Source organism: Artemia franciscana, chromosome 4, assembly GCF_032884065.1.
Source record: "Artemia franciscana chromosome 4, ASM3288406v1, whole genome shotgun sequence".
NCBI lineage: Eukaryota > Metazoa > Arthropoda > Branchiopoda > Anostraca > Artemiidae > Artemia > Artemia franciscana.
The window spans coordinates 40,954,887-41,099,065 of record NC_088866.1 but is presented as its reverse complement, the minus strand read 5'-3'; the positions used below and the strand labels follow the sequence as shown (position 1 = coordinate 41,099,065).

Genomic DNA, 144,179 nt, shown 5'->3' with positions numbered 1-144,179 from the left:
ACAATATTGAATGGGAGCCTGGCAGTTGGGAGGACAATATTAAATGGTAGACTCTGCTTTAACTGTATGTGCACCTTGACAGCTATCAGCTCTTTAAAAATTCTTTCAAAAGAGAAATTAACTGTTTAGAGAGAACTCGGCTATTTGTGCAAAAATTGGACAAATATTTAGTTCCAGTTGAAAAGAAGTGGAATAGCTAAGAACTTCTTCAAAAGAAAGAAGGATAACAATGGCTGAAAAGTTATCTTTCAAATAGTAACATTGAAACTCAATGAGCTTTTAGTTTGAACAAGTTTTAAAAAGTAGTAGCGTGAGAAGAGATACATCTCTTCTTGCAGAGGAGAAGAAATGTATACATCTTGTGAGAAGAGATATTTCAGAACAGATACATCACTAGTAAAGAAAAAAACATGAAAAACAAAAACAGCTCTTTCTTGTTTTGTAGTTCCTCTTGTCTAGGGTTTTGATTCCCTCTAGTTCGAGTCACTTACAGTTCATTACCACAAACTGTTTGATCGATCGTTAAACACATATATCAGTTAATAGAGCAAGAAATAAAGACCAACCGCTTATAGAAAAATAAGTCTTGACAATGATATGGAACTTTCCAAGAAAATAATCGGAAAATAATAACAAAATTTTATATTCGCATACAATAAACAACTTCTTATTAATCATGTTTTGAGGTCAAATCTATTTTAATCAACTCTTTCCCGAATTTGAGTATAATCTATAGCTTAATATTATCTTGCTAAAGGGGTAGAGGAGAGGGGCTGTAATTTCTACGGTAAAAAGATTATATTTAAATTTAAATTCAGTTAATAGAGCAGGAAATAAAGACCTTCCGTTTATAGAAAAATAAGTCTGAAAATGATATAAAACTTTACAAGAAAAGAATCACCATAATATGGAAAATGTAACACTATTGTGCATTGTCTTGTCTTATTTGTCTCCCTGTTCAACAATATGTCCATATATAATGGTAGCTACTATGACAATTTCATTCCAGCCTCTCTTAATCTGTTCAGATTTAACCAGGTTTAACCAGACTAACCGAACTGATTATGTTGGTTTAAGGTTTTCTTTTGGTATTTAATTCTCGTCAACAGATGGTTCTTTATGCAAAACAAAACCAATTTGAAAAAACAGCAAAATTCTGTATATTATCAAGGGCTATGTTTAGGCCCATTAAGAGAGGGAGGGCTAGACACAGCTTCCAGGGTAGTGACCTTCATATTAAACATAAACCTTTTTCTCTAATATTTATGGCTGCAGTCTTAACATTTTTCCTAATACACCATCAGTAACTTCAAAAAAGTCTTATAAAATTATTCCAATCATCTTCCACACTGTAAATTTTAAACTCTAAAGTTGAGTATTCAACTGTTCCTGGAAAGTTTCTCTCAAATTCTCATCCTGAAGTCTACTAACATCAAAATTTCACCAAACATAACTTTCTTTCTGAAATTTCAGCTTTAAATTAACCCTAGACATTACTAAATAGTAAGTTTTAATTTTAGCATCAATAACAAAACGCCTCAATACCCTAGTATCTTGTATTGATCCTACTAGTCCTTAGTTTATTATAAGATAATCGATAAAGATGGCCCTCACCATCACATGAATATCATGTCAACTCATGGGCCATTTTATGGCCGGACACCTAATTGGTTATAACTTGATTGTTATACCTACAAAACTGCAAAAGTCTGTAGACCAGGACACCATCTGTTTCGGTTCGCCTGGGTGTTAAAACTTCCTAGTATAAACACAATATTTGTACCTGGGACCCTATCTATTGGCTTCCGTACCTGTGATGAATATTTAACTTAGTCGCTTGTATCTCTGTCAATCGGTTAAACAGGGGCATATCTTACTATATTTGATACCCTGAACATTTTAGTCATAAAATGAGCAAATGATAAAATGATTAGTATTCTATTTATAATGCCTTCCCATCCTATACTAGACTTATTGATTTTTTTATTCATCAGGAATCGTACTCGTTGTCTATGTTCTTCATCCTTCTTACATGAGTATGAAAATTCTCTATTGCATAATTTCCTGCTTCATAAACCTAGGATATTAGTATTTGAATCTCCAAATAAGTCTATTTTGACTCGTCTGAATTCGGAAGTAAAAATATTAATACGATATTAACTTTTTAACGTCGTATACTTTCAAGTTCTAAATTTCATGTTTTTTAAATCATTGAACTTATTTCGGCTTCAAGAAAAGCAATGGTCCTTGATACCAGTGTAGGACGGGGATCAACATATCTTCTCAAGTTTATACCAAGGTACTTAAGCCAGTTTAGAACCGGGTAGCAAGAAGTCTGTGGGACCTCGAAGATGAATGGAGCCTTTGTGCAATCCTGCTCATGCTGGCAAATATGATGTTACTAATGGGAGGCAACCTATAGTAGATAAATTAGTTGAAAAGGGTTATTTCAGCCCGAAAACGCCAGTTAAAACAAACCAAGCCCAGAAGAATTATCCATTAATCTGAACCCCGTGCAAATGCTGTTTCATTTACTAGACTATAATTTCCTCGCTATGCACCACTTCTCAATTGGGCTGGTGGGGGGGCTGATGTCCTCAGAAACCTAATTAATGAACCTTAAAACTATGTTAACAAAATAGCTGTTTCAAAAATTTTACTGAATATGTGGCACTGGGTAGATTGCCCTCTTATTACTTTTGACGCTGAAAAGTAAAAAAAAAACAAGTTCATTTTCTAATTTGGAAGCTCTCGTCTACATTATTCTATTAAGACGGATGTAAATTTTTCTTTTTTCAGTTTTCAATTTAACTTCCTTTTCCCAATTCGGTTTTATGTCACTATCTTTAGACTATCTGGCTTTATTAGAGTGTTTCTTGGATTAAATTACAACTCAGCCATTGAACCTAAGTTGTTTCTTTGCTTTTTCCAAAGACAAAACCATAAAAAGTGCCTGTTTTATACAATATAACGTGCTTATGGTTAGGAACAGAGTTCTCAAAATTAAGAATAAGAACAAACACAGAGTTTAAAATGGAAAAAAACAAACAGCCTGTATTTTTACTCATAGATTAATCATGAAGATGTTTAATTAAGTTAATGATGTTTCATAAAAGGGTACAAAAATATTTTGAAGAAATATTAAAAATGTAAATCATCTCAATAGTTAAGATAAGTTGAGCTATACGCGGTTGAGTCCAATGGTTAATAAGTAAATCTTACCGATATTAAAAAATCTAAGAACTATATCTCCTTTTAATATAGCTAAACAATGTTTCAGTCAAAATCAAGTGTATATTTCTTATGATATTTTGTTACAGGCATTTTTATCCGTGTTGCTGAACCTATTCCACTTTCCGAAGATGAATGTTACGTAGATGGATTAAAGGACGATCAAAAAGTCCATCTATCCAATATTTTATCGATCAAATTCGACAAAAATCTTACAAACCCCGTTAGTCAAGTAAATCCACCAATAAAGTTTTCGCGAGAGCACGTGTTGCAAAGTATGTGTTGGAAGGTTAATGGTATCAGGGCGTTAGATTTTATGTCGTTTTTAAAGAAAAAGTATAAAGCCAAAATCATCAGCTTTGACAATTTTAATTGTCATGCGTATGTCCCCATCAACTTTCGTCACCCAAGGCCTTATCCTCCACCAACAGGAGTAGCATTTTGGATATTAGAGGTTGACGAAATATAAACAGGTGTTTATATAAAGAGGTGTAAATATAAACAGGTATTACAGGTGTTGGAAGGTTAATGGTATCAGGGCGTTAGATTTTATGTCGTTTTTAAAGGAAGAGTAGAGCCAAAATCAGCTTTGACAATTTCAATTGTCACGAGTATGTCCTAAACAACCCTCTTCGCCCAAGGCCTTATCTTCCACCAAGAGGAGTAATATTTTGGATATTGGAGGTTGACGAAATATAAAAGAATTTGATGCTTTAACCATAATTAGGTTTTTATAAACGTGTTTTTTTTCGGACTATTTCATACAAATAAATCTATTATTTGAAGCTACTAATTTACAACTAATTATGTCCAATTAAGACAGTTAAGACATCCTTGAAATTCTTCTTGGTAATGATTAGCATACTGAATTCAAAATCAGAATTGAATCGCTCCTGATATTTTTTTTACTCTTCCTTTGGGAGGTTTTGCTGAGCCTTTTCCCGATTTGTCCATAAATGTTGCATGACTGAGTCATTGAAAATTATAGATTTGATTACCTTTATATGCCCAGGGCCTTATCCTCCACCAAAAAAGTAGAATTTTGGATCTTGGAGGTTGACGAAATATACAAGTATTTGGTGCTTTAGCCATAATTAGGTTTTTATAAACGTGTTTTTTTGGATTACTTGATACAAATAAATCTATTATTTGAAGCCACTAATTTTGTCAAATTCAGACAGGCTAGAAATCCTTAACACTCATCTTGGTAATGATTAGCACACTGATTTCAAAATAAGAATTGAACCTCTCCTGATATTTTTTTTACTCTTCCTTTGGGAGCTTTTGCTGAGCATTTTCCGAACTGTTCATATATGTTGCATGACTGAGTCATTGAAAATTATAGATTTTGACAACTATACCCTGATAGCCGAATTAAAAAAAAGCTAAAAAAAGCATTCTTTTTACTAATACATGGAACATACTTATTGGTTGTTGATAGCATATTCATTTGTGAGTTCGTATTTCAAAGCCATTCCCTTAAGATGATATTCATTAATCCAACCAAAAGAAGTATACTGCAAGTATTATTGTAATGCTGATAGTCATAAAAACAAAATATTTTAGCATCAAATACCCTCCCCTGCTAAAAGAGACGAAGAGAAAAATACAAAAAAAACACATTCACGTTAAAAAGAGAACCATGAACCACCTATAGAGATTTCGTCAAAAGGAGAGCAATGTTGTCATTCATAAAATGGGGCAATAAGTGACGTAAGACTGAAATATACTATGGAAATAATTTTGTTGAATCTCTTCAGGGAAAAGAAGTTCAAGCTTTTAAAGAATTCAAAGATAATTATCATTATAGTTTGGTTAATTTGAAGCCTGAAGGAGAGATTCTCATCAAACAAACTACCCAGGAACTGAAAAATAATGGTCACTAGTTTCTAATGCTAGTTAAAACTACTTATACAATAAAAGAAGACAAAATGAAAGAAAGGTGTTATCCCCTGCCTTGCAAATATTCTAGAATAAAATTGACTGTAGCTATTAAATAACATTTTCGATTAGCTATAAAACATGTAGACCAATGTCCTCCCATAAACTTGAACCACAGCCATCTAAGAGATAAATCTTTCCCGTACTAATTTGTGAATTGGAATTCTGAGCGCTGTCTGAGCTTCTTCAACATTGATACTAGATAATTAGCAATAAGTGTTGCATACACATGATAAGTTTTTGGATATTCACGTGAAACATTATATTGCCAACACGTTTATCCGTGGAAGTGACAGGTAAAATGGTAGTTCTGACAGCATAATTCTGGGTTGGGATTTCAATTGTTATCCTAAGAATGAATCTAGCCGTCGAACTCTTCGGGTCCAAAAGGATTTAAAATATGTGATAAATGTTACTGAAACGCATTCACTCCATGAATTCAACCTCTTCCTGGAATTGAAGGCCAATCTCTTGTCTGAACTTTTCTCCTAATTTTTATACGAACCACCGCTAAAGCAATCAATAAAGTGGTGAATGATAGCAACAAATCTGAATATTTTCCAATTATTAATAAGTCTGAGTGTGATAAAAAAAATTGACTTGTTTCAGTCAGGCTGTAATTTTACACTTGACAAGATTAAGGTGAAAGTTTAGCTACTAGAAATAGCCCCATCATTAAATATGTCACAGAAGCAGGTTCTCCCAAATACCTATACAAGTGATAGCATTTTCACTTTACCTTTTGCAAAAAAAGGGTTTCCCGATAAAATTGTTTTGCGTAGGATATGAAGTCCATGTTATGTCCGAAAACACTGAGCTTGTAGCTTATCAGCGTGCCTTTGAGTTCCGGTTTTCTTTATGGAAGGCGTAAGAAGTCTTTTATGGGTCTTACCAATAAATTTAGGTCGTATGCAAAATGTCACTTTCCCAAGTCTCTGTTTAAACATTGCGCTAACATTGTTAATCAAAATAATGAAATTCAATTGGCTTGAAAACAAGAGGAATCGCCTAAACAACAAAAATCTACATGGAATGTATCCTTTTTTCATTTTTTTATCTTTTTAAGAGCCACTGGGAAACAGGAATATCAAAAAATCACATTTAAGGTCTCAATTTAAAGGAATTTTTTAAAAATAGTCATTTTTGTAATTTACAAAAATAATATTTAAAATACATTTTTTTACTTAATTTAAAGAAACTTAATTTTCATATTTAAAATGGTGGTATACCTAAAAGAGTGTTTTGGGGTGCAGTTTTATAACAAAGAATACATTCTAGCCAAAAGTAACTGAAATTAATTTTCCTCCTTTTGAAATAAATGAAAAAATGAAATTAATAGTCCGGTTTTGAAGAAAAAACCGGTTTTGAAGAAAAAATATATACATAGATATACATTTGCTCGTTTGAGATAAATTCTTAATTTTCTAAAAGAAATTAATGATTTTTTGTTTCTTATATGAATGGGATTTATTTATATATATATATATATATATATATATATATATATATATATATGTATATATATATATATATATATATATATATATATATATATATATATATATATATATATATATATATATTTTGGTAATTTTGGTGTAGGAAAAGAAAACAGCAATGGCTATAGGCTTTTGCAATTTTGTAGGTATAACAACCTAGTTATAACCAATACGGTGTTTGGTCACAAAATGGCCCATAAGTTGACATGGTATTCACGTGATGGTAAGACAGCAAACCTTATTGATTATGTTATTGTAAACAGAAGACTAGCAGGATCAATACAAGATACTAGGGTGTACAGGAGTGCCGTTATTGATGTTAAAAGTAAAGATCACCATCTAGTAGTGTCTAAGGTTAATTTAAAGCTGAAATTTCGGAAGTGTAACTCCCTCCCGGAAAGTTATGATGTTGGTAGACTTCAGGATGAAAATTTGAGAAAAAAATTCCAGGAACAGTTGAGTACTAAACTTGAGGGTTTAAAATTTGACAATGTGGAAGATGGATGGAAAAATTTCAGAAAAACAATTTGTGAAGTTGCTGATGGTGTCCTAGGGAAGAGTGCTAAGACAGCAACTAGGAATATTAGTGAAAAAGCTTTAGGTTTAATAGAGAGTAGAAGGGGTTTGTATAAGAATTATCTGAGCGATAGGTCGTATGAAAACAAAAGGAATGTAAAGAAAGTGGAGAAAGCATTAAAATATGAACTAAGGAGATGTGAAATGGAGGCGATGGATAAAATTGCTGAGGATCTGGAAGATGCGGCTAGACGGCATAATAGTAAAATATTATACTGGCATGTTAATAAATTGAAAGGAAGTAGCCGATCCGGACTAGTCCCAGTTAAAGATAGAAATTGGGCCACAATTAGTGATAAGGAAAAAGTTAAAGAAAGATGGGTGGAACATTTTGAGAATGTGCTAAACCGAGATACAGTTGCAGGAAAAGATATAGATGAAAAAAGTTTGTGATACCTTGGATGTGAAGGAAGATTTGTTTAGTGAGGAAGAATTAGCGACAGTACTAGAAGGATTAAAAAATAATAAGGCCCCAGGTGCTGATAGTATGATTAATGAGTTCCTTAAATATGGTGGCTCTGAGGTTAGGAATTAGCTACTGAAGATTATGAACATGATTTTTGAAAAAGGGGAAGTACCCAATGATTTTAGGAAAACCTTAATTAAACCACTGTATAAGAAAGGTGACAAGAGTGAATGTCGGAATTATCGAGGCATTAGTCTGGTCTCTGTAGGTAGCAAATTACTGAGTAATATGATACTTTTTAGACTGAGACATGCTGTAGACAAAGTTTTAAGGGAAGAAAAATGCGGTTTTAGAAAAGGTAGAGGATGTGTCGACCATGTTTTCGCTCTTAGGTTAATAATTGGGAAGTCCCTTCGTTGTCAAACACCTTTGGTCAGTGAGTTATTAGTAGTAGTAGTAGTATATATATACATAAATATATATATATATATATATATATATATATATATATATATATATATATATAAACATATATATATATATATATATATACATATATATATATATATATATTTATATATATATATATTTATATATATATATAAACATATATATATATATATATATATATATATATATATATATATATATATATATATATATATACATATATATATACATATATATATATATATATATATATATATATATATATATATATATATGTATTTATATATATATATATATATATATATATACATACTAGCTGTTGGGGTGGCGCCATATTAGTTACGTGCCATTGTAGTTGTGTCCCTATGTCCCACCTGTGAATATATATATATATATATATATATATATATATATATATATATATATATATATATATATATATATATATATATATATATATATATATATATATATATATATCTCAGAGTGGTCGTTTTATATTGCATTAGATTAACGGCCTGTCTTGACTACTATTGATCTTGTTTTGCCTTCCAATATGCTACTACACCCAGGTTTGATATCTGGGTCAATTATTAGCAAGCTTAGATAGAACCCACTGCATCACGATAGGGCCTAGTTTTGCACCACACTGGTGGGGCGAAGCAGGGACCTTAGTAGTCAAGAAGCGTCGTTAATCCGACTACTTACTTACTAAGAATATTTAACGCTGTTATAATTCCTAACATAATCTACAACTTTCGTTAAATCTTCTGACATCTCCCCCTATTTGATAAGATTTTTGTCAATATGACGTAAAATATAATTTCCGTTTTTAACTCAACATTTTGTTATAGTTGTTAAGTGGTTACTACCATAACTCTTCGCAAAACAGCCTCAAAGGAAAAGAAAAAACTATCAATTTCGTTTGCCCTTTATCTTCTTCAGTTGCTTTCTCTACTAAGCACCAATTTTTATATGGCTGCTTACTGTAGATACGTTCAGTGGTTACTTGATATTCAATAGGAATCATTTCTTTCTATCTATAAAGTTATAAATATTAATTTTTTTGAAAGCAAACGAAATTTTCTTGGCTCGGAGTTATATGTTTTATCATTTACACTCAAGTTTTCTACTTATATAAATTTTTTTCAGATATTTTTGCATCTAATAGTCTAATAGTCATTTTTCAACTGGAGTTTCCATTACTAATAGCAAATTTTTACAAATTGTACACACATTTTAATCGTCTCCTTTTACCTGCATTTCAAGCTCTTGCTTCATGGATTTAAGTATGTTTTTCTTCTCCTTCTAAAAACCGACATTCTTCATAGTTGTATTGGTTGCTAATTCCATGTTAAAATTAGAAGTAATGTAGCTTCTATAATGAAGCAAGGTCTTGGAAGGCTTTTTTCAAGTTTTGAATCTTTTAGAAAAATACTGGTACAATTGTTGTAGGAGAAATTTAATTTTTGTAGGAGAAACACTAAATAATGATCAGAAGGAAATCAGGTAGCAGAGTCATTAAAATATGACGTCATATCCCAGAGAAGTTAATTTTGAAAAGATCCTTGGTTTATATTCTTGTCAAAAGGTACGCGTTTAGCATCAACATGTAAATGATGATTCAGTTTAGTCGAGGATTCTCTCTTAGGATCTTTTACTGATTGTAGTTTTCATTTTTGGCTGCTTTCTCCTCTAACTCATCATCCGAGCTTGACCAAAAGGCAGTTTTGTCGCTCCTAGCCAGTATAGGGGGTGTCTTGCGCAGTTATCTGAATGCTGCCCTGTTGGTGGTTTTTCTCTTGTCCTCCAGAGCAGTGAATGTTTCCAATTTGCACCATTTTTTGTGCCTTTGGTTCTCTTTCCTAGAACTTGACCAGGAACTCCATGTATGATTCCTGCCAAAACTTCTCTATGACTCCTTTGCTTATGTATCATAACCATGTTCAAGTTGTTCTTGGACCTGAAGATGGTTTCAGGCCAAACTCAGCTCCTTTTTCTTTTGTAATGTTTTTGTGTAAAATCCAGGATGCGGTCTGTGTTTCTTCTGCTTGGAAGGTTTTAGTCTTACTCTTTTTACTTGAAAGAAATGATCCAAGGCATTCTTTGATGCAGTGTCTGCACATCTTAGCATTCTATAGTTGTCTTTGAATGACAAACATCACTGTCGGGTCTGTAAATGGTCAAGTTTAGCAATGACACAAGTATCTCTCGATTTTCACGTGAACGTTTTTGAGCTGAATAAGGGTATTTAAAACTGACATATGGTTTTGCATAGCCAGAAGCAGTAGCTGCGCTCCGTTGAGAACTGCTCCGGGCATTAAGGCCCCAGCAATGAACAATTTGTCTACTTTCTATCATGTGCTGGAGCATATGATACAATTCGATTTTTCAGGGGGCCAGATGAGTTGCGGGTCGGTGTGTATGCGGTGTTGACTGTATCATTGAATTGGTGACTTAACATCCTGATCTGGGGTAGGCGACTATATATCGGTTCTCATTCCAAGACTGCTGCATTTGTACTCTCTTTTGGGATGAATCTGACATCGTGTTAACCAGATCTATCACTGGATCTACTGCTCTAGAGATAAAATTTCTTGCCACTGACTAATTCCTTGGCTTTATTTTGGTCCGATCGTTCATTGTGGTCTCTATTGGGCATAGAGCACCTAACCTCTAACAATAAGCTTCTGCGGTCAAAAAAAGCCTGAGTCACATCACATTTTACAGAACAAACGTTCTAGGTCACTAATCTAAGGCTTCACCTTAACATCCTCATTACGCAACCGGCTTCAAGATTTTTCTCCAAGGATGTCAGTTTCCTTGGTGCGTCTCATTTGAGGAATATATGATCTGATGTCTTATTTTGGTCCAACATTTCATGATATTTTGTGGAGATTTGATTTTCCGATGGTTCCACACACCTTTATTTACCCCAGTGCACTACTACCCCTTTCAACTGGGAGTAGGCAGTTCGCAGGGGAGTTATACCCTTCCACTGCTTTGAGGTGTACTTTAGGGACATTGCCTTCAGAGCATATAGACCGGAGTCAAGATACTCCAGCCCGAACTTCCTTTGGTGTGTGCCTACAGTTGCCTTATGCAGTAAGTAGCATCCACATTGAAGCAAAAGTCTATATGCGGGATTAAAAAGGTATAGTAATGGTATAGTAAAATTTATACTATAGAAAAAGATGTAGTAAATGTTCAAACAAACAGTTAAACCCATTAAACCGGAAATTTATCGAAAATTGAATTCTTATTAAAAATTCAGAACAGCAAACTAGGTATATGAATGACTGTATTTAAAGCCATTTTTCAGGCCGTATACATACATATATAACAACTAACAAACAAAATTATGTAACAATCGACTTTCGAATAACAAGACCCTTCCGGACAAAATTCGCCAGTGCTACTATGTTTATTTTCGACGTCGACTTCAAAGTTCCAAGAAGGGGCTCACGCCCCCCCACCCCAAGAAAGCTCCCTCTTAGCTCATTTAGCCCCTGACACCTGAAAAGAAAATGGTCTAGCTCATCAAGATCACCGCAAATTGGGCAACTATACCGCATTTCCGGGTGGCACCTATTTTTCCAAATACGGTGAAGAGGGAGACAGTTTGCTCGCACCTGCATCCAAGACCTCAAAGATTCTTTTAGAATCCCAAATTTAAAATATAGCTCTTCACCAAAATTATCTTTCACCTTATAGTAAGAACTTAAGCTTTCCGACTGGCTAAGGTCATTCCACCATTTCTGAATTTCTTGGTCTTCCAGCCTTGTTTGGATCTCTGACAGAAGGGCTTTTTGATCTGAGATTGGACCATCTCCTTCATTCCATGGACACGATAGACCTGTGCTGTTCAGTAGTTTTTTGACATGGAAGGGCCATGACGATTTTTGTCCCGGGGTAAGAAATGCATCATACGCTGCTCTGATGAGTCTTGAGGAGGGACGTGGCAGTATTCTCAGCCAAAACTTAATTAATTGGATTATTCTATGTTTTCTCATGGAGAAAAGTCCCAAATCTCCCTTGATGAAAAGTGTGTGAGTTGTGGCATGCATACCTAGCATTCGTTTATAATATTGTAGCTGTAGGGTTTCTAATGAATTTGCCCCTTCTAGGCCCCTTACTTCCCCTCGATAATGGAAGATTGGCCTTATTTTTGAGTTGAACACGTTTTTGTGCATCTTTAAGTCACCTATTCTCGTCAAATTACTGTTCCTGAACAGCGTTGCCATTGCTGCTTTTCCTCGATTTGCCATCTTCGAAATATGATTGCTCCATCTTCCGCTCAATGTTAGATGGAATCCTAAATATATTGCCTGAGACACAACCTTCACAGCTCCACCATTCCAATTAAAACTTTCTTCATCTTTATTTCCTGTTGATTGTCTACGGCAAAAAATCATCACCTTTGTCTTTTTTGTGTTAATTTCCAGTTTCTTTTCCTTTAAATATTCAGCTGTTAAATCTAACAGAGTTTGCAGTTCTGAATTGGATCTGGCGAACAAGGCAATATCATCAGCAAATAATAGTAATGATAATACTTTATTTCCAAGGTGTACAACTGGCGCCCACCTTTTTTCAAGGTATTTGGCAAGATCATTTATAAAAATAGCTTAAAGTTTCGTTGATAGGGTACTACCCTGTTTTACACCTTTTACATAAAAAAAAACTCTAGATATACCAGCCTTTTGTTTAAGATTTTGTCCAAAATTTTTCCAAGACAGTTTCCTAGGCTGATTGGTCGGTAATTCTCGCACAAACTTGCATCACCTTTCTTAAATTGGGGGATAACTACAGATATCTTCCAAGAATCAGGCCACTTTTTTTTCTTTCATAACCAAGTTATACAACCCCACAAGCAGAGGTAATAAAACTGCTTGTAGTACATTCAAAGCCTTTGCTGGAATTCCATCTGGTCCTGGCGCAGACCCACCTCTAGTTTATGACATCTTCTACTTCTTCCCGCTGGATTTGGCGGCAAAGGTGATAATCTTCTTCCAGTAGGGGGTATTCAGTGTGGTCACAAGAGGGGGTTCCGACTTCTTCTGCCAGTTTTTCGATATTGGGTGGGGGCTGTTGTGTGCCAGATGCTGTACCTGCTTCTAGTTTCTCAAAGAAGGGGGGCCACTCGCCTTCCTGTGGAATACATTTGGGAACAGTCTTTTTTTTTTATGAAACTCTTTTCCAGAATTCCCGGAAATCATTTGTGTTATAAAAATGCGCAAGTTCATTTTGTTCCCGCCATCGAAACTCTAGTTTCTTCATTTTTATCCTTAGTTTATATTCTTTTATTTTACTTCTGTACTGTTGGAGCAATTCCAGTTTCTCAGTTTCCTTTTTGGATTTTTTAACATATTATAGCATGTGATTTAATTCTATTTTTTTCTGTTCACATTCATTGTCGAAGAACGTGCTTTTTTGTTTCCCATTTTTTCCATTTTTTCAAGTAAAGGACTCTGTATCAGCTCGGCGAATTTTGAAGAGACTTCATTTACATTTCCCGTATGTTCCTCAATCTCACATGCTAGGGCATTCAACTGTTGAACCATCGGCTCCGAGCAAAAATAATCTTTTATTCGGGTTACATTTTTCTCCACCCACTCACATTGTATTCTTGATTTTACCAAGCCAGTGCTACTCGTTCCTGTCCCAAATGTCTGATACTTTAGTTTTTCTCTTTTCCGCTGGTTTTTACTAATATTTGTCGACTGAAAATAAAAATTAATGGAAAATGGTCAGAACCAGCAAAATGCACTACCTTAAGGTTTAGGGAAATATGTGCGAGCCTACTGTCCACCAAAACATAATCAATGACACTAAAATTCGGAAATGCAAGTAAACTCACCGCGTCCCGCATCATTTCCAAACCTTCCATTTCCAATGACTAGACCAAATTCTCGGCAAATGCCCAACAACCTCCTTCCTCATTGGTTAACTTTTCTTTTCACATCTTGGCTCCTCCTTGGAATTTTGTAGCTCTCTAGAATCCTTAGTTCCGTCAAATCATTTCCTGAAAGAGAATCAAGGGGAATTTCTGGTTCTTCTGACGTATAAGCATTAAAATCACCCATCAAAACAAAAAACTCTTCACTATATTTTCTCTGTAAATATTCCAACTCATTTTCAATCAGAGTTCTCGCATCTTCTTTCATATAACTACTATTCTGTGGAGCAACATATATGCAACCCAGGACAATCTTTGATCCATCATGACACTTAAGGTTTAACCAAACAATGTTCTCAGATTTACTTTTTATTCTATGACAAACTTCAAAACTCTGCTTTTTCACAAAAATCGCAACTCCGCCGTAAAAACGTGCATTACGGGAAATCTGCCGGTCAGCGCGGAAAACTGTGTAATCTTTAACCGACAGATCCTCCGAAGGCGGGGTCCATGTCTCATCTTAACATGTTACATCACACTTTAGAAAAGACTCATCTAGACACTGTTGTTTTTTACTCATTAGGCCTTGGACGTTTCATGTCATGAACTGAATTTGTTGTACACGGCCTACTTCCTATTCCTCGAAATTGAAAGGGCTTCTTCGTCTATTTCTGAGTGAGCGGCGTGGGGGTTCTCGACCAAGGCCTTTATTTGGTGGGTCACGAGTTACGTTCCGACGATCCTGCCTGTGACGATCTTTGGGGCTGATTATCTCTTCTAAACCTCGTTTACTCGTTGCTCCGCTCATTCCGGGTTTTTTACCGTCTGCCTGGCTAATAGCCTGGTCGTGTGTGAGACAACCGCTACGAATATCCGAGTTTACCTCTGACATTTGATCCCCATCTTCGCTTTCCATTTCCGCGTTTGATCCAGTGTACTCTTGCACTTGAGATCGAGCTAGTTCTTTTGCTTTATTTCTTCCATTATTTCTAATATTTCATGATTCAAGTTCATAAATGAACAATTCACCGTCTACAAATAAACGAGGGCACCTGAATTTCACCTCACGGTCCTCTTTGATTGCTTTCTGCAAAAGTGGTTTCAGAGCGTTGCGAGCAATTCTCTCGGCCAATGAATAATCTGGAGCTAGGGAGATACCGCAACTCTGGAAGTGAACTGAGTTTCGCAAAATCAAATCTCGCAAATATTTGGTTGTGAACTTCACTAAAACTGGACGGATTTCTACTTGTTTTTTAGTGTTCATGCGGAATGCGTCATTTATGTCCCATCTCCTGATCTCAATCTGTGGCAAACAGCCGGAAATGACCTCACTGATTTCCTCCGCAAGTGATCCCCTAGGTGGGTTTAGGGGTTTAAAATTATAAAAAATCAGGATTGACTGTTTTGCTTCTTGTTCTAACCACCTCTCCGCGCCTCTAGGATTCGTCTAACTTTTCTTTAGTTTTCTGGATGTCCTCCGTGGTTTTCGATTGCGACGCCTCAATTTTCTTTATTTGGGAAGATATGGTTTGCAGTTCTTCCGCTATCGACGCGAGCTTAGAAAGGCCCCCAACCTGGTTTTCTATATTTTTCAGACGCTCTAAAATATCCAGATTTGTTTCCTGTTGAACAGACATTTTCCTTATTTAAAATTAAGTAAAATTTACTTATCTCAAATAGGGACAGGCCTACGCAAGCAGTGGCAATCACTTTGTGGTCAGTGGCCCGATGGGACTTGGGACCTGCCTGGCTTATTTTCCACCGTACTCCAACATCCAACAACCCAAGCCTTCCTTATTGCGTATATATTTCACTTATTGCGAAACTTCAATAATCACTGACAGTCACTGCATTTCAAATTTAATTTATTCCAAACTTTAATCCTGCTTCAAAATTTTATCGATGCTCACAGGTCAAATGCCAAACGATAACATATCATAAGGCAAAATTTTAGAATGAATTTTTCTAGTGGTATGGGTGAAGGATTGCTAGGGAGAGGCTTTACCTTTGAGAGGCCAAACCCTTGGAAGAAAATGTACCGCAGAACGCTCTAAAATTGTACCACTTATCAAAAATTGTACTATGTCTATTTTTTGCGTGTTGCACTACGCACAAGACGGAACTTTTTTGGCACTACGCGCAACACAGACGATCGGAAAGGTATATTACATTAAAGAGAACAAAGTATCAGATATCTTGTTTCAAAGATATATGGGAGATCTCTTTTCCCCCGTGGAGACCATTTTGGTGTTACTCTTGCAAATAGCTGAATCTCTGATCAATATCGAACAATCAATAACCTTAATTTTTATCTTCAAAACTAAACTGATAATCCCAAATATAGGCTCAAATTTACTTATAATTTACGAAACATAACCAATTAAGTACATTTAAGGAAATTTGACTTATTTCAGAAAAAAAAGAAAAAAAAAGGAGAAACAAGAACTGCAAGTAAAACGTGGAGAGACCGACGGGCGGACATAAAATGCAATCTAAAGCCTATATGGCACTAGAGGTCATCATCCGAGTCAGATAGCATAACGTCACTTGCAGCTGCAGATTTTTTATGTCCTCATTCAGTACTTCTCCACTCAAGGTGTGTCACCATGCTCATTAGGGGCTTCTAATCCTTGATAACAACTCTCTTAGCACCCAGAAGAGCATTCGTGGTAGTAAAACCGAATTTGTTTCTCAACTTGGTCTTGTTGGCAAGGTCCTGATTGCCAGATGTAACAGTCCTCTCAGCACAAACAGAAGAATGAGGCAGGATCAGCATTTTCATCATGAATTCATCCAAGAACGGAATACTTTTTATTTAAGAACTACCATACCTTTCTACTATCCTACACCAGAAATGAACTGGATCAGAGTCTACATATTTCTTGAGATCAGAGCAAAATGGCAAACATATTAATTCCTTGGAAATATTTTCTACATCACTTTCATTTGCCAAATTTGGAAACTGGGTGATTAGTGAGACAATGCTCAAGTTACCATAGTTGGGAGACATTACTATATTCTGGTCTATTTTGTCTAGTTTTTTTTTTGACAAGTACTTTGAACTGAAAAACCTTTTCCTTATTTTGTCACTCAGCTATATCAAGTGTTTTGTGCATGTTGTCTTGAAAGCAGTTCCAGCTGATATCGAAATCTTATCGTTGATAAATAGGACCTCTACACGACTGCTACAAACTACTTCATTTATGTCTTGGAAAATCTGTGGGTCTCTCAGTTGTATCAGAGATGCTTTTGTTTTCTCCATGTGCGGTGGCTTCAAAAAATGACTTACAATTGCTTTGTGCAGTTCACTAGCCTGATTGTGAAGAATGTGAATTTGTGTCCTCAGACTGAAATTGTCTATACAGGTCTGTAACAAACGGTAGTACGTATGCTAGGAAATCAATAAAGACTTTGAAGATTGGTGACAGTATTTTCTCCAGAAGAGCTATGGCTTTGGCTGGCTTGTTTCCTTGTTTAAAGCCTTCACTCCAAAAGAAAAGTATCAATCATTCCCATAGCTTGATATAATTTAGAACTATTAGGAATCGGGAAAGCCACCTAGTTGTGACATGGCACAGAATCCTATACTTGTCAAGCTTCATGAATTTCTGCATTTCGATGAACTCTCTAGCTCTTTTGGGGCTTCTCTTTGTAATTGTAGAAGTCCAGACGGAATACATCAATGTCTTTAGGTAGCCTCTGACTTGTTGTGCTGTACTAGCATACAAATGGATGGAATAGCATGTGCACCCGAGGACAAATAGGTATGGTAAATTAAGTAAAGCCTTGCTTGCACATCAACTTGTCCTCCCACCATGACCGATGATTTTTTTATCCAAAACCGATTAGATTCTGCTATGGCACTGCAATTTCTTTAAACAGAAGGTTTGTTAACACGGTGTGTAGATCTCCAACTGTGCACAGCTGTACTTCAATCAGCTTCAGAAATGGGTCTTTCACAACTTTTTTCCATCAACCACTCTGATCTTCCTTCCCTTCATCGACATGACAAACTACAACCACTAGGCTTTTGGAATTACTCATATTAGTACTCTCGTCGATTATTATAGAAAAACAGTTTTTTCTCATGTGGCCGTACAAGGCATCAATTGTTACTTCTTCAATTATCAAATTGATCACGTGTAAGGTTTTTGTGTGACCCCACTGAGCTCCCTTTGTAATTTCAGAGTAAGGAAAAGCCCTCGACAAGGTTTTAGTTAGCTCCTTCATGATCTTGATTGGCAAGTTTTTGTGTGCCACAAATCCACTTAAAATTCATTCTGCCTATCTGATTTTCTGGCTACTCAAAAGTCTGTCCTCATTTGCTTCCAGAATATCCATATTAAACTGGTCTATGGAAATTACAAATAGAGTCGAAGACCCTTTTTCAAATTGCCTTAGTCAAGTCAAGCTGTATTCAAGATTTAACTTGACTAAGTCAGCTATGTAAGGCTGACTTAGTCAAGTTTTTCAAATTGCTGTGTGGTCAAGTCAGGTACCATACCCTAGCAGCGAAAAAAAAGGTGAAAACATTCTTCATCACACAAAATAATTCTTCTTGTCTTCCTACTGGATTTTTTCCTTATTTTCTCTTCTTGTAAATTAATGTCCTACTTTTATATGAAACGAATAGTATTCTGGGACATCCCCAGAAAGTGGATAGCTGCTTGTTTTGTGAATGTTCTGGTTTGCTTTGAGTACATTAAGTTTGTGTACATTAATGAATATGAATAAATGTGAATGAGACAGGAGTTCTGTGAAAGGAGTATTTTAGATGTGAATTAGAGAAAAGGGTCCTTCTGGGTTGTTATACCAATAACACAGAAGAAAAAATTTAAATTTTCCTTTTTAGAATCAATAGCTTGAAGAAATGTTCAATAATAAATGTGACATAAAATTTTATTTCGATATATTTGCAACGTCGATTGAGGAGAAGTCGAAGCCAATTACTAACTAGAACTTTATAAAGAAAATGATGTTAATAAGCCTAATTTTTTGTAATATCTTCCATGAACAGATCACTATGTGATCACTATGTGATCTATACTGTGACAACAATAAGTCACAATTTACCCCCAGCTCTTTTATCAGCTACAAGGATTGTAATTGTAGACAACTATATTTTTTACAACTACAAGCATATAAAGGTAAGGTAAAGTATACAGTATTAGACTTTACAGTCCCTACAGGCAGTGCTGATCTCCGTTTTAGGCCTGTCAGCCTGGAATTGCAATGGGGGACTGGGGACCAACCATCCTGTGCTTTCACCCACCTCTTCTGTTTACCATCCCCAGATTTCTCCAGGGACCCATCTAGACTTGGTTCGACTCTAGCTGAGCTTACAAAATCACACCACTGACCCCCGTCCCAAACTGAATAATTGGGTAAACTAGAATTCGAACTCTCGCCCTTTCGGGACAAGGATTCTAAATCCACCACGCCAATCCACCTTGCCAGGACGACTACCTTGTTGGATTAAAAAAAAAACTAGGAGGATATACTGGCAAACATTCAAACTTTTAATAAGAAATATATCCAGAAATTTACTTTGGAGCAGTCCAGAATTTCAAATGGAGCACAAATTAGAAAAAAAACTAGAAACAACGAATAACCATGGGAATAATCACAAAAACCTTACGATTTTAAAAGAAGGACGGCCATTAAAATCCCGTGCAGCCTCACTATAAAGGTGAGTTTGGACCTTACTCTCTCCCCCCATATGCAAATATATAGACTGAATTGGTACATAGGGATGGGTGCAGTGAATTTGCTCAAAAGTGATTATTATATTCGGAAACAGTATAAGAAAAGGCATCGAGAGGTATGTTCACTTTATTAATAGGTGAAGAATATGAACTGCTCATTATGTACCCATTTTTCATTGTCATTTTCAATTGGCACCACTATATTTGGCCCAGGATCAATTCCTGAAAATTTCATTCACCTAGATTGACTGCTGTCCAAAATAGCAAGAAGTGTCTAAACTAAAACTTAAGGGTATCCAATATACTCTTAATGTACCCTTTTACGTCATTTTGATAGTTCGGGTCCCATCTAAAGCAAATTCTTGGACCCATGACCGGTAAGGTCAGATTTTTATATTAGAAAAATCGGCTATCACAAGCAGGGATGGATCATTCGCACTTTAAGAAATGGTGTATAAGCCTAAAATCTTCAGAGAATTTTATCAGTTTGAGAGTAGACTTAAAAAGTTTGTTTTGTTTGTTTCTTTTCCGTCCCCTTACTGCATGATGCATACTCATTTTTCCATATCCAAGAAGAATGGTTACGCCCAACAGCTTTTAAGTTTCTTCTATAAAATTTGATATTAAATCTACCGAATTTTAACTTTGATCTACTTCTTTGTAAGTGGTTGAAAGTATCAGAAAACGCCATAGGAACGACAAAGGCAAACATAACAGAGATCATACTGGCTAGTTTTTTCTATCTTTTGCACTCAAATAAAGTTGAATTTGAATTTTTATTTCGCTTGACACATTTTCTATCATTATTTCATAAATGAGTATAAAGAGCAAATAATGGACAGAAAGACTACGAAACTGGTCCTTGGGGTGAAAGAGTGAAATCTAAAAAAGCCATTAAAAAAAGAGTACTTTTCACATAAAATGTGCGAGTTGGCAACCCTGCCCCAAGACTTATTATCTTGAGAGTCAGCAGGTATTTCTTCTTTGCATGTTGCATAACTTTCTTTGAAACTCAGCAAAAAGCGTAATCATTTTGTTCCAAAGTTGTCCCAATGGTAATAAAATTGGATATATTTTAAGCGAACGTACCCGAAATATTCATATTTGACAAGTTACTTGAGATATACTTTTTAAGTATTGGATGCTGTTTGACGCATGAAAGAAAATTTTTACAGAAAAAGTCTAATAATAGTAGCGGTATTGGACAGATTTTAAGCAAAAGCGTCTAAAATACTTATTTTCCACAGGTTACAGGAAAAATACTTTTAAGTGTGGATCAGTGTTTGGAGGCATGATGGTAGTATTATGTATTGAGCTCTAATAATAGTGTAAAGTCGGATATATTTTAAGCGAATGTGTCTGAAGTTTTTATGTTACATAAGGTATATTTGATATGCCTTTTAAGTATAGGATACTATTCTAAGCACGAAGGCACACTTCTTTCTCAAGAAATTCTAACAGTAGTCATGAAATTGGTTATATTTAGAAAATAATCATTTCAAAATACTACATCTTTTAGAAAAATTCAATATAGTCCTTATAAATTATAGATAGATCTTAAAACCGAGTATTTCCGATGAAATACAAAATATTCTTACAAAATACAAAAGTAGTTCTTACGAAACAAAATAATAATTCTAAAATATAAAATAGTTGCTACATTACACATAACAGCTCTTTCAAAAAGCAAAACTATTTTTTTAAACACAATAGAAGTTTTTACAAACTTAATATTTTCTTAGATAATTCAAAATATTTCCAATAAAATACAAAATTCTATTACAAAACAGAAAATAGTTCTTAGTAAATACAAAATACTTCTTACAAAATACGAAGCAGCTCTTATAAAAAAGAAACAGTTCTTATGAAACAAAAATAATTCGTGCTAAATACTCTATACTTGTTACAAAATCCCATTTGCTATTACACAACATAAATGATTCTTAGAAAATACAGAATAGTTTCAATAAAATACAGATGACTTTTAAAAAAAGAAGAACCAATTCTTGCAAATCTTAAAATTTTCTTGACATACTGATATATTTCTTACAAAATTCAAAAAGCTCTCATGAGAATTAAATATAGTTCTAAAAGTACGTACAGAAAAGTTTTAAGAGCACCCAAAATTGTTCTTACATAAATAAATAATATATTACACAACAACAAAACCGTTCTTACAAAACAAAATGCTCATTGCGAAAAATGCAATATAGTTCTCATAAATAAAAATATCTTGTATCCCATTTGGCTGGGATGGCCGATTTAGGATTTCTCTTCTAAAGGTATCATAACAATTTTTTTATTATGTCCCTCTCATTGTTGCTCTCCTAAGTAGCACTTGAGCTGGGTGGCCAGAAAGGTTGCCCACTAGCACTTAGGAGGTCACCCCCCTGGATGAAAGGTATTTATTCTTCCCTCAAAGGCTATTTTAGTGATTTAGGCTGGGGACATACGCTAAACTTGTACTAAGACCGGTTACAGAATAGTATATAGAATATAGAAATACTATATGGAAATAGTATGCACAATATAGTTGTAATAAATTACAAATAGTTCTTAAGAAATACAAATAAGCCTCTTACAGAACACAAAATAGTTTTACCAGCCAAGAATATTTCTTATTAAACACAAGTAGCTCCAAAAAAATTGAGTATTGTCTTTACAATATGCGCGAGATTTTGAACAACATTCGAAATAATTCTTACCGAATAAATATAGAATTCAAACAACATCTAAAATAGTTCTAAAACAGAATCCAAAACATAAATACAAAATACATCACACAAATACAGCACAGTTCTTACAAAACAAGATAGTATTCAAAAAAATAAAGAACAGTTCTCTCAAAAACAAATATTTCCAAAAAAGTCAAACAAAGTTCTTAAAAAATACACAATAGTTGCAACAAAATTAAAATTATTTCAGACAAACAAAACAATTCTGATAAAATTAAATTATTATTCATAGTATTTAAAATAGTTCATAGAACATAGATTTCACAAAACAAAAATACTTCGCAAAACATCCAAAACGGTTTAAACAGATTACATAATGCATTACAAATATAAATAGTTTTTACAAAACAAAACTAATCCTTACAAGGATTAATATGTTCTCATAAATACAAAATAGTTCCTACAAAATCTAATATACTTCTGAAACAGAAAATAATTCTTACAATATGCAAAATAGCTTACATAAAACAAAAAATTATTCCAAAAAAAATTCAAATAGTATTTGCTACCTCAATTTAGTTTTTCCAAAATACGAAAATAGTTCTTTGAAAACTATGAAATAGTTCTAAGAAAAATACAGAATAGTGGTTAGAGCAGCCAAAATAGCTCCTACAAAATAAAAAAAAATGTTTCCATAAAAAAAGTTGATACAAAATGTAAGTGGTTCTCATAAATTTAATACAGTTATAAAAAAATGAAAAATAATTCTCAGGAAGTAAAATAGTTTTTTCTACAAAACAATAATAATTGTTACAAAATAAAATAATACCTCAGGAAAGACACAACCTGTTTCACAAAAAATCCAATTTCTTTTACAAAATTCATTATATTGCTTACTTTTACTTACTTACTTAACGATTCTGCTCAACAGGGTCACCAGCGTAGAGGGAACTAGTTAACAGCGTCGTCAGTCTTCTCTAAGTAGCCCTGTCCAGGGCTAAGGATGGGGCATCATTTGAGTTGATATTGCGGATGAGCAAACGTTAGTTTATTGCATCAGGCCATCTTGTTCGTGGCTTTTCTCGAGGATGTTTCCTGCCATTTGCCAAGGGATTGAAGAAACACCTTAGAGAGCGGGCTTTTACTTGGGTAGAGAGGTTCACCAGCTTGAAAGTCTTCAGGATCTCAGTATTGCAGATCTTGTTATACCATTTGAATCCTTCGACTTGATGAAGGTGTCTAGCCTGAACGGCATCAATCCTTCTTAGTTGTTTTTGGGTTACCGGCAATGTCTTAGATAAAGACAGTATGATGCTTGAGACTGTGGTGTTGTAAATCCGGGCTTTGGTTTGGCGGCTAGTTTCCGATTGTGGCAAATCAGAACGTAACAAATTCCATGAACAAATTCAGTTTAACGAGGAAAAAAACTAATGTAAAAGTTTCTCAAATTGAAAAATCAACATGCAACCAGTGTCACGAACAAAAAAAAATTAGAACGCAAGAAGTTCAAAGAGCAGAACTACGCACGGAACAAAATCGATTTCTTGAGGAGAAAAATCGACTTAATAGTTTAACGAAGAGAAAAATCAACGCGCAACCTTTTTCGTAAACAAAAATCAGCAAACAACTAGTTCCACGGGAAAATTCAGCACGCAACAAGCTCCATGAGCAAAATCAGTTTCACAAGAAGTAAAATCAATATAAAAACATCATGGGGAGAAAAATCAACATGAAACAAGTTCCAAAAACAAAATCAGCGCGCAACAAGTTCAATGAACAAAATCAGTTTGAAGAGGAGAAAGGTTTCATGAAAGAAAAATCAACATCCAAAATTAGAAAATAAATTAATGTTGATACCAAACGATACATCAAAAGAGTTGAATTTTTGTGCTGTTTTCAAATATATAGGTTAATCAAATAGTCCTACCCTTCAAAAGATACGAGCCCTAAAAAATTTGACTTATTTTAAAAAAAGGAGGGAAGCACCCAGTAAAAATGACAGAATCCAAATGAAAATCAAACACTTCATATTCAGTGAATCAGTAATCCATAATTTAGAGGTTTCAAGTCCCTATCAGCATAAATGTGGAAATCTATATTTTTTGACAGAGGAAAAATCATGGATACTTGTTTACTTTTTTGTTTTGTTTGTTTTTCTCAAGGATGATTATATCAATGTACTTGTCCTAGAGTATTGCAAGAGGTGTCTTTTGAACGGAAATTAAAAGCTCTAGATCCCTTTTTAAGTGACCAAAAACGGGAAAGAAAGGAGGCCCCTTCTCACGCTAATTTTTCCCAAAGTCGGTCAATCCAAAATTTTTAGATAGATATTTTCTTCAGCACAGTCAAAAATTTAATAGATATTTTTTAAAGATGACTAAATCCCCCTGAGTTCCCTGGGGAAGGGCTGCAAGTTACGAACTTTCCCATTGCTTGAATATAGTATTGGTTAATGGAAAGTATTCGAATCTTTTCAGAAGGGCATTTTTTGGTTGGGTGTTTGGGGTTAAAATTGAGAGGATCTTTCCATGGAGGAAGTTTTCGAGGAGAAAGGCATATTTCAATGAAGGGGGTACCGGATTTCCCAAGATTATTTAACATTACGATCAGAAATAGAAAAGCTTTTTAACTGAAAGTAAGATAGATAGATACTTTATTTCGTGATTAAACCAGAAACAGGCATTTCACAGAAACCAAAACAGAAAAAAACTACAAAAAGAAAAAAGGAGAAAAAGAATACACACTATCTAAAGCAAAACATAAACACTAACTAAAAGTCAAGCCTCTTTGTGCGGGATAAAAATCTGTTTACACTAGTCTGAACTCTATTATTTCTAATTATCAGCGATAAAGGAAACGGCACACTTATTTCATGTTCACTTAACTCAAACTCCATTGCTAAACGTGCTCTACAATAAACAGGGCAATCAAATAGAAGATGACTACATGTTTCCATTAGACCGCACAAGCACAATGGAGAGTCACCTTTCCCGATCCTATTTAAAAAGTGAAGTAATCTACTCTGACCTGTAATAAGCTGTGTTAATCTACTATTTGGGGGAATTTTTGATGCAAGGATAAGGTCATCCTTATTTTCAAAAAAGTTAGCCGGCCATGTGCTAACAGAATTTTTAAACTCGTCAAACCATTTTGCATACAAAAACTCATTTAAAGATTTACGGTTAATATGAAAGGGCTAATATACACCAAGGTCATTAAAGGAAAGACCCAAAAAATTTGCAATAATTTGGTCAGTATAATGGCTATGATGTGCCGAATAACTAATTCCATTCAAGGTAGGACTCAAAACCCTCGGCCAATTTTTAGGTCGACCATTTTTTCAATATCTTAATATACTTAATTGCAATGCTCTTAAATCCATTGGGAGCACTCCTGCGAGAGCGGTTACTACATGCGTTTGAGCTGTATTGAAAGATTTAGAGATTATGATCATAGAAGATCTTTGCGCTGACCGTAGCATTCTCTGAATATTCTTTTTTCTCAGTGCAGAGATCCAAATAGGACACGCGTATAAAATATGGCTTTCGATTACTGATTTATATAGCATCCTCAATGCATGTGGATTCAGGTTCCAAGTACTCTTGGCAACCGTTAAAAGACGAGCAGAATATTGTTTTGCAGAGTTAATTTTATGTTTAACATGGTCAGTCCATAATAACTTTCTATCAAGAATAACACCCAAATATTTAACCTTATTTTTAACAGGTATCTCAATTCCATCATACATTAGCTTTACAGTCGGAAGCTGATGCTTCCTTGAAAATAAAATTGCTTCTGTCTTGGATTTATCAAACACGAACTTGTTATCTACTGACCAAATTTGGAAGTACGAAAATACCCTTGATGCCAAGGATTCTAAATTTGATATTTTGCTTGATGTGATAATTGCACAAACATCAACAGCATATGCCTGAATTTTTACATTAGGAATATTTATTTCTAGAAGATCATTTATGTTAACCGACCATAACAAGGGGGATAATATTCCACCTTGAGGACATGATCGCTCCAAAATGCACGAATATTCACCCTTATACGTAACAACTCTATCAGAAAAGTAACTAGAATTAAATTTAAAAGCCCATCCGGGCACGATTTAGCCTTTAACTTTTTCAGTATTCCAGGGTGCCACGCGGAGCCAAATGCGCCTTTTATATCAAAAAATATGCATAAAGTTTAAAAAATTTTCTGCATATTCTCCTCCGCCGTGGTAACAATACCATCAATTGTATCAATAGTACTTTTCCCACTACGGAAGCCAAACTACAGGGGCGAAAGCCAACTATATTCATTGCTAAGCGCAATCATTCTATTCGCAATGGCACGCTCATATATTTTGCCAAGATTTAAGAGTAGGCTCATAGGACGATACGAAGCTGGATTGCCATCATTCTTTTTGCCATTTTTTTTAAACCATTATATTTGCATTTTTCCAACTTTTCGGGAAATATGAAATTTTTAAGCAACTATTCACTAACTTTACCAAACTAGGAGCAAGAACATTGATGTTTTTAATTAGGGTTAAATTTAGAATTCCATCTGGGCCTGGGGCCTTTGAACCTTTAATTATTTCTTTTAATTCATTCAAGGAGACTTCGGTAACACCTGATGTGCTATTAATCAAAAAATCTGTAAGTTCTGCTCTGACTTCACCATGGTTATTACTATCAGTTGAATGATCATCCTTTAAAAACCACTTATTTAGCAATACCTCCCCGGCTTCCGTTACAGAGTTAGTCTTACTGCCGTCATCTTTTGTTACATGTAGTGGCTGAACAATGGCATTACTATTTTTACAAATTTTGTGGATTGTATTCCATGGATCCAAATTCGGTTTATTTGCACAGAATTTATTCCAGTCACTCTTTTTAGCATTTAAAATACCCAGTTTATAATTCTTTTTTGCATTCCTTAAATTAGCCTCATTTTCGAGAGAATTATATTATTTAAATATCCGTAGCAATCGCCTATACCCTTTTCTAAGTTCCGATAATTCTGAAGTCCACCAACGTGAATACTTTTTGGGTGAGCCACGACTCACTGGAGTTGATTCATTGGTAGCTTTTTGTATTAAAGCTATTAAAGCATCTACAGCTTTATCTATTTCTTCAGCATCCGTAGTAGGGAGGGAATATAAACTATCTATTTCATTTAAAATAATGTTGCTAAAAACATTCCAGTTAGTTTTTCTATAGTCATACTTGATGTTATTACAAATTTCCACGATATCTGCCTCAAAAACTAGGTTAAACTTGATATACACGTGCTCAGATAAGGATGGGGGGTCATTTATCACTTCCCAGCTGTCAACAAATTTTAGTAAATTTAGACCAACTGCTGTGACGTCGGGGCTCGAATATGAAAATTCATACGTTGGCATATCTGGGTCATTCAGTACTACTAATGATTTCCTGGCAACAAAATCCTCAATGGATTTACCTTTTAAATTGGAATAAATATTATTAAGCCACAGTGAACTTTTGGCATTAAAATCTGCCCCCAAAACATAATTTGAATAATTTCTAAGACTATCTATACTTGCTAAATAACTATCTACTGAGCACAGGGATGAAGGGCAATACATGGATGAAACTAGAATAGTTCAACTTTTAAGATAAACAGACACTGTAACACATTCATTGGTCGAGATTTCGTAGTGTATATCACATTTTAGGGATTTATGGACAAGTATAGCAGCACTATAGAATCTTTTCTCAAATGTTGTCTTTGAGAAGGTATTGTACATATTCGGCACACACGAAAGTTTACCAGATTTATTAATGTAAGGCTCTTGAATAAGTACGACATCAGGGCATAAGTCAACCAGTGTTTTTTCTAATTGTGCCGATGCAGCATAACAATGTTGTAGGTTAATTTGTAGAAACTGTAAGTTATTCTTATACGTATTTACATGAGACGTGTTCTGCATTTATGCTACATAATCAATATTCTTTTTTAATTGTTGGGTTATTTCGATAGCTGTTGGGCAATTTTTGTAGTCGTACGATGGATGTGGCTCAGAATTGAGCTTTCGCTTATTGGAAGAATGGCAACTAGGGCGACTACTGAAGGATTTGGTACATTCATTATAGTCATGATTACCCATACACCAAGAGCAGGTTAAATCGTCCTTACACTCAGACTTCTTGTGGCCGAAAAGACAACAATTGGTGCATCGTATAAGGTTAATGTAATCTTCGCATTGTAGGCGAAGAAATCCTAAATTGAGGCCTCCTCTTTTTAAAATTTCTGCTCTGATTTTTGGACTCATTTCTAATACGACGCTGCAACTTTTTCCTTTTTCAATAATAGTCACCACTTCCAAGGTTTCTCCAGCAATAACAAGTTTTTCCATATCTGGATTACTATTTTCTATTAATTCTTTGCACTCTAATTTATTTTTGATTATAGGAGCACCGTTCAAAAGCATTCTTGGCATGCGTTTTTTTAATTCCCTCGAAGTATATTTTAGTGCTACTGAATTTTTGTTGAAAGCACAAAGAGCATTGTTTAAATCTTGTTTAGAGTTAAATTCAACAATGATTTTGTCTTCTCGCCCATGTTTGATATTTTTAGCAGAAAATTTGGTGGAATCTTCTCTGATTATTTTACTAATGTCTTGCACTATTTTTGCCGGTGGTTCTCTCTTTTTCTTATGATCTTTTGCTTCATTACTGCTTGGCTCAAGAATAATACTAAAGGTTTCAGGACCTTTAACAACACTAGAGTAAGATCTACAATTTTTAAGAGAGGATGGGGCCATTGTATCTTTATTTTCCAATTTTCCGTGTAATTTGATTATATTTTAAAGGTTATCGTTCTCGTTGCACAAAAGTTTTGCATTTTCTTCTAAAAGCTGATGATATAAAATTTGAATTCGCTCACAAATATCGAATGCGTAATCCCTTCCTCCTGGGATTTTCTTTACCTTGGCAAGAATTCCTTTTAAGGTTCCGATTAGAGTACTAAAACTCGTTGCGTCTTCTGTGCTTAACTGCAAAAGAGTCTCTTCAGCAGCTTGATTATCGGAAAATTCTTCCATTGTTAGAATCAGAATAAAACACTAGCAAAATCCTTTCATGGCAAGGGATATATTTCTACACTCGAGACTCTTAACACGATTTTCACCAATCTGTATAAATCATGTACACTATTATCCTAACCGGGTAGTTGTTCACAGTTCAAAGGCTAGAACCAAAACTCAACTGAAAATAAGGACCAAGATTAAAATTCAAAACTAGCAGAAATTATTATGTATATGAAGGGGTTCATCCCCTAGTCAGCACCTAGTTATTTGCACAATTTCTTTTTTAGTACTTTTAAAAGAGCTATCTATTCTAATTAAACGACCATTTTGGCTCAGAGATCATTCTTAAAGAATTGGTATTGACTTAAAGAGCGAGGTATTGAATAGTGGGCGAACCCCCTCATATACGTAATATTTTCTGTTTTTTTTTAGTTGCTCCTGACTTTCAGTTGAAAAAACTTTTTTTTAATTAATAATTAAAAGGTGCAGGTAATTGCACAAAACCAATAGCTAGCATAGATATTTAATCCTGCCAAAATACTGTCCCATAACAAAGCAGTGTTTTGAAGCTTTTTATGATGTAAAACATCAATTCTATTAAAAAGACGCTCAAAATTCTATTGGAAGAACATTCCAAGATAGTCGATTGATTCGATAAACTATGGCATGAAAAATCTGAGATTGTCAATTGATTTGATAAACTATACGCACATTCAACCTCGAATTTTAGTGGCATTAAGGCAATACGCTAGTGCATACGTTTTTATAGGTGCAGGTAGTCCTTCCAAATAAATGGCTAACATGGATATTTATTTTATTTAGACAAGGCTGTACCAAAGCAAACTGTGTTTTAAGATACTTTATGAAGTGAAACAACAATTTTAGTCAAAAAGAGTTCAAAATGTTACTGATTGAAATCCTGAGATGTTCAATGGATTTGCAATTATTAAGAAAATATCCGCACTTTGAGCCTCAAGTTTCAGAGGCAGTATCACCCAACGAGGGTGCATTTGCTTTTAAAAGGTGCAAATAGTCCTACAAAATAATTGGCTAACATAGAAATTTATTTTAACTCTTAATATAACTACACCTAACTATGATTCAGTTGCAGATTAAAAAAACTGTGTACACGCCTTTGAAAAAATAAATGCATAGCGTGGTGCTTCAAAACCTCTAAAACATCATGCTCATAAATCGTTCAACCTTTTTTCACGCAACGGCATGATTAATTTTAAATAAATAAGGCTCCATTTCTATCACCCTTAGAAGTCACTCCATTTGCTTCCAAAGAAACTCGAATCTTTCTAGATGTGAGCGGGCACTGAAATTTGCCATCCCCTGGCTGAAACGGTTGGTAGCCAATTAGTTAATAGAGGGTCCCAAAGGAATTTGATACTCTGGGAACCGGTTGTATTGAATGTTAGGGACTCAGTGGGATTGAGAGCGAGGGCCCCTGCTTTAATTGCTTTCTAGGGATACCACTTCCCTTTAATTCATTGTTCTTTTTGCTTATATTTCATCCACTATAAGTTTTTCACTTTTTGTTCATTCGTTTATTATGTTTTGATTGCTTTTCTTTGTGTTTTAATGATGTGTGTAAGTATATTGTTATGTATAAAATTTTTATGTACAACAGTCATCATTCTTTAGATTTTTTGTTCCTTAAGAAATATTCAATATATTTCACTAATGCAATTTAATCATCCTGTAGCCTTTGTACTGTAAATCTTTTATTTTATATTACGTTTATCTTGTTTCGTGAAGCCTATATACTATATACTATGTATGCTCGTTCAATATTATCTCTAATCTAAGTTCTAAATTCCTTTTAGTGAAAAGGGAAAGAAAGTCTTTTGATCATATTTGAAGTTCTACCATATTCTAATCATTATGATACTCTTGCTTTTATTTTAACTCTGATAACAAAAATCAACTTGCAACAGGTTTTATGAACAAAATCAATACACAATAAGTTCCAAGAATAAAGATCAGCACACAATAAGTTCCCTGAACAAAATCAGTTACTTGAGGAGAAAATTTGATGCAAAAATTTCTCAAAGGGAAAATTCAACTTGCAACAAGTTTCGTGAGCAAAAATCAGCACGCAACAATTTCGATGAATAAAATCAACTTGTAACACGTTTAAAGAAAGAAAAAAGTTTCACAAGGAGGAAAATCAATTCAAAGCTGACGAAGTGCGAAATCAACAAGCAACAAGTCTGAATAAAAAATAAAATTACCATGCAGGCAGTTCTAAGAACAAAATCAGCAACTGACAAGCTCTTTGTAGAGAATTTCACGAGAGAAAATTTCACAAGGAGAAAAAAATTCAGAATAGAAAAACATGCAACAGGTTTCACGAAAAAAAAATCAGCATGCAACAGGTTCCACGAGCAAAAATCAGCAAAAATCAAATTTCATGAGCAAAATTGGTTTTACGAGGAGAAACATCAATGTACAAATTTCACGAGCTGAAAAACCATCATACATTAAGTTTTACAAACAAAAGTGAGCACGCAGCATGTTCTACTAAAAAAACTGAGTGCGCAACAAGTTCCACGAACAAAATCAAAATCTTGAGACGAAAGAAAATTTCATGATCAAAATCAGTGAACAAAAAACTCCACGAAGAAAAATCACCGAGCAAAAAGTTCCATGAACAAAATCAGTTTCACGAGGAGAAAAATTAATATGCAACTTTCAGGAAGAGAAAAATTAAATGCCACAAGTTTCACAAACAAAAATACCCACGCAATAAGTTCCATGAATAAAAATCAGCATGCAAGGAGTACCATGAACAAAATTAGTTTAAAGAGGAGAAAGAGTAATATACAAGTTTCACGAACAGAAATATCAACAAGCAACAAGTCTTAAAAGCAAAAATCTGAACTTGAGATTTTCCACGACCAAAAGTCAACATGCAAAAGGTTCCAAGAACAAAATCAGTTTCACAAGGAGAAAAATCAATGTCCAAGTTGCAAGAAGAATATAATCAACATGCAACAGGTTTCACGAACATGAATCAGCAGGCAACAAGTTCCAAAAACAAAAAGCAGCATGCAACAAGCTCCTTCAACAAAATCAGTTATAGGAGGAAAACATATCAATGTGTAAGTTTAATGAGGCGAAAAATCAACATACAAAAAGTCTCAAAAACAAAACAAATTAGCACAATTAGTAGCAAGTTACATGGAAAAAAATCGACACACAATAAGTTTCGTAAAAAAATCAATTTCACGCAGATAAAATCAATGTACATATTTAACAAAGAGAAAAATCAACATGTAACAGGTTTCATGAATAAAAATCAGCTTGTATTCCATGAGCAAAAATCAGCACGTAGCAAATTCCATGAACAAAATTAGTTTCACAGGGGGGGCATACTAATGTAATGGTTTTTCAAAATGAAAAATCAAAATACAGAAAGTGTCACGAAAAAAAGATTAAAACGCAAGAGGTTCCACTAGCAAAACTAAGCACGGAATAAGTTTCATGAACAAAATCAGTTTTTTGAGGGGAAAATTGATGTAAAGGTTTCACAAAGAGAAAAATCAACGCGCAACATGTTTTGCAAAAACAAAAATCAGCACTAAACAAGTTCAACAGACAAAAATCAGCACGCAAAAAGCTCCATATGCAACATATGTTTCATAAAATCAATTTGTTCTTTTAATTTTGTTCGTTTTTTGTTCGTTCGTTTTTTAATATTGCGTGTAAGTATATTCTTAGAAATAAAATCTGTATGTACAACAGTCATTATTCTTTAGATTTCTTGTTCCTGAACGAACAATATATAATAACGTAATTAAAGCATCTTGCAGCCTTTGTATGGTATATCTTGTATCTCTGTACATCTTTTATCTTGTAGCCTATAAACTATTTACTATGGACTATGTGCACTCGTTCAGTATTTTCTCTAATTTAAGTGCTTTATTTTTTTAGTGACGAGAAAAAAAAGACTTTTGATCATATATAAAGGTGTACCATGTTCTAACCATTAGTATAAGCTTGCTTTTATTTCAACTCTAATAAGCTATTCAAGTTACAATAGAGTAAAACACTATATTAATAAGAAAATACGTCATGAACAAGTCTCAACATTATCTGATGGCACTCTCTAAACCATTGGGTTACTTAAGAGGCAGGTGCATTCAAATGTAAATAGTTTTTTGTAGTCGATTTTTCCCTCTGCAAGTCAATAATTGCGGCCATATTTGAATATTGAATTATTTAATTATTCTCCGGGCTTACAATATGTTATTGTGCAGAAATTATCCCCCAAGTCATAATTTTGGACAAGCATTCATAGTCCTCCACCTTTTTACCACTCCATTCTATGGCAGCCCTATCTCTTTTGAATGCTAATCTAGACAAAAAGTCCTTGGACTATAAAGTTTTCCTGACAAAATGCCCTGAAGGAAAAAAAAAACATCTTCAAAGAAAATGAAATCCCGAAGAAAAACAAAAACCTGAAGAAATAATCTCTTAAAATATTTTTAAACGACCTAGGTTGTGCCTCCGTCAGTTACGACGGGATTTTCCACTTGACTAGTGGACTCCAAAAAGTCCTATTACGTAACACCTAAAAGTAAACGAAACCCTTTATGTATTAAGCAACTGCTGTTTGGAATGCTTGCTAGCCCCCCCCCCCCCCGTGGAATTGGATGCTAGAGGGTTTCAATGGGACTGGTTGCTAGAGCCCCAGTGCAATTGCTCGCCAGGGCTCCCCCGTCAGAATTAGATACTAGGGCTTCCCTGTAGAAAAATATTGCAAGAAACCCCGGTAAAAATTAGATACCATGGCCCCCTTTGGAAATGAATTCTAGAGTTTATAGTGAAAATGATGGCTAGACAGCCCCCCCTCCAGAGATTAAGCCATATAGCCTGTTAAAGTGGGTTGCTAGGGACGCTGTTGTAACTGCTCGCTGGGTTCTCGGTTGAATTGGTTGCTAGGGGGCCCTTCGTTGGAGTTGCTAACAATTTCCTAAATGGAACTAATTACTAGGGACACCCCCTTCACAATTGAATGCTCAATTTGAATGCTTGAATTCCCCTTTGGAAAAGGTCAATAGGAGCCCCGGTGAAAATTTTATTTTATGGGCCCCTTGGAAATGGATATTATGGCACCCATAGTAAATGGAGGCTGGGGCTCCCGATGGTTAGGTTAGGTGGCTCGATGAAATTAGTTGCTAGGGACCCTGTTGGAATTGCTTGCTGGGACCCAAATTAAATATGTTGCTACGGGACTTCTCGTTGGAATCGCTCTTTATGGCCCCAATGGAACTTACTGATAGGGTCCCCTAAGAAAGAGACTGGTAAGGCCTTGTTTAAATTGTTCACCAGGGTCCTCGGTTGAGTTTGTTGCTAGGAGCCGAGTGGAATTGCTCTCTAGGGTCTAGGGTGTTGAAAATTTCCTACTAGCTGGCCCTGAAGGTTTTTTCCTGGCTCTCATAGGTAAATTTTTATTACAAAAACTTTCTTTTATATAACACACAAAGTCTATGGCATAACAATCATAAAAATCCTAATTTAGCGGGCCCTGAATATTTTTTCTTTGACCTTAGAGGTTTTGATGAAAAAACACTTTCTATTGCGTAAAAATCTAACCCTATAATGTACATCCAAAGAAATACTTATTTGGTGAATCCTGGAGGTTTTTCCCCGTACCATTAGGTTTTTTAAACACTCAAAGTGATTATGACGTAACAATCAAGGAAACAGGATTTGGTGGGGTCTTGAAGGTATTTTTAAAGAATCGAACAAAAATTGTTAGGAAATTAAGACATGCGTTGCTTAGAAAGCCCTCTCATTTACGTAATAAACACTTGCGTCATTTAGAAACTTAATAATATCTGCGTCTCGAAAAAGTTTCTGCAAAAGTTTCGAGACTGGGATTGGAAGAGGGTATTGTGTAATTGGACCTTAAAAGAATATATTACTTACAGATAAAGAATTTTTTTCAGTAAGTACATGTAGCACGCTCACCATATTTTTATATTAAACAAAAATTAACAAGTCCTACAATTGAATAGACCGAAAATCTAAGCCTTCTGAAAAATATATGAAGGTCAGATTTGTGCTTGTTTATATCTTCTATTTTTATGGTCTTATCGCTTTTTTTTTATTATCTATATTGGGTTCCAGATTGCTCAAATAATTTGATAGATAACACAGCATGCAAAGCTCATTTGATATTTATTTTACACTGTAAGATAGGTTCGTTGTTGTTTAGTTAATAACATTTAGTCTTCTTTTGTCAGGTAAGTTTTATAGTATTATCCATCTAATTCACTTATCCCCTATATATACCATGAAAGTTTAAGTTTAGTAGGTCAAGTCAAATTTTGAGTGTCAAATGAGCGCGCCAGCAAAATTTTAGGAGCGTCTGAGGGCATTAAGTTGAAACTTTCAGGCTATGTACAAAAAGGCCTGAAAGTTATATAACAGCAATATGTTACATAAATATATATATATATATATATATATATATATATATATATATATATATGTATATATATATATATATATATATATATATATATATATATATATATATATCCATCTTTGGAAATTAGTATGTTTATTATCTCAGCAGCAGTTAAGGGTTTAAAATTTCAGAAATGGATGTTACGCTCAATTAATAGAGAATGTGTGCATTCCGGTCAGCTAAAGGGCGAAACTGCAGTGTCTCAAGAACAACGAATGACATTTTGTAAAAAGGATCGTTGAAGGGAAGTTTCGGTGAATCAAAACACTGTAATTAGAATTAATAAACTAGAACCATATATTTTATTTCCCGATATAAATACGTGAAAACAGGAAAATATATACTATAAAAATAGAACAATCTTTTCCAGTAAAACACAAACAAAATCTAATTTAAAAAACTTTCTTGGAAATATGTTTTTCAAAGAAAAGCAAAAAGCCAAATTTAAACTCTGAATCAAAAGAACTAGTAACATATTATGATTCAAATTCAAAATGACCACAAATTACAATTCGAGAATATATGATACCCCAAACGAGTATTCATCATAGGCAGCGCAATAGTGCAGCCTAAGTAAAGAGGGATTTTGGTGCCACTTAATATCAGGAACAAGGCACATTGTAAGAAAGGAATTCTCATGAAAATCTTTAAAGGAATCATTCCATTGGAAATTGATAGTTCTATTGTTCTTTCTAAGAATAACAAGCTATTGAACGGCAATCAGCCCTTTTCAACCCTCAACAAACTTTTTTTTTTAAGAATCCCTCATTTGGAAATTGAGAGTTCTAGCGTTCTTTTTAAGAATAAAAAGTGACTGGAGGGTGAAAACCCCCTTTTCACCACCAATAGTTTCCCAAACAAATAAAATCAAAACTTTGAAATTACCATTTTATTCAAAATTGTTGAAAGGTACATTAATTATGTATTTGGGGATGACAACCCCCAAGAGGTCCCATGGTAACCGCTTTCAGTTATACTATTTACCTATTTTTGATATACATATTGTTTTTATGCAAATGATGGTATTATATAGCTTGAAGGAGTTCTACTAGATCAAAAGTCAGAAGTATTAGTTTCCTTTTTAAGAGTAAAATGTGATTGGCAGGCAACTAGCTGCTCTCCCCCTAGCTCTTCCCTAAAATTTATGGAATAAAAATTTTGAGATTGCTATTTCGTTAAAAAAAAGGTACTAAGATTACATAACAAAGCTTTCAGAGTTGACAAAACCACCAGAGCTTAGGGGTATTGGTCTTAGGTTATTCCCTTGGGTGATATAAGCCTCTTATTGAACGAGTGGGCCAATAAAATTGAGTGGAGGGCTCATTTCATTGTAAATTTAAAGCTTTATCCGTTTTATGAGTCAAAAGTAATAGGTGGGCCACCCGCCCCTGCACCCCCACGGGGTCTGAATTTTACATTACAGTTATGTAAAAGTAAAATTACATAACAATAGTAACACAGTCACTATAAATTTTCCAGTAGCCTTTTTTACTAATAGAAAGTAATTGTTATACTTTCTTCCTATTGGAGCACATACTCAAACAAACAAAAATCCTCCATTCTTTTAAAATTTTGATTGGATGTAAATCTTATTAAAATTTTAAGAGATCTATTTCGTTCAGCGTTGTTCAAAGGTCCAGTAATTATATCTTTGGGGATGCCTATCCCTCTCTCCTACAACCCGCTGGAGAAGGGCTATAAGTTAGATAGTTTGTCCTTTTTCTTAATAGGGTATATTCAAATGTTGTACAATAGAGGTGCTGAAGTAAAGATTGAAGTGGGCACAATTTATAATTTACTTACTAATATATTTTGTTTACCAACGCATTTTGTAAAGACAGAGCTTTCGCAAAAGATTCAAAAGGATCATATTCGATTGAAAATGTGAAGTTCTACTGCTGTTCTTGAGAGTTAAAAGTCATTGGAGGGCAGCCAGTCTCCTCCCTACACCCGTTATTTCCCTAGACATATCCAGTCAAAATTATGAGTTAACTATTTTTTCAACGTAATAAAAGTTCTAATTATCACGTCTTCTGGGATGGCAAGTCCCCTACTGCCCTCAGGGAAAGTGTTGTGGATTATTCTAGTTGCCCATAATTATCAAATAAGGCTTTAGAAGGCATGGTCGTATAAACTTCAAAGAAGGATCGTTTGACTGTTAATCACAATTCCCAGTGCCCTTTTTTAAGAGAAATAATGATTGGAGGCAACTAGGTCCCCCATTTCCTCTTTTTTCTATATGCATCTGAAAAATAAATTGAGACAGCCATTTTTTACAATCGGTTCAAAAATCAAACAACAATGCTTTGGCATTGAAACAACTATCTAGAACCTCGGAGGGTTGTGACAAAGGGTCATATACGGTTTTAATGGAATGGATAAATTTTAGAGAAGGCTCTTTTTACTGAAGATTGAAATATCCAGTTTGTTTTTAAGAGTAGGGCCGAAACAAATGACCTTTTAAATGCCATATTTTCCCCAATCAAACCCCATGATCTGAGGACAAGTGTTGTAATTTATACCCAGGGAGGATATGAGATTCTTGTGGATGATATAGCTTCATTTTTAGAGTCAGTTGTGATGGAAGGGTAGTTCACCCCCAACCCTGTGCTTTCTTTTCTATGTTGTTCAAAATAGACTCAAGATCATATAAAAATTGTAAGGTTAAAACACCCCCACCCAAACAAAAAACAACTTATTAATAATATTTTATTACAACTATCCTAGGAGTCAACCTTTGGCTCTCCCTTCATGACCCCGAAAAAACTCACTAAAGACATTTTATTCCCAAAATCATGGGAGCTGACTACTAGGCCACCCTCCACGGCCTGAAGCCGTGTTATTTCTTCATAAATAAACAACAACTCATTAGTGATTTAAATTATACGAGCAGACCCCTAGCCCTCCCTAAATAAGCAGACCTCCCTCCCCTCAAAACACTGAATAACGATATTTTATTCCAAAAAACCTAGGAGCTTACCCATGGTCCTTCCTCCATACTCCAATCCCTCCCCCTCCGAAATTAAAATCGTGAGCAAAGTTTTTTTGAACTGTATAACTATTAAATTTCAATTTGGTTTTGATACAAAATATTTTCGCATTAAAATCAAATTTGTGGACTGTGATGAAAAATTTCACAGCAATGGCTGATTGCAGAAAAAGCCAAGACATATTTATTGCTGATATTTTTTCAAAACAATCCAGGGAGGTCCCCCCTTGCCCCTCCTCCACGGCTCGACCTCCTTTTCCCAAAAATTTGTAAATATATTTTAATGATAAAGGAATTTAAATCAAATAGAATTAAAATTAAAATACTATTCAAGTTAAAATCTAATTGGTGGACTAAAAAGAAAAATAAGAACCACGACTAGTAGAAGAAAATGTTATTACAGATTTATTAAGAATATTTTATTCCAAAAACCGAGGGAGCTAACCCCTGACTTTCCCCTAATGGTCTTTCCTCGAAAAACAAAAACAAACAAACAAGTGATTAATAGCGATAACTTATTCATAGACCATGGGAGTTAACCCCAGGCCCTCCTTTTATGACTCAATCCCCGAACCTCCCCCATAAAATGTTAACGTTATTTTACTCCAAAATAACGAGTACCAGCCCTTTGTCCGCTCTGTATGGCTAGATTTCCCCCCAAAATATGTTATTAGTCATATCTTGTTCCAAATCAAAAAAATCCTTAGAGGTACATCATTTGAAGGGGTCGTTGCATAAACTTCGAAGGGGAATTATTTATTTAGAAAATGGAAGTTCTATTCCCATTTTTAAGTGTCAAAAATGATCAGAAGATAAAAAGTACCCATCAGCAGTAACCGCCCTTCAGGCTTAAAGGGAACGCTATTCCTGGATTTCACAGGGGTCCTATCCTGTCACTCCGACTACAGCCAGCTGGTAAATGTTACGTCATGGGGAGATGTTTTCTATGAGATCCAGGTGTCTGTTACGTTTTAGGGAATTTTTTTCTATGATTTTTATGCTTGAAAAACCTAAGGATGTAGGGAAAACCTTCAAGGACTTCAGCTCATGAGACTCCGCCAAATGAAGATTTCCTTCAAAAAATCTTCAGAGGCTCCCATAAAACCCTGTGTTCTTTGATGATTATGATTAAAAACCTAACGGTGCGGAGGAAAAACCTCCAGGGGCCACAAAAATAAGGATTGCTTTGGTTGATAAATACTATTTTATTTAATTCCCTTAGAAAAAACTCAGGGGCTTCTTTACCCCGGCAACATAGCGATTGTTACCTAATTGAGTTAATATGTTACATAACACGGGTTGTATGTTACGTAATAGTACCTTTCAGAAGGCCAGGGAAAGAGGAAAGGACAGGGGGTATAAAAAAATTGTTCTTCAAGATGCTTCTCAGGATATTTCAAAATATTTTTAAGACATTTTTCTTCGAGACGTTTTCAGGAAGTTTCAAGATATTCAAGACAATTGTAAGACATTTTCTTCAAGACTTTTTTCTTCATGATTTCTTTAGTTCTTACCTAATAGTTTCTCTGATTGTAAAAATATACCAAGGCAAGGTGAAAAAAGCCTTCAGAACCCACAGGTGGGGGACCATCAAGACACCAGACCCTAGTGAGCAATTCCAACGGGACCTCTAGTATCTAATTTCTCCGGGGACCAACTTACCTAATCACAAGGGGAGGCATAGTATCCAATTTCACTTTCGGAGACAGGCGCGGGGTTAGAATTCAATTTTATTGGGGCCCTAGCATCCAATTTTCATCGTAGGCCCCTAACCTACGGGGTCCTCGTAACCATTCCAATTGGGGAAGCCAAGGGATCTTAGCAGTCAATTTCATCGAAGGCCTCCTAGAAAGCAGTTTCGACGGGACCCATAGCAACCAAATCCCACAGGTTCCTAGCATCCCATTTCACTGGTAGTTTCCCAGCTTAACCTGACAAACGTAACCTCAGTAATCATTTCAACCTGTGCTTTAGCACTCAATTCCATCGGAAGCCCCTCTAGCAACCAATTCCACCGAAGGCTCATATAGAGCATTTCCAGTGGAGGCCCTAGAATTCATCAGTGGTCCTTAACTAACGAATGGGAACCCTAGAAACCATTTAAACAGGGTCTATACGGGCCTTAGAGGTCAATTCCATTGAAAAGCCCCAGGCAACCAATTCCACTGGAGCCCCTTAGCAACTAATTCCATGGAGGGTCCTAGCAGTTATTTCCGACCGGGTCCTAACATCCAATTTCTTCGAAAGCCCTTAGCCCACTAGCGCTCTAGCACTCAATTCAACCTGACCCCTAGTTAAAAATTCCGACCCAGAGCTCTAGCAACTATTTTCACCGACAAAACGTTTTTGAATATGCTTCAAGATTTCTTTGGATATAACATAATGGGTGAATATTTACTTATGTTAAGAATGACACTATGTCGCGTGGCAAGCTAGATTTCAGGGCCCTTGATGAGTCACTGCTAGTAGCGGTGGAGGGTACAAACATCAAATATTACGTAATGACAATGTACTTAAGGGGTGTTACATAAAACCTTAAAAGATTTAATTTTTAATCAAGACAATATTTCTCAGAAAGCCTTTATATTCTAATAATTTTTGTTTCCAATTGGATTTGAAACGGTATCTCCATCCAAGAGAATGAAGCGTTAACCAGGTAGACTATGAAACCCTTTCTAATTTTTTGATTTTGGATATCGATTCTACGAAATAACCAATTCCACACAAGGAGAATTCCCATGTCCCACATAATAGAATGATTAAACTGATCGCATGTTTCCAACTCTTTCCACAAAAGAGCGCAAAATCATTCCAATACTATTTTCTTTTGCTTCAATAGATACACCTGCCTATTAAAGTGTTATTAATTGTATAACGGGACCTAGACAGGTTGAGTTACAAAGCAGATGTTATATACCATTGGTTCTAGACAATTTATTACGTAAATGATTACGTATTGAAGTTTTACACTGGAACAAGTAATTTAAAGAATGAAGGCTTTTTAACGCAAATCATTAGTTTTATTTATAGAAAAATATTATAAAATCAGGAAATCATAGAAAAGCAGTTAAAATTCAACATACGAAAAAAACATGAAAAACTTGATAAAAGATAAAATATAAGCAAAAAGAACCATGAAACGACGTCCAAAAGAACCATTGAAAAAAGCAGTTAAAACTCGGCAAATGGAAGAATTAAACGTGAAAGTACATGATAATAGATAAAATACATGCAAAACCAAACGTAAATTAAAGTAATTTGGGGGTCGTAGATACCAATCCAAGAGGAGGGGGGCTTGTTATTAGAGGTGATTTTAAGCAATATTAAGAATTAGATTTGAAAGGTCTGAATGAAAATTCCGCATATCGTTGAGCCAAGACTATGCATATTTCATGCCACCATGACAATATGGGGCTGACTCACCCCTTAGTATGCAATTCCAGCAGGGCCTCCAAAAATCTAATTCCAGCAGGGCCCCCTAGATATTGATTTCAGAGGTGGGAGTTGGTTATTAGAGATATATTTAAACTAAATTAGGAATTTTTTCTGAGCTGTTTTAATGGAAATACTACTTTTCTTTCAGCAATAGCTATGCAAATTTACGCCACCTTGGTAATATCTGGCTGACCCATCCCCTGGTGAGCAATTCCAGCGCGACCTAATAAAATCGATTTCCACTGCTGCCTACAATTGAACCTCAGTGAGCAATTACTTAGGGGCCTCTAACATCCAATTCTAACAGGGAACCCCCTAGCAACTGATTCAACAGGGGATGTTTGTTACTGGAGATAAATTAAAACTAAATTGATAGTTATTTCTGAGAGATCTGGATGGAAATGCTACTTCCAGTGAGCCTTTACTATGTGTATTAATGCCACTCTGACAATAAGTGGTTAAATCACCGTAGCATGCAACTCCAAAAGGGGAGGTTTGCTATAAGAGATAAACTTAAACCAAATTAAGAATTATTTCTGAGAGGTGTTAGGGAAAATGCCTCATTTTTTGACTGTATCCTAGATTTCAATCACCTCATCAAAAAACAATTCTTTTAAGACCTCCCACCTTCACTTTAAGCTCTAGAGCATGATAGTCCAAGCATCTCACGTCACCGTGCCACACTATGGATGGCTCATAGCACCCTCCACCACTCTGCAGCATGATGGCTTCCACACCAATTCACGCCACCGTGACAATATGTGACTGTCCTCCGTGACAATCCTATGATACACATTATCAGTCCTAACACATTTTGAAGGTATTTTCTTAATAAAATTTTGCCTAAAATTCAACGATCTATATTTTTGAAAGCCACCCCTCAGTATGATAACCTCCGTGGCAATTCACGCAACCATGTGGACACGTGGCCTGCTGGTTGCATCCTTGGGAAATCATTCCCAAGACATTTTTCAAATACTTTTGTGTTCAAAATCATGCATTAAATCCTTGGGCTAGAGTTTTACATGCCAAACCTCCATGATACACACTTGTATGCCACGCTATGACTCACCCTCTGGCACCCTTTCGTCGTTCCTACGACATTTTTCATATATTTGTGTTTTTAATTAAGTAATATCTAATGGCGGTTTCCTCACTTCTGACCCTTGGTTACCACGGTTTCACTTTTAATTCTGCTAGTTTCCACTCTGGTTCAATTTATTTCAAATCTTACTCCATGTGTGGTAAGTTCTATTTCCTCTGCTTCCATCCAGGATTCCCAAATCTCGATTCCCCTAAATCCACTTTAAGTTGCCTTAGTCCCAAAATTTTTATATGTAGTTTAATCCCTGGTAATCTATGGCTGGTCATTGACTGTGATTATGATTTTTGATTGTGGAACTTGTTACACGCTGATTTTTTTGTTCGTGGAACTTGTTACGTGCTGATTTTGTTCGTGAAACTTTTTGCACTTTGATTTTTCTCTCCGTGAAGCTTGTACCTTGATTTTTCTGCTCATATAACTGATTTTGTTCATGATTTTGTTGCACGCTTATTTTTGTTCATGGAGTTTGTTGTACAGTGATTTCTATTTTTGAGACTGTTCATTGTTGATTTTTCTTTTGGTTGATTTTTCTCTTCGTGAAACTTACACAATGATGTTTCTCATTGACAAACCGGTTTTGAAACTTGATACTTGCTTGTTTTTGTTCGTAAAACCTGTTGCATCTTAGTTTTTTCTTCGCGAAACTTATAAATTGATTTCATTCCCGGTAGAACTGATTTTCTCCGTGGAACTTGTTGCGTGCTGATTTTTTTATGAAGCTTGTTCAATGTGGATTTTTCTAAATTGTGAAACTTTTATATTGATTTTGTCTTCGTGAAACTTATTTTGTTCATGGAACTTGTTGTGTGCTAATTTTTGCTCGTGAAATTTGTTGCACGTTGATTTTTCTCTTCGTGAAACTTTAGTATTGATCTTTTTTTCCAATTAAACCGATTTTGTTCAAGAAACTTTTTGTGTGTTGATATTTGTTTGTAGAACTTGTTGCCCGCTAATTTTTGTTCATAAAACTTGTTGCCAGTGAGTGTTTTATTACAAGTTTTCGATCACTATTATTTTTACATGGGATAGATAAACACTCACTTGAGAATTGTTGCATGCTGAGTTTTCTTCGTGAAAATTTTGTACTGATCTTTTTTCCTCTTGAAACCGATTTTGTTCATGGAACTTTTGTATGGGGATTTTTGTTCGTAGAACTTGTTACGTGTTCATTTTTGTTCGTGAAACTTGTTACCAATAGATATTTTATTATTTGCTTTCGATCAGTATTATTTTTACATAGGAAGGATAAACACTCACAGGAAACTTGTTGCATGTTGATTTTTCTCTTCATGAAACTTACACAATGATATTTTTCATCAACAAACTGGTTTTGAAACTTGATGCTAGCTGATTTCTGTTCGTGAAACTTATTGCATCTTAATTTTTTTTTTCGTGAAACTTAAAAATTGATTCCATTCCTCATAAAACTGATTTTCTCCGCGGCACTTGTTGTGTGCTGATTTGTTTGCAAAGCTTGTTCAGTGCTGATTTTTCTAATCGTGGAACTTGTACATTGATTTCCTCCTCGTGAAGCTTATTTTGGTCATGGAATTTATTGCGTGCTGATTTTTGCTCGTGGAACATGTTCCACGTCAATTTTTCTCTCCGTGAAACTTGTGTATTGTTTTTCTTCCTCTTGAAACCGATTTTGCTCGTGAAACTTTTTGTGTGTGGATTTTTATTCGTTGAACTTGTTGCGTGCTAATTTTTGTTTGTGAAACTTTTGAAAGTCTATATTTTATTTTAGGTTTTTGATCAGTATTATCTTTACATGGGAACGTTTTGTTCGTGGAATCTGCTGCTTGCTGATTTTTTGTTCATGAAACTTGTTGCATGTGTATTTTTCTCTTCGTAAAACTTGTAAATTGATTTGTATTTTTGCGAAACTGAGTTTATTTATGGAGATTCTTGCATACTAATTTTTGTTCCTGGAAATTGCTGAGTGTAGATTTTTTTTGTCCGTGACACTTTTTTCATGTAGATTTATCTCTTTGTGAAACTTGTACATTGATATTTCTTCCCGTGAAACTGATTTTGTTAATAGAGCTTGTTGCGTGTTGATTTTTTTTCGTGGAACTTGTTGTACGGCTTTTTTAGTTCTTGAAACGTTTTACATGTTTATTCTTGTTTAAGTAAAATTTTTACATTGATTTTTCACGTGTTGAACTGATTTTGTTTGTGGATCTTGTTGCGTGCTAATTTTTGCTCGTGAAACTTGTTGCTCATTGATTTTTATCCTTATTAAACTGATTTTGTTCATTCAACTTGTTATTTACGGTTTTTCCGCTATTGGAGCTTGTAGCGAGCTGATTTTTGTGCGTGGAAGATGTTGCCCACTAAATTTCTGTTCGTTAAACTTGATTTTTGTTTTAATTCTTCGTTAAACCTGTTGAATCTTGATTTTTATAGCATTCCTTTACATAGTACTTGCATATTATTATCAATTATAACTTTTTATATCTATTTTGTGAATTTATGTTAGGTCTAGTACCGCTACTAAAAATTAATTTGAAACCTTATTAATTTCCCAAAATAGTCAGATACTTCATTTAATATTACACTTGCATTATGGTACCTGACATTAGCAAAAATAATAACAATCAATAAGGTGAATTGATAGTGACCCTTCTTGTGGACTGTAATCGTAGGCTTTAACCCTTAGCTCAACATAATATTTAAAGACTGGCTAACATCTGGGCTAACAAAAAAGTTCACTACATCAAGATTGAAGTCACCGCACACAAATATGGGTAAGTCTCTATTCCTAATCATATCCCACAGCTAATCTAGAAACATAAAGAATGCATTAATATTACTCGATTGAGGTCTATAAACAACAACCAAATAAAACACCTTATTATCTATGCTAACCTCTATTACCAAACTCTCAAATACCATTTCTCTACTGACTCTTACATCCCTTCTTTCTGTAACAAGTAAGTCCTTTCCAATGTAAGCACACAGTCCACCTTACTGATGAGTTTCCCTATACCTGAGACAGAATCGATAGTTACCTAATTCTAATAAACTATAACCGTGATTCTGTAACCTTGCTTCAGTTAGAGCTAATATTTGAATTCCAGAAAACATACATAGTTCATTTAAATATGTCATACTGCTTCTCAGTCCCTGACAATTCAAATAGAAAATTGTAAGAAAATTACTAGTTGTGAATTCGCAAATTTCAAATGAGCAAATATAACATAATCTTTTTATACTTTCCTGTATAATAAAGTAATCAATCCCTCTTCTTTCATTTACTAACTCCATATGAGCTAAATTAAGCAAACTTGATCTATCAAAATCTACAACCATATTCAAAATCACTTAAAATGGCACTGTTTAAGCGAAAAAATATCATTGTAACTAGACAATATTATTCTACTCAATGAATCTAGGTACGAATGCAAGTTAAAAAAGCCTTTGGTAACTTTCTTGTTTAACCAAAACAATAAGCGAATTAAAAGAAAACAGAGCAAGAAAATAGACATAGACAAAGGAAAATAAGCTAAACTTTTTCCTCAGCAATATCGGACAAGGAAGTAACTAAGTGCGAACTAACATAATTCTCAGTATTTATTTACCGGATACATACACAATCCAAATACAAACACGCGACTCATTCACACTAAAAGGGAAAAATGTGTAATTTTTTTAATATAAATTAATCTTGATAACGAAAAAAACATGTACAAACATACACTCAAAATAAGAAATATAAGCAAAGGGAAAAAACACTTGCATGGACACACTACATAATTGTAATTTTATTTTAGAACACCGTCTAAACACATTGGGTGGCTTAATTCTGGAATTAATTGGTGAAATTGATACATAGCTTTCACGCCATTTGATGTTTAGATGCGCTGATCAGGCGAAAGGGAATCAAAACCCAAGTCGATATACCTAGTGCAGTCAATTTATCTTTCGTTGCAAATAAATTTTTTCGAGCAACAGGAATAGAATTAGGTTTGTCATCACTTAAATGAATGTTCATGTTATTAGCTACTGAATTGACTTTCAGCCTTATACCTCTTTTTAATATTACCACTTTAGCATCAGATGACCAAAAGTTAACCTTAAAGATTTGTTTCTCCTTCTTTACCATCACAATACAGAACTCCAATATTTCAGACATCTGCAGACGGTCCTAACATTTTTTTTTCAAAATTTTTATCTTAATAACTATCTTCATTTGGTTTTCATACGGAATATTCAACACAATAAGGTTACTGTCATTAGCTCAATATTCAAAGGATATTAAGCGGTTTTATAAATTAGAGCTAGAATCTGTCAAGAAACAAACCTCTTCCGGGACAACTCAGAGATATTTCTTGAGCTCATCAACTTCGTTTTTCACGCTAGTAAATTCAACATCAACACGATTAACTTTTGGGTTTAAATTTGTATGTCCGAATCAATTGACTTATCAATTGAGTTTACTACTATCAATTGACTCCAAAACCTTCTTATTATCTTTTATAATTTCTAACATATGAGTTAAATTTTTCAGCCATAGATTTTAAAGATAACTTATCATTAGCTTTTGAAAGCACTGACTTTAACCCACTTGATACATCTGAAATATCAAACATGGAGCAGCTTGATTAGCCATCACCGCTTGTTGTATTTTCGTTTCTTTTCTGCTTCTTTCTTTTCCTCGTTTTTATGTAAAAATATACTAAACAATCTTACTGAAAAAGAGTATCAGCTTATTATCCAGGCAATTGCCTAAGTTCAATGCATTAGTCCCAAACCATGGGCAAAGATAACATAGGTGTTTAGCAGCCAAGATAAATCCAGGGACTCAGAAACTATAGGCAAAGAAAGCCAAGTGCATCAGAAATTATTGGCCAAGAAAGCCAAGTTTGATCACATCGAAAATTTATCCAAAATCATAACTCTTAGTTCAGGGACATAAATATACTGCTGATCCTTTTCTACCTTCCCTTCTTCATTCAGTTCTTTTTCCATACTTCATCTTTCCTTGCAAATCGTGAAAGACAGGGAAGTTACTAATGTTGAACACCATAATTAATTTCATCACACTTTTTACGTAGGTACCCGGATTAAGCTCTTACTCGTTGAAAGTACAATTCATGGAGTGTTACCAGAAAAATTAATTCAATTCAAAGCAAAATACGGAAGAAGTTGTTATCCTCTGACACTAAATAATGCTTATGAGGGGACGATTTAAACCCGTTCTTACTGAAAATGCCTTATAAATACTCCGAATTGATGACCAAATTTATTATGAACTATTTCCAATTCAGATATACTAATCTGAATATACTAGATTAATGCTAGAAGAAGAAACCGGTATTCCTCACTATTAACTTTCAGTACGCAGATAGGTGTTCATGGAATGAATTATATTTCACATTAATTTCTGAGCAGAGCATGGGAGCTGCTGCTTTAAGTAAAATAAATAAGTAATCCTTTGCGGTATCCTTTGTTGCCTTGACTGTTCCATTTTTTCCTCTATTGAATAGGTCTAGCTCTTTGAAGATGTTAATATAGAGCTGGCTGTATTAATGAACAGTAGTATTACTTACAACACCTTTCAGCACAAAACTTATTACAAAACTTACTTATCGGAAACTTTCTTTGGTAATTGTCGGATAGATTGGGATTAAACCACATTTTTTTAAAGCTGTTTGTTCATATAGTTTTTTTGTGTCCACCAGACTGAATGTATTTCAAACAATAAGCTGAAAAAAAGTCACTTTATTCAGTTTTTTTAGGACTATAATGAGAGAAAGGTTGAGAAGGCAAGGACACATTCTCCAGATGAGGACTGGATAAAAATAATCATTCCCAAATGCGGTTGGTAGGGGCAGAGCCGTTCAAGGGGGGACTGAGTCACATGCTCTAGGTGCCACATCTGGGAGGGGGGCTTGACTGGGAATTTGCCCACTGTAGAGGCTTGCTTAGCTCTATTAGGCTCAGGTGGCGTGGGGCTGCAGTGAGTTTTCAGTATTAGTAGCATTAATAGTAGTAGTTTGCTTTTGTAACATAGAAAATAAAATTGGTACCTAAACCTATTCTTAAACAATGTTTTACAGTTTTTTTATTTACTTTACTAAGTGGAAAATGACCACACTACTCACTGTCTCTTTTAACTCAGATTCTTCATCTCCCCTGCCCTAAATGGATCTAGATATAGGTAATGACAATGTACAAAAGTGTAGTGATTTAGTTGGTTTGCAGTATTTCTTCAACTTATATCTAATCGACGGATAGATAATTGAGCTAATCTAAAAAAAAGCAAAGTTTTGTAGATATCTTAGCATTATTTACCCAGGGTGCTTTTTGGTAAAGGTAGGCACTACTACTGTTTCTCAATTTACAGCTGCTACCTCTGCTACCAATGCTGCGCCAACTACTTTTGCTGCTGCCACTGAAGCTTAAGACAATAAGTTGGACAATTCAGTGAATGTTAAAGTAAATCAAAATATGCCGTGTCTGAATGTATATAGGATATCAAAGGATCCATCAGCTATAGCTCAGAAATGGCTTAGGTGAAATATTTAAAGCATACTAGGGGCTATTGAAGTAAGTAACATGAGCCAAGAGCTCATAAGGCACTTGTGACGAGGTCAAAAGAGCCAAGAGCTCATATGGTATGAGCTCTAGCACATTTCTAAGAGTCAATAGATTGCTTTGAAAGGAAAATCAGAGGCTTAATGTTGGTCAGAATTTAAAATAAGAGCCCTGAGTCACGAGGTCCCTCTAAGTATCAACATTAATTAAGATCCGATCACCCACTAGTAACTTAAAAATTTCTCAATTTTTTTAATTATTCCTCTTCCTTCAGTCCCTCACATGGTGGAATCGGGGAAAACGAATTCATCAGGTCAAGTTGTGCAGCTTCCTGATACGCCTACTAATTTTCATCGTCCTGGCACGTCCAGAAGCACTAAACTCACCAAAGCACTGAACCCACCCCCCAACTCCTCCAAAGAGATTGGATCCAGTCCAGTTATATCAATCACGTCTCTACGACAATTATGAGCGTTTCCCAAGATTTCCGGTTTTGCCCTACAACTCTCCACAATTTGAACAGATCTGGACGGGATTTGACATAAGAGCTTGTGCTCTTATGTCAGGATTTGTGCTTGTTTTTTCTACCAAGTCTCATCCCGATCTTTCCACTCTAAGTTTTTTCCAAGATTTTAGGTCCCCTCCCCCAACACCCCCAAAGTTATCAGGTTTGGTCGCGATTTAAAATAAAAGCTCTGAGACAAAATATCCTTCCAAACATCACATTTCATTAAGATCGGATTAGTCCTTCGTAAGTTAAAAATAACCTATTTTTTCAAATTTTTCAGAATTAACCACCCTCCTAGTTCCCTCAAAGAAAGCGGATCCATCTCGGTTATATGAATCACATATATAGGAATTGTTCTTATTTTTCCCACAAAGTTACATCCCAATCCCTCCACTTTAAGCGTTTTCCAAGATTTTTGGTTCTTCCCAACCCAACTCCCCCCAATGTCACTGGATCCGGTCGGTATTCAAAAGAAGAGCTCTGAGACACAATATCCTTCCAAATATCAAATTTCATTAAGATCCGATAACCTGTTCGTAAGTTAAAAATACCTCATTTTTTTAAATTTTTCCGATTTAACCGTCCCCCCACTCCCATCCGAAGATAGTCGAACCGGGGAAAAGACAGTTTTAAATTTGAATCTGGTCTGGTTCTTGATACGCCGTCCAAATTTCACCGTCCTAGGTTACCTAGAAGTGCCTATAGTAGCAAAACCGGGACAGACAGACAGACCGACAGAATTGGCAATTGCTATATGTCACTTGGTAGAAACCAAGTGCCATAAAAATACATTGTGTTCTTATTCCTGCTTTTACCTTTGTGACTGCAATCGTGACTACTTGCGATTGTGGAAATTTGCAACTGTGGCTTTTTGCGACTGGTTGTATCTTTTTCACTACTTGTGACCATGATTAATTGGGACTGTGGCTGCTCCTACTTGTAGATGGTAATGCAATTACTTGCAACTTCAACTGCTAATGACTGTAACTTTTCAAAAGTGTAGCTGTAGCAATTTGTGATCACAATTGTGACCGCAACTATTTGTAACTGTTACTGCAGATGCTTACGACTGTGACTGTTTGCGATTGTCATTACCTATAACTGCAACTATTTTTGACTGAGACTGCTTGTGACAAAGACTAATTTTTAATGTTACTGCAGGTATTTGCGACTTTGGCTTTCACCAAAAGCAATTTCGACAACTCATGACTGTAGCTAGAAACAACTGCACCTACTTGCGACTCTTACTAACCGTGGCTCTGACTACAACTACTTTTGACTATGAATACTTATGACTGCAACAAATCAGAGCTTTGTGCAACAAATCAGAGCTTTGGCTTTGACTTCTTGCAACTGAAACTAATTGCGACTATGCCTGTGACCATTGACGACTGTGACTTCTTACGACTGCAAGTAGCCTACTTACGATTTTGGGAACTACTACTGCTTTGAATGTTATTGTGACTGCTACTTCTACCCCTACAACAACTGTTACTGCTACTACTAAAACTAAGGAACTAAATCAAAAGTGTTTAGCTGCTCACAGGTTGTAAAAATGGTACAGGTGCAATATTTCAGGAACAGCTTAGAGGTATTACGTTGGAAGTTTAAGGTGAGTTTTTGTTGGCGGTGAATTAAATCAACAGATACAAGGTTGTCAAAAGTTAGTAAATGTGTTATCCAAGGTGGGGCTAGAAGTTAAAATTTACAAGACATGATGAGGGGGATGTGGAACAGAATCAAATAACACAAACGTGGATCCAGGTGGTCAATATGACGTATCTGCAGTATCTTAAGAACAACTAAGAATAGTAAGTTAAAACTTTTATGCAACATTGTACTAATGATATTGTAACATGTTTGTACTCAGGCTGTAGCATGATGATGGTAAGAAGTCACTCGGCCTAATAGAAGACAAAAGAATATTTTGAAGTTCAGTGTCTTCATTTGACAAATATTCCGCATATTCATCATTCCAAAAATCTAAAGTACAACTATTGCTAAAATTTGTTGCAAAATTTTGACAAAAACATAAATAGTAGGCGAAATCTTGATTGGTTTAAGGAGAAAATCAGTTTCTTTCACAAATATTTCTTTAACTAAGCAATAATAAAAAGTATGTTAGCAGAAGACAAAAATTTGTAAGAAAAATATTTTCAACAAAACAAGTTTATCATAGAAAAAGCAATGAGATAAATTAATCTTAATATGAGCAGAAATGAAGTCAAATTGAAATTCAAGTTTAAAATGAACATAAATCGCTATTACTTATTATTTTTAAGCCAAAACAAACAGATATTTGCAAATTTCAAACAGAAAAGAAACAGAGACTACCACAAATAGGAGTAGGGCTACGCCCTCTATCCCTTCTAAAGACAAAAATGTTGTTTTTCCTTCAATAAAACAATATGTATTTTAAATGTTATCTCTGTTATGGCCTTAAATAAAGTCAAATTGTCAAAACTTTCAGGAATGAACATCAATGTATTGCTAGTCGGGTATCAAAAAAACGTTTATCCATAATTGTAAATTTTGAGGAGAGCAGAAAAAACCTCGTAGCATTTTTATTTCTTCTCTGATAACCGTAAAACAACAATGGATTAAAAAGCATTGATTTTAATATTGATCTGCTTTTGCTTTACGGTTATCGGAGGGGAAATAAAAAAAATTGTGAGATTTTTCCTCTTATCTTCTAAAAATTTACAGTTATGAAGAAATGTCCTTTTGAGACCAGACTGACTGTATGTTGAATTATTGATCTATACTTCATTAGTTATTTTAAGTGGTCTTTTTGCGTATGGTGATTCTCTGTCTTTTACTTCTGCTGCTGTCATGGCAAATAAAAACACACTACTAGAAATAAAAACTGTTTATAAATTAAGTGAAATTTTATGGGAAAATTTTTGGCAAAAGGTAAATTTTGTATATTTTATCTATATATTTAATTGGTATTTGGAAAAAGCCAGTTGCCCATGGGAAAGTTTGCAATTCATAGCTTCAAGCTAAATTTAAAAATGCGACTTAAGAAAAGTTCTAAGAGTAAGCACTGTAGAGAATCGTATGTTGTGTACTACATTTTGCCTTTATAAATACGTAATAATAATAAATAAAATCTTAGTGATACCAGTAATAAGATTAAAAAAAATACTACTTTTGTCTTTATTTTAGAAATTTCAAGTTTGAAAGATCTTTTGCCAGGTGAACAAAACTACAAGGACAAAGTTTAAAGTAGACTATTAATTCTGATGCTGGAATATTTTCTCGTGAACTACTCTTCAATGAATTTTGACGACTTTCTTGGAATGAAACCTTAAGAACTTAATATAGCAAATTAAGATGACTGAGATGTGTTTCAATTTTCAGGCTCATTATGGTACTGCTTGTAAGACTTGAAAAGATTTTTTGGTCATTGATTTTAGCTTTAAAAAGAAATCCAAAATATTCTTCACTGCTTATCTGCCAAATTCTATCGATTTTTATTTTGCCATTGTTTTTCTCTCCTAGATCAAATATTTTCGAATTTAACATTATAAGAATTATCTGAAAGAATTTTTTGAAATTGGGATAACATTACTGTGCAAATAGAAGCCATGTTCAAACCTAGCTGATCTTATATTTGTTCCCTGTTGCATCATTAAGACTTTTTTTTAGAATAGGAGAGAATTGAGGATAGAATGTAGAATATATAATAGAATAGGATAGAATAGGATATATGTAAAAGTATGGGTTTTCACTGTAATTTGAAACTACTGTAGAAAACTGTAGTCGATTTTTCACCTTAAGTGTAAAAAAAAAATGACGTGTTGGGTTTTGAATAAAAGAATAAATGAATAAAATAAAGGCGATAAAATGGAGAAAAAAACTTGTCTTCGGTGGCTCAATCTATCCTCTTTTGCTCGTTTTTTTTGGCAGGTTTCTTTTTGTTTCTTTGAAGGAAAATTAGTTTGTTTTTCACTCGAAATTTGTTGGACCTTTATTTATTTTATTTTTATTTTTGCAGTCAGCCATGGGAGATAACAATAGGAAACAATTCACTGTTGATGACGCCCCAACTGTTTTTGAAACCCTTAGAAGAGAAAAAGATTCAAAGGTACAATTTTGTTCATTATTCAAAGTTCAAAATTTCATTTTTTTAATTAATTTTGTTATTATGTCATTTGAGTTTTCATGTTGTCAAACATCCGTGTTGTCATATCATGCTTTCAAACACTATTTTCAGCAAGAGAACATTTGAAGCCCAAAATTCGTTTTCGGATATTTATCATTTACATATCATACATCCATCCAAATTTCATATTACCATAGGCCAAAATATTATTTTGCTGGGGCAATATCTTCTGATAATGTTGGACATGGTTTCCAAAATTTCCATTTATATTTGTCTTGTTGCCTTTTTAGTGATCCTTGACAATTATGCTTCGAAAAAGCATGAAGAAGCAATTAGTTTGAAGAACAATTAGCATGAAGAAGTTTACATGATCAAATTTTGAAGTTTAAATTAAATCGCCTATGATATAATCAAGTCTTTTCTTTATTCATTCATTTTAATAATTGTAAATATTACGTCTATAGTTTTTATTTTAATCTGACAAGGGAATATAATAGATAGTTTTTCCTTAAGTTTAAAAGTCGTGTCATAATAACAAACCTTAAAACAACTACTGTAATAAAAGACGGTGAGAAGGAAACTACGAAATACTCTTAGTAACAGTGAGAAGGCAACAAAATAAAACGAAAGATTGGATTTATTAATTCATTACTAATAGTACTATTTTTGTTTGAGTGCAAAGTAATTGTCATTATTTTACAGATTTTGTTTTGCACAGAATACAATTGACAGATAAAGATAAAATACTATCTACGTTGTATAATTAGTGAGCATCTGTAAAGCTGATCCCATCGACATTTTCCAACTACGAAAACATATACAACGAGTATCAGAAGCCTTGCGAGTATTTCTTAATTATGCATAAAGTCAGTAAGTTTATTTGCCGAATGGACAGATATGTAAACTCCTTGAAATCACATTTTGAGAGTGTATTTAAAAAGTGACTTTTTTTTCTTTTTTCTCTTTAGATCATAAAAGTAACCTAACTTAGCGTTCATATTTGAGTGCTAATATCACAACTTAATAAAACAATTACGAAATACAGTTATCTTAATTGAAGCGATGACAAACTTCATGTCAAATTTTGGCTAGACTATCTTGTTTTCGCGCACAGCTGGGGATTTTTCTGCTCCCCAGAAAAAGTATCCTTCCATTTTTTGACGTAACCAGCACACTTGAATGAAGTTGCGCTCGGATAAGATTGTCCTGTTTTGGGGTAGTCAGAAAAAAACTATTTAAACTGATGGCAGGTTATAATAAGAGAAATGCAAAAGAAATGGAGAAAGAATTAAAATCTGATTTCAAGAGTTGATATGTGGAGAACATGGATAAAATTGTGGAAGATCTGAACAATGCAGCTAGACAGAATACTAGCACCATAGTGTGTAACCCATAGCCTATATAAACACCAGTTGCACGGAGTCGTATTTTACCCATAGAAGGATTACAACACACATCTTTAAACTAAGTGTTAACCTTCGGTGCTCTCACAGCCAATCAGCAGAGAAAGATCTTGGCTCTATTCCGGGAATGAAAACAGAAATTTCTGTTGTGACCACCATGGGAGCGTAATGTTATCAGAAGAAAGCAGTGGAAGTCTCACATTTATTGCGAAGGATGCAAAAGGAATAAATGTGAAAAATGTATTATAAAGCATGGTTTGGTTGTATTTTAGGCAACCTTCATACGAACTGTCAAGCCATTTTATGGTGATCGACTCAAATACCCGTCACAATACATACCTATAATAAATGTGTAGCGGTACTATTATTTAATTTGCTAATATTCCTATATATAATAATTTTCTAGGAATAAATTCTGGAACTTTAATATTCAGAACCCTTTCTGATAACTTTTAGATTAATTTGGGATCAGCCAGGAGTCGCTAGATAGTTTACAAGTCGAGACGTTGCTTTTTCCATAAAGTCTGTGATAATATTATTGGTCTTCAAGAAACGTCATATATTTCATTCCTTAAATTTAATTTGTTAAATTTACTTAATTCCTTGTACACACATACTGGACATTTTTTAGCCTAGGCTATTACTCACAACGACAGTGGACTCCGAATGAAATTATCCAATAGACATATCTTAAAATAATAAAACTAATCTTAAACTACCCGAGTTAGAGGAATTTTCCAAGTTTTATCATGATTTTGATTTTACAACTTAATCTCCTTTCGCTTATTCAGCATTATCAGAATACTATTTTCAAATCCCACGTAATTTTTTTGTTACAAACGGAATCAAATAGGTTACGATAATCTGCCAAAAATTGATAATTACTGAACTTACTTCTTGGCTGGAAATTTCGGCATACGTAGCCCCTAAGTCCCAGAAAAGTACGATTCTTTTCATTACTGTCGCACCCGAAAACTACAAATTTTGCACAAGGCATTTTATTTGTTGTTTTGCACATTTTAAAACAATATTGTGATTTTTAAAGTAATAGAAAACAGCTATTGCAGTAATATTAGATGGACGAGAGAGTACCTTCGTTTTAGTACATAGCCAGAGGATTTCATCATGCTCGGATAAACATGGGACTCAAATAACATTTGGGTAAAGGTGATGTATTACCCATAACCTAAAAAACGAAATTAAGCTAGTCCAAGAGTTTCGTCTCGTTTTTCATATAGCATCTGCGACCAAAAGAAGCACTCGTTAGTGGGCTTATTTCGTTTTTACATCACTGGCAAGTGTACTGAAACAAAGTGTAATTTTGACAATGTTCCTTTATATAAGTTAGTATCAACTGGGCATTGTTTCGGATGTGATAACCTCCATATTTATGTCCCCTCTTCTATTATGCAAAAACAATTAAATAAATCAAGCTGCAAACAAACGCCGAGTACACAAACTTGGGTAGGCCCAGCTGTTACCAGTCAAAGATTCCATACTGGAAAGCCTCTTGTTTTAGGTAGCACTACGGATCCCATTCCTCCCTTATTAAATATACCCATAAAATATATCCTAATTGTTCTCACATCCTGTCAACTAGAAACAATTTGTATCTTCCATATAAATCTTCGTCAATTTCCGTGCCCGTCTCACCAACTCCAAATTCCCAAGGTAAATTCTTTTTTTACCCTTCTCCTCCAAAGCATTATAAAATCAAATTCAAATAAAATCAAAGACCCTACCAAAGAAATTCTCAAACTAATCAAGTTTTCCAGCCACGATTCCACAATTGGTTTGTTATGGCACTTTGTATTAACCAAGTGATATATAGCGATTGCAAATTCTGTCGGTCTGTCTGTCTGTGGATCTGTCTGTCTGTCTGTCCCAGGTTTGCTACTTCAGGCCCTTTCAGGCAAGCTAGGACGAAGAAACTTGGCAGGCGTATCAGGAACTGCACCAGATTAAAATAAAAATAGTCGTTCACCCGATTTTACCATCTGGGGGGGAGGGGGGAACAGCTGGCCAGTTAATTAGAAAAAAATACAAAACATTAAGTATTTTTAACTTATGAACAAGTAATGGGATCTTAATGAAATTTAATATATGGAAGGATATCGTGTCTCAGAGCTCTTATTTAAAATCCCGACCAGATCAGGTGACATTGGGGGAGCTGAAGGAGGGGAACCTAAAATCTTGGAAAACGCTTAGAGTAGAGGGATTGGGACGAAACTTCATGAGAAAATAAGCAGAATTCTTAGATACGTTATTGACATAACCGGAACAGATCTGTTCTGTCTGGGGGAGTTGGGAGGGGGGGGGGGGGTAATTCTGAAAAATTTGATAAAATGAGGTATTTTTAACGTAGAAGGAGAGATCGCATCTTAGTGAAATTTCAAGATTGGAAGGATATGGTGTCTCAGAGATCTCATTTTAAATCCCGACTAGATCCGGTAACCTTGAGGGAATTTAGGAGGGGATCAAAATCTTGGAAAATGCTTAGAGCGGAGAGATCTGGATAAAACTTATTGGAAAAATAAGCAATAGTTCTAGATACTTTATTGACATAAACAGAATGGATTCATTTTCCTTGGGGGGAGCTGGGAGAGGGGGGAGGGTGATTCTTAACAAATTAGAAAAATAAGGTATTTTTAACTTACGAAGGAGTGATCGGATCTTAATGAGATTTGAAGTTTGGAAGGATTTCATGTCTCAGAGCTCATATTTTGAACATCGACTGGATCTGTTGACCTTGTGGGGAATTGAGGGGGGAACCTAAAATCTTAGAAAACCCTTAGAGTGGAGGGATTGGGATGAAACTTGGTAGAAAAATAAGCACAATTCTTAGATACATGATTGACATAACAGGGACGGATCCGATCCCTTTGGGGGAGTGCTGGGGGGAGGGTTAATTCTGAAAAATTAGAAAAATGAGGCATTCTTTTCTTACGAAGGAGTGATTGGATCTTAATGAAATTTGATATTTGGAAGGATATTATATCTCAGAGCTCTTATATCAAATCTCGACCTTATCCGGTGAATCTTGGAAAATATTTAGAGTGGAGGGATCGGGATGAAACTTTCTCGGGAAAATAATCACAAGTCCTAGATACGGAATTGAAATAACCGGAACGGATTTGCTCTCTTTGGAAAGTTGGAAGGGGGAGGGTTAATTCTGAAAAATTAGAAACAATGAGGTATTTTAACTTGCGAAAGAGTGACCGTATCTTAATGAAATTTCATATTTAGAAGGAGCTCAAAACTCAGATGTCATATTTTTATTTCGACCGGATCAAGTGTCAGTAGGGGGGGGGGGACCGGAAATCTTGGAAAACGCTTAAAGTGGAGAGATCAGGGTGAAACTTGGTGGAAAGAATAACCAGAAGTCTAGGATAGGTGACTAACATAACCGGAGTGGATCCACTCTCTTTGGTAGAGTGGGGGGGGGAAGTAATTTAGAAAAAGTGAGGTATTTGAAACTTACGAGCGGGTGATCAGATCTTAATGAAATTTGATATCTAAAAGGGACCTTTGCTTAAAAAATCTAACTTTAAATCTCGACCAGATCCAGTGACATTGAAGGGATTTGGAGGGGGAAACTGGAATTCTTGGAAAACGTAAAAATCAAGGTATCTTATGAATGGGTTATCAGATCTCAATGAAACTTGATATATAGAAGAATCTCATGTCTCAGATGCTCCATTTTCAATTCGAATTGGATCTGAGGATATAGAGAGTTGGAGGGGGAAACAGAAATCTTGGAAAATGGAAATATGGGAAAACACTTAGAGCGGAGATATCAGGATGAAACTTGACGAGAAGAATAAGCACAAGTTATATATACGAGATTGACATAATTGGTACGGATCTGTTCTCTTTGAGGGAGCTGGGGACTGTTAATTTGGAAAAATTAGAAAAAGTGAGGTATAAATAACTTAATAATTGGTGACCAGATCATAATGAAATTTGATATTAGAAGGAACTCATGTTTCAGAGCTCATATTTCAAACCCGACCAGATCTGCTGACATTGAGGGGAGTTGGAGGGGGGAAATCTGAAATCTTGAAAAAGGCGTTTAAATGTCGTAGATGTGTGATCGACGTAACCGGACTGGATCTGCTTTCTTTGGGGGAGTTAGGTTGTGGGGTTCAGTGCTTTGGCGAGTTTGGTGCTTCTGGACGTGCTAGGAAGATGAGAATCGGTAGACGTGTCAGGGAGCTGTACAAATTGACTTGATAATGTCGTTTTCCTCGATTCAAACATCTGAGGGGCTAGAGGTAGAGAAAAAATAAAAAATTTTAGTTATTCTTAACTTTCGAACGGGTGATCGGATTTTAATCAATTTTGATATTTTGAAGGATCTGGTGACTCATAGCCCTTATTTTCAACCCAACCGGAATCAAGCCTCTGATTTTCCTTTTCAGGCAATCCATTGATTCTTAGAATTTTGCTAGAGCTCATTCCATATGAGCTCTTGGCTCTTGGCTTTTCCGATCTCGTCACAAGTGCCATATGTGCTCTTAGCTCTTGTTTTTCTTAAATTTTTAGTTGCTATTGCTGAAATTCTTAATTTTGAAAAGCTGACGGAACTAGAGTTGTTTTGAGAATCAAATCTTATAGATATTATACGGAATGGGCATGAAAATGGACGAAGATTGATGAGGAAGGTGCAACTTGTTTCTAGTTGACGGGAAGTGAGAACAATTAAGATTTATTACAAGACAATTATTAAATACAAAAAGTCTCAGACCTGAGTCACATTGACAGGGTGGGTACGAGGGGTAAAAACAATGGGCTGGAGGTGGGGTTTCGTGGAGATAGGGTAAGAAGGAGTCAAATTGAGAGGATTTTGACGGAGAGGTAGGGGGGAGATGGGAAGAAAAAATGGTTCCGGGAAAGGAAATTGGACTGGGAACTTCCTTGGAGGAGGTAGGCTCGATTTACTTTGGCAAATGACAAGAGGGGGTCGGAACCAGAAAACAACATCTTGGGTACATGGGGCAGATAGAGTATATAAGGGGGTTTGTAACTGGAATTTATATGAATAAGAGGGGATCATGGGGGGTTTGGATACGATGGAGATTTCTGGACTGGATGGGTGTTTTGGGGATAGGATACCTGGGGCATCTGGGGCATGTTTTTTTGTATCGGATAGGGAGGAGATTGTGAGGTGTATTTAATAAGGGAGGAAAGGAATCCGTAGTGCTGCCTTAAAAAAAGGATTTCCAGTGTGGAATCTTTTACTGGTAACAGCTGGGCCTGCCGAAGTTTGTGCACTTGGCTTTTGTTTGCAGCTTTTTTTTGCAAAATTGAAGAGAGGGACATAAATATGCAGGTTATCACATCCAAAACAACGCCCGCTGGATGCTAACTAACATAAATGAACATTGTCAAAATTACACTTTGTTTCAGAACACTTGCCAGTGAGGTAAAAACGAAATAAGCGCAATAACAAGTGCTTCTTTTGGTCGCAGATGCTATATGAAGAACGAGACGAAACTTTTGGACTAGCATCATTTCTTTTTTTCAGATTATGGGTAATAGATCACCTTTACCCAAATGTTATTTGAGTCCCTAGTTTACAACAGTATGATGAAATCCTCTGGCTAGGTACTATACCAAAAGTGCTTCCACGTCCATTTAATATTATTGCAATAGCTGTTTCTTATTACTCATCATATCAAAATATTGATTTAAAATGTAAATTCATCCAGTAATTACAGACAAGTGCTGATTTTTTTTAAGTACCCCAATGATTTTTTAGTTGGCAATGCCAACGACCTTCAAATGGATTATTTTTGCTCCTCACTTAAAGTAAAAAAAAATGTTAAAATACCAACGTGTGGGGGAAATACCTCTCTCAATGTTATTTTAACTAATATATATAATTTTTACAACCCTCCCCTAGCTCTGCCTTAGTAGGTGGGAGCTAAAATCTTTCGACTGTTTTATCCCCCTTCTAAGATTTTTACCATTGTTTCTCAATTACTTATGGCGCTTATCGCCCCCTTCAAAATTCTAGTCGTCTTTCTTTTGGTACGTGGCTGAATACTGAAGATTGTTAGGTTATTTATAGTTTAATAAAATATTGATCAGAAAATGGCTATGTTCCAAAAAAAGCTAATTAATTAAGATCCAATTTGTTTCCGAGTAAACAGATTTAACGGGTGCTTCAGTGATAAACCCTTTAATAATCAAACCATAAAAGCATTAATTAGAACCCAAATGAAGCTTTTCAAGAATGGAAAAGTGGATGAAACCAATAAACTAGGGAAGTCAATTAAAAGGAAAATTCGTGAATTGGCGTGATCGTACTACAAAGACAAGGTCGGAGAATTCTTCATTAATAAACCAAAAAATTAGTATTCCAAGGTTAAAATGCTGTATGGAAGAAGTTTTGAGCAGCTTAACTTCAACCTACCCGAGTCCCCTATTGTCATTGCCAATAATCTCAATAAATTCCTCGCTTCCATTGTCTAGAGCCTTCCAGCATTGCCCAACCAATTGCCAACAGGATCCCTATCTCCTTTTTTTTCACTGTTTCCTCGTCTGCGATAGAAAGAAGAACTGAAAAAAAGCTAAGTAAAACAAGTTTTTTTCATTTGGATATCCTGTTTTCTACTATTAGTGCCTTTGGTCCCTTCCCATTTAAGCCCCTGTCTGTCCTATTTTACTTGATTACCGAGTTTAAGTGAATTCCAGTAATTTGGAAACAGGGTTACAAAACCCCTTTGAAAAAGAAAGCGTTCGTCCTATTACTGTAACTCATATTTTCTCAAAACTTTATAAAGGATTCCTTGCAGATTGGTTAAAGGAAAAAATCTTACCTCTTACTGAACCGAGATGATTCGGGAGCCTAAAATCCAGTTGTAGTTCTCACTACCTCGTTTCTATTATTGACCATATTAGAAAAAATCGTCGATAAGCCTAGTCCCTTGCTAAATTTATTTTGGACTGACCTTTAGAAAGAATTTGACCTTGTTAACCAAAATAATTTAATTCAGATACTTGTAAGCGAGTTCAATATTGATCCGTTATCGATCAAATTGGTTGCCTCCTTCTTAAGAAATAGATCGCAGAGTGTCAAATACCAGAATCATTATTCAAATCCTCTCACTGCCCGCAATGGCATACCCCAAGATATTCTCCTATGACCATTGCTTTTTTCAGTCATGATTAACAGCCTCGTGGTGGAATTTCCTGATCGATAGAAATTTTTTGATGACCTTACGATTGTTCAAACTTGTTTCAGAAATTTAATACGTGACCCTATGAGTATCCTCAATAAAACCGAAGAGGCCTTGGACTTAGACATGACAGTAAACCTTTTACTAACACTACTACTACTAATAACTCATTGCAGCCCTAAGCCACCTGAGGCCAATACAGTTACACAAACTTCTCCTCCAATCTAATCTATTAAAAGCTCCCCTATTTACACCCTCCCAGGAAGTTCCCATTTCCTTTAAATCTTTATTTATGACATCCCCCACCCCAGACGAGGACGAACTGTTTTCAATGCAGCCCTAGCCAGTTGGCCAAAAAGGATAATCTTTAGCAATCTGCCATCCTTCATCCGCAGAACGTGGCCTAGCCGTCTCAACCTTTCTTTCATTATAGCCCTATAAAGCAAGATTGAACCATATATTTCATACAACCTGCTTTTTGAAATACGGTTAGCCAGCCAGGAACCCAAAACAATCCGTAGGCAATTTCTCTGGAAAATATCTAGCAAATTTTCGTCCACTTTTTGAAGTGCCCTTGCTTCAGAGCAATATTTGACAACTGTCGTCACTGCAGCTTCCAATATTCTAACCTGGGTTTGCAGACTTATCTTTCTATTTTTCCAAAAAAATTTCAACTGTGGAAAAAACACCCTGGAACTATTCCTATTAAACGCCTTAGCTATTCTAATTTTAATATTTTCACTGCTCCCACCGTCTTTACAAATAATACTACAAAGGCAAGTGAAGTTACCCACCTGATCAATCTTTTCGTCACACAACATCATTTTTTAATCTTCACTTATTCCTAGCCTTAGTGACTTAATCTTCTTAGCATTAATTTTAAAACCTATTCTAGCACTCTTACCTCGTAAAATCTTTGAAGTTCATTCATTTTGTTCAAACTTTCATCTAATATGCTTAAATCATCAGCACAATCTAAGTCCGGGAGAGTTTTTCCTCTCCATTTGCTTCGGTAGTCTCCAATCGCCTTTCCTGTGCTCCCTAAGACGAAGCCCATCAAAATGATCAACGTAAAGGGGGATAGAACACAATCCTGCTTAAATCGTGATTTAATACAAAACCAGTTGCTAACCCCATTTCCTACCTTAACCGCAGCGGTATTACTCTCATACATAGCACAAATCACTTTAATGTATTTGTCTGGTATACCATATAAGGACAAGACCTTTGCTACAGCTCTTTTATCAACAGAATTGAACCCTTGCTCATAATCGATAAAACTGAGGACCAAACGTGTTGGAAAACGAAAGGACTTCTCAATTATTGTCCCAAGAGTGCAAACGTGGTCGACACATCCTCTACCTTTTCTGTAACTGCACTGTTCATTTCTTAAAACTTTGTCTTCAGCGTCTCTCAGTCTACAAAGTATTATATTACTAAGTAATTTGCTACTTACAGAGACCATACTAATACCTTGATAATTACAACACTCACTCTTGTCCCCTTTCTTATACAGTGGTTCAATTAAGGTTTTCCTAAAATCATAAAGTGCTTCCCTTTTTTCAAAAATCATATTCATAACTTTCAGTAGCTTATCTCTAACCTCAGAGCCACTATAGTTAAGAAACTCATTTATCACACTATCAGCACCTGGAGCCTTATTATTTTTTAATTTTTTTAGTACTGTCATAAACTCTTCCTCACAAAACAATCATCCTTCACATCCAAGGTATCACAAACTTTCCCATTTTTATCTATAACTTTTCCTGCAACTGTATCTCGGTTTATCACATTTGAAAAATGTTACACCCATCTCTCTGTAACTCTTTCCTTATCACTAATTGCGGCCCCATTCCTCTCTTTAACTGGGTCTAGTCCGAATTTACTACTCCCTCTCTTCTTATTAACATGCCAGTACAAAATTTTATTATTAAACCGTCTAGCTACATCTTCCACATCATCAGCAATTTTATCCATGGCCTTCACTTCACATCTCCTTAGTTCATATTTTAATGCTTTCTCTAATTTCTTGACATTCCATTTGTTTCTATACGATCTATCACTCAGATAATTCCTGTACAAACCACTTCTACTCTCTATTAAGCATAAATCTTTTCCACTATTATTCCTAGTTGTAGTTTTAACAGTTTTCCCTAAGACATCATTAGTAACTTCACAAATTATTTTTCTAAAATTTTTCCATCCATATTCCAGATTGTCAAATTTAAGACTCTCAAGTTTAGTATTCAACTGTTCCCGGAAGATTTCTCTCAAATTTTCATCTTGGAGTCTACCAATATCATAAATTTCTGGGAAGTAGCTACCCTTCCTAAATTTCAGCTTTAAATTAACCTTAGATACTACTAGATGGTGATCTTTACTTTTTACTTCAATAACAGCACTCCTATATACTCTAGTATCTTGCATTGATCCTGCTAGTCTTCAGTTTACAATAAAATAATAAATAAGGCTTGCTTTCTTACCATCAAGTGAATACCATGTAAACTTATGGGCCACTTTATGACCAAACACCGTATTAGTTATAACTAGATTTTTATACCTACGAAATTACAAAAGTCTGTAGCCTAGATAATCTGTCTGTAAAATTCTGTAGGTAAAAAAAAATCTATAGGTAAAAGACTGTATCCTGTTTTCTTTTCCTACATCAAATTTACCTAGGCTTGGATAACATCTATCCTTATTTCTAACAACCTGGGCGTTAAAATTTCCTAGTTTTAACCCCACATTTCTACCTGGTACCCTGTCTATTTGCTCCTGTAACTGTAAGTAAAATTCATCTGAGTCACTAATGATTCTGTCAGAGGGTTCTACAGGAGCTTATACAATTATAACTGATACCCTGAACTTTTTAGTAATTAATACCTTCCAAGCCTAAACAAGACTTAGTAACTTCCTTATTCATCATTTGCCCTACTCGCTGCCTATATACCCCATTTTTCCTGCCTGAGTAAGCAGATTCTATGTCATCTAATTTCATGCTTTCTGCCCCTGGGATATGAGTTTCTGAAGCTTCTAATAAATCCAGTTCAACCCATCTGAATTCGTCAGTCGAAATGTCGATACGATAGTCATATTTTAGCGTGTCCACATTCCAGATTCCAGATTTCTTGTTCTTTAAATCATTGAAATTATTTTGGTGTCAAAAAAAGTAATGATCCCAGATACCAGTGCAGGATGGGGACCAACATATCTTCACAGGTCTACACTGAAGCACCTAAGCCGGCTTTGAACGAGATATCAAGATGACCCCTCTAAGCACATGACAATGCCGATTTGTTTCCTCAAATCCTCACCCTGTAAAGAGTGATTAATTCTAATTAAACGGATTTTGTGGCTCAGGGCTCATTCTTATAGAACTGGAACAAAATTTGAACTTTAGTATAAAGAGCGAGATCTTAACAAGGGAGCGAATTACGTATAAATACGTAATAAAAATATACGAATAATAAAGTTCGTTACGTAAGTTAAACTGTAAGTTATGTATATTTACTACTAATAAAAAGGTTCGTAATTAGAATTAAAAGTTTTAGTGACCTTTTTGAGTAATCAAGAAAATGGAGGGCAACTAGGCCCCATCCCCTGCGCCTTTTTTCTCATAATCATCCAATCAAAACTTTGAGAAAGCGATTTAGCCAAAAAAAAGTAAAATTAATATGCCGATTTCGTTTGAATTATTCATGTACGGTGAGATAAAATCCAAACATGAATGAATTCAAAAAACGTTCAGAAATTAAATATAAAAAAAGAAGTCTGTTTTACAGAAAGTACGGAGTGACATAGAAACTTAAAACAAACAGGAATTATTTTGTAAATGAAAGGGTCTGTCCCCTCCCCAACGCCCCACTCTTTACGCTAAAGTTTGATTTAAATTCAAAATAATACTTTTTAAAACAATAATAATCTTTAGCGTAAAGACCGGGGCGTTGAGGAGGAGACAGCTCCTTGAATATAATGAATATTTTTTGTTCGTTTTAAGTTTTACTGTCGCTCCTTATTTTCAGTTAGAAAAACTTTTTTTGTTGTTTCATATCTTGCAGACTCGAAAAAAATTAATAAATCTAAAAATAGCCTTTCAAATTTTTTCGCTGCTCCAGTGAGGGAAGGAGAGTGTCTTTGTGCCTCAGTTTAACCATAACAAACTCTCAGATGACAAGTATTTTCCTAAAACGTCATTCCTCATCAGATTACGGCCCCATCGAAATGTTTCTGAGCCCTTTCTAATTTTTCCACATTCGCTGCTCATATCTGTTAGTTCCAGATATGAAAAAACTTTAGACCCCCTTCATCACAGAGAAAATGAATAAAAAATCCTACTGGTTTCTTCCTTTGGGTTCTCTCTTTTATTTACTGGCAAATGGTGCTGCCCAAGTTGTTATATCTTATCATGTTCTTATGTATATATAATAAATATCTTATCATATCTATCAGGTATGCAATGAATTATCTAATCATTTGAATTATCTAAAAGGGGTAGTCTTGACAATTTGTTTCTGAACGATAATTCCCTGGTAATTAATAGTCAATAAAAAGTGGAACTGGCTTGCAAGATCATTTTGTGAAAATTATACTATATAGCGACTGAAAAAGTGAGCTTTTTGAGAATAAATGTTTTTTGTCAAAATCACAATTTTATCTGTAAACTAGCATCAATAATTGGGGCTCAGTTATGATTGAACAATCAGTTGTCTTTTAGCTTCAGCTATGTTATTAAATAATTAGTAATCAGCTCAGTTATTATTCTTGAATTTCTTCTCACCAAAAGAAAAGTTCTCGAGTACAAAGACAAAAGTAAAATTTGGAGTTCAGTTGAACTTTTTAATGTAATAATTAAGAATTAATACTAGAAAACTCTACACTAGTGGCTCAAACTCACTCTCCAGCTCTGGTCGATTCTTATCGTCACGTGAATCTTTGAAGTCATACAGTTTCCTTTCCTGCAAATATATTTAAATAAGCTTAAATTTTTAAACTAATTTTATACAATAAAATATAAATAATAAAATTACTGTTAATTCCTGTAAAAATTTGGGAAACATGCTTTATACTGAGCGTTTACCTCTTTGTAATTCCGACTGTTCTAATCTATATTAATTATAATTAGTGGAGAATTTTAAGATAAGAATAAAAAAAATCTACAGATCATCATTTATTAAAATATTTTTCTGCTGTTATCTGTGATTTCGAAAGCATGAGAACTAAAGTATAATTAAATGCAAATACGTATATAAATAAAGTATAAGACTAAAAGAAATTCCTTCACTGATACCAGCTCTGACAGTGCTGAACAACATTGATCAAGTAAAACGATTGTCATCATTTATTTTTAGATTACCCAGAAAATACCTTCACCAACAGCTAAGGCATTCTCTAAAAGCATTCTTCCACATCGGCTTCGGGATAAGTCACATGATCTATGGCTGCACCCATCAGTAAAATTTTTATCAGACTCAGTTGGTGATGACGTTGTCTTACCGACGACCCAGAACAGTGGTTCAAATGAAGGTCACGTGGAGGTTCATTCAATTAATACTACCGAGTCTTCAGATGTCATCCAAGAGGTAGATGTCTATATATTTTCCTGTGCTTTATCAATATATCGACCATTATTCAGCAAACTAGGTTGAATTATATTGTGTTGCGAGAGTGAAACTTTGGTTTTGTCCCTTTTTTTTCCTATGCCACCGATCTTGGCTTATTCTTGGATACTGGTAAGAGTCTAACCTGTGCGGTTTTTACGGAAAGTGTGGACGTCAGGCTGGATTGATGACTATAGCATTACATTTTGGAAAGCTCCGCAGAACTCTTGCCTGGGGCCAAAAACAATGGTTTTCACTTGTCCACGAGCCAGAGACTAAGGTGTGCGAAGTGAAGTGGAGTTATATAGCCTATGTCAGAGAGGAGTATCTGAAGTTGTGCAGCAAAGCTTTCGTTTTATCAAACCTTGTTTCTGCTTTCGAGTGGAAAGTTTCTTTCTAGCAGGCAAGCAGGCAGGCACCACTTTCAACTTGAAGGTGGACTAAAATCTATAAGTGTTAAAAATATGCAGCAGTTACCCGGCCCCACAGCCAATATATCTTCCTTGAGTGATAAATAGAAAAATTGACAGAAGAAAAAAAGCGGCATTTTCCCACGGGTTCGAAAGTGTTACCGTGATTTTGGCTGGGTTAGCATTTGTTTTTTCGGACTTGGGATTGAGGTGGAGAAATGGTATCAGATATACCTCTTAAACTTTAAAAGTTATGTCATTGCTAAAGAAATTGGAGCATATCCTTTGCTCCTTTCTAAGTGGTGACGTTAAAAAGTTGGCCTACGGCAAAAAAAATCAACTTTTGAACTAGGACAGATAGAATATTTTTCGACGGTAATCGAGAGCTCTTGATGAGCTGATCAAAGTATATGCCATCCATTTTTTGGTACAAAAATTCCTTCATGAGATATACTAGTTCGAAAGATTCAAGGGCTTGACAACTTCAGCAGTACGGTAGACACTGAAACCAAAAATAGGCTAATACCAATTGTGAGACAAGTAGAGGACTTGTATGAATCAGTCGGCTGTTATTCCATAATTATCTTCGGCAATAAGGGGTTTGCAACTTTGGCTAGTTTGTTTACCTATGATTTGTTTTCGGTGTATTTGATGGTAAGGCCAATTTGGTTCCAGTGGTAAGACATGCAGGGGACTTGTAAGTAATAATCGTCTGTTAGGCTACAATCATCTTCATTGAAGAAGGGTTTGTAACTTTTGCTAGTTGGTGTAGCCTACCCATACTCACTGTAACCTGGAATTAAGTGTTTACGCAACGGGTACAAACGATAACGTTAAACAATGAAAGCTCTGAGGGGTTTATAACTTTTCCAAATTGGTGTACCCATACTCACTGTAACATAGAACTAAGTGTTTCCGCAACGGGTACGAACGATAACGTTAAACAATGAAAGCTCTGTGGGGTTTATAGCTTTTCCAGGTTGGAGTACCCATACTCACTCTAACATAGAACTAAGTGTTTACGCAACGGGTACAAACGATAATGTGATACAATGAAGCAGTTTCGTAATAATTATTAAAGTTTCATCTATGGTGTTTTTATCCTGAAAAGTTACGGATAGCTATATAATACCAACTAGATTATATAAGATATTGTTTCAAGTCTTGATCCGTGACGATCTCTACGATTGAAAAGGATAAAGCTCAACTGGTTGCAAAATCAATTTAGTTCCTTCTTTTGGTATTATAGCTCGTGATGAGCTGACCAAAGTATATGACATCCATTTCAGCCGTTTTTGAGAAAAAGACGTACATCCAAAAACACAGTTTCGAGAAAACTGCGTTCAAAAATTCCAGAAACTTTACTTCACTGGAGAGCAAATAAGCCTGTAGTAAACGCTTTTAAACTTAATTTTGGGTTTTCAATACTGCAGAAGTCGATAGGCGGCTTTTCAAGCATATCTGAACTTAGGAAGTTGTCCATTTGGTCTTTAAGTCTCTTTCACTAGAAACTTGAAAAGCATACGCCCTTCTGAACAAACGAAAATTGGATATACATCTCTTCAGTTTTCTGGTCAGTTGGAAATAAGCCTTTCACTTATATGGTCAGTTGGATATACGTCTGTTCACTGAGTAATGACAAGGCTGGATATACACACTAAGTTGTTGAAGAGCTAAGGACAATGTATATATTGCAGGTAAAAAAACTAAAAAAAAAACTAAAAAAGTACACACTTCTATTTGACTGAGCCCAACAAGTCTTCATTCCCTGTTGACGTTGGTATATTTTGCCAAAACTCGTGGTTGACTCGATTTTTCATCAAGGGAACTAGCTTTGCAAGTATGACGGCAAGTTTCTCATTCTGTACACCTCTTGGCCTTGACATCATCGAGGGAAAAAGTTGACAATTAAACCTTGGATGTAGGAAATACTATTCTTAAAGAGGTTCGTCCAAGTCAGTTTTCACGGACATGGTTTGTTTGCCTCTGACAAAAGAGACCTGCACAATATCAGCCAAGTAACAATGCATTTTTTCTCTTGTTTCTTTCTGACTTCCACAATCTGAAATCTCCAAAACACATTTTCAGGATTTCATTTTTTCCCCGGGCTTGGAAAATCAGCTTGTTTAGGCTCTGGAAAGAGCATACGGCTTTGGTGCGACGCAAGTTTTACTCGATGCTGGCATGGACTGTATCAGCACTCATATGACTATATCCTTTTGTCAAGTAACAAAGATCAATTTGGTTGATTGCGCTTTTTGAGGCGTTGACAATCTGAAACAAAGCAGTATGGAGTGTTCCATTCTTGTCGTAGGCAGTACAGTTGTCACAGTACAGTTGTCACAGCACAGTAGAGTGATGTCTTTCACTCCAAGAACAGCCTGAATTCAATGAATTTGTGAAGAGCACGTGCAATTTTCTCCGCATTTTTAACAGAAATTGCCTCGTGCCAAGTGAAACAATAAGAGGGACAAGTCGGGTTCCTTGTCTTAACTCTTGCAAAGGTATCGTTGAAAGTAATGAGATGACTGGTGAAAAAAGCGTCTTTTGAAGACGGCATCATGGCCAGAAGAAGGATCTTCTGCAAGTCGAAGCTTTAAGCCCCTTGCGGTGTTTTTCCATACACGATCGGCGTCAGTAGCGTAAAGGTTCCTCACTTTTTTATACTTCTTTTGATACTTTTTCACCTTTGTTTCCTCAATTTCAGAGGCTGATCTGGCACTCATTCTGGCTGATAGGTATGAGCAGGTATCACATTCATCAATAGAAGGTATTTTCAAGGAGACATTTTGTTTCTTCAGTTCTTCCTGATACATATTCAGACCAATCTCCACTTCGAGATTTTTTTTTCTTTAAAATCCTTTACTAGGAAAGTAGTGGTAATTTCCTTTGAGAGACATTTCATGTTAGGAGAGTGCTCGTGCCTATAGTGCGTCATAGGAGGCTCAAATGTCATGATGTGTTGTCTAACGAGAATTATTCGTGCTTCTCCATAAATCTTTGCATTCTCTCTCACAGCCATTCCTCGTTTGTCCACTATTTAACTGATTTTGAGTGAATCTATCAGCAGGACATCCTCAGTAGCATCAGCTGAGAAGACTTGGAAAAGACAAAGTAGAAGTATTATTAATCGAGAGAGCCTAATCTTCTTGGATGTCACTTGATAACACTGCTGATTCTGCAAGACTGAGGCTGTCTAAATTGTCTCGCAAATCATGTTTGAGAAGGGGAGTAAAGCTCATATCATTCGTTTCAGCAAGAATATATCTTAGCCCAGAGATGTCCATGTCTTCTACTTCTCTGTTGGATGCCTGAAGCTCTGGATCCATGCGAACATCAAAGGTTTCTTGAAGTGTCGGCTGCTGCTCATACTCCAAGTTCATCTCAGTTCTCCCAGCTAAAATGTCTCTTTCAGTTAAACGGGATTTGTTCGTATCACCAATCTCTTTGTCATGCAAAATTTCAGCTTCGTAATGTTCTATAGCAATCCCAGTATCGTTTATTTCTTCAATTGTTGACTGGTTGAAACTGGATACGTCCGGCATTTCAATTTATGTCGTAAAAAAGATATTTCCAACTCAGGAAATTGTTTTCGACCAATTGCTATTTATAGAGTTTTTGCTTACCAATCACATCCAATTTTGCTTGCCAAATACTTCGAAACAATTAACAGTGCGAGTGTAACATTTCCCAGTCGCCTTTATTCCAAGGCAACCGTCCGCCTACTCGTTGATGTCCCCACTAAACTCTTCCCAGTCCACTGACTGGCCTAGAAGCAAAATATATAAGGGTTTTTGCCCATCTTCCAAACCAGTTGGCTTCTTGTAAAAACGAATAAGGCATATGTATTAAGAACAACATAATATTTCACTGAAAAGGACCCTCAACCCTTGATTACCACTTGTTTTACAGTACAAGAGAATTAAACCAAGCAAAACTAGTAGAGCCAATAAATCCAACAGGACTGCAAAAGTCAGACAACTAGACTTGAGTGAACTAAGTGTTAATCGAGCAACCTTAAAGTTTAACTGAAAAGCAAACTTATTTTTGTATCATTTAACTGAATATACTTCATTAGATAGATAGATGGATAAGTTTATTTCAAAAGCCCTTGGCCCATATATACACAAAAGTGTAAATAAATGACAAACAAGCAAGGAAATTAAACAACAGTACAAATTACAAAAACGCACTTGTATATTAATGAGTGAATGACTCTCTTCAAAGCCATTTTTTCAGGCCATATACATACATATACAACAACAAACAAACTAAATCATGTGACACTCGAATTTCAAATAATAAGACCATGCTGATGGATTATGCTAATTGCGTTAAGGAAGGTTTTCTCACTTTTTGCTCTAATATAACGTTCAGAATATCAACAGTCGCCCTCACAGTGCAAAATTCTACTATTTGAGGGAAATTGGAATCTCAATACAAACGCTTCTTTTCTGTGGTCAGTGTTCAGCTTCAGGAAGTTGTTACACTGCAGGAGCGGTTGTTTTTCGTGAATTGTTTTCGTTAAAAGTTGAATAGTTGCTTTTCGTGATACAACACTGACAAAAGCTGCTTTTGTATAGATTGAAATAGATAAATAGAGATTTTTGCAGATACATCTTTCACAAACCACAGTGAAATTTCACTATTTGAAAATTGGTTATTTATGAATAACTGAAAAAAAGTAACACATTTGCATCGGGTCTTCAAGCATCTTTAAGTAAATAAGTCGTGGGTACCTAAATTTCCAATCACTTTTCTTTTCAGTTAAACTTTAACAAAGACCAATCAGATTTCTCCTTACCTTTTGGCGGCTATGTCAAGAGCCATTTGAACCATGGTCTGAGCTCTTTGAGACATGTTTCTTCACAAAGCTTTGGATGAGCTAAGACAAGTTCACTAAAACCTAAATAGTTCTGACTTAGCTCTAAAATTAAAACAGACGAACGGTGCTGTAGTACCTGAAAGAGACGTATGTCAACCAACGTTAATAATACGATCATTTGAAACAGACGTAAGTGCATTTTCTTGGTATAAGACAAAGAAGTATATCCAGCCACGTGACAAAGGAATCAGCTTCAATTAGGCTTAGGATACACGTGTTTTCAAAAAGAAAAGTTAGTAAAAGCAAGTGAATTTGTGGATATACGTCTGTTGACAAAAATGCAACTTCTAAATCGTTTAACTTAGATAATTTTTTCCAAAATGGCGTTTACGTCTGTTTCACAAAAAACGGCTGATTTTTGGTACAAAAATTCCTTCATGAGATATAGCAGTTTGAGATTTTCAGGGGGTTGACAACTTCAGTAGTAAGGTACACACTGAAACCAAAAAAAGGCCGATACCAATTGTGAGACATGTAAGGGATTTGTAAGGAAAGGTCAGCTGTTAGCTCGTAATCATCTTAGGCAGTGAATGGTTTGCAAATTTTGCTATGTGGTGTACCTATTATTTGTTTCCAGTGTATTTGATGGTAAGACCGAGTTGGCTCCAGTGGTAGGACATGTAGGGGACTTGTAAGTATTAATAGTTTGTTTGGCAACAATAATCTTCAGTGAATAGGGGTTTGTAACTGTTGCTAGTTGGTTTAGCCTACCCATACTCACTGTAACCTAGAATTAAGTATTTACGCAACGGGTATAAGTGATAACGTAAAACAACGAGGCAGTTGTGTAATAATTAATAGAGTGTCATCCATGGTATTTTGATCCTGAAACGTTTTATAACGAATAGCTTTATAATACCAGCTAGATCATATAAGATACTGTTTCAAGTTTTCATCCGTCACGATGTTTACGATTGATAAGGAAAATGTTCAACTGGTTGCAAAGTCAATTTAGTCCCTTCTTTTGGTATTATCGATAGCTCGTGATCAGCTGATGAAAAATATGTCATTGTAGTTTCTTCATAATTAATAGTGTCGTTTTTGGTATTTTGATCCTGAAAAGTTACATATAGCTTTATAATACCAACTGGATTATATAAGGTATTGTTGTAAGCTTTCATCCGTCACGATGTCTACGATTGAAAAGGATAAAAATCGACTGGCTGCAAATCAATTTATTCCCTTTTTCCGATATTCTTTTGTTATTGTTGTTTTCTTAACACTGATGAATAGATTTTGATCATGTGATTACTGATCACGTTCTTCTTTAAAAATAACGTTTTAAAAGCTTCGATAGTGTTGCTTTCGTAACACTTTATTCGGCGAAGCCAGACAAAGGTTGCCACAACATTTCACGTTGCTCAGGCAACGTAAGTCTAGTTAAATTTGGATTACTATGATGGTTGCTGCGTAAAAATGCCTAAAGAGTTAAGAATAACATGGGAATACAGTAGGAGGGGTGAACCCTAGAGGTATAGGTCCGCTTAATGGTTGGAGTAACAAAAAAATCTTTAATTGGCACCAACCAAAGTACTTTAAGAAGTTTGCATAGCCAAATTTTGAAGAAGAAAAAAACTATGGGCCATAAAATAGGCAAAAGGAAGATGTTTTCACTATTTTTCTATGTGCCTCAGAGCTCTTATTTTAAATCCTGACCACCATTAAGCCTCTGATTTTTAAATCAATCTAATGATCCTTATAATTTTAATAGAGAGCATGCCATACGAGTTTTTGGCTCTTCCAACCTCGGCACAAGTGCCACATGAGCTTCTAGCTCTTGTTTCTGTATTAATTTATAAGTTGGACCCTGTTATTTACGAATCATCAGATAGGTTCTTAGGGATACCCTACTCCGTATAATAGTTCTTCACAAGTTAAGTCCAATACTGTACAATTTGGTCATTCAAGTATTCAATTGTAAGATATTGTAAGATCGGTTTTTCAACTGTAAGATATTGTTTTTGGTTTCTCGTTGGACTAATTTAAAATGCTTCACAATTGGCTTTTAAATAAAAAAAAGTGCGAATACATTAAAATAAAATTATAGCTTGTTATATTTTTGCAATAGAAAATCATATCTTTTTTGCAAATGCTCGAATATCTAACTTTGACAATGTTTTTTAATGTCACCCCGAATTGTTAAGCTCTCATGTTTCTCGATCTAGAACTGACTCTATGATACGGACATTTAAAGTTGATGTAAAGCCAATTACTCATTGATCAGAAAATCTAAAATCATACCATCATAGCAATCATATCATCATCATAACATCATATCAACCATAACATCATCAAAATCATAACAATCATAACATAAAATCATAACATAAAGTTATCTTATAAGATAAAGATAACAAAACTGTTTGGAGACAGAAGATGATGGTGACACTTGTAGAGGTGGCCAGAAATTTAAGGACTAAAATACGGTAAGAAATAGACATGTGTTAAATATTATAATACCTGAATTTAGGGTTTCGCATTTGGATTAAAATTGTGCTCTAAATAAAAACATAGTTTATCACAAAGCGGAAAAAACGGGGCTCACTTAAATTGTTTTGTTTGAGTTGATTAGATTTGGATCTAGCCAGATTTTTAATTTTAAATATATTATTTTAATCAAATTTCAACAATCGAATGGCTATTGTATCTTTTAATTATTCATGTGTACGTAAGAGTTATTTTTGCAAGAGCTATTGTAATAAGACGATTCTAATGATTGGAATATAAAACAATGACCTTAAATTTAAACCAATCATCTTCAATTTTTTAGGCGTAGAAATAATTAGTAAATCCATTTAGTAAATTTGAACTTGAAAAGTTGAGTCTTTCAAATCAAGTAAACTAGAAAAGTGGAAGTTCGTTCAAAGCCTTTGAAATAATCAGAGGAGTTTAAAATGTTGCACCCAGTCTAATTTATTCTAAAAAGGCAGTCAATTTGTAATAAGCACAACTTAATAAGATCAAAATTGTTTTAACAATTGTCCTTGGGGGTCTTATAGTAAATACTCATTTTTTTTCTTTTGTTTTATTTATATTTTTTTACTAGAAGATTAAGAACAAATGTCCTTGCTTTTTTTATCTATTTCAACGTGTTAAAACGTTCTGAGAAAATTGACTAATTTGAAATTAAAATTAAATTTGACAGTATTTTGTCAACTGGCATTTCAAAGTCTCCTGTATCTAGAATAGTTAAGAATGTACGTGATTTGTTTTGCTTGGTTGGATTATAATTTGTAGTAGTAGTGGTAGTTGTAGCGTGCAAGTATTACCTTTTTTGTCAGTTGATCATTTCGCCTATTATTTTCTGAAAGCTCCAAATTAAAATAGTTTGTCATTCCTAATTACGCCTTCTTGACAACCCGCAACTTCATTTTTTTTCTTCATTTTTGTTTATTATCAATGCATGCGTTTTTCAATGCTTTTTGTCCTAGCTGCTTTGATTGGTCTTGTCAAATAGTTAGTTGCATACAATTGTACGTTAGAATTGACCGTACAGACGCTTTTTCTAGGACGAAAACAAAAGATTGTCCCAGCCAAAACAAAGTTTTTCTCCCAATATTCAATAATCATTCACTACAGTCCTAGACTGTAAGGAGCTATTTTTTGCTGATATACATAAAGATTTTGTACACGGAGCATTGTTTTCACCATCTTTTTATAAACAGCACGAATTTATACTTTAAAATTTTAACTTTTCTAAAATTAGTGTTTAGATAAACAAAGAGATTTTTTGGATAGGACTCACTCGGAAGAAGGATTATCGCGAATAAAGAATCATGTTGCTCAGGCAACGTAAGTCTAGTTAAATTTGGATTACTATGATGGTTGCTGCGTAAAAATGCCTAAAGAGTTAAGAATAACATGGGAATACAGTAGGAGGGGTGAACCCTAGAGGTATAGGTCCGCTTAATGGTTGGAGTAACAAAAAAATCTTTAATTGGCACCAACCAAAGTACTTTAAGAAGTTTGCATAGCCAAATTTTGAAGAAGAAAAAAACTATGGGCCATAAAATAGGCAAAAGGAAGATGTTTTCACTATTTTTCATTAGTTCGTTTTTTCATCATTGTTGTGCTTTTTATTTCTTCACCATATGCTGAAAATATGAATTAAATACGAGCGTTTCACTGAAATCGATAATACCAAGTTACTTTACCAAAAAAAGAGGAGAATAGATCAGTTTTTATATATATAACTATATAAAAAAAATATTTGAAGTTGGGAAAATAACCTCGCGGACGATTTTGACAGCTTTCAACTTCCGTTTAGATTAATTCCTCGAAGACTAAAATTTTGGATAGTTATGAAGTTTGCAAAATCAAGCGTTCAAAAGTAATATTCATCATATTTAACTGAAACCCCTCCCAAAAATATAAATTCTTGTCAATGTATTCCATTGTATTTATCTACCTCTTATTGTTAATTTAATCGAGGATGGATTTTGCTTGGAAAACTACAAAAACAATCTTATTTTAAATTCAAATGAATTTATTTCAAATCCGTCAGTCAAATTTGCAAATCGGTGTTTTTTTCCTTTTTTATTGCTTATTTTTAGATCCGATTTAAAACTAAAAAGCTTCAAGATAGCACAGATCAGGCTAATTGGCTACGTTTTGTTGACACTCAAGAGACGGAGGCTGGAGTTACATGTGGAACAATGCAGACAGCGTTTGGAAACCCTACTCTTTTAAATACTCCACCAAAGTGGTTCCTAGAATACATGGAAGCAGTGAGTAAAATCGTCTTCCTTTTTTTTATACTAAAAAAAAGAATCAGGTGGAGAATTTAGTAGCATAAAATGGTACAGGAGAAGAGATGGCTTTTCCCAATCACTTTCGATCCTTAAGGAAAGACCTTTGAAATTTGATTTTTCAATCGTATCCATGCCCAACACCATACACATTTTTGTGACGACCTATTCTATGCATGGTCCTGCTACCATTTCTATTGTGTACATGGCCCGCACATAGCTCTTTCTTAAGACAGTTAATAGTAATGTCTATAATTTTTAGAAAAGGAAGGGCAATTTTAAGAAAGTGGTTCTGGGATCTTCTACTCTAAACATCAGAAAGGGGATATGGAGTAGTAGCAGATTTAAGTTTATGATTCATTCCCTTCAGGTTTCAGATACCTTTTGATAGGAGCTGAATTTTCTTTTGCCAGCTGAAAAAAAATTCTTGTAAAAAAAAGGGCAAATACATTGTTTTAGCCTCTCTGGGCACTAAGAACTGACGAACATATTTTATTGTATCTTTCGATATGTTGTCTTGTAAAAATAGGTCTCGCCTGTCCTACCTTTTCACCTCTGATCCTGATTTGGGTGTTTTTCTGATACTTAAGAATCTATTTATGGTATGTTGCACATGTTCGTTCTGTAATCAAAATGGTCAGCACCTCTCCCATTTTCTTTGGATTTTCATTTATTATTAAAATTCTTGAATTCATTTTCCTTTACTTGTTTATTGTATCATTAGAATAATTTTTGAAAGTTTGGAATTTTAAAGTATGAAATTTTTGAAGTAGCATTTTCATAAATTTAATAAATACAGTTATAGGCATTGAGGACGTAATGGAGAGTGACACAGCTGTAAGTAAACAGATTTTGCTTTTAATTAGTGATTGATTTAATTAGTGATTGATCCATCAAATTCTATTAAATTAAAAATATTAAATATGTTTTAGCTTTATGAAATTTTGTTGGCATCAGTCTGCTAAGGACATATGACCTGAAATACCACTAGTCTACTTTTAATATCTATTTTTATGGCACTTGGTATTTACCAAGTGGCATATAGCGATCGCAGTTTCTGTCAGTCTGTCTGTCGGTCGGTTCCAGTTTTACTAGTTCGGGCACTTCAAGGTAAGCTAGGACGATGAGATTTAGCAGGCGTGTTAGGTGTCAGACCAAATTAAATTAAAAATAGTCTCTTCTCCGATTTAACTACCTGGGAGGGGGGAGTGGAAGGATGGTTAATTCGGAAAAATTAGAGAAAACGAGGTATTTTAGCTTACGAACGGGTGATTGTATCTTACTGAAATTTAAAATTTAGAAGGATCTCGTACTTCAGAACTCTTATTTTGAATTCCAACATTTGGGGGAGTTGGAGGGGGAAACTGGAAATCTTGGAAAACACTTAGAGTGGAGAAATCGTTGTGAGACTTGGCAGGAAGAATAAGCACAAGTCCCAGATACGTGATTGAAATAACCGGACCTTATTTGCTCTCTTTGAGGGAGTCAAGGGGGGATTTTCAGTGCTTTGGCGAGTTCGGTGCTTTTAAGCTTGCTAGGAAGATCAAAATTGATAAGCTTAGCTGGAACTTCGTCAAATTGACTTGATAACAGTCCTTTCCCCGAATTGAATGTCTGAGAGGCTGGAAGGAGAGGAAAAATTGAAAAAATGCGGTATTTTTAAGTTACGAATGGGTGATTGGATCTTAATGAAATTTGATATTTAGAAGGACCTTGTGTTTTAGAGCTCTTATTTCAAATGCTGACCATATCCGGTGATATTGTGGGAGTTGGCGGGAGAGACGGGAAATCTTAGAAAACACTTAGAGTTGAGAGATTGAGATGAAACTTGGTGGGACGATTAAGCGCAACTCCTAGATACTTGATCGACATAACTGGACTGAATCTGCTCTCTTTGGGGGAGTTGGCGGGGGGAGGGGTGTTAATTCTTAAAAATTAGAAAAATTAAGGTATTCTTAACGTACGAATGGTTGACCGGGTCTTAATGAAATTTTAAATTTTATTTTCTTATTTTAAATCTCGACCATATCTGGTGACATAGGGGGGAGTTGGAGAGGGAAACCATAAATCTTGGAAAACGCTTAGAGGGGAGAGATTGGCATAAAATTTATCGGGAAGATTAACCACATGTCTTAAATAAGTGATTAATGTAACCAGACTGGATCCACTCTCTTTGGGGGAGTTTGGGGTGTCCATTACTTTGGCGGGTTCGGTTTTTCTGGACCTGCTAGGACCATGGAAATTGGTAGGTGTGTCAGGGACCTACACAAATTGACTTGATAACAGTCTTTTTTTCCAATTCGACCATCTGGGGGGGGGGGCTGAAGGGAGACGAAAAACTAGAAAAAGTGAGGTATTATTAACTTACAAACGGGTGATCGGATCTTAATGAATTTTGATGTTTAGAAGGATCTCGTGCCTCAGAGCTCTTATTTTAAATCCTGACCACCATTAAGCCTCTGATTTTTAAATCAATCTAATGATCCTTAGAATTTTAATAGAGAGCATGCCATATGAGCTTTTGGCTCTTCCAACCTCGGCACAAGTGCCACATGAGCTTTTAGCTCTTGTTTCTGTATTAATTTATAAGTTGGACCCTGTTATTTACGAATCATCAGATAGGTTCTTAGGGATACCCTACTCCGTATAATAGTTCTTCACAAGTTAAGTCCAATATTGTACAATTTGGTCATTCAAGTATTCAATTGTAAGATATTGTAAGATCGGTTTTTCAACTGTAAGATATTGTTTTTGGTTTCTCGTTGGACTAATTTAAAATGCTTCACAATTGGCTTTTAAATAAAAAAAGTGCGAATACATTAAAATAAAAATTATAGCTTGTTATATTTTTGCAATAGAAAATCATATCTTTTTTGCAAATGCTCGAATATCTAACTTTGACAATGTTTTTTAATGTCACCCCGAATTGTTAAGCTCTCATGTTTCTCGATCTAGAACTGACTTTATGATACGGACATCTAAAGTTGATGTAAAGCCAATTACTCATTGTTCAGAAAATCTAAAATCATACCATCATAGCAATCATATCATCATCATAACATCATATCAACCATAACATCATCAAAATCATAACAATCATAACATAAAATCATAACATAAAGTTATCTTATAAGATAAAGTTAACAACACTGTTTGGCAACAGAAGATGATGGTGACACTTGTAGAGGTGGCCAAAAATTTAAGGACTAAAATACGGTAAGAAATAGACATGTGTTAAATATTATAATACCTGAATTTAGGGTTTCGCATTTGGATTAAAATTGTGCTCTAAATAAAAACATAGTTTAACACAAAGCGGAAAAAACGGGGCTCACTTAAATTGTTTTGTTTGAGTTGATTAGATTTGGATCTAGCCAGATTTTTAATTTTAAATATATTATTTTAATCAAATTTCAACAATCGAATGGCTATTGTATCTTTTAATTATTCATGTGTACGTAAGAGTTATTTTTGCAAGAGCTATTGTAATAAGACGATTCTAATGATTGGAATATAAAACAATGACCTTAAATTTAAACCAATCATCTTCAATTTTTTAGGCGTAGAAATAATTAGTAAATCCATTTAGTAAATTTGAACTTGAAAAGTTGAGTCTTTCAAATCAAGTAAATTAGAAAAGTGGAAGTTCGTTCAAAGCCTTTGAAATAATCAGAGGAGTTTAAAATGTTGCACTCAGTCTAATTTATTCTAAAAAGGCAGTCAATTTGTAATAAGCACAACTTAATAAGACCAAAATTGTTTTAACAATTGTCCCTGGGGGTCTTATAGTAAATACTCATTTTTTTTCTTTTGTTTTATTTTTTTTTTACTAGAAGATTAAGAACGAATGTCCTTGCTTTTTTTATCTATTTCAACGAGTTAAAACGTTCTGAGAAAATTGACTAATTTGAAATTAAAATTAAATTTGACAGTATTTTGTCAACTGGCATTTCAAAGTCTCCTGTATCTAGAATGGTTAAGAATGTACGTGATTTGTTTTGCTTGGTTGGATTATAATTTGTAGTAGTAGTGGTAGTTGTAGCGTGCAAGTATTACCTTTTTTGTCAATTGATCATTTCGCCTATTATTTTCTGAAAGCTCCAAATTAAAATAGTTTGTCATTCCTAATTACACCCTCTTGACAACCCGCAACTTCATATTTTTTTTCTTCACTTTTGTTATTGGCCAGTTGTAATTGTCACTTTCGCGAATCTTTTACAAGTAAAATTTTTTTTCTTCATTTTGTTTATTATCAATGCATGCGTTTTTCAATGCTTTTTGTCCTAGCTGCTTTGATTGGTCTTGTCAAATGGTTAGTTGCATAAAATTGTACGTTAGAATTGACCGCACAGACGCTTTTTCTAGGACGAAAACAAAAGATTGTCCCAGCCAAAACAAAGTTTTTCTCCCAATATTCAATAATCATTCACTACAGTCCTAGACTGTAAGGAGCTATTTTTTGCTGATATATATAAAGATTTTGTACACGGAGCATTGTTTTCACCATCTTTTTATAAACAGCACAAATTTATACTTTAAAATTTTAACTTTTCTAAAATTAGTGTTTAGATAAACAAAGAGATTTTTTGGATAGGACTCACTCGGAAGAAGGATTATCGTGAATAAAGAATTAAATTTACAATACATCTTCAAAAAATTCATTTATGATTTTAATGATAATCATGATCCAAAAAGAAAAGCAAGCTAATGCAGTAAAACTGCATCAAAAATTTTCAGACACAATATTTTAATTGAACCCAACTCTAAATTAACAACTGCTGGCTAAATGACTCATCTGAAGGTCTACTGGAATGGATTTCTGGCAAATCTTTGCAGCAAACAATAAGGATTTAAGTTGCTTGTAGAAGATTCTTAAAAAGGGAAAAGAAAAGCTGTTTTAAACATTTTGTATAACATTTTGTTATTTTTACATTTACATTTTGTTAACATTTTTTTTATTTTTACATTTTTACATACATTTTGTAAAAATTATAACATTTTGTATCAACGTGCTTTTAAACTAAAAACAGATATCATTCAAGTTTCTATTCAGGCAAATACGCAGTGAATTGGAAGATGGTGAAGAAGTTGGTTTTTGGATATGGCTCGCTTCTAAAAGCATATTTTTCTACTCTTGGCAAAAATATTAAATAATTTGATTCTGCCCCCCCCCTCAAAAAGTAGATGCCCTGGTTTCTAATGGATATTTCTTAAGTAATGGGTAGACATATTTTAATGACTGCATTGGTAGGATGTCACGCATTAAGATTTTTCTATTTATTCTTATTAAAGGATCTTTCCTAATTTAATATGTATGGCTGCTATGTGTTATTTTTCCTTAAGAATTGTTTCTCTATTTCAGTTTAAAAGAGACCTTTTTGAGAGGTCGGCTGCCCAATTAGATAAAATAGAGGAAAAACTTGAAAAATTTGTTGCAATTCTGGTTAAAAACCCTGTTCTGGCTGCAAATATAGAGGAGAATACAGTCAAGACTGCCAATGTTTCAACAGAAAATCAAAACTTTGTTGGATGTGGCTCTTATTCAAACACCAATGGACTGCTTGAACTGCAGAAACCTCCTGCCCAGCTCAACATATTCTCTTGTTCGTCTCCTGAAAAACCAGGTGGTACTATAGAATTTGTTGCAAAAGCAAGCCCACGGAAACGCATGGATGAGCCAGTTGTTACCCCTGAATTTATTCAAGACACCCTTGTTACTGATATACTTCATGTTGAACATCAAGGCACAGTGGAGTCCCCTATTTCCATGGATGCGTTGCAAGAGCATACTGACAACATTCTATTAATAGCTGCATCAGAATGTTTAAACAAACAGACTGTGGCAACTGACGACCCATTAGGTAGCTCAAAAGAAATCCCAGTGAGTTATTTTTTCTCTCTCTTTGTTGTTGTTAGGCCATAATTCTATTAATTTTTTCGTTAATTTTCCTTGAAAATAATCAGGTTTTACTTCGATTTCGACTGAATAAGACTATTTTCAAGTACATTAACTATTTAGATGTGTTATTATTAAACATTCAGTCATTCGAAATAGATAAAAAAAAAATAGTTTTTCGAAGAAAATTGCCACTATCTTTTGGCCTTAATCCTTGCTAAATTTTCAAATTTTCTCATGTGTTCTTTATAATGTTTGTAAAATTCACCAACATTTGTTTTAGTTTTTGGTAATCAATAAATAGTGTCTTAGACGGACTAAAAATATTTTTTATGAGTATCTAAACTGCATTGAAATGATTTTAAGATTTTGAATAGGCTTTTATAGTACCTAACTTCGTGAAATAGACTTTATTGATTTTTATTTCTTTGCAGACGTTCTCTAAATTAAATGAAACAATTCTATATTCCTGTATGTTTCTAAGGTCAGTCAACCACAGACCTTGTCTTAGAGCTGAACCTGAGTTCTCAACAATGCTCTACAACTTAAATGGTTACACTAGAATGCTAATAACTTGCACTATTTGACAAATTAGCTTATTTGCTTGTTATTTAGATGGTTCTAAGAAAGGGTATATATAGTAGAAATTGAGGTTGATTTTCAGACTGTTTTATTCAAATTCAATAACAGAAAGTAGAGGCAGTTTTTAAGTTTGTATTTTAATTTAATATTTAGTTTCAAAGTTATGTAAACGAAAAATTTTATTTTAGAAACAGATAATTTGTTTTAAATTTACTTTATGTCTTACCATAATGGTGATATAATGTCTAATTATATTGTCTCCTGTAGCAAAGGGAAAAATATATTTTAAATATTGTTAATCAAAGATTTTTTTTGACAATGTTCACATCCATAACTGGAAAAGGTCTATTGAACACATTTTTTTACATCTAAAGACACCTTTGTAAACTTTTTTATTTTTAGGACAATGGAAAACACCCTCTTACTTCCATTGCTTGTCCCCATGGCTGTGGAACTGCAGGCCTCACTAAAGAAGGTATAGAAACTCATATTAAAGAGTCATGCTCAGCTTTGACTGTGAACTGCAGCTTTGAAAAAGTCGAATGTGAATTCAAGGTAATGTAGATGCAGACACAAATGTAGTTCTCACACACTTCAGACTTTGTAATATTAATCTAATTTAATCTAACTTAAATCTAAATGAAATGTAAAATTTCCAGATTGTTTTTTCTTCTTCTAATTGGTTTGGTTTTCTTCTAATTTGGTTTTCTAATTTAAATTGGTTTTCTCTTCCTTCTTATTTTCCCTACTAAAATTACCGTTAAGCTACTTATAAGCCCTTTCTGATAACCAACAAACTCTAAATTGCTTGGGCCAGTTGTCCCAGTTGGGCCTTAAGTTGTGTGTGGGCAGTGGATGATAGTTTCAAGCAAGAACCCGATTCCAAACGTGAAAAGCAAAAAGAAAGCCTTTTTGTGATTTGTGACAGTTGTTGATTATTTGTTTGACTAACTACTGAAGATCTGGATAGCGGTCCCATATTGTGTCATTAAATTTTGAGGAACTTGCTCGAGATGCATAGTATCAATGAGAAGATCTTATTCTCAATCATCCCCTCGCAGAATGTACAAGAGTTTAAAGCAGTTGGTCTAATAAAAGAGAGAACATTCTAAATTAAACTATACTTGTTTAAAAGACACCCTTTGAGTGTCTTTTTTCCTCTCCTACCATTCATTTAATAAGGTTAGATTTTGTTTTTGTTTCTTCTTTGTTTCTTTTTTTTCTTTTTCCTCTTTCTTATTTTTTTTAGCACTGAGGATGACTTGGTGGAGGTCCTTGTCGAAATATTTGCTTGTTTTTCATATTTTGCTACAGGCTAAAAAATCCTCATTTTTTCACTTATTTGATTTTTGCTTTTTCATTTATTATTTCCTTTTTTGTTTTCATACGTCCCAAAGTTTTTTTGTAAGATCCCCCCCCCAACAAAAACCTTTTTCAAGGTTTTACTTTGAAGAAAACTTCTCTAAAGGCTGTAACTTGCTCTCTGTAAAGAATTAAGTCCTTAGAAATGTTTTTAATAAAAATTGTATATTTTCGGTTTGGGCTCATCAATAGTTGTGTATCAGGCCAAATTCAGCCAATCCAAAACAAATTATGGTAAATTACCTACTTAAATAGAGTTAGATCTGCCTCGTACTAGGGAGGCATATGACAGGAATGGTTGACCACCACATTGGGTGGTCCTGAGGGAGGCATATGACAGGAATGGTTGACCACCACATTGGGTGGTCCTGAGCTAGAGATCATAGCTCATTGAACGATAACTGTATAACTCTTTCCTCGCCATCAAGAGAAAGATAGTAAATTAGCTGATTGTGGTTGCTGCCTAATCTTATATACGGTGCCATTAGGAGGCAGGGGGTTGGCTGGGGGAAATTTGTGATAGTAGCAATTATTACATTCGGAATTCGTTTAAAAGGTACCCTCTCTTCTTACTGCTAAGTTTTATGACTCATTAAAAATTTTATTTACTCACTACAGTAGGGGGAAGTCTTTTAAGTGATTTTTATTGGTGATCTTTTTTTAGAAATTATTGTCATAATATTGAAATTGAATTGAAGTCTTGCTTGCATTTTTTGGTTGAACCATTTGCATTTTTAGGGGACGCAACATACAATTGAAAAACATGAAGAAGAATCAACACGTCATCATTTGGGCTTAATGTGCTCATTTGCAGAAAGACAACATCTGGAACTTGCAAAACTACAATCTCAAATCGAGGTGCAATCGAAAGACAAGAAGAATTCAGGTATACAACCTAAGCAAATATCGATTTGTCTTTAATCTTTATCTTGAATTTGAATTTTTTGCTTCTGAAACTGATGGAATTTTTTCAAATATTTTCAAATTTGCCTTTAATCTAAACAAATCGATAAAACCTCTTCAAATAAATTGCAAAAAAGCCTACTTTAAAGATTGATGATCTTAAGCCTTCTTAAATTGACTGAAAACGACGGATTTAAAAAAAAATCTCGTGAAATTCCTTTTTGGAATTTACACAAGCAAAAAAAATGAAATTAAAAAAAAATCTTGCCAAAACAAACAAATCGATTAATACCCCCAAAATAAAAAGCAAAAAGGTCTAATTCAAAGAAAGATGAACTTTAAAACCGTCTGAAATTGAGAGAGAGAGCACAGGGCACTCAAAAAAACTTTGTGAAGCCTGAGTCCCGAAGAATTAGTGGTCTCAGACTAGCACCCAAATTATGAGTTTGATCGATCCAAAAGTAAAAGATCAGAGAGTGGATAATATCAAAATAATGTGAAAATTACATTTAAACTCAAAGGCTCTAGAAGGGTATATGTTTTAATATGAACTCCTAAATTCTGAGTCTGATCAATCCAAAAAACACAGAACTCATAGGAAACTAAAGAAAACAAAAGAAAATGTCAAACTCTCAAACCTTAGAAGGACTAATTTTCTAAGATAAACTCTATAAATCTGGCTGAAATAGCACAAAACGAAAAGCATTTGTGGTCCAAATTTGCTTGAAAGGAGTGACAGGAAGACAAGGTGAAAAAAAAGAATAAAAATATTAGAAAATAGCTCTATAAATTCGGATGGGGGTGGGGAAAAGGGTCTCATGTGTGTTACAATCTATGAGAGTCGAGAATGGCTCTAAAATCATCCAAAAAAGACACTTTGCAGTAGAATGATATGGGGAAAGGGTTCAATACACGTCAAAAACTCAGGATTATCAGTCCCAAAAATGCAAATCCATGAAAAAAAGTACGGTCAAAAACCAAAATGGATAACACCCTAAGAGGATGCTGCATAAGCCAAGCTTTTTCTACCCCAAAAAATATATATAATTAGTCCTCTCATTTGCTCGTTCGAGGGGGGCCTTCTTGGAGTGCTGTCCCCTGAAGTTCCTGGTAAGGTTGGGTTCTTTGGCAGCATATGTGAATATCCATTTATAAAACATAACACTCTTGAAACAAATGATAAGGAATAAAAAATTAAAATAAACATAAAATTAATTTAGGATACATACTTCAGTATGACAGAGTGAGAAACCCGTTTTTGCTGTGAAGTAAGTTTTCCAACTTGGGAAAATTAATTATGTGGTGTCAATGTTTATCCTCCATTTAGACGCCACCTTCTTTCCGTGCAAGCTTCAACCCGTGGTTCAGCGTGTTCATATATTTTAGCAGATGTTTCTAATTCTATGAGAGGGTCACTGTAATATCTTGGAATATAATCTAGTTTCGTATTGTCTGTTGTGAACGAAGTGTAAAAAGTAAAAATGGATCGTACCTTAATAATGTTTTTCCCTGTGTGAATATTTTTAAATCCCTTATATTAGAAAAAAGGTGTTAAAATAGGTAGAGTAAGATACACAAAATCATATAGTGACGCATCAATCATAGAGCCCTGAAAGTACTTCAAGCCAAATTCAAATGGTACAAAATACGTTGAATTGTATTAGCTGCAATAATCCTTAGCGATAGGGAGGGTTGGGAACTTAAAAAATGGAATCATATAGTGAAACCAGCGCTATGAATCCCTAGCAGCAGGCTCTGTCATACTAGTGACACAAAATCCCCCAGCGACAGGGTGGAAAACTGAAATTCCCGGCAGGTATAATTCACACTACCTACCATTAACAAAACGCATGTTTTAGATGAAACTTTTCTAACTTTTTTCAAAAATGGAAAGAAAGATAAACCCAAAGTTACATCAAAATGTCACTCAATATTTCTTGATAACTTTTATTATATTTATTGAAAAGTTTATTATACTAAAAATTAAATTTTTTTACATTGCTTCATTTCAAGAAAAATCTTTTTTTTTATTAATCAATGGCAGTGGATTTAAAATCAATTTTAAAATCAAAGTAGTTACTCCGAATTCTCACATATGTAAATATTTAAGATTAAAAAGCTGAATATGAAATGTGTGAATGTATGTTGCATTCATGAAATAAGACCTTATGTAATTCAAAATTGAATAAATTGTTTTATTTTATATATAAAAACTTGTTTATTATTATGTTAAAAATTAACATATAAACCTAAAAAGTGGTCATAATTGCCTTACCCAATGCTAGTGATTCAAAAACCATGGGAACTAACCCAGGACCTCCCATATTGGCATGACCCCCACCCCTCCCTTTAAAAAATATTTCGTTATTATATTCCAAAATCATGAGTGCCGACCCTTTGTTCCCCTTTCTTGGCTAGATTTCCCCCAATAAAAAAAACCTTGTTTGTCATATCTTGTTCCAAAGTAAAAATATTTATCCCCAGAGGCACTTAATATGAGGGAGCGGTCGTATATACTTTGGAAGGGGTTCATTCAATTAGAAATTCTAAGTTCTATTCCTTTTTTTAAGAGTCAAAAGAGATCAGAGGGTAAAAGCCCCCCTCATCCTCACGCCTTTTTTCCCAAAATACATGCAATAAAAATTTGAAATAGCTATTTAGTAACAAATAGCCCGAAGATCAGATGACAAATCTCTTTGATTGATGCATCCCCCACAGCACGGAGATACCTCGAGGTTATACCGCGAGGGTATATAAGGTTTCTATGGATTGAGTGGTCGTATAAACTTGAGAGGAGTCTCATTTGATTAAATTTGGTAGTTCTTGTACCATTTTTGAGAGTGAAAAGTGTTCATAGGGCAACTAGCCCCTTTCGTGCTTTCTTGTCCCAAAATATATCTGATTAAAATTTTTAAATAGCCATTTTACTCAAAACAATTGAAAAATAGGGTAACCAGAATTCTACAGTTGACATAACCAATCCAGAACCAAACTAAACGTGTTAAAATTTATTTTACATGGACATTTAAGGAGGCTGAAAAGTTTTCATCATTTTGTCACCTTTCTCGACTGGTCAGAAGCTTAAAATTTACATCTTCGATAAATTGGAAGACGTTTTATTGGCTATATGCTATCGTTTCTGGTTAATAAGTACATACTTCTACTAACTCCACGAACTGCAGCTTGTCTAGCTTCTATTGCTATGTTCTTATATATATATACTCTCTTATCCCTATTTACTGACTTATTTGCCTCTATAGTACTAATTTTACATTTTTTTCAATATATGACACTAGAGGTGATTACAAAGCAGATTAGACAAGTTTTAATAAACGATTTATCAAACATTTACCAACAACTTTTCTTTATTAGCTGCAAAGTGCAATCACTAATCCTTAATTCTTTCCCAAGCTTCTTATATCCAACTACTTCGGTGGCAATGTCTTCAATGCATTAATCTGCAAAGTCCATCTATGCTCTCTGCATTACCAGCTCTGAGCTCCAGTTCAGTGAATATGCTTTCTTGTTCAAGATCATTTACTGTCTATAGAGCATTGTCAAGAAACTTTTCAACATCAAACTTGGTATTATTGTTGCAGGATTTCCTCTCAGTTTTCAGCTTTAATTGGCACTTTCTTATCACACTCATGTGATCAGAGCAGCATTCTACAACGCAACAGGTTCTTAACTATTCAAGGAACAATCTCCTCAGTTCACTCATAATTATCTAGTATAGAGTATCTGAGTTTTGGGCGTCACTTCTATCCTTTGTGTTATTATACCCATTAATCACCAAAATATTGTGTTAAAAGATTATATTAGCAGCATTGTTAAGCAGCTGGTAGAAAGAATCTTTATCTGGTTCTGTTCTTTCGTTACCAGGGGGAAGGCACCAAAATGATGATTATCTTCGTAAGAGTAATAACAGAACACGCTCTCAAAATTTGGAAAGTTACGTCAAAATAATGAAATCTAACTTCTAATGAATTTTGCTACCACTTCTGGGATAGCCAACAAACGTGATAATCGAAGACTCTGAAGCAAAATTGCTACTTTGTCTGGAGCAACCGATGATTTGATTATCTGGAAACTCAAAAATGGAGACTTTTAACCACTCAGACGACTCCAACCCTAGAGGGATGCTTGCAAAAAAAAGAGAAACGATTTCATTCTCAATAAACTACATCAATTTAAATGGGACATCGCGGGACTTTGGGAAACACTCTTACCAGCTACTGGTTAAGAAAAGATCAGATATGCCAGTCTGATAGTGTGTATTTTGTTACCAAAATAATAGTCACTAATCTTAAAATCATCCCCATGTTTCTTGGCTTTTCCTGCAATTAGCCATGGCTTGATGCCCACTATTATTTGATTTTCATTCAATAAAACACATTTAATGACCGTTTTATTTCAGTTATGTTTTAAATTTTGAGATTAATCCTTTAAGTTTTAATATTGTCTATTGCTTTCCATTAATTTTTTTTCTGGATTTTATTAATTGTAATGACGTTGGATGCGGTGAAGAATTAAAAAGTTCATAACAGATTGTTAGCCTATCATCTAGGGTGAAACGAGATGCAGGTTGTATTGGATGGGATAGAAGGAGGCCGTAGTAAAAGTTTTAAGGGTAATTGGAATACCAAGGGAGTATGAAAGGAGAGAGGCTTTGACTGGGTTGGGATTCAGGAGAAGTGTGCCTAGCTGTGTCGGCCTCAAGCCGCCTGATGATGCAGTGAACAATTATTAGTAATAAGTATAGTATTAGTAGTAGTAGTATTTATAGGTGAAACTGATTCAGCATTTTAGTTGTTCTGTATCTAAACAATTTAAAAAATTTTGAAACTTATTTGCGAACTGTGACCCTGTGCTAATGTTGCTATGTCAAAGTCCAGCCTTATAGGGTCTTCCAAGAACCTCTCTGGGTTAACCTGAACCACCTTGGGAGTTATTGATATTGATGAACAAATAAATCCTGAAACAAATCTTACTGAAATCCTGAAAACTATATTGGATACTCATGTCCAACTTAAAAAAATCTTATTACGGCCCTCATTTCCCCTTCCTTCCCGAAAATTTAAGACTCAAAATTTCCACCTCTAGCTGCAAAAGTTATACAACACCATCTTTTTTTTGTTGAAAACTATTTGTATAATAAGCACTGTACTTTAGTTTTTCAAAACATCAACAAAAAATGAAAAAAAAAGTCATTATAGTTTGTAGCAAAGCATGCTTTTATGCAAGTACACATTACCATTTTACCAATATAAATGTGAAAAAAAATATTTATACTGTATATTTTTGCAGTAAAGCACAAATAATGCAATAGTATTAGAACATATACGTTTAGAGAAGCAGGAATACGACAGTTGCCGAACTCCTGTTTGCTTTTTTCTTATAATTTAAAGCTCGAACTAAGTGCTTAACTTAGTTTCTACTCTCGTTAGGAATTATTTATTCATGAACTGGTTGGTAGTACACCAGTGCTAGCACATCTATAAGTAAAGAGCAGCTTGGCTCAGCAGCAACCAATTACAATTAGTACATCAAAATAATCAAACTGATTAAAAACTTATAGAATTCATTATGTATAATAATACTGAACAAAAGTTACGAGCCTGCGGAAACCACCATTTTTTTTTTTTTTTTTAATCATTTAAACATCCAGAAAAATAAACTGATCTTGATATAAATCAGACTCAATGTCTCTACATCTATCTACTATTGTTTTAAATTTTGAATTTTTGCCAGAAGATACGTTTCACAGATGCTTGTTTACTAACTGATTTTTTATTCTTGGGATGATCGCACCAAACTAATTGTCTTAGAAAACACGAAGAGGGTTCATTCATCCGAGAATTGAAAAATTTAAGTGCTCTTAATAAGTAACAAATTAAAAAAATAGAACATCAAGCCAACCTTTCCAGAGACCTTCCCAAAAATCTTAAAGTAACAATTAAATGAAAAAATTTTGACATAGCCATTTGATGCAGTATAGTTGTAATTCAAATAATTATACATCTGGGAATGAGCATGACCACATATCCCCTTGGTACGATGCAATGAGTCTTAAAATTCAACCTTTGTTTACACGTTGGGGAATACTTGGGAAGCAAAGGGGTTTTCCATAGACAGTATTTTCAATCGAGAGAATCTGGAAAATATTTTATTGTGGATAGAATGATTTATGAACACATATGTATGAAACATATGATATACATATGTATATCATAAGTATGTACGACAAACATATGTCGTACATACATATGTATATATTTCATTGTATGAAAGTTACGCAAAATGGAATAAGAAAATAACGAAGTTTGCAACATTTTGGAGGTGAAAGAATGTTTTTTAAATGAGATTAAACAGAAAAAAACTAGTATTTTCATCTTAAAGTGAGGAGCAGCATCAGGTCCTAAGACAAACCGAAAAGATTGCTTTTATGAAGCGGTTGCCCTCTCCTCGATACGTCCCTCTTTAAGCTAAAGTTTTTTTAGCATTAAAAAACTTATCATTCTACTTAAGCAGAACATGTGTTTCAGGAGTCGCTCATAATGAATTGGGACAAAAAGTCAAAGATTAGCAGAAACAGTGAGGTATAGAGGAGGGGGCAGTCACCCTTACAAAAGTAATAATTTTGTTCATTTAAAGTTCTGATGCTGCTTGTTATTCTCAAATAAAAAAACTTTTTTATTTAATATCTAAGCGTTTTTTAAAAATGCAGAAAAATCCTGATCCCCCTTCATGGGAAGTTCCTTCTCCCCGCAGACAAACCCTAAGTGGAAAGATATTTCTCGTAAAATCCCAACTTCAAAGAAAATTCCTCTATGGCAATTCAATTCTCGGTAAACTCCTCCCAAAAATTATTCGCTGATGGTTCCAGATTACAAATTTTTCTTAGCGCACCTTCATTTAAAAAATGTTTCATTCGAAAAGACTGTTTTTAAAATCATCTCGTAAAGACCCTCCTACATGGAATTTTTTTGCCACAATCAACCATCCCCCTTGTAGAACGTTGTTCCCACAGAAAATTACCTCTGGAGAATTTTTCCTGTGAAAAAATCCTCCATGGTAAATTTTTCCCTTGAAAAATCCCTCTCCTATGGGAAGATACTCTACACAACTCCCACCTGGTACCCTCCCCCCGACAATTTCCTTTAATATCTCCTCATGTAAAATTGAGTTGACAAAGAAAAAGAAATACTAATTTAGAGAAATTCGTACACGACTTGTGGCAACTTCACTCAGTGTAAAATATATCCTGGAACTTTTACCACCCAGAAATTTCCTTCATCATGGAAATTTCTCCTCATAGAAAATTTATCAACAAAAAATTACCTCTTCCGTCTGAAAAATGTATGTCTACTTCCCAACAGGGGTGAATCCAGAGTGGATTAAGGAGATACATCCTCTCCGCTGAATTTGGGGAATTTTTTCCTGTTGGAACGACATTCCTATAGATTTTAACCAATACGAAACAATAATGTATGTCATATATCTTACTGTAAAATGGATATAAAAATTAATAACTAATGTATTTTATAAAAAGATTCTAAGACAAAACCTTCGTAAGAACTAACCAAATTAATAATGGTTTTTAATATAACTAATCTAGAGTAATGCATGCACAAGAAAATGGCAATTAGTGACTATTCATATACGAGAATTTTTATGGCCCAGGGAATATAAGGTTTTCATAGAAGCAGTAGTCGTATAAACTTTGGAGGTGGCCAATTTAATTATAAATTTGAAGTTCTATTTCCTTTTTTGAGAGTCAAATATCACAAACGGACAACTAGACCCCCCACCTCAATACCCTTGTTTCCCCAAATGCATACGATCAAATTCTGAAATATTCATTCTGTTCAAAATAATCCAAATGTCATCTAAAAATGCATCTGGGGTTGAGACAACCCTTCAGAGCTCGGGGGTAAGGTAAACTACGCCCTGGAAGTATATAAGGTTTTAATGAACGAAAAGGTTATTTACACTTTGGAAGGGGTCATTTAATTCGAAATCGAAGTTATATTTCCCTTTTTAAGATTCAAAAATGATTGGAGGGGGCAGCAAGCTCCCCCCCCCCCCTTGCGCCTTTTTTTTACAAGCAAACACCAAAAACAAGAAGAATATTATTTATGTCTTTTTACAAGTGCATTCAATCAAAATTTGGAGATGATATTCAAAAGATAGTATAACAATGTCACCAAAGTTGAAAAACCCACCTAATCCCAGGAGCAGCGGTTGTAAGCTATGCCCCAAGGGCAAATAACGTTTATGTTGAATTTAAAAGTTTTAGCTCCTATTTTAAGATACAGAAGTTATTGGAAGGCAACCAGCCCACCCCTAACGCTCGTCGTTTCCCAAAGCATGTCCAATTAAAAAATTTTGAAAGCTAAGCTGCTCAGCATAGTTGAATGTTCCAGTAATTATGCCTTTTGGGATGTCAACCCTCCCTCCCCTAAATCATCAGGTCAAGGGCTGCAAGTTAGGCAACTCGTTCTTTATTCATATATAATAGTTTACAGAGAAAGGAGGGCACGTTTAGCCTTTATTTTTCAAAAAGACGAAGGACATTTAGTTATGCCTTTCGGTGAGAATTGGCGAGAGTGTTGAAATAAATCCAAACACGCTATGTTGTTGCAAGTTGTCAAAAGGGTGCAACTCAAGAATGACTGCGTATATAGTAATTGGAACCCCAACTAAGTTAAAACTACCAATCCTGTAGCGTGTACTATGAAGGCTTAGGGTAATGGAATAAAACATCTGAGGAAATATTTAGGTAAAACTGGAACTATATGAAAACATACTATGTGCACACAGATTATCAAAATGGAGTGTTAGTTATATTTTTGGATTGGTTACCGTTTTAAGATGAAACTTCCCAGGCATCATGACAGGGATTTTCATCTGACCAAAAGTCAACATTTACATCCTACTACTGACATCCATATATCTATTACTACTGTCACTACTACTACTAATAAAACATTATTAGTGCTACTACTGCTCCTTCTACTACCACTACAACTATGATAATTGTACTATTAAGCTTAAGCGTATGAAGGTGAAAAGTTGAAAGAATTTTTGCATGAAAATTGCATTAAATCAAATAAAACTTTTATTTGACTTTTAAATATTATTTTGTTTATCCGTGAATTAAGATTTTGTTAATGACAAACGAAAAGAAATCATTTTAAAAGTTTTTTTCCCTTAAAGTTTTTCAATAAAAAGAAAAGAACTCCATTAAATAAAATGAGCAAAAATAAAGTTAAATAATCTTCAAAGCGTAAAACTACAACAGAGCACCGACAATAAATAAATGTAACTCAAAACGAACAGAAAATATAATAAATAACCGAGTCCAAATCAAAACGGGCACAAATTAATATGATTAGGGCTGACAGACCGCATACATTCTAAGGAGAAGAACTTAATTTACTCTTAATTGAAAAAATATGAATACATAAATATACCGATGTGTATTCCTTATAGTCTTAATAGCTTTTCATGTATTAAACCCAAAAATTAAAAACCTTGAAAATGTAGGCTATTTTGTTCAATACAGATTTCAATCAGAATTTCCAATTAAAAAAGGGATCAGGACTAAGTTTTAGCCGGAAAACCTTAGAGTTAAGGTAACTAGTGATTCAAAAGTGTAGAGTGAACGTTGTTGCTCATAGTTTCTTACTCTAATAAAAGAGGAAATCAATCCGAATACTGCTCTATGTCTAGATAAAAAGGAGCTCCTATCCAACACCAGCCAGCCAGCTTAAGCAAAAACCCTTCTATCCCACAATTTGGTGGAACTTTTGTGTATTTTTAGTTTTGTGGTGTCAATAGGAAAGTGTCAAACAGTTCGTGGTATTGAACCGTTTGAACTAAAATCAAATAGTTGTGGGCATCAAATCATGGTTAATTGTAGCAAAAGCCAAAACAAATAGCAAGAAGCGACTCGGCTGAATAGAAACCAAAACTCTAAAAATGGAATTTTGATACTAATATAATCAAAAGAATCGAATTTTTATACCAATTTTCAAATATATAGGTTGCGCTAAAGTTTTTGTATTAATGTTTTAAAAGCAGAGTTTTGAGAAAAAGTTAAAATTTAGTATAAAGAGTGGGGCGAGGAAGGTGAAGAAAAGTGAATAAAAGGTGAAGAAAAGTAGGAAGAGTGGGTTGGGGTGAGGAAGTGAGAAAGGAACAACCCTTTTCATATACTGAGTAATTTTCGTTCGTTTTAAGTTTTAATGATGCTCTTTACTTTCAGCCGAAAAAACTTGTTTTTTATTTAATTACGTTACAATAACGAGTGAAGAAAATAAGAAAGGACAAAAAAGGAAAAATATTGATATCTCAAACTGAGACTAATAGGACATTTTTATTTAATGTATACATTCAAAAACTTTGCTTGAACAACTTTCTTACCTTTTTACTTTTAGTGGTTACAGCTTTCTTAAAATTGTAGTTGCTTATCCTGAGTAACTCTAAAAAAAAGAAAGAGAAATAGAACCTTTTTCTTTCCATGCTTTAGGGCACACCAGACTACAAAACTGTAGTTTTTGTAAAGCGTTCTTAGAAAACGTTCTTAGAAAACATTTTGTAACCCAGCCATTGGGTCAATAATCTTGTTAAAACTTACTGCTTTGTATTGCTTTTGTTATAGGCATGTTTGTTGGTGTTTATCATTCTCAAGATCATGAGAGACAATGCTTCCTGGAAGGAATAAATGAATTTCAGCTCAACCATCTAGGATTTAAGCTTTCGCAAATCATACCGCGGGGTAAAATTGAGCATTTACCGATCAAGAGAAAGTTTCTGGTTCAAGGCATGACAGCCTTACAATTGATGTCATTTTTCAAGAAGGAGTATGAAGCGAAGATTGTTGCTAATAGTTCAAACTTACACAGGGTAACAAGTTGGACGTTGGAGTGTTTGGAAATATGTGTTGATGAAGCATGAAGGGACCAAGTTTACAGCAAGGTTGAGAGTGAAGATGATTAATTACCTTAAATTACCTTAAATCGCATATACAGTGAATTAAAGTGGACTGCATTAATGATTCAAAGGTGTAGAGTTAACATTGCTGCTCATAGTTTTTTTTCTATTGAAAGAGAAAATCAAGCAAAATACTGGTTTATGTCTAAATCAAAAGGTGCCCCTATCAGACACAAACAAGCAAACTTAAGTAAAAAAACCTTCTAAGCCACATTTCGGTGGAAGGCCTCTATATTTTTAGTTTTGTACTGTCAATAGCGAAGTATTACGTTTCAATAACAAGTGGAGATAATAAAAAAGGACTAAAAACGAATTGTTGAATTAATTTAACAAACTTAGACTTATAGGAAATTTTTATTGATTGTAGTAAAAAATAAATCATAAATGTAACAGCACAAACAAAGAGACAAACGGCCAACACATAACCGAATATAAAAAGTATAAACTATAATAAATATTAAATAGTATATAATAAATAATATGTGAAATTTAATAAATAATAATGATGAATAATAAATGAAATATCAAATATAAAAAGATATATAAAAACAAAAAAGAAAGACAGAAGGATAAAGGAAAACTGTTTTCCTACTTAATAAATAATATTGATAAATACTTGAACGAGGCCTTAACCCAACTCATCTATCAGATAATATAGGTCAAACCGCTCAACTATACACATTCAGCCGCAAAGAATAGTCCATGGACTGGCAGTCGTGTCATAAGTAAGTATAATTCGTCATTTACAAAATGTTTTAAACTATAAATCAAACAAATATTTCAAAGACGACCACAGAAAACAAGGAGTAATCTGGAAAATACACACATGCCTATAGGGTTTGCTTTTTGGTGCTTTAAATTACCTAAAAAGGGAAAGTGGTGCGCCTACCATAAGCTCCCTATAGTAACCCCGTAATAGGTATTGCCCCTGAAGCACAGATAAATAGATAAGTGTATTTCAATAGTCCATGGGCCATATACACACAAAAATATAAATAAATAACAAAGAAGCGAGGAAACTAAACAACAGTATGAATTACAAACACGTACATAATATAGAACACAACGCGAAAATGCCAAATCTAACAACAGAAGAAATTAATCATATAAAACTTTTTCTGCTTATTAATGATTTGTCTATATACATTCCCACTCTAAATATTGTGGTTGGGTTACTATTTTGCAGATACCAGGAAGCATCAAATTAATCCCATGCAAAAAAAAATTCCCGTAAATCCAAAAGCATTGGGCATTTCTAGAGAATATTATCCAAGTCTTCATTCTAATCTTTACAAAGGGGACAAACATGTTGCCTATCAGGACCAACCATCATTTCTTTTTGTCAAACGTGTTTTGCCTGTTCTAGATTGGAAGACAATTCGCCCTAAGCTGAATCCAACGACGTAGAATCATGGCCGGTAAATTAAACTTAAAATAAACCTCCTCTCCAAAACAAGGCTTTGCCTGATTATAATGTTGTAGAGTTGTAGAATCTAAAACCAAATTGTAGAAAATTAAATTGTTTTTATTTAACCAGTTGGAATGCCTGATATCTAATATTTTCTCCAATACCTTACTTAAGGCAGGGACAAGTGCAATTAAACAATAATTCTCATGAGTCTTCCAGTCTCCTCTCTTAATAAGTGGTATAAACAATGATGTCTTCCAAGCACTTAGCCATTGCCCTGACGTTAACACCTAATTACAAAGAAGAACAATTATCGGCATTAAAATGAAAATAAAACTCTTAAATAATTTTATTGGTATACCATCAACAACCGCAGCAGAACCACCTTTTAAATTCTTAAATATCGACTTAATCTCTTGGCCATTGACATAACCCACTAAATCTTAATCATGTTCCCTCATAGGATAAATAACCATCTCTGGGGTATGCGTTACCTCCTGAAGATCTACACAATCACCTTCCAAATTTTTTAGGTAATCAGGCCATGAATCAGCTTCCAGAAAAACTTGGATATTAACTTTTCCCTTTCTACAATCATTCGTTATATAGCCCAAAACTTTTTTAAAATCTTTATTTCTAAAATCATCAGCAATGTCCAGTTTCTTTTTATTCTCATACTCTTTTTTTCCTTTTATTAAACTTTATATTCTCTTCTTGTGTCTTTATATTTTGCCAATCTCATACTTTGATCTTCTGCACTTTCACATTCATTCAAACGATTTAATAAATAAATTTACTTCTTCATTCATTAACTTGCAATCCGAAACAAAACATCGCTCATTGTTTTTTAATATTTTTATCAAGCCACATGATTCTGCACAACTGCCCATTATTTCATTTAACTGCAAAATAACACCATGTTTATCTTTTTCATTGTCTTCTAAGGCTTTCAACTTATTTTTTACATGCGGCTCAAAGAGCTTCCTTTGAAATGCCTTAATATCTTTATGTGTTAAATCATTTCTAATTTGTTTTCTAAATCTATTTTTCTATAATCCACATTGTAGAAATTTCTTACTCATGAACCGTGGTCCAGAAATTGCCCAAGCTTCACCTCAAGCTCAATAGCTCTATGATCAGATACTACTAAATCTAATGCTCCCATATAAATTGATTCAGGTACAAATTGTGTATTGATTAGCATACAATCTACAACACTTGGAGTTGGACCCACGAGGCAAGTAAATTTGTCCCTACCCTAATCATTCACAAACCTATCATTCCTAATCATTAGATCATGTTCCCCATAAAATGCCTGGAGCTTTCTTCCCCGTACATTTATTTTTCTTTTTCATCCTTGTTGCTTTATAGTATTCTACAATAAATTGAGAAAAAATCACCTAAATCTTGGATCAACACATCTGGGATCTCAGCCTCCAGGTCGGTATAAGCATTGAAATCCCTCATCAATGAGCTCTCCAGATCTCTAAGACTATCTTGTATTACTGATAATTCTTCTTCTAAAATTTTCCAAGAATTTTCTTGATTATTCAAACTTTTTTGTGGACGTATATACACTACACCCAAAATTAGTTACTTACAACATTTCAAATAAATATACAGCCGAAGCAAGTTTTCAGATCTACTACTAATTCTCTCATAACTTTCAATAGCAGATGCTTTATAACCAAAACCAAAATGCTACCATAATGTGTATTATTTCTTGCTACATTACCTACGGTCTGTTCAACCAAATACCCGGGAGAGGTAATATAGGAGAACAATCATTCCATGTTTTAATAAGTGAAATCATATCAAACGAAAATAAATCGTCGTATAAATAGATCAACTTATCACGTATTCCTTGTATATTCCATGACACTAGACTCAGTATATGGCCATTTATTTTCCATGTTTCTAAGCCTTCTGTTAACAAATGAACATCACTAGCCTTTGGCCGAAATTGCTCGTTACTAGTCTTAGTCGAGGAAAGGGCAACATGATAATACTCACGACTGCGGTTATTTATATCCATTAACGCACTTCGGTGTTTATTGTCATAAAAATCACGTGAAAAACAACCTCAATGACCTTCATTAAACTTTTTTCTTGGTGAATGGCTTCTTTCGGGTAATACATTACGAGTACCTGGTCGATGCTGGTCATTAAGGCTGACAATAAAACTAGCAGGTCTTTTAGGTGTCAATACTGCCTGAGGAGAGCTGGTCGATGGTACTAATTTCTCAGTATCACTATAACTGGTATCACTAACTAGACTCATCGGAGTATTATTGGGATCATTTGGAAGCCTAGCACTAAAGGATGGACCAGGATTTTGCACTGGCTTCAAATTACGCTTAATCTTGATTATTGAATTTCCATCGTACCTGAATATTCGGCCTTGGATAAACAATTTGTCCCATCATAACTTTGCATCACGGCCGTCAATTTACGCAAGAGTCAACATTTTCTTTAAATGTTTACGAACCTCCCTTTGTACAGTTGCGTAATCAGGAGCCACCGATAGATCAAACCTGCTTAACATGGATCTGTTTCCAAAAATATAGTCTCTGATTTCAGCCGAGTTTAGCTTTACTACTATCGGCCCTGATATCAATCTAAAAATGTCACGTATATCACCTCGATTTATCCTGAGAGACACTATAGTATGATTTAATAATTCCATTATTTCTTGCTTCAGAGTATAATCACCGAATTGCTGAGGGGTATAATTATAGAAGATTAAATTCGTTCTTTTCTGTTCTGCTTCGAGCTGGATGGCTTGTTCATAAGAGACAGCTAGGTTATATTTCACATATTCTAGCTCTCTTTTAATTTCATCATTTGTCTTAGCATTGTTAGATAACTGTGTAATAATGCTACTTAACTGTAGTTGTATGACATCAATGCTATCCAAAAGTTCAGGAATTTTATTAACTTTCTGAGAAAGCGCCAATACCAAATCCAGCTTGAAATTAATACCTTGTAAGAACTGGGCATATTGCATTTTCTCAGCCTCTCGTGTTTGGTCTGCCATTTACACCCGTATAAACTTATCAAAGTGCAAAATGTTAAACCTTTATCACTCCTTGATTTGATCCAGTATCCTTACTTAGCAATAAGAATTTTTTCACCATTGGAAAAAAATCACAATATTGGCTCAAAGCCAAACAGGTGAGAAACTATATATTAATCTTGGTTAACTAGTTAGTTACATAATCTGTCTAAATCTAAGCACGTATTTCATCTGAAAGATATTGAAATCTGGTTTTGTTGTTAACTCCTTGAACTCTGAATGAAAACTGAAAACTCAATGATATATTTTTAGTAAAAAAACAAATACAAAACAACAAAATAGCTCCTGAACTAACATGTCATACTTTGGTTTCGGCCTTCATGAATGTATATTAAACTGAAGGATCAGTTTAATATACATATCCACCATGTATATTTATAGTGAACGTTTGTTAATTTTTTACAAAGTTATAAAATCTTCTCTATTTATGCAAATGTAACCTAAATAAAATTCGAGGAAGTTTATGTGAATTAAAACTAGCATTATAGAACAATGAATTAATGTTATGTATTTTAAGTTAATATATATTTTAATGCGTATTCTACTAATTATTAAATTCTTCCAACTTTGAAAACTCTTCTTATCTTTATTATTTTTTTTTTATTGCAACACTTATCAATGAATAGATTAAAATCATTTTGTAAGCAACCAATAATACCTGATGGTTTCAAATGATGGGAAAGACAGAAATTACCCCTTTATATCTTCGATCTGCTTACAAGTAAGTTTAATAGGTATATATAATCTGCAATCCTTGTTACGAACCTTATAAGAATTGTTCTGTTTTGCGATAAATTTTATTTTAGCAAGAACACAGATTTCACCGTACATTACTTATATTTTATATTCAATAGCTGTGTTATTTTTAACAATTCAGAATACTTTTATTAAATTTCTTCAGGATAACATATTTAAACATTAAACTACAAAAGTCATACCTTTAGCTTCAAAAAGCTGGCATAGATCCGTAGGAAACTTATTTAAATCCAATTTATTTTGTCTATTATTTTTCTTATGCCTTCTCAACCGTCTTTTACGTTTAGTAGAACAAGTGAAAGAAGGATGGTCCATAAGACCATCGATACCTTTAACACCAACCAGAGACATTTCTCCATTTTCTTCTAATCGATCATTTACCCCAAAAGGATAAACTCTACCAATAATATGCATCCAGAAATAGTCATGTTTGCGCAGTCTACTTTTCTTCTATAGCTTTGTTTAAGTTTATCTAAATCCATTTTTTTTTTGTGATAGTTACATCTGATATAAAACCCGTCAATTGTTACTATATTCAACTAGATAGTTATTAGTTCCTTCCTTATTAATTATTATTTTATGCCCAGAAAATCCCATATATATATATATATATATATATATATATATATATATATATATATATATATATATATATATATATATATATATATATATATATATATATATATATATAATATTAGTCGTTTCCCCCACGTATTGTAAACAGCATTTCTGAAAATTCCAATAAATATATTTCATTAGTTTTTTTTTACGATTAACAGTACCATGCAACTTGTATGCACAATTTTTATTATACAAAATACTTTTAACAAAAGTCCGAGGAATGAAACAATCTCGGCAAAGAAAACAACGACTCTTACACTTAATAATTTTCGAGAGATCGTTCCGAGTTCCATGGCTAATATTCATGTTTTGTTGCATTATAAGTTAAAATATAAATCCAAATCATAATGATGTACTGCTATGCTCGCTTAACAATTATTTATTTACAGAACTTTACAAGGCAGATACAGGTACTCCAATAAAATAAAATTAATGACACTTAGTTGTTATTTGCAATCAGCGTATGACTCATACAACAAGGAAGAGAGGAATTTCAAAATAGACACTTGCACATTAAACAAATGACCAAAACACTGCATTCTCCCCCTCCCTAATATAATTCATACCAGAAAACGGACCAGCAAAATCAATATGTACTCGCTCCCACACTCGACTTGCTTTTTGCCAAGGTGATTTAAATGCAGCAGGGCTACTCTGTTGCAGCTGACATGAACTACAACTTCTAACTTTTTTTTCAATGTCATCATCGATATTCGGCCATCAAACACACATACGAGCCAAAGATTTCATCCTAACCATTTCAGGATGACCGTGGTGTAATTCGTTGATTACATCATTCTGAAATACTGGAGATATCATCACTCTTTCATTCCGCAAAATACAACCTGATTTCGTTGTCAATTCTAACCTACAACAAAAAATTATTTCAATTTTTTCTCCCCCTCTGACAAAGTTGACTGAAAAACCGTATCTAACATAATCATATACTTTCGCTAATATCGCGTCCTTTCCGGTGTATAAACGTATCTGTTCAACCATAATTGGTAAACACTCAGATGTAGCATGTAAGACAGAAGATTCGGTCGTCTCGGTGGGTTGATTTTTTACCAACCTAGATAACGCATCTGTATTCAAGTTTGCGGTACACGGTTTGAACTTTATTTTGTATGTATATATGGATAATTTGATTGCCCATCGTTGTATCCTGGACGTTGACAGAACTGGCCATCCTGATTTTTCCCCGAAAATCAGCGTCAACGGCTTTTTATCCGTGTACAAAATAAATTTCCGTCCAAAAAAATAATAATGAAATTTTTCTAAGCCAAACTATTCCAAGAGGCTCACGCTAAATTTGCGAATAATGGGTTTCAGCTTTACTTAGAGATCGAGACGTGTAAGCAATTCGTCTTTCACTTCCGTCGGGATGTGCGTGCGATATTACAGCAGAAATACCCCGCGGTGACCCGTTGGTAGCTGATATTACCGGCAACTGCGGGTTAAAATGCATCAATAACTTTTCCCCTGATAAACTCTCTTTCAACTTTTGAAAAGCACACTCGCATTTTTCTGACCACAACCACACAACGTCAGATTTCAACAAATCATTCAACGAATAGCATAAAGTCGCCATTTCAAGTATAACTGTTCGGTAATAATTCACCATACCTAAAAATAAAAGTAATTTATCCCTGTTTCTAGGCCTAGGCATATTCATAACTGCTTCAACTTTTTGCGGATTCGGTTCAATACCCTTGGCTGACAACACGAAACTGAGATATTCTACTTTGTTAGCAAAAAATTCGCATTTATCCAGATTCAAATGAATACCAAAATCGCACAACTTATCAAAAACAGAACGTAAATTCTCTAAATACGCTCAGAATCATTTTTACCGGTAATCAATACATCGTCAACTATGTGAGCAGCGGGTAAAAAAGACAAAATTTTGTCCAGGGTCTCTTAAAAAATAGCACCATTTTCAGAAATGCCAAAAGGCAAACGCTTGTAACAGTATAGGCATCAGGGAGTATTTATCGTCACCAGCTCCTTTGACTCATCATCTAGCTCAATTTGCAGGTAAGCAGCATTTATGTCCAACTTAGAAAACTTTTGTCCCCCTCGCAAATTCGTGAAAATCTCTTCTGCCGTTGGCATTGGGTATTCCTTTGGGTTTAGAGACGGGCAGACTGTAGCTTTAAAGTCACCACAAATTCTAACACAACCATTAGGTTTATTCACTTGTATAATCGGACTGGCCCAATCACTTGAATCGACCTTTTCCAACACTCCAATTTTCACGAGTCGGTTTAACTCCAATTCAACTTTTTCACGGATAGCCAACGGCACATTTCTAGCTTTAAAAACTTTGGCTTCGCATTCGGCTTTAAATTTAGATACGCTTTCACCACTTTCACATTTCCCAAATTTTTGGAAAACAGCTCACTGAATTCGCTCATATTCTGAGGTTTGATATCAGGCATTTTTTTCACTGCCTTAATCATATTCCAATCCATTTTGATTTCCTGCAGCCAATTTCTTCCAAACAACGATAGTCCATTTCCAGCAGCAACAATTAACGGCAAAGTCTGTCAATTTAACACTAACTCGCCCAAGAACAGGAATATCGTCGCCACCATATGCAATCAGCTTCTGATTGTATTTTTTTAGTTTTATACTACTTAGACAATTACTCTAAGTCAGTTTTGAGATTAACGACACGGCCTATCAAAAATAGTTTTGAGATTAACGACCTGTATCTATCTCAAAATCAATTTTAGACTGTCCTATTGTAAGTGCAACAATAATTTATGTAGTTTAAATAATTTAGGTATGTAGCAACAATAACTTATAGAGAAAATAGTCCAGTTATCCTCGTTCGTAGGCTGCTTTAGACCAGGAGCACTTTCCGAATCTGTTTTCTCTTCCTCGGGTTTTTCAGTTTCCGCTACATACCGAACTTTGCACTTATATTTTTCTTTTCTGGCAAGACTGTCAGGCTTGGATCGACATGCTGCTGCAATATCCCCTTTTTTCTGGGATTTGTGGCATTCCACGTTGCAGAAATAACAATCACTGGGTTTGTGAGATCCCTTTTTGCACCAAAAACATACAGCGTTCTCAGGCATCGCATTTACTTTGGTGAATTTGTTAATTTTATAGGCAACTCTATACTTGATGTTAATAACTTCAAATTTTGCAGCCTCCATACTTGATGTAATCTCAATTGCTTTACTTAAGATAAGATCATTTTCAATTAAAAGTCTTTTCTGCATTCCACTCGATACAAGGCCACATACAAAATGGTATACTCGGCTAAAAAATTTGCCAAATTCGCAGGTTTCAGCTAAATGTTATATTTCCGCTATGTAAGTATTCACTGATTCGCCTTGCCTTTGTGACCTTTAATGAGACTTGCAGCCCTCCGCAATCACAAGTTTTTTCAGGTACAAATGTTCTTTTACTGTCCTGACAATTTCAGCAACATTTTTTCCGACTGATTTTCAGGTGCAAGAAGATTTTTTATCAATGTGATTCATTTGGACATATTTTTATCCTATCGCCCACAGTAGTCGTGTTCTAAGTCAATGGAAAGGTTACACTTCATACTTTTATTGTCCAATGTGTTTTTCAGGTTCCCGTACAGAGTTAAAATTAAAACATTTATTGAGGCAAAGTAAGCGTCATGCGTACCAATCTGTGGAGACGGTTTCTGGTGACAATGCCATCTTGCGTTGCAATAGATTTTGAAATTCACCCTTGAAGTGTGACCATGTGGTTCATGATATCGAAGACAACTCATGAATGCTTGCGATCCATCAAACTCGAATCGCATTAAAGAAAATAAAACCATTGCAGTCTCTTATGGGCCTGCTCAAAGAGACTTGGGTTTTTCCAAACAATTGGTAGTTTTATTTGAGACAATTTGGGGTGAAGATAGTGTAAGCACAGGCATGTTTGCACTTTTTAAAGCAGCCACTAAGTCAAATTCATGGCTGCACAACGTAAACTATCAAATAACTTTATCACCAGAGGATGAGTTAATAATTAAAGATAGAGATACGTTTTGGGTATGTAAGTGGAAATTTGTTTAGAGTAGTGGGAAATTGACAGTTTGCGACCATGATCATGTAAGTTTTCCTATTGCATCGGGGGAGGGGGAGTTTCTTGTGACTTGGCACATAAATCATGTAGTTTAAACTTTAAGCAACAGAATTTTCTTCCGGTTTACTTGCACAATTCAAACTATGATTAAAAGTTTATTTTACCAGTGTTGGCAAGTTTGAAGAAAGGTAAAGTTGAAGATAGCGCATGGGTATGTGACTCTTATAGATATAAAATTATACATAAGTGTTCTGAGAAGTTGCTGCTCCTAGAATTCAAATCTGAAACAGTGGAAAACAATAACATGTAATTGAATAAAATCTATTTTTATTCCTATAGTTTTTTTTTCTGAAATTCTAAAGCCAATTGATTCAAAAACAAAAGAGTAACAATTTTCATTGTTTCCCTCCTGAAAGAGTGCCTCCCAGACGATGAAATGTATGATTTATAAACGTGTATGGGCATATACCCGTATGAGTACAATCATTCCCCCTCGTGGCTGCGTGTGATGTAATTGCCGCCAATCAAAGTTTTTAGTAATTCGCTTCACGATCGGGAATGCACCACTGCCGACTATGAATTGGCTAAGAAAAGCTTGAGCAAAGGAAATGTGTAAAAATGGGGTGGATTCTTGTAAAATATATCTGGCAAGTGAAGGTATTGACGTGATTGGATGTTGTTTGTAAGCCAACGGACAAATTCCATAAGGAATTTAGGTTCAATTTCCGGTGTTATTATTCAGCTCTTTATCCCATGATCCATTTAATTCTAAAAATCAGTTACGAAGAAATAAATATGATCACAAATGTTGATCAGCACTAATTTGTAGAGATTCATGATGGGAGGGTATAGTTTTCATGGAGATTGTATATTATTCATGAAAGCAATCCGACTGGACAGCACTCCGGTGAAAAGTCGAAGGTGGTTTTTTCTGGTAATAAACTCTCTTTATCCTTAAGCATTGTCTCACTACATTTTTCCGTGTTGGAATTACAAATGGCTTGAAAATCCTCGTTATCCAAGTGTTTCCGATATTTCCACTGTTGAGGAGAGTGGATCGCGAGTGATTTTTCAAAATCGATGGTGAAGTACCAGTCAAATTTCATGACTAGGTAAAGGAATTTATTTTTTCGTGAATAAACAGACCAGTTTTCAAAGAACTCATTGGGTTTTCATATCACATTCTTCTACGGTGGATACTGACTAACGGTTTCAAGGTCTCAAAGATTGAAAAATCCCTCCAATTCAATTAAAAGCCGTACATAAAAGCATTTATTGACACTTTTGTCAGTACACTCTGAGGCAAAAGCGAAAGTTAAAAAAAGATATCTATAAACTCATTTTAAATTCGTTCCCAATTAAGATATGCGAGAGTCTGCCCCATAGGAGTTGTAGTAATGTCCTAGCCGACCAACAAAAATCATCGGAGATTCATTGCAGATCTGGATTTCACAGCGTCAACTATCGTATACTGAAATTTGGTACTTTGAGAAATGTAGAAATGAAGAAATGTAGCTTTGAATAAAAATGTTGCCACTGACAGTGCCACTTCAGAAAATTCAGGAGCCTCATGTAAGGATTTTATTATAATTTGTGTAAGCTTCAATGGCTGGGAAAAGGGCAAGTTCAAGTGTATTATGGAGAAACTGATTCTCTTCTTTTGAAATTTACAACCAACAGTCTGTTGGATGATTTGGAAAATGGAGAGCATATTTGCTCTTGAATGGATTGCACCAACAGGTATAAGTCTATTTACGCGGATGTAGCGAAATGCTGGGCCCCAAATTATTTGTTCCCTTTAAAATCTGAGACGAGGAGTGACTTGATATCCAGTTGTGTTCTCAGAAGTCCAAATATGTACTGCATGCAAACACACAATCAGTATATTAAAAAGTATGCAAAGGGGTGCCTTCATACTATATAAAAAATAGTTCTGACACGAGTGTCTATAGAAACTGTATAAAAATTAATCTAATTCTAAAAGCAAAAGTCATTGTGATTCACTCTTTTAAATAAAAAAAGAAAAACTATACAGCTAGAGTTGAAAAAATACCAGGCCAGCCATATAGGACGAAGTCTATATGCGTGTCGACTGTGTGAGAGTACTACCACTCAACCACTACCTTACTTCAGATTGAGACGTATCTGTAGAGTGCAGAAAACTTCTTGGTCAGGAGAAAGCTCAATAGTTGATGAGAGGAGGGTCCGTCGTTTTTCATACCATACCAGCCCAATCGAACAAAGTCTATATGCTAACAGACGGTGTGAGAGTAGTACCACACGGCTACTAGCTTACTGCATATTGAGAAGTATGTTTAGAGTACAGAAGGTTTTTCGGTCTGGAGAAAGCTCAATAGTTGGTGGGAGGAGGGTCCCTGTTTTTATAGTCTCCAACATAGCAAAGTGTCTTATAGTGTTTTGTATGTTTTTTTGCCTAAGATAGAATCATTGTTTTAAAAGGTGGTTAATATTATGTTATGAATTTACTTACATCCCGTGCCCCGAACCCGAAGACTGGTCCTCATCCAAACATTGGGTGCCACGTATTTTGACCTGGCCTTTGTCTGTCGCAGCTGTTGCTTCCACCATCCGGGAGGAGGCAGCTTGAAGTGTTTTTTTTATATGTGTGTGTTTTTGTGTCATATGTATGTATAGTTAAGTGTTTTAAAAATTTATAGTATATTTATTTATATATTAAAGAGATTATTTATTTTATTTTTATTTCTTTGTGCTATTTATTCGACAGATTGAGGTTTGACTAGGTTTATTTTCTTTCGACAGCCAGATGAGTAATATGTATCAATTTAAAAGTCCGTTCAGATAGTTTCTTTTTGGACCTTCAATGTTTGGCAAAGCAACACTTTGAAAGAAAAGAATTCAAAATAGTTATAAATGTTTTAGAAAATCTGAAAAATATCGGTAATTGCTATAGTTTGTGACAAGTATCCCAAGATAAAATAAAAACTATTACACTAGATATAAATTCATACGGGGACTTTAAAAGTTCAATATTATTTTAGAGCCAAACAAGTTATTAGAACCAAACCCGTTGTTTGTTATTGATTATTTAGCTGAATCTACTGAAGAATGGTCTCAAGAGATATTAGAGTTATTCACGATCTGACCTCATCATGAAAAAAATTTCGTAACCATTTTTTTCCACAATCTCTTTAATCAGAGTAAATGTCTGAGAAACCTTGCTTTGAATTGTACTTACTATATCATCTATAGGGTTATTTGTGATTCAAGTTGTCTTATACCTTAAAAAAATTTATCCTGGTGAACTAAATTTTCTACTCTCCTCATAAATGTAGCAACAAATAAATCCCTTGGATACATTCTATTGGAACTGAATCAAAACACACCTGAGGATTTACTTGTTGTCACAGATATTTTTCACAAGGAAATTACCGTGCATCTATCCATGAATAATAAAAAAAGGAATTAGTTGTAGTAATGACACTGCATAAACTACATGAAAACAGAAATTTAGTCCTCAATAATTCAAAAATCACTTTTTAGGAAGGCTATACTCAAACATGGTATTGACAATGAATTCATTAATCTCCTTCCTTAGCTTTGTTTAAATATAACTGAGGGTGATGTTCAACTACCAGAAGTAGCTAAGGACCGAAAAAAGCAATATCGTTCACTTATACCTGCTCGAGCTTGCAAAAAGAAAGGATAAGTTTTAAAATAAAATGGTTTGTTCAAGCGGTTGGTAGTTTCTCGTCATTTTTACTACCAATAATCACGGGGTTTGTAAATACTATTATCTCGAAAAAAGAAAAACCTTCCATTTTGACTCCAATAGAACTCGTTTTTTCTTAAAAAGAGCAACTTGAAGATAATATTGATAAATTCATTAACAATGAGACAGTTATGGACGATGAAAGATTAATTTTGCTTCAAAATGACCTTCAACGTGTCGAACAGCATAAAATCTACCGTGAAAGACCACTCAAAGTAAATGTCATTGATCAACCTCAATATTCACCTTCACCCACCCCCCACCAACACAGGAAGAAGATTTATCTAAATGTTGATCAAGTATTGAAGACATAGTTCCTCTTTTGTATCCAGAGGAAAGTAAAAGAATCTTGACTTATCTTGCTGAAAATGTATATGTACAAATCGATGAAAAAAGAGTGATATTATATTCCTTGGGAATAGTTGAATTTCAATTTATTAGTTATCATATTTAATTACAAATCCTTAAGGACCTAAATTCCTTGATATTCAATTCTTTAGATTTTTAAAGTCATCAAACTTTCCAAATAGTCTTATTGGGAATATACACATTTTAAATAAATTAAGGGAATTTGTTGAAATATCAAAAGAGGTTTTCAAATCGTTTTTTTGAAAATACTAAATATCATAAGATGTTTTAAAATCGCTTTTGGAAAACAATAGCACACCATTAGGCTGTGATTACTTAAGAGGTATCAAGCGAAGGCGTCATCATGTCTGCACATCACTACTAGTATGCAAAAGGGTAGCAGAGGTATCACACTGCGTATATATTCAAAACGATTCAAGTTTTAAAATGTGTTTCTAAAAAAATTGGTGAAGCGATAAGTTTAAGTTCCTTTGCAACACTTACTCTAGTAACTGGAGTTGAAATAAAGTTAGCGATGGAAAATATTTACAGAATGAATCCCTCTACACTCTTCATCGAAATCACAGAGTTCATGGTAGTCTTTTCTCAAAAACTAAAGCCTTTTTCCTATTGCATATATTATAAGCAGATCTTTTGATTCTATGCAATATTCAATGGCGTCACAAAAGTCGGTATTAGTATAAACTACTTTTTTTAAGTAGTAGTATAAATGTATTATCCAAACGAAATAACAGAGATAAAATCAATCGGTAGCACACGAAAAGCGTCACTTGCAAGGGTGTGCTATTAACAAAAAAGAACAAGAGATAGAGAAGAAAAAATAATAATAACAAAGAACAAAAAAAAACAATGAGTTAATCTATAATAAACAAAAAGGTGAAACCTTGAACCAAGAGAAAAAACTTACATAAATAGTTCATAAACAATAAAACAACATAATATCATGATCCCGAAGCGAAAAAAAAAACAATAAACAATTATCGCCAATATTAAATCCATCAATCTCAATCTATTTCAAAGGTATACCTATCAAGTGAACCCACACTTGGCTCGATTTTGAATTGATTAATGGGCAATTCTTTGGTGCTTGGAACAAGCTTATTCCACACCATAGCCCCTCTATAAATAACTGAAAAAGCAATCCAACTGTAAACTAGGCGAGGAACCCCAATATCTCTACTTGTTTGAGTTCTGTGACCATGGAAATGAGATCTTTCTTGAAAATTTCCTGTTAAATATTCTGGAACAACCCATTAAGTACTTATACATAAGAACCAGTGTATAAAAATCACGCAATCGGGCTGCAGGCATTATATTAATCATACTGTACGTTGACCTAACCAAATCCCGGTTCACTATTCCACAAAATGATCCGATGGCATTATTGTGCAGTACGCGGATTGGGTGAAGTATTGAGGGGAATGTCCTAATCCATACAGATGAACAACACAAAATATACGGATGAATCAGAGAAAAATATAATAACCGTAAGACATTTGAAGGAAAAAAGTGTTTTAATTTACTGATAATCCCTAAATTCTGCGATATTATTCTACTTATAGCTTTTATATGGTACTTAAATGATAAAATTCTGTCAATAATAATCCCAAGGTACTTAACGCAACTTGACCTCTTAATAGTTCCCTTCGGTGAAGCTATTTCCTTAATCCAAGGATAACAATTTGGGGATTGTGAAAATATAACAAAATTTGACTTATTTATATTTAGGTCAAGCCGGTTTATTTTCTACCAAAGACATGTCATAGTCATTTCTTCATTAATTGTTGAGGTAAGTTGTTGTTCAGTTGAAGCAACACGCTTCAACTAATGTCGCATCATCAACAAATAATTAATGTCGGATCATCAGCAAATAAGGATTTAGTGATCCTGGATCACGAAGGTGCGGGATCAACTAGATCCCTAATTCTAGAAGTAGTTTCAACAGCATTTGGCAGATCATTAATAAATTACCATCAGTATTTTTTGTTGCTATGCATAAGCCCTTTCATTGCGTTCAAAGAGAGGCGATGATGTTGCTAGAGCCCTATCAACTAAATTTGGACAAGATTCTTATAGAAAATATCAAACAGATCGGAGTAATGAACTTCCTGAGCCAAATGTAAAATAGTTTTATTGAAATATAATACAAATCATTATAATAGTCATAGTCCAATAAACTTGGCTCATTAGACCAATAAAAAGTGGCTTAACAATTGATGAGACCAATTCGACATTTAATTTTCAGAAGCATACTGCTAGTTTGATCAAAGACCTAGATAAATTCATGTTGATTTATAATCAAAGCCCTCATTGATTCATACTCCTTGAAGTTTATTATGGTAACATTGCATCTCAAACAATAGTCCACTGATGGGGCAAGTAAAAAAGAAGAAATTTAATTTTGCTGATACAGTTCAAATTAATCGAACGAGCAGTATTTTGGAAATCGCAATTATTTATGATGCACTGAACATTTTAACGGGTCAAAAGTCTTAGAACCTAAACTTGTAACAAATTGCCTACGTCATATGCAAGATAAAGAGATTTTAGGTAGCTTTTACGAGTATGAATTGCAAAAAGTCAAAATCAATGGAATGTATCACATTGAAATAATACTAAAGAGTTCAACCTGCAAGGGAAAGCGACATTTGCTCTTTTCACTAGCTATAATACAACTCTGCTTTGGATTATTGGATTGCCACTGAAGACATTCAAAATTCCTATGGGACATTCATATTCAGTGTCACGGACACTTATGACATCCCAAGTAAGAAGAGTTAGACCAAACGATTGGGTAGTGTATGGTGATTTGAATTCAAAATGGTATTTTTGGACAAAAGTTCTCCCAGCCATTAAATTTAATGGAAGTATGAAGTACCTCTTGTTGATTTTATCCTTAAGAATACTTATGATATCCCGAGTAAGAATTGTACTGATGATAAAAAGTTAGACCAAACGATTGGGTAGTGTATGGTGAGGAAGAGGAATGGATAAAATCACCTAACTCTGATACATATACGCATCTCACTTTAAAATATAAGGAATGTGGTAGTATGACTGATTTACGTTGTTCTCCGCTGGGAAGAATGATGCATTCCACTTTAACCATTCAATGGAACATGGTAGGGTCTACATTAGCTTTACCATTGTGAATGAAATGATTCATTTCAACCATAATCTTAGAGATGTTCCTAGCTTAAAACGGAATATAATTGGGGGTGAAAGTGCTGGTACCATCAGTAGGATGGAACATGTTATTTTTGCCAACCATCCAGCCGGCCTCTCATCAGACATTTGTATATTTCTTTATTTGTCCTTTGTTGAGAAATCGAGAATAGGTAATACCATTATCCCCCTCCTGCCTGTTCTTGAACGAAAACCTACTCACGAACACAAACACTCTTATAATATAAAGCATGTTCAAATTATTCCAGTCAACGTTTCACATTTTGCATTCTGTCACTTAACGTTAAGAAGTGAAATGGGAGATCCTTAAAGCAATAACAGAAGGTTTAGCTGTAATTATTTGTCATTTTCAACCCATCTAGTGATGGAGTTATTAGAAAAATACTTTTTATCTGCAAATATTGACTGCTTTGTACCCACTTTTGGACCACGACGATTTGGTCATGAAATGGACTATTACAGGGGCCGTCCGTCAATGTCCGGTTACGGTATAGGCAATTGGTTTGCTAGGATGTTTTGCTCTTCCTTATCCCTGGCTTAAAAGCATATTGCATGTGTTGCCATGGATTTAATTGGGACTATGGGAAATGTTTGAAAGAAAGTGTTTCAAAAAATGTCTTGTCCGGAACGTGATACCTCGGCAAGCGATTGAAATCACATCAAAATAGAAAAATCTCAAAAGGGCCGAAAATTACCTCATCACTCATTAGTTTGAACTCGTGCTGGAAGCGAATAACTTCGTTCTTGTCAAAGAAGAAAAAGTAACAAAGAGTAAAAATTCTTTGATTGAAAAAGTATTTCTGTTCCCAGAAAAAGGCAAATCTACCCCATAGAGAACCTCATCTTTCAGTAAACTCATCTCTAAATCTTTTCAATACAGAAAATGTTGGTGTGAGTGTAAAATATGGTTACTACGATAAACTTTATCAGCAGCAACCATTTTTGAAAAAAAAAACATTTTTAAATTTATTCCAGTGAAGAATATCTCATAGTTTTAGCTTTCATATTTATAGATTTCCTCGTTATTGTCAAATAATCTAACAATGAAAAACCGAGTCCAGTCGAAGGGTTATCCTATAAGAATTGTGTAAAACACAATTTTGTTTAGACAAGTGAGAGTCTACATTAAGGGAACGTTGGTGAGCACATTAATAAACTTTGGAACTATTTAATATATATAAAAATATTGTTGATGATTTCGATGTTCTATATGAAATTGAGAGTCTTAGCTATTAGATATGAATATAAAAAGGATACTGGGACTAGCAATATACTTAAGGATTGGATATGTAAGGATTTACTCTTGGTTGGCAATATAAATCATGAATAGCGACGAAGACCACACTGCCTTTCCATATCAAACAAAAACAACTTGGAAAAAATTGGGAAATTTTTTTCTATGACAGTGGAATTCAATTCGGTGGATATTTTTGCTCTATTTCCAAGGGCCGTCTTCAGAAAAACGCCGGAATTTATATATACATTCAAAACCTATTGGGAAATTACCCCTAATGGCAGTGTTCTATTTGACTTGGCACCATAAACACAAATCAAATAATCATTTTATTAGATTTGGATCTCTTCTTATCTAAATAAAAATCCTATTCTAGACCTTCGGATTTCCTCGACAATATTCAAAGTCTTAACAAAACTCTTGTCATTGTTTAAAGTAGCCCATTAAGTGTAAAGACGGGACAGTGGCTCTGTATTTTTCAAACGTTGAAGAATATTGAATTTGTCTATGCTCTTAGCCTACTGTAAAAATTCTGCACTCCTCACATCAAAATCTTTCCTGAGCAAAAGAAATGCGTTTTTCAAAATCGGAAGAAAGAGCAAGGTTTACCAGCCAATAGCTTCAGTTTTCATGCAATATTATATTTTATTTTTCCATGTCATGGATATACTAATAGTGAATTTCTCAGCATTTATGTAAATAATCCTCGATTGAATGACTTTCTTGTTGAAAATATCTCTTACTACCTGGATAATATGAACTTCAGGGCCCCAAGAGTGAAATAGTTTAAATTTTTTGTGTATATACTTATTATTAAAACTTGTAGTTACACTAATAGTCAGTGTCATTTATCTTTCTTCTTTCACGTACATGTTACCATCGCTAATGATAAGTGGCGGCACCTCATCAGGATTCAGCTTGTATTCATCTTGTCATACAAAATCAGGGTCAAATTTTCTACGATATAACTTGACTTAATTTTATTATATCTCCTTGTAGAGTCAAGAATAGCCTACTATTTTGAATCATGTTATAAAATACGCATATTTCAATTTGCTTATTTGAATCAATATCAAACACGATATTCTCAAATGAAGCATCAGTTTCTGGGACATTAAACTAAAAATCAGTACGTTAATAATTATTATAATATTGATTATTATTAGTATTTATTTATTATTATTTAAATATTTATTATGTAAAATATTATTTTGTAAGGGTCCAGTATAAACAAGATTTAATTAGTCGAATGTATAACTGTAACGGGGTAAATTTTACCACTTTGTATTATCTGAGCTACAGTAAAGAGCAAAATGATGATGATAGACTGAAGACTGCAAGATCTTTTGTCGATCATTTAAGGTACAGAGATAGTCAACAGAGGAAGAGACAGTCATTATTCAAACATTCTAGCAGTGACTTATAGAGACGGCCATATAAAAACTTTTCAACGTTTTGAAAGTGAAGAGAAAGAAAATTTTTATATTTACTTACTTAATTCTCCTGTCGGGCACTGCTCGGCGTAGAGAGTGACGTCTGCCTCCCCCATCCACTTTGGTCCATGGCGAGTACTTGCTCTTCACCCTGTCTGATGTTTGCCATCGTCAAGAGGTCGAATAGGCTGTCGGACCAACGTTTCTTCGGTCGGCCGCGAGGTCGCTTCGAACCATCTTTGATAGGATCGAAGTCATAGATCATCTTTGCGTTTAGATGTTGTGGCGTTCAAAGCAAATGCCCGAACCATCGTAAGGTTCCCTCAGCTGCTTGAGTTAAAAACCAAGACTGCTTTGTGAGCTGCAGAAGCTTTTCATTGCTGACGAAGTTGGACCATCGTAGGCCCTCAATCCTCCTCAGACTCTTAAAATGGAATACGTCTAATTCTTGAGAGTTGCAGCTGATGCTTGCCGTGTCTCAGCTGCCGTGTATCACAAATCCGGCTAGAGCGTTGAAGATCCGTAGTTTCTTTGTGTGACTGATGTTTACTTTTCGATAGAGGTGACGATTCAGTCTACCCATGACAGAAGACGCTACATATTATCTTGCCTGCAGCTCGGGGAGAAGTGAACCATTTGAAGAAATTATGGAGCCCAGGTAGATGAAGGTAGGTAGGTAAGTAGGTAAATTTTTATTTAAAACCTTTATATCATATACATATGATATATAACCTCGATGCTAGTGGTGCTGTCCAGGCTAACTGAAGAGTTAACAGCAGGAGAAGACGGGTCTATATCCATAATTTTGGTTTTGTTCCAGTTTATATGCAGTCCTACTTTGGCACCCTCTTCTCGCAGAATCTGGAGTGCCTCCAGCCGCTCTTCCATAGAGTCCGCCAGAATGGCCAACTCATCGGCAAAATCAACATCTGTGATGGCATGATCTCCGAATTTGAGCCCAAAGCTGAGATGCAAAGTGGTTTTTGTCATAACGTAATCTATGATGACCTTGAAGAACTCTGGGGTCACTGTACATCCTTGGCGCACCCCTGTCGTGATTTGAAAGAACGGGCTAAACCGACCATTCACTTGTACACAGTTCTCCGTCCCATGGTGTAGCACCTTGAGAAGTCTGCAATATATCTCAGTTACGCCAGTCAATTCTAGAATCCACCAAAGAGCTATTCAATCTACTGAGTCAAATGCAGCATGAAAGTCAACGAAGGCAATAAATGCTTTTTGTCGGAACTCTGTGGTCTTCTCTACCATTTGTCAAATTGTGAAAATCTGCTCGATGGTTGAACGATCCGACATAAAACCAGCTTGCTCTGGTCGCCAGATTTTTCGAATGATGCTCCGACATCGATCCATCAGGACCATTGAAAACAGTTTGCCAGGGACTAACAGTAGGGTTATTCCCCTGTAGTTAGAGCAGTCGCTTCTTGAGCCTTTTCTCTTCCATAAGGGGATGATGACACCCTTCTACCAATCCTCGGGTATTATCTCTGTTTGCCAGATTGTAGAAAACAGGGTGTGTAGAAACAGGAGCATTGCAGGACCTTCATATTTTAGAAGCTCTGATTTTAAGCCACAGATACCAGCAGCTTTATTATTCTTGAGTCTTTTAACTGCATGTCCAATTTCTGAGGGGCTGAAAAGCTGATCTGGAAGAACTTATGTTCCAGGTCTTTGACTGCAAGGTTGGCTGGGACTATCATTAGGAGGCGCAGACGGACCAGTATTGTTGAGGAGCGAACAGAAGTAGTCCTTCCACCGCTCAAGACAAGAACCTTCGTCAGAAAGAAGTGCATCGTCCCTGGACAGGACGGGAAAAGTGTGAGTTTAATCTTGATAGACGTATATATATAGCGTTACAAAACAATTTTTTTAATATCTCACAGTATTTTATGATAGCCCTTTAGAAATAACTATATTGTATGAAATAGAAAGTACTGCTTGCAAGTTGCAATTGGTTTGGGAGCTAAACTGTAAATTATTAAGTATTTAATTGGCAGAAGAAAAAATATTAATGCCAAAAATTAGTGGGGTTTTATTCATTGATGTTAAAAATTTATATCTTTATTTCAAGCGATATGCAAAAAATTTAGATTGAATATAATAAAATATTTTATTGACCATGGAGCTGATGTTAATATGCAAGATAATTCAAGTATTACACCTTTATTTTACGATTTGTATACTATAAACGACAAAACTGTATTTCAACAGGATAATATAATGTGTCAAGTAGAGGATACTGTGGAATATTTGCTAGCGCTCTGCAATGTAGATATTCCAGAATTGTGTTGGAAACAAGCCAAATTCTGTAAAAATCCAGATGGATATAATTTGAATTTGGTTCAAGAGGTTGTACCTCGTTTGTATAATGCTATTTAACCTGAGGATACAAATTTAAGTAAATTTGTTATATTTAAGGGTGAAGAAGTTAATACTACAGACAAAAATGAAAAACTCCGTTACATTAAATAATGACGAACACCACACTGCCTTTCCATAATGTAAATACAGAAGAGAGGATAATGAGGATTTTTTTACCAATACAGTGACTGAACAAAACCTATATGAATATTTCGGCCTTATATCTGAGGGCCGTCTTCAACAAAGAAAATAATAAACAATAACACACTTACAAAAAAAAGCTCTCGGTTAAAAATCCTATCGGTTATTGTTTATTATTTTGTATCTCTTTTTCTGTGTTTTCTTCTATTTCTCCTTCAATTTCTGAGTTTTTCTACAGAAGGAAAAAGAAAGACCATTTTCTTACTTTAGTAATTAATACAGATCAGTACTTGGATGAGGCCTTAACCCTACATATCCATCCAATTATATAGGTCAAACAGTATAGCCATACACAATCAACCGTGAAGGAAAATCCAAGGGCAGTCAGTCATGTCGGAAGTAGGCATAAGCTGTCATTTACCAAATAATAAATACATAAAAAGACAAATAATTCAGAGGCGACAAGCCAACACAAGAGCTCAACAGAAGAACACAGAGCTGCCTATAGGGTTTCGGCACTTTAAATTGCTTACCCAGGCAAGTGGCGTACGTACCATAGATTCTCTATGGCATCCCCATGCTAGGTATTATCCCCAATATATATGCCAATTAAAAAAAGTAATATAAAACAACTAAATACCTCTAGAACTTCTTTATCATACCTTGGTTTTGGTCCTCGGGTATTTATATTAACATGCATGATCATAACTATCCAATATGTATATTAAAATTAAACATTTGTAAATATTTTATACTATTACCAAATTTTTTCACATATAGCAAATGTGACCTAAATAATATTCAAAGAAAAAAAAAATCCAAACTAAGACCTTCGGAGAAAAAAAACATATGCAAAATCCAACAGAAATCCGCTATCACAAATTAGGGCCTCGCAGTTCTTAGTATTAAGAAAAGAAAATCATCCAAATATTCAATCATCCAAGTATTTCAAGATGTTAATTTACTTGCTATGCTATTTATTTATTATTTATTTAAGTAAATTTAGTTACTTTATTTGCAGAAAAACCTGTTAAATTTAAATTTTGGCTTAATATTTCACATCTAACTTTAAAATCAAAATAACTACCACACATATATATATATATATATATATATATATATATATATATATATATATATATATATATATATATATATATATATATCAGAGCTTACTCTTGAACCTAGCCATGGCGCTGGTCTTGAAATCATTTCTTAGATTTAAATATTAATATTTCTGATAATAATAAATTAAGTTTTAAAATGTATAATAAAACGGATGATTTTGATTTTGAAGTGATTAGTTTCCCATTCCCTGAAAGTAATATACACTCAAATATCACATATTGGGCGTTTTTTTTCACAGTTACTTCGTTATGCAAGGATTTGTAGTAATTATATTGATTTTAAAAATAGATGTAAAATCTTAAGCCAAAAATTGATATTAAGAGGTTTTTCTGCAAATAAATTAACTTTGCAATTTAAAAAATTTAGTTTTCATTATAATGAACTTTTAAATAAATACCAAAAGAATTATCTTGAAATACTTAAAGAAATTTTTGGCTAATTTCGGAGGTTCGGGAAATGTTGATGCAGCGCCATCTATTTTGAATTGTGTTTCTAATAGCGAATTTTTTTAAAAATAGCCACGTGGTAATGTTGAATTTTATAATTGTTTAGTTCATTCAGGTTTTTTGCAAAGAGTTCATATTTGTGATCTGGTATAATTTATCACATTTAGTTTACCTATTGCTGCTAAAAAGAGTAATATGTTAACAGGATAAGATTGATTTGGTGTTACTTGGTTGTTCTACATTTGCCGTTTTTTTTTTCATAGGCATGTATTTTGGGGGTGATACCTGACACGGGGATGCCATGGATATTCTGTGGTAGGCACAAAACTTGACTGGGTAGAGAATTTAAAATGCCGAAACCCTATAGGCAAGTGTATTCTCCTGATGAGCCCTTGTGTTGGGTTGTTGCCTCTGAATTATTTGTCTTTACTGTTTTTATTGTTTGGTAAATGACGACTTATACTTATTGACGACATGACTGCCTGTCCATGGATTATTCTTTATGGTTGATTGTGTATGGCTATGCTGTTTGGCCTATGTGATTGTATGGATGAGTATGGTTATGGACTCGTTCAAGTGCTGGTCTACATTAATCACTAATTTAGGAAAACAGTCTTCCTTTTCTCCTTCTGTCTCTTTTTCTTTTTTTTTCTCAATGTGTTTGTGCTGTTGCATTGGTTGTTTCTCTCTTCGTAATATATATATATATATATATATAAATATATATATATATATACATATATATATATATATATATATATATATATATATATATATATATATATATATATATATTAAAAAATAAATAATTATACATATATATATATATATATAAATATATATATATATATATATATATATATATATATATATAAAGAAGTTTTTCAAAGAATAATAAAGGCCATTTTAAAGTTCAGATCAGCAGAAATAAAAACCTTATTCTTCAATAATAATTCCTGAATAGGTGTCATTCATTCTTTAATAGTAAAAGATCGTCCAGCATAATTTTCATAATCAATTAAAGTTTTACTAGGCTTAAAATATATTTATTCATTTATATGAATTACTGTTGTATTTTTGTTTGCTCCTGCTATTTATCTATTTTCTTTTTTCGTTTTGTGTAGCGCCTATTTTTTTAAAGTAATTTCTGGTCGTTTTGAGTTTGAACTATAGTTTTTTTTTTATTTCTGCTGCTCTTAAGTTTAATTAAACATGCATTAGGGTAGTTTCCTTCTCCTCAACACCTAGCTATTCGCTCTGAAACTCGTTAGCACTTTTGAAAGAACCTTTTAAGGTTCTAATTAAACTACGTTAAAGTTCGAAATAATTCAAATTTTAGCGTAAAGAGTGAGTGTTTGGAAGGGGGAATTCTCCTCATGTACGTAATAGGTTTTTTTCGTTTTAAGTTTATATGTTGCTCCTTACTTTTAGCCTGTTTAGTTTCCTTATTTTAATTTAATTTCTTCTAATTAGATTTAGCAAAGCTAATTTTTGGCTTTAATTGTATTAAACTAATTTAAATTTATTGAAATTCATTTTAGCAAAGTTTTTTTTTTATTTTTGATCGCTTTTGAATAATGCCTGGGAATTTAGATCGACCTCCAGGGAGAAAACTTCTGTCCCTCCCGTATATATTCTAGAATATTAAAGCTGGGTGAAAATTTACACCAAACAATTGACCTTAACATATCCACTGGTAAAGTTGAATCGGCAAAGAGAAAAAATACATATTCCAAAAGCTTCGTATAGGAATTTTGGCAAAAACCCCCATTATAAAATTCTACTTAAGAGTCCACCCCCTGGAAATTTCTCTTCCCATTCAAAATATCACCCAGCAAAAATCCCCCCTCCCCTTCCAAAAAATATATTCATAATCCACAATAACAAATACTATGCGTAAACAATGGGCAAGTCTTACAATTTAGGGACCCTACCCTCACGCTTTTGGGGAAGGAGGAGGGGTCAGGTTATCTAAAAACATAGTTATTGGGTCTTTCAACAATATTGCGAAAAAATGACTTTAAGAAATGGGATAATTTTGTGGAAAAGGGGGCGTGGCTAGGGGCTTCGTTGACCTACAATCTTTTTACTCACTTAAAAAAGACACACGAACTTTTAATTTCAGTTCAATCTATTGATATTATAGGATTACTGGGTCGATACAATCACCCCTAGAGAAAAAACAAGACAAAAAGAAAACAACAAAACAAATAATTACTTATCCGTGATTTTTCTCTGGCAAAAACAGAATGCCATTTCTTTTCAGATAGGAGTGTGAAGCCTTCAAGGTAGGGCTCACTGATACGGTGAATCTAATGGTGTCATTTTTGTTAAGATTATTTTACTTTCAGGGGGTTCTTCTCCAATTCCTGGAAAGTCTGGCAAGTTTCCTCAGAATCTTAGCCTTTGTTGAGTAACAGTAATTTTAGTGAAACTTAAATTCCTTTGATTTGCCTACTGGTAAAAAAAGAATGGTTTTTTGAGTTCTTAATACTATTGAGCAGCATCTCTCATTACTTACAATTCGTTACTATGAAATTTATTATATGGCCTTTACTTTTCTTTGAAAAACTTCTTTTCCAGGAAGTTTTTCTTTAATTAATGTATACTAACTTGTGTAACTGTCAGTACACAAGGATTTGTGCCTATTTAATATATTATATTAGCTTATTTAATATTATTTGACAGAGAACCTTACTTCCGATTTTCTGAAGTTTAATTTCCCTCCAGTTATCGTGCACTGAATTCTTTCCTTTCTTAAAAGATTGACAATATTCCCTTTTTTCTATTCAGATGGAATAGTCTAATCACTCTAACAGTTTGTAAGTAGTTTACTAAGTGGTCTCTTGACAGCCTTTATGCCAAATTTGAGCAATTTAGGTGGAACTCTGTCGTGGTAAGCTTCTTTCACATCTCTTATGGACTTAACTGCAGTATCCGCTTCATTGGCGAAGAATTGGACCTGAATATGAATTAGGATTAAAGATTGGGGCATGTAGAATGTCAACGATTTAATAAGAAATAGGTTGGCTGATAACACCAGCGAAGTTTTGTCTTCACCATTTTGCCACCTATTCTGGACTGGTCCAGAGCTGAAAATTTACATCTTCGACAAACTGGAAAACGTTTGTTTGGCTACCTGCAGTCTTTTTTATTTATTAAGCAAAGGGTTCTACTATTTTCATGACCTGCAGCTTGTCTGGTTTCTACAGCTAAGTTCTTAAATATTTACTCTCTTATATCGCCTTATAGACTTATTTACCTCTTTATTAGAACTTTGATATATTTTTTTCAAAATATGACACTAATGGTTATCACAGAGAAATGTAGACGAGTATTTATCAATAGTTTATCATCATCTTTTCCTTATTAGCTGCAAAGTGCAATCACTAATCCTTATTTCTTTCCCAAGCTTCTTATATCCTACTTCTAAGGTAAGGTCTTTAATGCACTGAGTCACAAAGTCCATCTATGCTCTCTGCACTACAAGCCTTAAGCTCCTGTTCAGTGAATCTGATTACTAGTTCAAGATCATTTCCCATCTGTAAAGCATTGTAATGAAACTTTATCAACATGAAGCTTAGCATTATTGTAGCAGGTTTTCCACTCAATTTTCAGCTTTAGCTAGCACTCTGTTATCACAAGCTGGTGATCTGAGAAGCAGTCTACACCATGATACAATCTGAGATATTCAAGGAAACATCACCTCTGTTTACTAATAAGTATCAGGCCTGTTTGTCTGTTGGTTCTGCCATCAAATGGTTTCCAATTATTCTTTTGAACCGCCTTGTCCGGAAACCAAGTGATTATAAAAAATATGTAGTGGAAAATTAATAAGACGAATAAAATTTCCACTCAATTCATCCTGGTCATGTTTAGTAATCAGTGTAATTGAGTTTTAGGCGTCACTTCTTACCTTTGAATTATAATCCCAGAATATAATCGCAGAATATTGTGTTAATAGACTTTATTAGCAACATTACTAAGCAGCTGGTAGAAAGAACTTTATCTGGTTCAATTGCTTCGTTACCAGGGGAAAACACCACGATGACGCTGATCTTTCAAACGGTAGTAACAGAACACGCTATCAAGATTTTGAAAACTTTGTCAGAAGTATGAAATATAACTTCTAATTCATTTTTCTACCACTTTTGGGGTAACGAAAAAAAGCCATGGGGTGTTAACTACCGGGTCAGAGGTAATCGTAAAAGACCCAGAAACAAATTGCTACCGTTTCTGGTGCAACTTATGATTCGTTGATTGGGAAAATCGCAAGTGAAAACTTTTTAACCACTCAGACAACGCCAATCTTTTAGGAATGTTTGCAAAACAAGGAAAAATGATCTCATTTGCAATAAACTACATCAATACAAGTGGGGTATCGCTGGACTGTCTAAACCAAACTTATCTACCACTGGTTAAGAAAGGATCAGCTATACTAGTCTGATAGTGCTGGGAAAAAACTAAAAGTTTCCATTGCTAAGATGTTGTTTTTTAAAGTCTAGTAAAAGACAATAATCTCTTACTTCCATGATACTTTTGTCAGTATGGTTGATGATGATTCGAATAAGAGATCTATGGATCAACATCATAATTATACAGGTCTAAGCTCCAAACTGCAATAAGCCACAAGTAAAGTTTGAAAATTTTCAGTTTCAATTGGAAAAACAAATTGAAACATTTCCATAATAAGACCTTGTCCTTGTGACCTTTAACCTTAATGATATTGTTGGAACCACTTTTACTAAAAAAAGGAAGTTAAGGGTAGATTTGGCCTTGGACGACTTAACAAGAGAAAACAACCTCCCATTGAGTTCTATAGATATGACAATTTGGACATTGCTAACACGCTCTTCCAGCACAAAGGACACTAAGAGGCAACATGAAAATCACGAGATGGAAAGACCTGAAGTCTCACTGATTACATGCTCGTCACTAGGCAGCAAAAATCATCCGTGTTAGATACTCTTACCCAGGTTCTTGGTTATTTTGGCAGTGACCATTCATTGGTCATGCGGTAAAGATATTTCTGAAACTGCCCACAAATATGAACAAAAGACCCACCTGTTTTAGACCACACTTCCTGAAACACCCTCAAATGTGCCAGAATTACACCTTGGCAGTATCTGTCTGCCCAAATATTGGGTCGTCTCTCAAATACTCCTATAACTCTGTTAACATAGGATTTTGATAAACTGATCAGCGACTCCTCTAAGACTCATCTCAACAGAGTTCGGATTTAGGTCCAACTGCGATCCGTTTTGTAAGGCAAACTTTTGTAACATGTTTTGTGATTTGTTGCTTCTAGTGACATGTTTCTGTTGTAAAGTCTGTTTCAGTGTTATTTTATTAAAAATATGTCTTTAATGCTGAAACATTTAATTTGCAAGCCTTGTAAACCTCAGTGCACTTGGAACTAATTAACATATAAACTTGAAGCTTAATGAAGCCCTACATTAAGCAAAGTGTGTAGCAAATTACTTTCAGTTATCTATAAAGTAGGATAAATTATTGTGTAATGCTTTTGAAGGAGCTAAAATGTTGAACACCATTTAGACAGTAAAATAATATGAAAGTACAAAAAAGAAAGATTTAAACCTCTTAAAAATACAAAAGAAGATTTTTATCTTATTATCATACAAAATTACTCTGAATATCAATAATAGTAATTCCTTGTTGAAAATAACATAAATACCAATTTTGCTAAGCACTATGAATTAATGGCGACTATAAAATATTTTCAAAAAATATCAATCGGATACATGTATGATAAACGCCCTACCTTATGTTAGTCATTCATTAACGCATTATAGGATTGATTTTTTTTCATTAGTTTTTTCAGTTTAGCATGAGACACATAAAGAGATGTGACAGAATATATGTGAAATATTCAATTTGGGCTATATATTAGCACATTAGGGGGGGGGGGGTAAAGTATTTGGTCAGTGTTAAGTTAGGTACTTTACATGCAGAATAATTGTACCTAACAAATTAAGCATACAGACCCGCTAAACTTTACCTCTTCTCCCTTTTATGTGTAGAAATGTATCCAAAATTTGTCTCTAAAGTATTATATTCGTATCTAATTTTGGTATATTTTATTAGGATTAAGCATTAGGGAAACAAGTTAGAAGAACATTATTTAGGACGTTTATAAGACAACTACCATGAGTCTTTCTCCCATTATTGCATTCGTCTGAATTTTTCTGTGAATATTGTGAAAACTATTTTTTCATGTATGTTTACTTACTCATTGACTTTTACCCTGACATTTTGTTTTCATAGGCAAAGATGAATTACATAGGTATAAATTGAATAAAAAAAACAAGTTTTTTTTAATTGCAAGTAAGGAGCGACATTAAAACCTAAAACAAACAGAAATTACTCCGTATATGGAAGGGGTTGTCCCCTCTTCAACGGCCTGCTCTTTACGCTAAAGTTTGACTCTCACCTCTACTTCATAAAACAGTAAAAAGCTTTAGCGTAAAGAGCGGGGCGTTGAGAAGGGAACAGCCCCTTTCATAGACAGAGTAATTTTTGTTATTTTCAAGTTTAATGTCGCATCTTACTTTCAGTTAAAAAAAAAACTTGTTTTTTTTATTTAATTTCAGAACGTTTTTGAATTAATGCATATTTTGATTTTGGCTCTTCGCACATTAATACTTAGAACAAAATTTGCATATTTTTTTTGGCTAAATGGCTTTTTCTTAGTTTTGATCAGACAATTTTAGGAAAAAAGGTGTAAGGGAGAAGGATTAGTTGCCATTCAATCTTTTAGCTACTGAAAAAGGCAACTAGAACTTTTAATTTCTTACGAACATTTTTATTAATAAGAAATATACATAACTTCCAAATTAAGCTTCGTAACGAACTTCTATAATTGTATATTTTATTACGTATATGAGGGGGTTTGCCCCCTCTTTAATACCTTGCTCTTTACAATAAAGCTTAAATTTTGTCCGGATTCCTTCAGAATGATCTCTGAATCACAAAGGTCGTAGAAGAAATAGTTGAAATTACTAAAAATACTTTAGCGTAAAGAGCAGGTATTTAGGAAGGGATGAACTCCTCATATGTGTAATAATTTCCGTTTGTTCTGTTTTAATGCTGCTCCTTACTTTAAGTTGAAAAAACTTTTTCCCATTTATCTTTTCATTGTTTTTGTTTTAAATAATATTAGAAAATCCTGCTCCCCCTTCGTGGAAATTCTCTTCTCCCATGACAAATTCCTCCATGGAAAAATCCTCCCATGTAACCTCCTCCCCTCAACCCCCTCCCTATCCAAGAAAAAATTCCCCTGAAAACGTCTGTACACTTCCCAATAACCATTACTATATGTAATCACTGGTCAAAATATGTAACTTGTAGACACTGCCCCTGGGACTGTAAGGGAGTAAGTCGTCCCCAAGGACATAGTTATTAGGCTTTTCGACTATGTTGAACAAAATGGCAATCTCAGAATTTTGACCCGTTAACCTTGGGAAAAATATGAGTGTGGTAGGGGGTCCAGGTGCCTTCCAATATTTTTGGTCATTTAAAAAAGGCACTAGAACTTTTAATTTCCGTTAGAATAAGCCCTCTTGAAACATTTTAGGACCACTGGGTTAATACGATCACCCTTGGGGAAAAGAAAAAAAAACCAAAAAAAACAACAAATAAACACGGATCCGTGATCGGTCATCTGGCAAAAAAATGAAATTCCACATTTGTGTAGATAGGAGCGTGAAAATTCTACAGTAGGGTTCTCTGAGACGCTGAATGATTAAGATTCTATGACTTTTAGGGTGTGTTATCCCTATTTTCCAAAATAAGGCAAATTTTCCCAGGCTCGTAACTTTTGATAAGTAAGACTAAATTGGATGAAACTAATATATTTTAAATCAGCATAAAAATTTGATTCTTTTGATGTATTTATTAGTATAACAATCCAAATTTTTAAAGTTTCGTTTACTATTGAGCCGAATCACTCCTTACTATAGTTCGTTGCCACGAACTGTTTGATTAAATTATTAAACGTCAATTAGACAATAAAATCATATGATAGAATAAAAAAGAAAGATTTAAACCTCTTAAAAATACAAAAGAACATTTTTATTTTATAATCACAAAAAATTACTCTCAATATCCAATAATTGTAGTTCCTTGTTGAAAATAACATAAATAATAATTTCGCTAAGCACTGTGAATTAAGCACTGTGGTAACTATAAGAAATTTTCAAAATATGAATCAGGTACATGTATGTTAAACGCCCTACCTAATGTTAGTCTTTCATTAGCTCATTATAGAACCGATTTTTTTTTGTTAGTTTTTTTTTCAGTTTAAAGTAAAACAGATAAAGAAATTTGACAGAATAAATGTAGAATGTTCAATTTGGGCTATAAATTTCAACATTATGGGGGTGGGAGGGGGGGTGGGGGTGGGTTTAGTATGTGGACGGTTGAAGTTAGGTACTTTACATGTAAAATAATTGTACCTAACAAAATAATGCTGAAACGATTACTTTAAAAGCCTTGTAAAGCTAGGTGGAATTGGAACAAAATAATAAATAAAATTTAAGCTAAATAGTAATATTAATTTACAGGAAAACTAGCCCTACATTAAGCAGTTTGTGGCAAATGACTTTCAATTATCTATAAAATAGGCTAAATTATTGTGCAATCCTTTTGAAGGAACTAAATTGTTGAACGTCTTGTAGACAATAAAATCATATGTAAGAATAAAAAAGAAAGATTTAAACCTCTTAAAAATACAAAAGAAGATTTTCATCTTATAATCATAAAAATTACTCTGAATATCAATAATTGTAGTTGTTTGTTGAAAATTACATAAATAATAATTTTGCTAAGCACTGTGAATTAATTGCAACTATAAGAAATTTTCAAAAAATATGAATCGGCCACATGTATGATAAACGCCTTACCTAATGTTAGTTTTTTATTAACTCATTATAGAACCGATTTTTTTGTTAGTTTTTTTTTTCAGTTTAGGGTAAAACAGATAAAAAAATGTGACAGAAAATATGTAGAATATTCAATTTGGGCTCTAAATTTGCATATTACGGGGGAGGGGTAAAGTATGAGGACAGTTGAAGTTGGGTGCTTTATATGCAGAATAATTGTACCTAACAAATTTATACTGAAATGTTTAATTTCCAAGTCTTGTAAAGCTTGGTGGACTTGGAACAAAACAATAAATAAATTTGAAGCTCAAAAATTTTTCTAAGCACTGTGAATTAATTGCAACTATACAAAAATTTTCTAAAAATATAAATCGGGTACATGTATGATAAACGCCTTACCTAATGTTAGTTTTTCATTAACTCATTATAGAACCGATTTTTTTTTGTTAGTTTTTTTTCAGTTAGTAGTAGTAGTAGTAGAACAATTTTATTAGAAATAAACATTTCTTAATCAATAGAACAACATAAGCGAAGTTTGCGAGGCTGTGCTAAATTCAAGGAAAATAAAGAGAGAATATGAAGAATGAGAAAATATGGAGAATGACAACATATACCGAAATAAAAAAAAAAAAACATAAACAATACATTACCTTGCGTGACCCCAAGGCAACAAAATGACGAACAAAAAAATATATAAATATTACAAATGAATAACCTATGGAAAAGATATTTTAGTTAATCTGTTTCAAAAGTATACCCACCGAACAACTCCACACGTAAATCGGACTTAAACTGGCGAAAGCTACCTATTTCCTGGATATCTATAATGAGTTTATACCAAAGTTTTGAAGCTCTGTAAACATGTGAAAAAGAAGACCTACTTGAAACTAATCGAGGAGCCTCAGTATTACATCTTGTCCAAGTAATGTGGTGGTGAACATCAGACCTCTCACAAAATATTCCCGTAAAACAATCAGGAAGGCTATCACTGTAATACTTATATATAAAAAACAACGTATAAAAATCATGTAATCCAGCTGCAGGCATTATATTTATATCTCTATACACAGACCTCAAAGACTTCTGGTTCCCAACACCACAAAAAACTCGGATAGCATTATTCTGGATCACACGGATTGGACAAACTATCGAAGGGAAAGTACCAAGCCAAATCGACGAGCAATACAAAATGTAAGGGCAGATCAGGGAAAAGTATAACAATCGTAGAACATTTGGGGGGGGAATTTATGTTTTAATTTAAGCATGATACCTAAGTTGCGTGACAATATTTTCGAAACTGACTTCATATGATCTTTAGATGACAGGATTTCATCAACAATGATTCCGAGGTATTCGGTGAATCTTATTCACTTAATAATTCCTCGCTCCGAAATCATTTCCATAAGCCAAGGGTAAAAATTCGTAGATCGAGAGAAAATAACAAAATTTGACTTGTCTATATTCAGGTCAAGGTGGTTTATTTTAAGCCATATACATATCCAGCTCATTGCTGCATTTATCGTTAATATGAACAGTTGTTCTGTAGGGGCAACACACACCAAGGTTGTATCATCAGCAAATAAGGGCATGGTAACCTGGGTCTTACTCGGCCCATTGTCAACAAAGTCGTCATTTCTGGGCAGAACTTTCACAACATGCGGCAGATCATTAATAAAAATTAAAAACAGAGTAAAAAAAACAACATTTTACTAGACAAAAATCCTTGTAAATTGACATACTGCTGTCTATTTTGAAGATAACTCCACAGCAAACCCAATGTAGCACCCCTTAATCCATAAGATTCACATTTTTTAAATAATATTGGATGGTCAATTGTGTCAAAAGCCTTAATTATGTCCAAAAATACACCAGCTACCCTCAGCTTTTTATCAAGAGCATCATTAATTACAGTAGTAATAAATGAAATCGCCATTTCTGTCGTTCTACCCTTCCTGAAACCAAACTGATTTGGATGTAGAAGTTTATGACGCTCCAAATGCTCATAAATTCTAATATTAATACATTTTTCTAAAATTTGTGAAACAACAGGTAATAATGAAATCGGTCTATAATTCCCCAAATCATTCTTGTTACCACCCTTAAATACAGGAGTTATTCTTGCGATTTTAAGACAATTGGGGAACTTCCCTTGCTTAAAACAAGTATTAATAACGGACGTAAATATATGTGAAATGCTTGGAAGCGTGGTTTTTAAAGCAAGAAGGTTAATGGAATCACTCCCAGCCAAAGAACTTTTCATCTCAAAGATAATCTTACGAATTTCATCATGAGTGACAGGTCTTAGATACATTGATACATCGACAGAAGTACCCATAAAAGTTTCAAGCGGAGGATCATTATCAAAAGCTACTGTAGTACAAGAAAATTGAGCCCTAACAGTTGCAAAATGTTCCGGAAGGGGATTACATATTGAAGGCTCATTCGATCTTAACCCACCACTTGTAGTAACTTCATCAGGCAGAACCAGATCTGTTGAAGATATAACACTTTTAATAATTTTCCATGTTTTAGCTGGGTTACCACAAGCATCTTTAAATTTACACTCAAAATATTTTTTCTTCGCGTTTCTCAAAAGTTTATTAAGAGCATTTCTATAATTCGTATAAACTGTTGTGCAAACCGGATCATTTTTATTCCTTATTGAATCCCTATATAACTGGTCTTTCTTATTTATGCACCGCGGAAGACTAGGTGACAACCACGGCTTTTTGAGTATCTTTTTCCTTTGACCTTGTCCGATTCATTATACAAGTTTTACTCAAAATAGAGATCAACGTATCATAAAATCTCTGAAAACTTATATCTAGATTTTTGACTACATTATTCCAATTAACATTAGAAATTTCTTGTTGAAACTTTTCTAAGTTACCCTGGTTAAGCACAGGTAACATACTCATTTTCAGTCTAGGGTCTTGCTGCCTCAGGAAACAAACTTTAAAACTTACCGAAATCTCAAAATGGTCTGAAACATCAGTAACAATAATCCCTGGATGTGAAAATTTAGAATTAGAAAAAATATTATCAAGTAGCTTTGCCGTTAAAGTGGTAACACACGTACAAATATTAATAGTGGGAAATAAACTATATGACAATCAAAGTTTTAGGAAGTCCATAGGAGTATTCGAATTCATATCGTTAAGGTCAATATTAAAGTCCCCAAGCATGAAGAATGGGTGCGAATCAGTAGGTTGTTTATCCAACTGTTCCTCCAAAATATCCAAAAAGGCCGGTATAGGCCCAGATGGTGGTCTATATAGCACAACAACATAAACTTCTTTTGGCTTAAGCCTGAGTTGAAGGATAAGTGACTCAAATAACATCTCGTGATACAGCATTAGATCACTTCTCACCAAAACCTCGATATCGCTCCCTATATAAGCTCCAATTCCTCCATGTTGACGAAATTGACGATTCCTATGATAAAATGTATACCCTGGAATATCCAAGAGAGCAGAGTTATGCTCATTTAGCCATGTTTCTGTGAGACCAATAACCTGAAAAATGGTAAGTTTATATATCTCGCTTAAAAAATTAAAAGATGAATTCAAACCCTGGCAGTTAAGATGGAAAATTCTGAGATCTTCAGAATCACCACCACTATACCCGGACCTCAAACAATTTTTAAATAGGTACTTTGAATTACAAGAAACATATTGACCAGCAATCCCAATATCATAATTCCGGTGGAGCTGCTCCGTAAACATACTACCGAAATCCACAAATGAAGCATCCAAATTTTTAAGACGGCTGTTGCCCGGGTTGCCTCGATCACCATCAACCATTTTCATACATTTTTACAACAAAGTAATATGGCCTCATCTCCACAATAAAACAAAAAAGAACAAAAAGAACTAAATAAGAACAAAATAGAATATTACAAACAACAAAAGAATGATACTTTCCATTTCGGAAAATAAACAAACAAAAAAAGAAACAGGCCGTAATTGGTTTGCCCGTAACGAATCCATATACCAAATACAAAGGCTACCAATTCCCATAATCACACAACCATAAATATCGTGACAAAATAGCAAGTTTTATTTTTTATTTGTTTTGTTACTAATTTTTTTTATTGATTTTTTTAATAACAAATAAACCCTCACTAATTTTAACAGTATTAATCAAAATTTAAGAATCCAACAAACTCTTAGCATTGTACCAAGGCACTTTAATAGCACGGTTGTCCTTTGTAACAGAGATTCTGGGTGGTAAGGTAGGAGGTACCAAGCATTCCAAACCCTTATCCACCAAACGCATACGTAACCCAAGTAATTCATTACGCAAAGCCCGTACACGCGGTGAGACATCATCACTAATAAAAACAGACTTATAAACACCGAAATCTTTACCTTTTAATTTTTTCGCATTACTTTGAGTAAAAAAACGCGCCGGACACTGTCCATCCTAATTTTAACGAAAGTCAATTTTTCAGTTGGGAGTGACAAACCAGCTACAATCATCTCGGAAACCCGAGGTGCAGCCTCATTCAAGGGGACATCATTAAGGCCCCAAAACAGCAAATTATGCAACTTGTTCCGATTTTCGTCAGCAAGAGACTGGGACACAACCACATTCATTTCCTCATTGCATTTCTTAATCAGCTACGACTGGGCTTTTACAAAACTTTGCAGAGCTAGAAGTTCCGATTTCACTGTTGCAATTTCATTGTCCGTTGCACTACTTTTATTTTCTAGCACCATAACACGACTATTAACTGTACCCAAATCATTCTGAATTTCAAGTACACTCTGCTTTAGGGTTTCCATGTTCAGATTTATAGATTGGACTATTTTCAAAATTTTAATGATATTCCCTGCATTCGTTTTCTGGTAGTCCGCATTGCCACTCGTATCCGAATTACTAGTTGATTTCATAACCAGATCCGATAATTCAGCTTCTGTCCGGTTGCGTCTGGTTCTGGCTTTCTTTCCCAGTCTGACTTTATCAAAATAATATGTAACCAACCTTTGCAAAAACTTATTTTTTACCCACGCTAGTTTACAGCGTACAATTGGCATAAACCGTTAAAAGGGCACGGCTAACACCCACATCCAGATTCCTCAGGAACTAGCGCGAACGCAGAACTCACTCCTTTGTATTCAAAAATATATTGTAACAATTAATTTAAGCAATTATCACAATATTATTCACATAAGTCTACAACATAGTATAGCAATCGTTGTATCCGGGCAAAAGCACTCAGACAAGTTTATCCATTGACTGCTAAATGAGAACATTTAGCGTAACTGAGTAGTTTAGCGTAAGACAGATATAAAAATGTGACAGAATATACGAAGAATATTCAGTTTGGGCTCTACATTTGCATATTAGGGGGGAGGGGTAAAGTATGAGGACAGTTGAAGTTGGGTGCTTTATATGCAAAATAATTGTACCTAACAAGTTAATGCTGAAACGTTTAATTTGCAAGCCTTGTAAAGCTCGGTGCACTTGGAACTAAATAATAAATAAGTTTGAAGCTCAATAGTAATAATCATTTACAGGAAAGCTAGCCCAACATTAAGCAAAATGTATGGCAAATTATTTTCAATTATCTATAAAATTTGCTATATTATTGTGCAATCCTTTTGAAGGAACTAAATTGTTGGACGTCTTTTAGACAATAGAATCATATGAAAGAATAAAAAGAAAGATTTAAACCTCTTAAAAATACAAAAGAAGATTTTATCTTATAATCATAACAAATTACTCTGAATATCAATAATTGTAATTCCTTATTGAAAATAAGATAAATAATAATTTTGCTAAGAACTGTGAATTAATGGCAACCATAAAGAATTTTCAAATAATATTAATCGGGCACATGTACGATAAACGCCCACATAATGTTAATCATTCATTAAGGCATTATAGTACGGATTTTTTCTTCAGTTTTTTTTTCAGTTTTGCGTGAGACAGATAAAAAGATGTGAAAGAGTATATGTAAACTATTCAATTTGGGCTATAAATTTGAACATTAGGGGGGGGGGGAGGTTAAAGCATTTAGCCAGTGTGAAGTTAGATATTTTATATGCAGAATAATTGTACCTAACAAATTAGGCATGCAGACCCGCTATAGTTTACCCCTTCTCCCTCTTATGTGTAGAAATGTAGCCCGAATTTGTCTCTAAGGTATTATATATTTATTTTACTTTGGTATTTTTCATTAGGATTGAGCGTCAGAGAAACATGTTAGAAGAACATTAACTAGGGCGTTTATCAGACAACTATCATTACTCTTTCTCCTGTTATTGCATTCGTCTGAGTTTTGCTGGGATTATTGTGAAAATTATTTTCTCATGTATGTTTACTTACTAATTGACTTTTACCCTGACTTTTTTTTTCATAGGAAAAGATGCATAACATACGTGTAAAATTTCCCCGTTTTAACAAAATTATCGAGCTACCATTGGAAAATGACGATTCCCTCTTTCTAACTACTCTGATAAGTCAGTTTCCAGATACAATTGGGTTGACATTCTCTTGTGAATTAGCTCAAGTAGCAAGAGGACTGAAGCTAAGCAAAGGAAAATTTTGGCCACCAAGAGTAGGATGGTCAAACGTCAGTTACATTTGCTACTATATTATTCAATATTAAAGGCCTGAATTAGTTCTTGAAGTATTTCAAAAGGTATGCATTGCAGAAACTTCAAATTTTAAAAGCATAAACTGAAGTCAAAGACCCGAAGTGGAGTATTTTGCCTTTATTTTCATTCTGACGTTGTTTCAGAACAAATACAGCCATCCAGAAAATTAGAAATGGATGTTTAATACCTGGATAAGGATGGGGGATGATATTGGTAAGTGGTAGTGGGTAGTGTGTTCAAAATACACTATAGGATAAAGCATGCATAAGAGCCTAAAAGCACTAAATTTCGAGCAAAAAGTGCAAAATGTCCAAAATTATAATTTGATTTGAAAATTTTCTGAAATACAAAATTCGATGAGTAATTCCCCCCCCCCACCCCGAAAGCAAACAATAGTTATAAGTACACCTCATCTGGCAGCACAGTGAAAGTGCTTGGTAGTCAGTGTGCTTCGGAAGGTTAAAAAGGCAAGAAATATTTTCTAGAGGACTGATGACTGATTGCCGAAAATTGGGCGTTTTTGGTCCTCCATTTGGGGAGCACAAAGCAGATTGTACTCAAATGAACTGGGATTACGTCACGATGAACAATTTGAAGGAACACTGGAGCTTACATGGAGGAATTAAAAATCGAGATTTGGGATGGGGGAAAGCTACCAGAGGCAGAGGAAACCCTTTTCATATAAAATTAAGCTCGTGTGGTAAGTTAAAATAGTTTTGCCAAAAGATACTGTGTTAAAATTCATTTATTTAAAATTGGAAAAACGTGACGTAGTTCTCGGCTTTTTTATTTTATTTCCTTTGAAAGAATTTATAGCCCAAGACACATCATTGTTTTATTTGTCGATGAGAAAAAAACAAACATGAATAAAATTGTTTTTTTTTATTTTAGCGTCATACTTTAATTAGCAAGGTCTAAAATGAAAACTGGAAGAAATTAGCCTAAACAATTTCCACCAACACTTATTTGTGCACTGATTGGAAGAAATAATTAAATTGTTACACTCTAATTGAAAATTGGAAGAAATTAGTTTTAAGAGTTTCCACCAACACTAATTTCTCTCCTCATACAACATTTTCTTAAGTTTTTTTTTCAGATTTCTCTCACAAATAGAGAAGCCAGTGTTCTAAGTTTCCATCTTTTGTAGTTTAGATAAAAATTTTAGAAACTTATTTGCAAACTGTGACCCTCTGCTAACGTTGTCAAGCAACATTCTTGTTATGTCAATGCCTACCTTCATCGGCTCTTCCATGAGCCTCACTGGGTTAGCTTGAACCACCATAGGAGTTACTGATATAGATGAACTGATAAATCCTGAAAAAAAAAATCTAATCTAAATCGAATACGCATATCTAACTAAAAAACAAACAGACATTACTGCCCAAACCAAAAAAGTTCTAACGTAATATTTTAAAGTTCCACCCTTAGCCGCAAAAGTTTTACTGCCCCATTGTTTATTTGTTGAAAACTATGTGTATTTTAATCACTATGTTTTAACTTTTCAATACAGCAACGAAAAATGAGAAATAAATCCCTAGAATAATGAAGATAACTGGGGAAAACTGGCAATATTAATTCCTATATATCTTGGCAAAACAAGCTCTTGTGTACACATTTCTTTTTTATCAATTTAAATGTGAACAATATAAATATTGCTGATTCAAAATATATAGAACTCATTATTTATAATAATACAGGATGAAAATTATGGGCATGAAAAAAAAATAGCCTGTTTATTTAAAAGGCAAGTAAACATCCTGAAAATCAAAATGACCTTGATAAGAATCAAACTCAGTATTTTTAGATCTATCGACCAATAAATCAAGTTTTGGATTTTTTCCCAGAAGATACTTTTTTGTTCCAGGGATGATCGTACCGAACTGATTGTCTAGAAAGATGGAAAGAGGGTCCATTCAACCGGAAACTGAAACTTCAATCGCTTTTAGAAAGCAGCCAAATAGTTTAGAGGACAACAAGCCCACCCCTCCAGAGACTTTCGAATTCCCCAAAATTTATACATAAAAATCAAATAGAAAATTTGGACATAGACATTTGATGCAGCATACTTAAAAGGTCAAATAATTATACCTCTGGGAATAAACATGAGCCGATATCCCCTTTGTAAAATGCAGTAACTCATAAAATTCCACCATTGTTTACAAATTTAGGATTTCTTCCTAAGTCATATGGCACTTGTGACGAGGTCGGAAGAGCCAAGAGCCAAAAGCTCATATGGTAATAGCTCTAGTAAAATTCTAAGAATCAATAGATTGCTTTAAAAGGAAAATCAGAGGCTTAATGCTGGTTGTGACTTAAAATAAGAGCTCTTACCCACAAAGTCCTTCTAAATATCAAAATTCATTAAGATCCGATCACCCACACTAAGTTAAAAATACCTCTATTTTTCTATTGTTCCTCTCCCTTCAGCCCTCCAGATGGCCGGATCGGGGAAAACGACTTTATCAAGTCAATTTGTGCAGCTCCCTGACACGCCTACCAATTTTCACCGTCCGAGCACATCCAGAAGAACCAAACTCGCCAAAGCACTGAACACCACAACCTAACTCTCCCAGAGAGGTCGTATCCAGTCTGGTTACGTCAATCATGTATCTACGACATTTATAAGGGTTTTCCAATATTTCCGGTTTCCCTCTTGAACTTCCCCTAATGACAACAGATCTAGTCGTGATTTAAAATAAAAAATCTGTGACATTAGATACTTTTAAATATCAAATTTCATTAAGATCTGGTCACCCAATCTTAAGTAAAAAATACCTCAGTTTTTCTAATTTTTACAAATTAACAATCCCCAGCTCCCCCAATGAGAACAGATCCGTACCAATTATGTCAATCTCGTATCTACAACTTGTGCTTATTCTATCCGTCAAGTTTCATCCCGATTTCTCCACTCTAAGTGTTTTCCAAGATTTCCGGTTTCCAAGATTTCTGTTTCTCCCCTCCAACTGTCTATGTCCCCACTTCCAATTTGAATTGAAAATGGAGCATCTGAGACATAATATTCTTTAATATATCGAGTTTCATTAAGATCCAATTACCAATTCGTAAAATACCTCAATTTTCACGTTTTCCTAGAATTCTGAATCCCCCTCCAACTCCCTTCAATGTCAAAGGATCTGGCCAGGATTTAAAATGAGAGTTCTTAGGCACACGATGCTTCTAGATATCAAATTTCATCAAGACCTGATCACCTATTTGTAAGTTACAAATACCTAATTTTTTTCAAATTTTTCCCAATTACACCCCCCCCACTCCACCAAAGAGAGTGGATCTGGTCCGGATATGTAATTAACTATCTTGGACTTGTGCATATTCTTTCCACCAAGTTTCATCCTGATCTCTCCGCTTTAAGTGTCTTCCAAGATTCTCCCCCTAATGACACTGTATCCGATCGAGATCCCCAGCTCCCCCAATGAGAACGGATCCGTACCAATTATGTCAATCTCGCATCTACAACTTGTGCTTATTCTATCCGTTAAGTTTCATCCCGATTTCTCCACTCTAAGTTTTTTCCCAGATTTCCGGTTTCCAAGATTTTTGTTTCCCCCCTCCAACTCTCTATTTCCCCACTTCCAATTTGAATTGAAAATGGAGGATCTGAGACATAATATCCTTTTATATATCGAGTTTCATTAAAATCCAATCACCGATTCGTAAAATACCTCGATTTTCACGTTTTCCAAGAATTCTGGTTTCTCCCTCCAACTCCTTTCCATGTCAAAGGATCTGGTCAGGATTAAAAATGAGAGTTTTTAGGCACAAGATGCTTCTAGATATCAAATTTCATTAAGACCTGATCACCTATTTTTAAGTTACAAATACCTAATTTTTTTCTAATTTTTCCCAATTACTCTCCCCCCCACTCCACCAAAGAGAATGGATATGGTCCAGATATGTAATTAACCATCTTGGACTTGTGTTTATTCTTTCCACCAAGTTTCATCCTAATCTCTCCGCTTTATGTGTCTTCCAAGATCCCCCCCCCCCTCCTAATGACACTGTATCCGGTCGAGATATCAAATAAGATATCTGAGTTTTTATTTCCTTCTAAATATGAAATTTCATTAAGATACTATCACTCTTTCATAAATTAAATATATATAATTTTTTTTATTTTTTAATATTAACCCTCCGCCCAGAAAGAGAGCAGACCCGTTACGGTTATGTCAATCCTGTATCTAGGACTTGTGCTTATTTTCCCACCAAGTTTTATCCCGACCCCTCTACTCTAAGTGTTTTTCAAGATTTTAGGTTCCGCCCCCGAACTTCCCCTTCACTGGATCCGATCGGGATTTAAAATAAGAGCTCTGAGACATGATATCCATCCAAAAATCAAATTTCATTTAAGATCTGATCACTCCTTCGTAAGTTACAAATAATTCAATTTTATAATTTTTCAGGATTACCCCTCCCCCTACTCCTCCAAAGAGATATAATCCGTTCCAGTCATGTCAATGACGTATCTAGGACTTATAATTATTTTTCCCATCAAGTTCCATCGTGATCCCTCCACTCAAAGTGTTTTCCGAGGTCTTAGGTCCCCCCAAACTTCCCCAAATGTCACCAGATCCGTTCAGGATTTAAAATAAGAGCTCTGAGACACAATATCTTTCCAAACATAAAATCTCATTAAGATCCAATCACTCCTTCGTAAGTTAAAAATACTTCATTTTTTCTAATTTTCAGAATTAATCCTAGACTCCCTCCCAACTCCCCCAAAGAGATCGGATCCATTCCGGTTATGTCAATCACGTATCTAGGAGTTGTGTTAATTTTTTCTACCAAGTTCCATCCCGATCCCTCCACTCTAGGTGTTCTCCAAGATTTTAGGTCCCCCTTTCAACTCCCCCCAATGTCACCGGATCTGGTCGGGATTTAAAATAAGAGCTCTGAAGCACGATATTGTTCCAAACTTCAAATTTCATTAAGATCCGATCACTCCTTCGTAAGTTAAAAATACCTCATTTTTCTAATTTTTGAATTAACCCCCCCGCTCCAACCCCCCAAATAGAGATAATCCGTTCCATTTATTTCATTCACATATCTAGGACTTCTGCTTTTTTTCTCACCAAATTTCATCCCAATCCCTCCACTCTAAGCGTTTTCCAGGATTTTAGGTTCCCCCCTCCAACTCCCCCAATGTCATCAGATCTGTTCGGCATTTAAAATAAGAGCTGTGAGACGCGATATCATTTCAAATGTCAAATTTCATTAGGATCCCATCACCCGTTCGTAAGTTAAAAATACTTAATTTTTTCCTATTTTTTCCGAATTAACCGGCCCCCCACTCCCCCTCCCCAGATGATCAAATCGAGAAAACAATTATTTCTAATTTAGTCTTATCCGGTCCCTGATACGCTCACCAAATGTCATCATCCTAGCTTACCTGAAAGTGCCTAAAGTAGCAAAACCGGGACCGACAGACAGACCGACAGACCAACAGAGTTTACGATCACTATATGTTACTTGGTTAATACTAAGTACTATAAAACCTAGCGAAGTTTTGTGACACTTTGGAAGTAAAGGAATGTTTTTTTAGTGAGATTAAATAGAAGGAAAAACAAGCTTTTTCATCTAAAAGTGAGGAGCAACATCAAATCCTAAGACAAACAGAAATGATTACTTATATAAAGGAAAAGGGGTTACATTCTCCTCAATTTGTCACTATTTTGGATAAAGGTTTTCTTAGAACATTTGGAAAAACTAATTATTTTACTTAAATGACCCAATTGTTTCAGGAATTGTTCTTAATGAATTTGAATAAAAATTTAAACTTCAGCTTAAAAAGTAAAGGATTGAGGAGAGGGCAGCCCCAATCATATAAGTAATAATTTTGTTCATCTAAAGTTTAGATGATGCTCGATCCTATCGGATAAAAAAAAGATTTTATTTTTTTAATTTCTGATTGTTTTTAAATAATATCGGAAAATCCAGATCCTCCCTCATCGGAAATACCATCTCCCCCTACACAATCCCTAAGTAACGAGTTATTCCCATGTAAACTACCTCCTCCAGGAATTCTTCTCAGATAATTCCATTCTAGGTGAAGATTCCTCCCGAAGAATTTTTGCGGATGGTGCCTGGAGACAAATT

The 144,179-nt window shown here is 34.4% G+C and overlaps 1 protein-coding gene across 3 annotated transcripts; it reads left to right on the top strand.

Annotated features, from left to right (window-relative positions):
* The first annotated feature begins 35,580 nt into the window (after positions 1 to 35,580).
* Positions 35,581 to 98,883, top strand: LOC136026434 (uncharacterized). Of its 3 annotated transcripts, none has more exons than XM_065703020.1 (8): positions 35,581 to 35,687; positions 54,495 to 54,584; positions 68,538 to 68,768; positions 78,635 to 78,808; positions 84,192 to 84,710; positions 85,710 to 85,862; positions 87,408 to 87,555; positions 90,984 to 92,120. In XM_065703020.1, exons 2-8 carry the CDS (start codon positions 54,501 to 54,503, stop codon positions 91,223 to 91,225), a joined length of 1,551 nt encoding a protein of 516 aa, XP_065559092.1. In that variant the 5' UTR covers positions 35,581 to 35,687; positions 54,495 to 54,500; the 3' UTR covers positions 91,226 to 92,120. The 3 variants fall into 3 exon arrangements, with proteins under 3 accessions (XP_065559092.1, XP_065559091.1, XP_065559093.1); XM_065703019.1 differs by lacking the exon at positions 90,984 to 92,120 and adding an exon at positions 98,239 to 98,883 and having other exon boundaries at positions 35,582 to 35,687; XM_065703021.1 differs by lacking the exons at positions 68,538 to 68,768; positions 90,984 to 92,120 and adding an exon at positions 98,239 to 98,883 and having other exon boundaries at positions 35,582 to 35,687.
* Positions 98,884 to 144,179: the final 45,296 nt, after the last annotated feature.

Coding starts and splice junctions, on each gene's coding strand:
- LOC136026434 (XM_065703019.1), top strand. CDS start 54,501: ATGGGAGATAACAATAGGAAACAATTCACTGTTGATGACGCCCCAACT. Junction 54,585..68,537: donor GAAGAGAAAAAGATTCAAAG/GTACAATTTTGT, acceptor ATTTATTTTTAG/ATTACCCAGAAAATACCTTC. Junction 87,556..98,238: donor GAAAGACAAGAAGAATTCAG/GTATACAACCTA, acceptor CTTTTGTTATAG/GCATGTTTGTTGGTGTTTAT.